We start from the raw sequence: 114346 nt of genomic DNA, 5'->3' as shown, positions 1-114346 counted from the left end.
TGCAGCCGTTAGTGCTTTGTGCTGTAGATGTACCTCCTGGGACTACTTTCCCCCAAAAAAGTTACTTCGAAAATAGCATTTCTTAATCATAGCCTATTTCTTCAGCAGTATTTAAGTTTGGAACACATTCTTCCATTTTGGGGGATTTTTTGTCTTCCTTTGTTTTGTTTTTCTCTTCTAAGGAGAACACTTCAGTTGATATTTCAATGGCTAATGGTGAAGTATTACTTTTGGAAATGGATCGTTTACTAGTGAGACAGATTTGGTTGGCTCCATGTGTTTCGACCGTTTTCCAAAGATTATTGTGTTTAATATGATGGATTTCACTGTAAATAATCAAACTGTTGATGGCTGAAAAATCTCTGAAAGTTACAGGTGTAAGGCTAGCTTAGGCAACTTCCTCTGACTTCAGTGGGAATTGCACATGTGTATATGAAACTTGTACTATAGTGTCATCCTACTGTATATTTGGTAGTACATTCATTGTATTGCTGATCTGTTCACCACTTTAAATATCACAGCAGCAGATGCTCTGTAGCACCCCCTTGTGGTTGGGTTTTCACCATTGCAGCAGCTCTGCTTCAGTTTTTCCCCTTCTCAGATCCCTGGCTGGGCTTGTTTATTGGCACAAGTGTAAATTTCCAGTTCCCCAACTGCCCATCCAGAATTATTTGGCCCTTGGGACTTTTGCCCTCTGCAGCCTCCTCTTTCTAAGACCACTTTAAGAACAGTCCCAAGCCAAACCAATAATGCACAGATCCTCTTTAAATCTGCTCTTCCTGGGCTCTTTTTCGTGAGGCAGTATTAAGTACAGTCCCCAGCAAAATTAATAAATGGCAGATCCACCCACCCCTTCCCAAATGGTGCCTCCCCAGGCTGTCCCCAGAGGCAGACTCCTTTACTGATCCCAAGATTACTTATTTTCCCCACCACGCTGGCACTTTGTTTCCTCTTTCTTTTCTAAATAACTATCTGATTTTATATGACGCATGCCCCCCATTAGGAGGTACTTAACTGACCACAGATGGACAGGGCCTGTTCCCTTTTAAGGCATCAATCACAGCCGTAACAGTTAGTTTTTGACTTCTGTGCAGTCTTTCTGGAAGTATATTCTTAGTGATAGGTCCTGTGCCTCCACTTTTTCCACAGAAAGCCCCACTACTCCAAGGCTGGTTCCTTAACTTCAGCACCTCTTTCTCACCATGCCCTTCAGCAAGTCCAAAGGCGTTTGGACACCTGTTGGAGACTTAGCCATTTGGGAGCTATGCAAACAGCAGATGTTTGCATTGACACAGGACAGCCTTTTCAAAGCAGGATATTTATTAGACAACAGGAATACATAGAATCATAGAATATCAGGGTTGGAAGGGACCTCAGGAGGTCATCTAGTACAACCTCCTGCTCAAAGCAGGACCAATCCCCAACTAAATCATCCCAGCCAGGGCTTTGTCAAGCCTGACCTTAAAAATATCTAAGGAAGGAGGTTCCACCACCTCCCTAGGTAACGCATTCCAGTGTTTCACCACCCTCCTAGTGAAAATTTTTCCTAATATCCAACCTAAACCTCCCCCACTGCAACTTGAGACCATTACTCCTTGTTCTGTCATCTGCTACCACTGAGAACAGTCTAGATCCATCCTCTTTGGAACCCCCTTTCAGGTAGTTGAAAGCAGCTATCAAATCCCCCCTCATTCTTCTCTTCTGCAGACTAAACAATCCCAGTTCCCTCAGCCTATCCTCATAAATCATGTGTTCCAGTCCCCAAATCATTTTTGTTGCCTTCTGCTGGACGTTTTCCAATTTTTCCACATCCTTCTTGTAGTGTGGGGCCCAAAACTGGACACAGTACTCCAGATGAGGCCTCACCAATGTCGAATAGAGGGGAATGATCACGTCCCTCGATCTGCTGGCAGTGCCCCTACGTATACATCCCAAAATGCCATTGCCCTTCTTGGCAACAAGGGCACACTGTTGACTCATATCCAGCTTCTCGTCCACTGTAACCCCTAGGTCCTTTTCTGCAGAACTGCTGCCGAGCCATTCCGTCCTTAGTCTGTAGCAGTGCATGGGGTTCTTCCGTCCTAAGTGCAGGACTCTGCACTTGTCCTTGCTGAACCTCATCAGATTTCTTTTGGCCCAATCCTCTAATTTGTCTAGGTCCCTCCGTATCCTGTCCCTACCTTCCAGCATATCTACCTCTCCTCCCAGTTTAGTGTCATCTGCAAACTTGCTGAGGGTGCAATCCACACCATTCTCCAGATCATTTATGAAGATATTGAACAAAACCGGCCCGAGGACCGACCCTTGGGGCACTCCACTTGATACCAGCTGCCAACTAGACATGGAGCCATTGATCACTACCCGTTGAGCCCGACAATCTAGCCAACTTCCTATCCACCTTATAGTCCATTTATCCAGCCCATATTTCATTAACTTGCTGGCAAGAATACTGTGGGATACCATGTCAAAAGCTTTGCTAAAGTCAAGGAACAACACGTCCACTGCTTTCCCCTCATCCACAGAGCCAGTTATCTCGTCATAGAAGGCAATTAGATTAGTAAGCCTTGACTTGCCCTTGGTGAATCCATGCTGACTGTTCCTGATCACTTTCCTCTCCTCTAAGTGCTCCAGAATTGATTCCTTGAGGACCTGCTCCATGATTTTTCCAGGGACTGAGGTGAGGCTGACTGGCCTGTAGTTCCCAGGATCTTCCTTCTTCCCTTTTTTAAAGATGGGCACTACATTAGCCTTTTTCCAGTCGTCCGGGACTTCCCCCGATCGCCATGAGTTTTCAAAGATAATGGCCAATGACTCTGCAATCACATCCGCCAGCTCCTTTAGCACTCTCGGATGCAGCGCATCCGGCCCCATGGACTTGTGCTCGTCCAGCTTTTCTAAATAGTCCCGAACCGCTTCTTTCTCCACAGAGGGCTGGTCACCTCCTCCCCATGCTGTGCTGCCCAGTGCAGTAGTCTGGGAGCTGACCTTGTTCGTGAAGACAGAGGCAAAAAAAGCATTGAGTACATTAGCTTTTTCCACATCCTCTGTCACTAGGTTGCCTCCCTCATTCAGTAAGGGGCCCACACTTTCCTTGACTTTCTTCTTGTTGCTAACATACCTGAAGAAACCCTTCTTGTTACTCTTAACATCTCTTGCTAGCTGCAACTCGAGGTGTGATTTGGCCTTCCTGATTTCACTCCTGCATGCCCGAGCAATATTTTTATACTCTTCCCTGGTCATTTGTCCAATCTTCCACTTCCGGTAAGCTTCTTTTTTGTGTTCAAGATCAGCAAGGATTTCACTGTTAAGCCAAGCTGGTCGCCTGCCATATTTACTATTCTTTCTACACATCGGGATGGTTTGTCCCTGTAACCTCAATAAAGATTCTTTAAAATACAGCCAGCTCTCCTGGACTCCTTTCCCCCTCATGTTATTTTCCCAGGGGATCCTGCCCATCAGTTCCCGTAGGGAGTCAAAGTCTGCTTTTCTGAAGTCCAGGGTCCGTATTGTGCTGTTCTCCTTTCTTCCCTGTGTCAGGATCTTGAACTCGACCATCTCATGGTCACTGCCTCCCAGGTTCCCATCCACTTTAGCTTTCCCTACTAATTCTTCCTGGTTTGTGAGCAGCAGGTCAAGAAGAGCTCTGCCCCTAGTTGGTTCCTCCAGCACTTACACCAGGAAATTGTGCCCTACCCTTTCCAAAGACTTCTTGGATTGTCTGTGCACCGCTGTATTGCTCTCCCAGCAGATATCAGGGTGATTGAAGTCTCCCATGAGAACCAGGGCCTGCGATCTAGTAACTTCCGTGAGTAGCCGGAAGAAAGTCTCGTCCACCTCATCCCCCTGGTCCGGTGGTCTATAGCAGGCTCCCACCACGACATCACCCTTGTTGCTCACACTTCTAAACTTAATCCAGAGACACTCAGGTTTTTCTGCAGTTTCATAATTGAGCTCTGAGCAGTCATACTGCTCCCTTACATACAGTGCAACTCCCCCACCTTTTCTGCCCTGCCTGTCCTTCCTGAACAGTTTATATCCATCCATGACAGTACTCCAGTCATGTGAGTTATCCCACCAAGTCTCTGTTATTCCAATCACATCATAATTCCTTGACTGTGCCAGGACTTCCAGTTCTTCTTGCTTGTTTCCCAGGCTTCTTGCATTTGTGTAAAGGCACTTGAGATAACTTGCTGATTGTCCCTCTTTCTCAGTATGAGGCAGGAGCCCTGCCCTCTTGCACACTCCTGCTTTCTCCTGGTATCCCACTTCCCCACTTACCTCAGGGCTTTGGTCTCCTTCTCCCGGTGAACCTAGTTTAAAGCCCTCCTCACTAGGTTAGCCAGCCTGCTTGTGAAGATGTTCTTCCATTTCTCTCCGTTAGGTGGAGCCCGTCTCTGCCTAGCACTCCTCCTTCTTGGAACACCATAGTCTTTAAGTACATTGGGTTAAAATGGTAAAGCAAAACCTCAATGTATAACTGCATCCTAACTTATCAGGTTGTCCTTGCTTAGTTAGGCAGCTCTCTTTGCTCTGGCCTAGAAGGCAAATTGCACATTTGCAGCAAACCTCTCTGACTCTGTGGGCATGTTACATAGCAAAAACAAAAAAGCAAAAAAAACCCTCAACCGCCAGTCTCAGAGCCTGGGTGAAGTGACTCTGGCTCCCAGGGCTCAGGCTGTGAGGCTAAAATTAGCCATGTAGATGTTTGGAATCGGACTGGAGCCCAGGCTCTGAGACCCTTCCCCCTCACTGGATCTCAGAACCTGGGCTCTAGCCCAAGCCCAAATGTCTGTTTCTAGCCCCATAGTGTGAGCCCAGCAAGACCAAGTCAGTTGACCTGGGCTCTGAGACTTGCTGCCATGGGGTTTGTTTGTTTAGATGTACCCTGTGTATCTCAGTCAGTCGTCGTCTATCCTCTTTTCACTGATCCCCACCTCCTGACGATGTTCCTCAGCTAATACAACCCCCTCCCTTTTCTAGGATCTTCGAAGCTTTCTAATATTTTAGTGTTCCCTTTGATCCCTCTCCTGTCAGCTTTGGCCAAACAGTTATGTCACCAAGGAGTTGCCTTTTCCCTGATATAATCCTGACTTTTGTTTTGTTTGTGTGGGATGTTCCTTTTCTTGGCTATTGTTTTACCTTTCCTACTTGGTTCCTCTAACACACCTTTTCAAGTAGCATAGCAAGTAACCCATCATGAACAAACACCCATAGCCATACACCTTATTCATAAATGACATCTTTTAGTTTGTCACAATCTGCAAAACTCTTTTGCAGTCTGATGCATTATTGCTTTGTCATCTTCCAGCTGAAATTGGATAGTTAGCATGCAGTTCTAAACTATGCATTGGAGAGGGAGAGAAGACACAACTTCAGAGAACTGGAAGAGCTCCTTTGAATGCCAGGGACTTCATACAGGGTGGCACATTAGATTTGAATGGTGAAGAAATTTCATGCTGTCTCAAAGGTGGCCAACATTTTTCTCAGGTCGTCATCTTCTCTAGCTGAGGTGTAGGAAGGTGTGGTGTTGCCTTAGCCTGACTTAACACTTTCTTACATGGATGGCCCAATGCATCTTGATGCTTGTGCTGGCTTCATTGCTTTTCTTAACATGCTGGTGTATGCAGATGTTCTGCTGCCTGCTCAGCTCAGTAAACATCAGAATGTCTAAGCGCAGTTCAGTGCACTTTTCTTGCAGTAGCACTGAAGCACTGACACCACTTTACTGTTCCTGCTTTTTATGCTGAGGATACACTTATGGGTTTTGGAACCAAAAGCTGACACTTCCCGGTGCACTGTGAACTACCTGTGCTTTCCATGGCTTGTGTGGTGCAATAATAGGTTGCAATAAGGCTTGCTTTTTTTTTTTAAACTTGGTGTTGTCACCTAGTGAGCTGTCACAACAAGTCTTCATTTTCTAGGAGCAGCATTTCCTTTGAAATAGTTACATGCAATAGGCATGTAAGACTCATATGGACATATTGGCATAACCAGATAAGAATGAGGCATATGCTAGTCACAGGAGATGTCTTTAATTTTGTGTGCCTATTTTGGACTCGGATCAGCACATAAAGCTTATGAAATGCCTTATGACCTGCTCAAAGACAATGGGAGTATTCCACTTTGAATTTTTGGATTCAACCAGGACAACTCTATCCTACAGTATAGGTGAAGGATGTCGGTGGTCACAACCATCTTACACTGTTTGGTTCCACATGATAGAATTCCCAACAGAGGCTTGATTTGGTGGGATCAAATAGATAATTTCAGTTGAGGCATATACTTTCATGTGCTGCCTGCCCAAATTAATATTCAGATGTATTCCATGAAGGTTGGAAAACCCATGTACATGGATATTCTCTTTAGGAATTTAATACTACCAGGTTCCATATTGCTGTCTCGGAAATGAGGATGTGTGGGGATATTCCTGACTTCTAGAAATCAGATGTTCAGAAGATTTGTGTAGCAGATGGGGCACTCAACCCAACCGCACCGCATGCTGGTCGTCGGGGAATTAGCTCAATTCCAGCACTCGGAGCACCTCCTGCTGACCTGTGTCTCTCCTGCCTCAGACCCCCATGTCCCTCCCGGACCCATGACCCTTACCCTGGGGTTCTGCCCCACGGCAGTCACACACTCTGGGTCTCCCCTCCCAGGAGAACCCCCAACCGTCTATACCCACCTTGCCTCAGTGGCTACTGCCAGTCTGCCCAGTCATCATCTAGCCCCCTTTCTCTGGGGCAGACTGCAGTCCCTAACAGCCACTCATCACTGGCAAGGGGGTTGGACTAGCTGCCTTTCCCTGCAGTCCCAGTACCTCCCTAAGCCTTTAACAAGTCCTCAGCCTGGGGAGTTGCCAGGCTGGATTTCCAGCTCCTTCTTGCCCTTTCCCAGCACTGCTCTGCTTCAGGTACCCTGTGCTCTAAGGCAGCTAGGTCCTTCCCACTGCAAGGCTGGAGTAAGACTGACCCAGCTCCTCCCTTAGCCCTTCTATCAGGGCCAGCTGTGGCCTGATTGGGTGTGGCCACAGCAGTGGCCGCTTCCCCAATCAGCCTACCTTTCTCCCCAGAAGCAGGGTAACTGCCCTGCTACAATTTGGAATTCAATCAGAGTTCCAGACTGTGAATTTCATATCAATAGATGGGGAGCTACAGGGTTTTTATCTGTTTTGTTAAAAAGCTATAGAGATGTAGAGGAAAAAGTCCCACAATTTATTCGCAAAATAATTTCTCAAGTTGAATCTCTGAAAACTAGTTTGCCATTTTACAACCCCAATGTTCATGTATAGCATGGTGTGTTTAGTGAACTTGATGCTGCATCAGAGGTATTTAGAGTCTGCTATCCACAGAACAGGAACACCATGGATAACAGTACTGTCTTCTTTCATAGAATCATAGAATATCAGGGTTGGAAGGGACCCCAGAAGGTCATCTAGTCCAACCCCCTGCTCGAAGCAGGACCAATTCCCAGTTAAATCATCCCAGCCAGGGCTTTGTCAAGCCTGACCTTAAAAACCTCTAAGGAAGAAGATTCTACCACCTCCCTAGGTAACGCATTCCAGTGTTTCACCACCCTCGTAGTGAAAAAGTTTTTCCTAATATCCAATCTAAACCTCCCCCACTGCAACTTGAGACCATTACTCCTCGTTCTGTCATCTGCTACCATTGAGAACAGTCTAGAACCATCCTCTTTGGAACCCCCTTTCAGGTAGTTGAAAGCAGCTATCAAATCCCCCCTCATTCTTCTCTTCTGCAGACTAAACAATCCCAGCTCCCTCAGCCTCTCCTCATAAGTCATGTGTTCTAGACCCCTAATCATTTTTGTTGCCCTTCGCTGGACTCTCTCCAATTTATCCACATCCTTCTTGTAGTGTGGGGCCCAAAACTGGACACAGTACTCCAGATGAGGCCTCACCAATGTCGAATAGAGGGGAACGATCATGTCCCTCGATCTGCTCGCTATGCCCCTACTTATACATCCCAAAATGCCATTGCCCTTCTTGGCAACAAGGGCACACTGCTGACTCATATCCAGCTTCTCATCCACTGTCACCCCTAGGTCCTTTTCCGCAGAACTGCTGCCTAGCCATTTGGCCCCTAGTCTGTAGCAGTGCATTGGATTCTTCCGTCCTAAGTGCAGGACCCTGCACTTATCCTTATTGAACCTCATCAGATTTCTTTTGGCCCAGTCCTCCAATTTGTCTAGGTCCTTCTGTATCCTATCCCTCCCCTCCAGCGTATCTACCACTCCTCCCAGTTTAGTATCATCCGCAAATTTGCTGAGAGTGCAATCTACACCATCCTCCAGATCATTTATGAAGATATTGAACAAAACCGGCCCCAGATTGAACAAAACCGGCCCCAGTCTTTGCCGCATTGTACTGCTAATGTTTCAACCCTTATTTGGAAGGAACCACCCCCTCAGAGTGTGAGAAGGTAGTTCTGCCTCTTACCATGGACTCCAGTAGGAGCTGTGGAGGCTCAGTACATCTGAGATTCAGACCACTCTGACTTAGGAGCCTTACTTTAGTCACCTGGTTTTGAAAAATTTGGGCATGTAATTTTATCCATGTCCAGAGGATCTCCAAACATATGATACTAAGGACTGCTCCACTGTTTTCCAATTTAATATCTTTCTTTTTTGTATTAAGTTTTTAAAAAATTCCAGTTGCATGAGAAAATGTCTTTTTTGGAAATGAGTGTCTTACTGCTTTTCTTTGCCAATTTCTGTTGAGAAATAGTAATGTTTTCATTTAGCATAGACATTTCAAATAGGTTACACCAGCGGTTTTCAAAGTGTGGGCCAGGACCCCAAAGGGGGTTGCGACCCCATTTTAACGGGGTCGCCAGGGCTGGTATTAGATTTGCTGGGGCCCAGGGCTAAAGCTGAAGCCTGAGGGCTTCAACCCTGGGTGGCAGGGCTCAGGCTTCAGCTGGTGGGGCTCAGGCCCCCCACCCGGGGCTGAAGTCCTTGAGCTTCGGCTTTGATCCCACCCGCACCCAAGATGGCGGAGCTTGGGCAGGCTCAGGCTTCGGTTCCCCCTTCTGGGGTCATGTACCAATTTTTGTTGTCAAAAGGGGATCGCAGTGCAATGAAGTTTGAGAACCCCTGGGTTACGCTATGCCAACTTTCTAGAGAATGATGTTTCTAGTCTCCCTCGGAAACGTTTTTCCTTACTACTTTTTTTCATTTCTAAATATTTAGTAATATAAGGAGACCTCTCAATATATGGTAGTCTGGAGGAGATTGGATTGGATTACTGTGCCTGAAATTCTTGATTTCAAAGTAATTATGCTAATCTATGGTTTCCTCTTAAAAATTAGAAATTCTGTGTGGTGAAGTAGGTTTGTGGGGGGAGGATTCCTGTCATGGGGGTTGTTGGTTGAAAGGGAATTAGCATCTGGCTCTGATTTAGCAAGACCCTTCGGTCACATGATTTTACCATGGGTTCTAATTTTGCTTGCTCTCCACTTCAGAATTTCATGTCTGAGTTTGAAAGCTAAAGAAATATGTAGTTCTACAAGTATATCGACTATCAAGAATTGCATTAGTAACACATCTTTCCACAATGCTGGAGTCTTCTTTTAACGATAAATCTGTCTTTTTCGTGTGATTGAATATGTCCATTCAATTTCAAGTGTGTGCATGCCCAGTACACTGGAGCCAGAGATTTTTACCTTAGCGGTGCCTGCATCCACTGCTGCACAACGACATCAAGGGCAGAGACACACCCAGCCCACCTTCGTTCTTTCTTACCTCCCATGATCAGTAGTCAGAGCTTGTTGGCTTGATTTGCAAGTGTTCTCCCTTTTAGGGAATTGTTCTCTTGTGTATATAGTTAGTGTACTCATCAGATAGTAGAGCTTTAGAATAAGTTTCTTTTGTTATTTTACTTGTTTCCTGTTTGTTCTGGGTACTGGCTAACAGTACTGGGAAATGTTTTGGTCTTTGAGCTTTAAGCCTTGCAATGGCTGCAAAAAGTCAATGGTGGTGAATGACCCTCATTCCAAGTTTTTGAAGTGCCTCAGTCACATATGGGACAGGTATCAGATCTGTAGAGACGTCAAGCCCCGGACTAAGAAAGATAGGTCACCTTCTCATGGAGACGGTGTTATGTCTATTATCAGAGCTTACCTGCTTGGGGCGGGCACCAAGGACTTCTGCCTTACTCAGAAGTGCCACTCTGGACATTGTGGAGATTCAGTATCAAGTAAGGGGAGCAGTATCACGTAAGAAACATAGACAACATGCTTCAAAGGAGCCACCTCCTCCAGGAGATCAAGGTCCCTGGTACAGTTTACCAGCAAACAGGCTGGAAGGCAGGATGTACTGTCCTTGAAGAGATGCTTTGTTTCACAGGAGGTCCTCTGCTGCAGCAACAGTGCCTGTGCCATTGGGGTCAACCCCTTCAGTGCAACATCAGCAATACCGGGGAACCTCTCAGCACCGACATCAGAGAATCTCCTGTGCCTCTTGGTACCAGATTCCCCAACTGTATGAGACAAGTTGTCTCATACCGATTGATCCCCAGACTTCAGGCTTACTTGTGAGTAGCATCCAGCCTTCAATACTGCAGCTGACTTCAGACTGGCCAGCACTTCTTCACCAGTGCCACCCACAGGAAAGCCCAGCATGCTGTCATCCGTATTGATGTCTCCACATGACCGGTCCTTGGCGCTGCAGGGTACCACAATTCCCTGCTCTCGCAACTTGGACTCTTGGTCAGAATTGGAAATTGGCTCTTATGCCACTTGCTCTCAATCTAAAAAGGTGCCTCTCCTGCATCAAGAGGATTCTGCCCTTCGTACCAGGCAAAGGTCCCCTCATGGTCTAGAGACCCAGATCTTTCCCCTATGCCCTGCCACTGGCAGTACTGGAACCCATGGGGATTTCCTCTCACCAGGTTCTTCCTCCCTCTAGGTCCCTGTAACATGGCAGTTACTCACTACCACGGTGCCTCCTACTGGTCAGTCCAGGTATTAGCTCAGTCCAGCCTCAGAGCGCTTCCTGCTGGCCGGTATCTCCCTACCGGTACCTGCTTCCTCGTCAATCTCCACCACTGTATTTCAGGCCCTTTGGGCCCCCTTATCTTGGGGTGCTGCCCCACAGCAGTGCCCCCACACTCTGGGTGTCCTCTCGCAGGGGAGCCCCCAATCCACCTATGCCCACCTTGCTTCAGTGGCTACTGCCAGTCATCATCTAGCCCCCTTTCTCTGGGGCACACTGCAGTCTGTAATGGCCACTCATCATCGGCAAGGGGGTTGGACCTGCTGCCTTTCTAGCCCAGCTGTCTCCCTGCAGCCCCAGTACCTCCTTAGACCTTCCTGCCAGGCCTCAAGCTCCCCAGCTCAGCCTGCCCCTTCCCTAGCGCTGCTCTGTTGAAGTTACCCTGTCTCTCCCAGGCATCTAGGTCCTTCTCACTCCAGAGTTGGAGTGAGACTCACATGGCTCCTTTCAGCTCTCTTATCAGGGCCAGCTACCCAGCCAGCCTCCCTCAGCTGCTGTCACTCCTTTTATCCCAGGAGTGGGGTAACCGCCCTGCTACAGTTCCTAAGCATATGTCACGACATTATCATGAAGAGACTTAAGATGTTAACACAGGGACTGAGATTGGTACCAATTAGAATCAACCTTGCCTATCAGAGCCTTCCGCAGATGAGGTACAAGAGGCTCCATTTCAGCCTCCTTTGCGCTCCTCCTCATCACCTGATGAGGCAATGGTGCTTGGGGTATCCTGCCCTCTTCAGGACTACCTCAGAGCCTACCAAGACCTGCTAAAGAAGGTTACTTCCTCTCTGGACATTCAGGTTGAGGTAGTGAAGAAAGCTCCCATAGACTGGGGTCTGCAGGACCTTCCTGTGTGGCTCTGCCTATAAATGAGGCCATAATGGAGCCCACAGAAATATTGTAGCAAACGCCATCATCTTTACCACAAACAGCTGAGAGGACTGACGGGATGTACCTACATTCCTTCATAGGGATATGAACAAGTCTACACCTTCCCTTCCGTGGTTCGTTGGTTGTCTCAGCAGTAAATGAAGGGGAACATTAGGCTCAGCTTTCTACCACACAGGCAAAAGATGCAAATAGACGTAGCCTTTTTGATAGAAAGGTTTATTCTTTGGCTGACCTGCAGTTTCATATCTTGAGCCAGCAAGCCTTTCTGGTAAGATAAAATGTTTCCCTCTGGGACAATGTCAAGGTTGTGGACAAATTACCAGAGGATGCGAGGCAGGAGTTTCAGGCCATCTTGGAAGAGGGCAAGTTGGTGGCTAGGATCTCTCTTCCCAGCTCCCTTGGAAGGAGTGGATGTGGCAGTCAGGCCCATGACATCCACAATAATTATGCACAGATGTTCATGGCTTCAATCATCAGGTCTTCCACAGGATGTCCAGCAGACTATACAGGATCTCCCCTTTGAGGGTCTGACCCTCTTTTCGCAGCAGACTGATAAGAAACTTCAATCTCAGACTTGAGGGTTATGTTGAAATAATTTGGGATTTATACTCCATTTCCTAAAAAGAAATAATGCTGCTCACTTGTTTCAGGGATACCTGTCTTTCACACCTAGATAATCTGACCAGACCAGAAAGAAATGGGAAAAATCATAAGAGGAGATCTCTACCTCCTCACTCTTCTTATTCAGTGAGTTCTTCTCGGCAGCCTGGCAATGCCAAACAGTCTGACTGTTTGGTTGAGGGCAGTGTACCAGTTTCTCTTACACCAGTTCCTTCTAGCCTTATTTTTTCCAACAGGTTATCCCACTTCCTATGTTCTTGGGCCCATACTAACATAGATCATTGGGTTCTAAGCAAGGGGAATTTGAGTTTGTTTCAGTCCCTCCCTCACACCCCCATCCCTCTTCAGGAACCACTTTCATGAGGCTGTCTTCCAGGCTCCTCCTCTTCTCCACCCAGGGAATGGGTTTTATTCATGCTACTTCCTGAATCCAAAGGTAAAAGGAAGTCTCAGACCCGTCCTAGGCCTGCAAGAGCTAAACAGATATATAAAGAAAATATGTTATGATCACCTAGCCTCTGCTATCTCCTCCCTGGAACTCAGCAACCGATACACTGCCCACAGCTTGAGGGATGCATATTTCCATGTGGCTATCCATCAAAGCCACAGGCAATTTCTAAGATTCCTCATCAATATACATTATTAGTTTACATTCTTCTTCGAGTGCTTGTTCACCATTCCACATTAGGTGTGCGCGTGCCGCTTGCATGAGCATCGGAAACTTTTTCCCTTAGCGGCTCCCGTTGGGCTGGCGGGCCCCCCAAGTGGCACCACTGCGTCGTGCATGTATACCCGTGCTGGCCTAACCTCCTCCAGTTCCTTCTTACCGTCCGTGGCAGCATTGGAACAATCTCTCTCTCTCTCTCTCTCTCTCTCTCTCTCTCTCTCTCGTAGAAGAGCAGTCCCTTAGCCTTTAGAGTAGCTGTTATCAGTTTGTCCACATACAGATTGTGGACACTTAAGTCATTAGGTGCTTGGAGGCCTCCAGCACCTGCCCCGGGCTGCGGGGCATGCTGCAGGCCCACAGCTTCAAGGGTTGTGCCATGTGCCGCAAACCTATGCCAGTTAGTGACCCCCACGACTCGTGTCTAGATTGCCTGGGGGACGGACATCAGACTGAAAGGTGTAGGATTTGCAAGGCGTTTAAGCCAAGGTCAAGGAAAGAGACCTTTGCCTAAAGCAACTGTTGTTCGAGGCTGCATTGCAGCCACTGGGCCCGGAGTGCTTGACACTGGCTCAGGCTTCCTCTGTGCATAGTACCCCGGAGCTGTCGAAAGAGCCGGCACCAGCTCAGCACTGTAAACTGTCAGCCCCGGAGCACCAGGCTAGGCCCTGGCACTGATCGTCCTCCCCGGTGTGGCCTCCGGCGCAGCCTAAAGGAAGGCGCGGTCATTCCCTGGACAGGAGGCTGCCGCCTCCCAATGCCCCCAAGCGCTGACAAGAGCGGGAAGGCCGCTGTACCGGCGCTGACAGTCAGTCCCAGCAGCACAAGCCCCCCCCGAGCCGAGACCCAAGCGAGCTCAGTGCGGACGATGGGCTCGAGGGCATAACGGGTCAGCCCTCTACACCTGGCACCTTTGAGGCTGCAAAGGACCTCATCGAGCTGTCGGCAGCGAGCCCCCTCCCGTATGGGGAGAACCCTCCAGCACCCATGCCTCGGGTGCCGTCGAGGGGTAAGCCGGCAATGGTGTCTCATGCGAAGACACCGTCCCAGCACCGCTACTGGAGTTGGTCTTGGTTGAGCTCCGACTCTGCAGATTCCCACTTGCCAGCGGCCCAGAAGGAGGTTGCGACACCAGCAGTGGGTCAACACAAAGAAGCACCAGAAAGGGCACACTGCTCTCCAGAACTGCCCAGAGACCAGCACCGGGAGGAGTTGAGATGGCCCTTGCCAGAGGTCTCCTGCAGACGGTCCCGCTCCAGGGAACACCAGTCCAGATCCCGGTCCCGGGGATACCGGTATTGCTCCTGGTCCCGCTCAGCTAGGAGCCTCTTGTTCGCCTGCTGGCGCAGATCATTGGCATTGCTGCAGTCTGGCTCCGGCCAACATAGCTACCCGCACTGGGGCCCGGAAAGCAGGGACCCTCAGGGGAGCTGGCAACTTCAATGGGGGCCGCCAGACCATTGGCCCTTCTGGACCCCCTGGGCCTATCAGGAGCGCCACGGGGCCCTGTCCAGGGCAAGTTACTCGGTGCAGCGGTCCCGGTCCCCACACCAACACCAGACGGTGCCGGAGGCAGCAGTATCCAAGCCTCCAGCAGCCCCCCAGCATAGACTGGAGAGTCCGGCACTGAGCCCGGTGCCATCCCATGGACTCCTGCCCCAACCTGAGCTGGAGGCCCCTACCACAGGAGATGGGGAGCAGGAGGGCCAACCAGAGGGGGTTGAGCAGCAGCTAACCTCCTCGTCTTCCCGCGATGAGGCGGTGGTGAGTACAGAGGTGTCCATCCCTCCACCGGTAGACCATAGAGCCCATCAGGAACTGCTGCACAGAGTCACCCAAAATTTGGGGTTGCAGGCCAAGGAGACAGTTGAGCAGGATGACCCCATGATGGACATTTTGAGCCCTAAAGGTCCATCCAGAATAGCGCTCCCGCTCATTAAGACCATTCAGTGTAACTATAAGACTATATGGCAGCGCTCTAACGGCTAAAGGAGTGGAGTGTAAATACTTTGCCCCATCTAAGGGCTATGAGTTCCTGTTCTGCCACCCGAGTCCATGCTCCCTAGTGGTTTCGGCGGTGAACAAAACGGAACACCATGGTCAGCAGGCCCCAGCTCCTAAGGTCAAGGAGATGAAACTCCTGGACCGTTATGTCAGAAAGGAGTACTCATCTAGGAGCCTTCAATTGAGGATTGCTAACCAGCAGGCCATTCTCAACAGGCACAATTTCAACTCTTGGGCGGCGGTGGGGAAGTTTAAGGACAACTTCCTGCAAGGTTCCCAATAGGAGTTCACGGCCTTGGTGGACAAGGGTAAGGCAGTAGCCAAGACCTCTCTCCAGGCGTCCCTGTATTCGGCAGACACGGTGGCTAGAACAGTCGCGTCAGGAGTGGTCATGAGGTGCTCGGCATGGCTCCAGAAGTCAGGCCTGCCCCCTGAGGTCCAGAATACACTCCAGGACCTCCCCTTCAAAGGGTCTGAGCTCTTCTCAGACCAGACAGACGCGAGGCTGCATAGCCTCAAGGACTTGCAAGCTACGCTCAGGTCGCTGGGTATGCACACCCTGGCGACCCAGAGGAAGCCCTTTAAGCCACAGCCTCCCCCTCAACGCCAGTACCAGCCTCGCCATAGGCATGAGCCTTACCATAGGTGAGGCAGGGATAACAGGTGATGGCGCAATAACTATTACAACAATAATACGCCGGGCCAGAACCAAGGCCAGCACAAACCCCAGCCGGGCACTAAGCCAGGCTTTTGAAGGTACGCTCGAGGACAGCATACCAGACCAGTCCCCCTTCCCCGTCCCTCTTCAGGGACCCCTCTCATGAGCATCTCCTAGAGGAGGAAGTCTGCTCGCTGGTAGAGGCGGTGCCTCACGGCCAAAGGGGAAAAGGGTTCTACTCCCGGTACTTCCTCATCCCCAAGGCCAAAGAGGGCCTTCGCCCAATCCTAGACCTGCGCGGGCTCGACAAATTCCTGGTCAAGGCCTGGTTCCTCATGGTCTCTCTGGGCACCATCATCCCTTCCCTGGATCCAGGGGACTGGTATGCCGCCTTCAACATGAAGGATTCATACTTTCATATTGCCATCTTCCCAGCACATCAATGGTTCCTATTCTTCACCGTGAGCCAAGAACATTACCAGTTTGCGGTTTCCCATTTGGTCTCGCCGTGGCCCCAAGGGTGTTCACGAAGTGCATGGCGGTGGTGGCGGGGCCATGTGGAGGAGGCCCTGAAATTGTTCCGCAAACTGGGGCTCCTGGTCAATGTCCCCAAGTCCACTCTTGTGCCCACGCAGAGAGTGGAATTCATAGGAGCGGTCCTGGACGCGGTGCAGGCCAGGGCAAGCCTTCCAATATCCTGATTCCGGGCTATCCAGCAAGCAGTGACCTCCCTGCACCAGTTTCCAACGACGACAGCCAAGTGCTGCCCGCGGCTGCTGGGCCACATGGCAGCATGCACGCACGTGGTCAGGAATGCCAGACTGAGACTCAGGACTCTGCAGGTGTGGCTCACTTGGGTGTACCGCCCAGGCAGGGACCCCCTGGATTTGGTAGCGACATCCCCAAGGGACGTGCTGGACTCCTTACTGTGGTGGCAGTCCCAGCCTGTGGTTTGCAAAGGCATCCCTTTTGCCGCCCCACTTCTGGACCTGACGCTTGTGACGGACGTGTCAGACCATGGATGGAGGGCTCACCTGGGGGACCTCATGATGCAGGGGTTGTGGTCTGAAGCAGAGCAGTTGCTCCATATCAACGTGAAGGAGCTCAGGGCAGTTCATCTCGCCTGCCAGACCTTTCACGCCACTCTGAGTGAGTGGTCACAGCATAACAGTTCTGACAGACAACACTACTGCCATGTTTTATATAAACAAGCAGGGCGGGGCTCATTCCTCGCCACTCTGTTGCAAGGCTCTCCTCCTCTGGGACCGTTGCATAGGCCTTGCAATTCACCTCGAGGTGTCCTATCTCCTGGGGGTGCGGAACAAGCTGGCGGACTCCCTCAGCAGGTCATACTGCATGCACGAGCGGATGCTCAGGGCGGACATCATGCTTTTGCTCTTCCGCAGGTGGGGGTTTCCCCAGGTAGATCTGTTTGCCACCAGGGCCAGCGCTCAGTGCCTGCGGTTCTGCTCGTTCCAGTGCCACAGCCCGGGCTCACTTGTGGATGTGTTTGTGATCCTGTGGAGAGGGGGCTTGATGTATGCCTCCCCCCTGCTCCCCTTGGTGCACAAGGTCCTGCTCAAGGTGCGCACGGACAGGGTGGCGGTGATCCTCCTCACCCCAGCCTGGGCCCACCAACGCTGGTACACATCGCTCCTAGAGCTGTTGGTGGAGGCCCCAGTAGTCCTGCCCCTACACAGGACAGCGGGCAGCTTCTCCAGCCCGACCTGCAGTCACTGCACCTGACCGCATGGAAGCTCTGTGGCTAAATGCCCTGGAGAGCCAGTGCTCTCTTCCTGTGCAGCATATTCTGCTTGGCAGTAGAAAGTCCTCTACCAGAGCGGTCTATATGTCTAAGTGGAAAAGGTTGTCTTGTTGGTGTGAACCCTGACAGGTGCAGCCGGGCCAGGCCCCAGTGCAGGCCATTCTGGAGTACCTCCTGCACCTCAAGCAGCAAGGACTAGCCCCGTTCTCACTCAGAGTGCACCTAGCAGCCATCTCTGCCTTCCATCCGGGGTTCTCAGGGGGCTTGGTGTTTTCCCACCCAATGGTGGGACGGTTCCTTAAGGGGTTGGAGAAGGTGTTCTCGTACTCCCGCCCCCCAGTCCCTCCATGGAACCTTAACCTGGTCCTTTCTAAACTCATGGGACCCCCTTTCGAGCCCCTCGCTACCTGTTCTCTCCTCCACCTTTCCTGGAAGGTGGCATTTCTGGTTGCCATTACCTCGGCCAGAAGGGTGTCCGACCTGGGGGCCCTCACCTCTGAGCCACCATACACAGTATTTCACAAGGACAAGGTGCAGCTCCAGCCACACCCCAAGTTCCTCCCTAAGGTGGTCTCCCAATTCCATCTGGGCCAGGACATTTGTCTGCCGGTGTTCTTCCCAAAACCCCATACGGACCCAAGTCACCGCAGCTTGCACACCTTGGATGTGCGTCGAGCGCTGGCGTTCTATTTAGAGCTCACCAAGCCCTTTCGCAAATCTGCGCAGCTGTTTGTGGCTGTAGCTGAGAGAATAAAAGGCCTCCCAGTGTCGGCGCAGCGAATTTCGTCTTGGATTAAAAGCTGCATCCGGGCATACTATAAGCTCGGAGGTGTTCCGGCCCCAGCGGTCACGGCCCACTCGACCAGGGCACAGGCAACTTCCATGGCGTTCCTGGCACAGGTCCCGATCCAGGAGATCTGCAGAGCAGCCACCTGGTCCTTGGTGCATACCTTCACGACCCACTATGCAGTCAACCAGCAGGCCAGAAAGGACGCAGCAGTTGGCAAAGCGGTCCTCCTAGCAGTTGTTCCGTGACTCCTATCCTCCTCCAGAGGTAAGCTAATGTGGAATGGATATGAACAAGCACTTGAAGAAAAAACGATTACTTACTTTCTCGTAACTGTTGTTCTTTGAGATGTGGTGTTCACGTCCATTCCACCACCCACGCTCCTCCCCCTCTGTCGGAGTTGCCGGCAAGAAGGAACTGGAGGGGGTCAGGCCGGCAGGGGTATATATGCACGGCACAGTGGTGCCACTCGCAGGGCCCACCGGCCTGATGGGAGCCGCTCAGGGAAAAAGTTTCCGACGCTCGTGCACGCAGCGCGCGAACACCAAATGTGGAATGGACATGAACACTACATCTCAAGAACAACAGTTACGAGAAAGTAACCATTTTATCCTGCCCTTTGGCCTTCCCAAAGCATCACAAGTATTTGTGTGGTGGTGGACAAATTCCTAAGGAACACATGTTGCAAGTATTTCTCTATCTGGAGGACTGGCTGGTGTGAGGTTGGTCCAAGAGCCAGGGTGAATTCAGTATGTCCAAAATTCTGGTCTTTCTTCAGTGTTCTGGGGTGTCAATCAATGGGGACAAGTGAGTCTTCTCACAGTTCAGAGGATAGAATTTATAGGATTCTACAGTATCCAGGGCTTTCCTTCCTCAAGCCAGAAAATGTTAACGATATCCAGAGACCTAAAAGCCTATCCAATCATCACTATAAGAAACTCAGACTTCTGAGGCAAATGGCCCCCTGCACATATGTGGTTTGGTGTGCCAGACTTCGTCTCGGGAAGTAGTAGGGCTGAGTAAGCTCAGTGTACTTCTTGGCTCGTCACCTATTAGACATGCTGATTTGAGTGCCTGTAGGAGTGTTAGCCTCCCTGAATTGGTGAACAGATCAGGCAAGTGTGTGTATGAGAGTTCCCTTCGCCCCTCCCCTACCCACATTAACTAGCTACGGACACTTCTTCTTGGGTTGCTGCTTCTCCATGGCTAACGCCTCAGGAGGAGGTCTGTTCAGAGAATGTGCAAAACATGCTCCTGAAAAGCAGAAAGCCTTCTACTAGATATATGTACTTACTCCTTATGGTCACAGCAAAAAGGTGTTTCACCCGCCTGGGCTTCCATACAGCAATGTCCTGAACTATTCTAACTGAAACAACAAGGCCTATCCATTAGTTCTATGAGGGTTCACCTGGCAGCTATCTCCATTTCCAACCTCTGGTCAGGAAATGTTCTGTTTTCTCCAATCTGATGTCAATTAGATTTTTAAAGGGTCTGGACAAGTTATATCCCCAAGAGGTGGATCTGATCCCTCCCTGAGACTTGGATCTGGTGTTGATGGGTCCACCCTTTCAGTCGATGGCTACCTACTCTTTACTTCATCTGTCCATGAAAGCGTTTTTGGTAGCTATTACCTCTGTGAGAAGAGTGAGGGAATTACAAGTGTTGGTCTTCATCCCTCCTTACAAAGTCTTTTATAAAGACAAAGTTTACTTGCATCTTCATCTGAAATTTGTGACTAAAGTAGTGCTGAAATTCTAGCTCAGTCCAGCAGCGTACTTACCAACTTTCTTTCATAAGCTTCATTCTCATAAAGGATGAAGAGAGACTCCATACCTTTCAGAAGGATGTTAGCTTTTTACTTGGGCAGATTGTTTAAATTATCATCCTAACAGTTATTAGTAATTACAGACAGGACGAAGGGTGTTCCAGTCTCAATTCAGAGATTTCCTTCTTGCATATGTATGTGCTATGACATTGCCAACGTAACGTTGCCAAGTAGAGTGGTGATAGAAGCTGAGCGTGCTAACTAAGGTGCCCTTAACAGACATTTGTAGGGCTGAAGCTTGGTCATCGGTATGCACCTTTACCATTCGTGCCATGTCTTAGTATTCCAGAACGATGCCAAGTTCAGATGAGTAGTCCTTTAGACATTATTCAAGTACACTGCAAAACCCACCTCCATACTGATCTGCTTGTGTGTCATCTGAAGTGGAACGGATATGTGCAATCATCTGAAGGAAAAACAGCTACCTGTTCTGTAACGATTGTTCAGTATGTGTTGCATGTGTATTTCACAACCCACCCTCCTTCCCCTCTCTATTGGACTCTGGCCGGTAAAAAGGAACTGAGGTCGGGGGTGGCTGTACCCTTTATACCCTCATGCAGTAGCACAAGGCAGCAGAGGGCATAAGCTGCCCCAGCAGGTTCAACTAAGGAAAAAATCTCTGGCTCTGATACACTGGGCATATTAACAAACTAAAGTGCTCTGTCTTTGGCCCTCTGCTTTCTATCACCTGTTCCAATCTCTCTATCTGGGGCTTTTACAGAGCATGTAACTGCAGCAGACTTCCAAAGCAGGCCATATGTTAATTGTTGCTGGGGTCGTGAAAGAGAGTCATCGATCCCAGTAATGGATGTCCCTAAGTGGGAGGAAACCCAATTTGGATGTCTCATTGCTAATAGCATTAGCTAGCATTAGCAGGTATGTCTAAGGCTGTTCCACTCAAATATCCCCCAGCTGATGGGTTTGTGTCTTGAGGGATCTACAACCAATTTGGGGGAAGGATATTTAAGTGCTTGCGTACTGACAATTGTCAGTATAAATACAGAATCTATACACAGAAGACTATCTTCAAATTACACTTGTTAAATTGTGCTTTCTTCCCCCCCCCCCCCCAAAAAAAAAAAAAAACCTACCACTAGCAAGGAATTTAAAGTACAGTAGCAGGTTTTGACAAGCACCAGTTGTCAGACATGTCTCTGTATTTGACTAATGGATTCTTCTTTCATTATCACTGACTTTATTTCAAGTCACTGTTATGCGCTATTTCTTAGTCTGTTGCTTTTATAATCATTCCCATGCTCTGTAACTTGTTCTCATGAGAGCTTTCTTGATACGTCTAGAAAATTACTATCTGCTAGTTTTCCAGCAAGAAGCAGAACTGTGATGTATGAAATAAACTGACCTGTTTCTACAGGCCAAAATTCTCCATTAACTTCAGATGGTATGTTGATGGGTACTGTGTATTTGGATCTACAGTAAACCAATAGAAGTGCAATTAGTCTCTGTAGTTTCTGTCTGATTTCAGTGTTGCCTACAGGCCTGATTCTGCAGCCCAGATGGCAAGCAGAATTCCCAGTGATCGCAAAGTGATTTCCTATGCTGCATCTGGGTCACATTGGGTCCTTAGTTGCTTGTTTTCCACATGTAAATTGATTGGTTATATTTGATAGGCCTTTCCAAGTAAAACCAGTGGGGCAGAATCTCAACACTGTTTTTTACTAGAAATTGCTTTTAAAAAAAAAAAACATGAAGTTTTAGACAGTCAAGACTGTCACTTTTGAATTTAGGTTCTTCAGAGCATGTATTGGCAGAACCTGTACCAAGCCAGCTCATTGCCAATGTGCCTTGATTTCACAACAAAACCCATCAAAATGTGGGACGGATGAACAGAGAGGGTTTTTTCTATTCCTCTGCAGAAAAAAGTAATTAGAATGCTGATATCCTTGACTTTTTACAAGACATTAAATATTTCAACAGTCTCCACTGTAAGTAGGGCAGTAAGGCCAGGTGTGAGCAAGTAATGACTTCATGATTATGACTATTTGAGAGTGCCAGAACTGCTGGTTTAAGCATTAGTTAGTAATTTGGAAGAAGTAAAGCTGCCAGATAAGTTATGTAGGCCCCAGAATTTGATTTACCTTAATCTAATGGGGAATTGATAACTATCAGAGGAATTTCTGCTCTACTATCCAATTTGTCAATGAGGCTTCATACGAGTAAAACCCTAATCCTTTTCTTTAAAATTATATATAATTTTTTTCTGCATACTCTTCAGTATTCCTAATGCAAGTACAGCAAACAGTGACAGGTCTCCTTGCTGATGATCTTTGCTGATCACTTTTGCTGCCTCCAGGATGTACAGAGCTCTCTTAAAAGGAAGAGGGGAGATCCAAGTGAGCTTCTCTCAGCTCCTGTTTCCCACTTGTCCCTCTCTTCAACCATATTACCATTGGTGCTGTCATCTTCTACTATCCAGTCGTAGTTGGATAGTAGACCTCCTGCCCCAGTGATATCCTTCATCCTCACCTGCAAGAAGCTTTCTGGTCCCCACAAAGTCCTGTGCAGCCAGTATAGTCACTGATCAGTGAAATGCTACAGGTTGATTGCTAGACATCAGCCACAGCAAGACAACTGCCAGCCTTGCATGAAATCAAAGTGTTGGGGATGCAGCTGAAGAAAACAGAAGAAATTTTTAAAATTTAAAACTAGAGTTGTTCCCAGGAAACCATAATAAAGTGTTTTTCCTTCTCGGCCTAGGGAAAGCAAATCGGATAAAATGACACTTAACCATTTTTAATGGGACCACAGAGAGCCTGATCTGTTGAGCTCCCTCTGCTGGCCGTGCAGCAGCATACTAACAAGCCATACTTCAAAACTATGACAGTTTTCAGAGTAACAGCTGTGTTAGTCTGTATTCGCAAAAAGAAAAGGAGTACTTGTGGCACCTTAGAGACTAACCAATTTATATGAGCAGACGCTTTCGTGAGCTACAGCTCACTTCATCGGTTGCATACTGTGGAAAGTGTAGAAGAAGCGTGTGTATAAAAAGATCTTCTACGCTTTCCGCAGTATGCATCCAATGAAGTGAGCTGTAGCTCACGAAAGCTTCTGCTCAAATAAATTGGTTAGTCTCTAAGGTGCCACAAGTACTCCTTTTCTTTTAACTATGACAGTGTTGACTTGGGGGGTTCAAACAGGACAGTAAAGAGACATTCCTTTTCAGATCCATTAAGTTTGTCAAATGAGGGTCTGAGCAGAGAAGCACAACTACTAGTAACTGTGGAGAGTTGATTTCCAGTCCCTAGAAGGGGAAAAGTTGAAAGTTCAAAGCAAAATATTTAACTGCTTAACCTGGTCTTTTTTTCCCCTTGCCATAAAAAACAGATCCTGTTTATGTATTTGTTTACATTTGTGACATGACTTGAGTATATATAAAAAGTATTCAGAGTAAAAGCCGTGTTAGTCTGTATTCGCAAAAAGAAAAGGAGTACTTGTGGCACCTTAGAGACTAACCAATTTATTTGAGCAGAAGCTTTCGTGAGCTACAGCTCATAAAAAGTATTGTATTACTTTGCACCATTATATAAAATAGTGAATTTGAAAACATTCATCTTTGTTTAAATCAATATTTCATCTTTATTATTGTGAATTAATGAGCAGCTAATTGAAACACTGATGAGTGTTTGTGCTAACAAATTGGGCTTTCATTCTCTAGACCTGCCCAGCACAATATGCATGAAGGGTGTTTACTCCATGTAAAAGTAATTATCAAAAAAAAAACCAGAAAATGTAATCTGTTCTTGAATATTTTGGGCATAATAGCAGCTGAGTCAAAGCACTGATGTAGGTTATCAGCTACTCCCAGGTCACTTAATCTCCACAAAATACCTCAAGGCTCTAGCACCATTCTACATGGTGAAACCAACAGAAAATACCAGTCACACTGATAGCGTAACCAATTATAAGAGTTAAACCAACGCTGATCTGACCACCATTTCACACTGACATGTCAATCATTCAGAACCTCAGTGAATGAGTGTTAGGTGGCTGACTACATGTGTTATTCCCCATGTAATATTCAGAATACCTTCATGATGGTTTTGTTGTTTTTATACTCACAGCTATTAAGGTGCATCTTTATACTTTATTAATGTTTGCACCTCCATTGAGGAAATTGTCAGTATTTTTACACTATTCTACCTTCCAACTGTTTTAATTGAGAAAAAAAGGTGGGTGAGGTAATTTCTTTTATGGACCAACTTCTGTTGGTGGAAGACAAGCTTTCAAGTTTTACAGAACTCTTCAGGTCACCATTGAGAAATGTCAGTCTTTTCTAATATGGACATTTTTGTGACTTTCTTATCAAACAAAGCTTCTTTAAACAATTGTCAGGACCGATATTACTTTGAAACATATTTACTGGTTGGTTGTTATATACATCGGTAAGTGTCTTTATATATTGTATAAGAGATGAGAGACAGGAGTAGAGGCTCTTGACAGAAAAACTGTTGGCAAGCTGTAAAAACGGAATTGTGTCTTGAAGTCATTTTTCACATCCTAAAGGGCTGTTTTCTCTCTAGGCTTAAGATTCTCATGTGTGAAGATATATTTACGAGGCTGGAGCTGGCTGGAAGACTGCTTCCAGCCATGTTGTGTGCAAGTTTCCAGTAACAGACACTGAAGGAAAAATGTTAGATGCCATCAATATTTTTCCTGTTCTGATTATGGCTCTTCCTATTTGTTCCAGTCAGTAGTTCAGCAAAATATACAGATAAGTAAATGGTGTTCTAGGGACACAATAAGACTTCGTTATAAAGAGCTCTGGCTCAAAAAAGGCTCTCAAGATTACGTCTGAAATGTTTGTAAGTGTGCCTTCAGAAATCTGGAACGGGGTGAATAAAAGTATACGCTATTAGGGTATATCATTTGAGTTTTTTTCCAGCTTTGTGTGCTTTTTTTCCCCCCTCCCATGGATGCTGTTGTGGGAGGCTTACCATAGACTCAGAATAACTTTAGTCACCAATATACATTAAGTACATGGTGCTCTCCATGTCAAAGTTGCTTAACAATCCAGCCAATAACCCCTAATATTCACAGTCTAAGTAGTGGCTAACTAAAAAAGTACTTCATACTGTTGAAAATGCTCTGAATATGCTGTTCTAATAATTGACTCTCAGCTATAAGCTGCACAATATGCTCCAGTAGATAGACCACTGGACTGGGAGTTAGGAGACCTCTCCACTGTCCTTGACCTGCTGTATAGCTGACCGATAAGTCATGCTGCCTCTTTGTAAAATAGTGATGGGGACTGCCTCCTTTATAAAGCACTTTTAGATATCATATAAAATGTATGTTAGGCTTAATTCCCATATCACACCCTCGCACAGAAGTACCTGCAGCGGTTTCTCATGTACTTAAAAATTAAACTTTCAAATTAAGATTATATGAGTTGTTTCACTGATCAAAAATTTAGCCCCAATATTTTAGAGCTTAATTCCATAAAATTAGCAACCTAAATCCCCATGTAGGCACTAAATGCAAGCAGTCTGAGTTTTCAAATGAGTGTTCACTGAAGTGAGTGCTCAGCACATCTGAAAAATTAGGCCACATTTACTTAGTGGTTACATATGGTTTTAGATGGCTAATTTTAGCAAGCAAATTAGAATTTTTTTCCCAGAAAATAATTCTTCAAAACAACCACACTTAGCAAACTTTCTGTTTAGCTTGTCTACAAAGTAGCTTCAATCTTGAAAAGAATAGGAGAAATAAATTATGTATTTAAAAAAATTGTTTTGATAGTTGATCCATTTAAATCAGTCGTCCGTTTAAAGCAGTGGTTCTCGGCCCGTGGGCCACATGCGCCCCAATTAGCACTCTGCTGGGCCACAGCAGGGTGCTAAAAAAAAATTCAGTTTCCTGCACCAGTCCAGCAGGGGGCAGGGCCAGCTGAGGGGGAAGTGGTGTCACGCTGGAGCCCTGCTGGAACTTTCCTGCCAACAGGGAAGGCGAAGCAGTCCCTGAGGCAGGGGAAGAGCTCAGTAGCCCAACATAAGGAGCCCTGCTGGGCAAGTGGGTCCTGAGAGAGCCAGGCTTGGGCAGGCCTCACTCCTGCTCCAGCCTGGCTGATTGTGCCTCTCCTAAGAGGCACGAGCGATCTTCAGTCAGCTCCAGCCGTGCTGCTGGCTCAGTCCAGTGGACACAATCACCTCCCAGGAGGGCCAATGAGTGCGGCTGGGGGACAGGGCACAGGAGAGTGGGTCTTGGTGGGGAGGGGGTCTGTGGCAGGGCTCTGGGCAGCGAGGGGTTTGTGGGGGGTGGTCTGTGTGTTAGGGCACTGGGCAGTTGTGATGGTGGGGCTCACAGGGGGTGGTGTGCAGGGCACTATGCAGTTGTGTGAGGTCTGTGGAGGTGTCTGGGTGGGGGGTGCTGGGCATAGGAGTCTTGGGGGGGTCTCTGGGCAGGGGAGCACTGGGAATAGGGAGTCAGGGGGGAGGAGCGGGTGGTGCTGGGTAGGGGGTCGATATGGTGTGTGGTGCAGGCCTGCCCCGCGAGGGGCATGTTGGCAGTAGAGGGCTGGGCAGGCCACTGTGTCTAGCACAGTGGTTCTCAACTTGCGGCCCACAATGGTAAATAGGTTGAGACCCACTGGTTTAAATGAAACAAAGTAACTTCCTCCCTTTTTTTTGCACAAATTTCTTAGTAGTGTTCTTCTTTAGGACTCTAAAGATAAATGGAAAAAGTAAATGAGCTTAGTCAGCTGAGATTCCTGGGAAACCTTCTGGTGATGTTTTAGTGTTTTCTATTTGAGGGGTGTCTTAAATAAACATCACATGGAGTTTATCAAAAACTAGACCATTTATTCAAAGCTGGCCTAACATATTCATCTAAATGATGGAGATCCAGACAGTAGCAGACAAATTTCTCTAATTTTTTACTCTTGCTATAGGCTGCAGGAATATTTTGAACAACACATAGTGCTATCCATAACTGCTTTAATGGATACAGTGACAAACAACTGGAAAAAAAATGACATGGTCATACATGAATGATTGATATTCCTTACCTCCTCCTTTTTTTATGTTTTTCTCAGCACTTTTCAGGTACAAAAAGTTGAATATCCCTTGTACAGCCTATCTGGGGTTAAAGCCTCAAACTTTTTCTTGTAATGGTTTTATAACCAATGTGAAACTCCAGCACATCTATCTTGAAACTTGATGTTTATAGCAGGAGAATAGAGATGAGCTAAACTGGGTCTGACAATTGACTTCAGCATTCCATCTGAGTCAGTTACCCTTTTTAAAAAAAAGATAAGGAGTAGATTATAACTTTACAGTATGTTTAGAGACCTATTCAGCCATACAAACACACATACTGAACTATGCTGTACAGCTAAACTAAAGTAGTTGGGCCCAACCCTTGAGCTGTCTAGAGCAGTTGTACCCTCCTGGTCTGGCCAGTTGACCATGTTTGATGGTACAGGTGAGTATAGCTGCAAGCATCTTTTGGGGAAAACACTATCTACATATAATTACATACATTTGCATAAAATGTTGCTTGATGGTGCTTAGGCTTTCAGCTCCTCCAGCACACAAGCCAGTAAATTAATTCTGCATCACCCACAGCCCCATATCAATTAAATCTGTACCTGCCAGCAGCTCCACAATCAGTCAGTTCTGCATGTTCCCAGTCTCACATCAATTAATGGATAGGTATCTTATACATTTTGCAAAGTTGGATTTGAGGGGTAGTAAGGAGAGTCATCAGAAATGTACGTTGGTATCACCCTTCCTGCAAGTGATGATAAAAGATCACTTATTGTGATAATTTAAGGGTGTGGGGGGTAGTTCCCTTTTATGGACACCCAGCCAGCTCGTTAGTTACAAAATGCATGTTAGTAGCTATTCTCTACTTCCTTTACCTGTAAAGGGTTAACAAGTCCACAGGTAAAAGGAAGGGAGCAGACACCTGACCAAAAGAGCCAATGGGAGGGCAAGAACTTTTTTAAATTGGGGAAAAAACTTTCCCTTCCTCTGTCTGTTCTCTGGAGAGAGGTGAGACATATCAGCAATGCTATAAGAAGCTTTAAGTCAGGTATGGAAAATCATCAGACCATACCTAGAACTACTTATCTGAAACCCCAGATATGTAAGTTGTTACCTGAAATTGGGCTAGCTAGTAAGCTTAGGGAGGACTAATGACCCACCAGAGTTTGGCAGAAAGCAGCATGTTTATTATACTGATAGCTAAGCTCAAAAGAAGGGGGAGGGGGAGTGTCACATTCACATACTCACGCTCCCAGGACAGGCAGGGCACTGGAGATGTCAGGATCCTTTAAAGTAAGTGTCCCACAGCGCAGCAACGGATGGTGCGATGAAGGTAAGTCTTCCCGAGGCATGATGAAATGTAACATGGTGAACTACTGGCCAGGCGGTCCAGGTGAAGGGCCTTCACAGGAGGTACAATCTTGTGAGTGCACTCCTGACACATGGCCCCTTCCCCTTTTAAGGACATGCTCCTTATGGCCTGCCACATGAGATGACTTGGCTGCATCTGGTTGGTCATTCTCCACCTCGGGCAGGGTCCATGTGTTGGGCATGTGATCGTTGCCTAATCAGAGTCTCAGACACCTTGTCTACCTGGGAGCTCTTCTGATCTTCCAGCTGCTCAAGCAACCCATTCATCCCACAAGCATTCTGGGAGGGGGGATGGGGCGGAGGAAAGCCACTTCACAGATATTCAAAGAGGGAAAGGAGACAAAGCGGGAGGGGGAGGTGTAACCGACCTTTTGAACATACAGGTTATATAGAGCATAGTGTGATAGGGCAAGGCGAGATGGCTATAGAAAAGTAGTGGGAGAAAGATATATTAGCTCCAGGCTAAACAAATCCCTGGTACCAGGATAAGTGAAATGGCAGCTGCTCCAGGTCAATTAAGACACTTGGGGCCAATTAAGAACTTTCCAGAAGGCAGGGAGAATGCTATGCTGATTGGGACACCTGAAGCCAATCAGGGGCTGGCTGAAACTAATTAAAAGCCTCCCAGTTAGTCAGGTGGGTGTGCATGTCAGGAGCTGTGGGAGGAAGTTGTGCTGTTGGAGAGACTGAGTAGTACACACCATATCAGGCACAAGGAAGGAGGCCCTGAGGTAAGGGTGAAGTGGAGCTTGAGGAAGTGAGGGCTGCTATGGGGGAAGTAATCCAAGGAATTGTACATGTCATGTTTCTAAAAGGTCAGCTACCACAGCTGATACTATTAGGGTCCCTGGGCTGGAGCCCAAAGTAGAGGGTGGGCCCAGGCTCCCCCCACCCTTTGCCCCCTGATTAATCACTGAGACTGGGAGACAACAGAGACTGTGCAAGGAAGGATAACTTCTCATCTCCCTCGCTGGCTTATGATGAAAATGGCTCAGTAGACTGTGACCCTTGTCCCTAGAGAGAGAAGGGTTATGTGGAGGGTCACAGTGAGCCTCTGAGGCTAGTGAAATCTGCCAGGAAACATGGGACCCACAGAGGCAAGGACAGAGCTTTATCACAATAGTTATACAGAGCATTCAGATCACTGCTGCTCTTACAACATAAGTAAATCAGGGAATGTCTAGGACAGGGATGGGCAAACTTTTTGGCCGAAGGGCCACATCTTGGTGGAGAAATTGCATGCAGGGCCATGAATGTAGGGCTGGGATGGGGGTTGGGGTGCGGGAGGGGGTGTGGAAGGTGGCTCAGGGCAGGGGGGTGGGCGCAGGAGGGGTGCGGGATGTGGCAGGTGGTTGAGGTGCAGGAGAGGTAGGGCAGGGGGTTGGGGTGCAGGAGGGGTTCAGGGTGCGGGCTCTGGCACCGCTTACCTGGAGCACTTCCAGGGTGGTAGCGGGGCTCAGGCAGGCTGTCTGCCTGCCCTGGCCCTGTGCTGCTCCTGGAAGTGGCTGGCCCCAGATCCCTGTGGGAGGGACAGAGGGCTCTGTGCGCTGCCCTCGCCTGCGGGTACCTCCCCCGAAGCTCCCATTGGCTCCCCATTCCCCGTCAATGGGAGCTGCAGTGGGCGGTGCCTGCAGGTGAGGGCAGCATGCAAAGCCCTCTGCTCCCCTCTCCCCCAGGGGCCGCAGGGATGTGGTGCTGGCCGCTTCCAGGAGCGGCACAGGGCCCGCAGCGCCACGGGAGTGGCAATCCCACAGGCCGGATCCAAAGCCTTGATGGGCCAGATCCAGCCTGCAGGCTGTAGTTTGCCCACCCCTGGTCTAGGAAGATGCAGTTAGGGTCATTTCTTATTGGCTTGTGGACTCCTCTGTGCTAACCCCCAAATGCTTTTGTTTTGTTGGTAACCATTAAGCTGGGCCTCAGGAAAACCATTCCTGATGCTTAATTATGATATTTGCTCTTTTTAAATCTGGCAATAGCCTAAATTCCAGATATATTTTCTTTCTTTCTGTTTTTAATAACATTTACCTTTTTTAAGAACAGGATTGAATTTTTGTGTCCTAAGAGGTTCGTGCATATGTTGTTTAATTAGCTGGTGGCAACAGCTGATCTCCTTTGTTTTCTTTCTCAGCTTTTCCCCGAAGGTGGGGTGAAAGGGCTTGAGGATACCCTACAGAGAGGAATTCCCAAGTGCACCTTCCTGGGTCCCAAGGGGTTTTTTTTGCACTTGGGTGGTGGCAGCATCTACCCATACAAGGTCAGAGAAAAGCTGTAACCTTGGGAGTTTAATACAAGCCTGGAGTGGCCAGTTTTAATTTTTAAAAATCCTTGCAGGCCCCCACCTTCTGCACTTGAAGTGCCAGAGTGGGGAATCGGCCTTGACACTTATAAACACAGTTTAGATATATCTTGGAGTGTGAAATTCTGTTCAGTGGTCTAACCTCATAACTTGAGAATTTCATGTGATATGTAGTTTGAAAGATACCAAATCTGAAAGAGAGACAAATAAACTACAGTATCTTGAAGCTGTTTCATATTCCTGGGGAAATTCAAAAATATTTTTCCTTTAATTCATGACCTTGTCACTATGGACCCTTTAAAAATATATCTCAGCAAGATTTAGATTTTTTTTTAAATAAAGCCTTGTGCTTTTGTTTGTTTTGAAAGCCAGTGAGAATTGGACACCTAATTCCCTTAGGTTCCTTTGGAAAAATTCTACTCTATAGGTCCCAATCCTGCAAGCTGCCCTGGATGAGCAAACTTGAATTAAAGTAAATAAGGCTCCACCTAATGGCGGAGGTCTCCCGACATGGACCAGTTTGCAAGATTTGGGCTTCATTCCTTAGATTGTACTGCCATGGAGGATTTTCATGCACAAATGGGGAAGTATTGTCAAATCTGTGTAGTGGGAACATCCTAACCATTAAACATAGGTAAGATATGCCCAAATAGGGGGAGAAACAAAAATAGGTAAAAAAGGAACTTTATAAGTTTCTAATACTGTCAGATTTCTTTCCCTTAGGTCTCCTTGTGGCAGCTAAGATAGGGGGAACACGCAGGGAACCACTTATGATGGACAACAACCTGGAATGTAAGATGAGGTTGTCACCCGGGGTGCCGAGGGCAGCCCTCACTGAAAATGCCAAGGTCAGGGCAGGCTCGAAAAAGGAGAGCAGATTCTCCCCAAAACTGGTGGTTAATACTGAAGTTAGACTCGCCAACAGGTCACAAACTATGCTCCGGATCCCCCACACTGGTTATCAAGAAGCTAAAAAAGAAATCACACATCCCCCACCCCATTGCATTTCAGTTCTCTGGCTCCCAATCCGCACCCAGGTCCAGTACAATGAGAAGATATTTAAAAACTCTGCTCACTATACAAAATGTTCTTCTGACCCCAAAGGGTCAACCACATTACCAGGTCAGTATAGGATTGGATCTTACCCAAAATACCATGCTGCCAGCCAATCGTAAATGTCTAACACTAAAGGTTTATTATAAAAGAAAAGAACAAGAAGAGAGTTGTTAAATGGTAAAGCAATCAGACACATACATAAGTAGGGTGACCAGCTGTCCTGACTGTATAGGGACAGTCCTGATATTTGAGGCTTTTTCTTATATAGAAGCCTATTACCCCTCACCCCCGTCCCGATTTTTCACACTTACTGTCTGGTCACCCTATACATAAGACTTCAGAGCCCATGTTTCAGATTCTTATTGAGTTTGCTGGCTTGAAAGTCCCTCTGGAACACATCCACGGATTGGATGAGTCATTCATTCAGTCCTTCCTTCAATGCGTCAGTTTATACAGAAGTTGCTCCAGAGGTAGGAAGCAGGATTGAAGACCAAATGGAGAAGATGTAGCTGCCTGGGTTGGTGAAATCTAATTATAGAACATGCTAATAGTTTGGGGTGTCTGCCCTGTTCTTGGCAGTCTGCCAGGAGGTAAGTACTTTCAGGAGTGAAACGCTTCAGACAGCATGACCTGGTGAATGCAAAAAATGTAAAGAGCAAATCAGAGTTGTAGGCAAGGAAACAGAGTAAATGGAAAATATTCCTCAGAGGTCGGGGGAAAACAATGTCCGTTAGCTATTTAGATAAATCTAAAGTAAAAACCAGTCGTCCTTCAAGGACTGTAATTAGTGAGTACAGCTTTGCAGGCAAAGTGCACTAAATTAAGGAATAAGTGCACAAAAACAAATAAGTTCAGAGCTGCTGCAAGAATCTGGCTGAAAAATGTCACTTTAAAAAAAATAACTAAGAAAAAAAGTGGAAAGTTAAAAGGAGCTTTTCCACATATTGACACTGCACAGCTCAATGGGAACTAAATAGTTGGGGATAGTGCAAGTAATAAAGTATTCAAACATAAAATTAATAAAGTGATTAAAAAATTAGTGTTGGAGAAAAGAATGCTTGGTGTAATAATGGAACCAACTCAACCCATTTCTGCTGATATGGCATTATCAAAAGTTCTACCAATGGAGGACTTAGAGCTAGGAGGCCACACTGCAGAGGATGACACCACTGAAATTATGATTCTGTCTATTTTTACCTTTCTACCATTAACTTGCCTATGGAATTACAAGTGCTCCCAGACTGCGTCTGCAAAGGGGCTAGTGAAGTGGAGTGGAAAAACACCCCCAGCCAGCAGAACAAAGGAGCCAGGTGTTGGTAGGGAGACAAGTAGAGAGAGACACTAAGAGAGGAGTATGAAGCTTTGGGCAGTAGTGGGGAAGAGATAGGCAGGCTTTTGTAGCAGGAAGGTCTTGTTTAATTGAGGGACTGACTGGAAAAAGCTAGATGACCTAGAAAGAGGCTCCATGTTTCTGAAGAGAAATCATGAGCTGTACTAGGGAAAATCCCTAAAAATTCTGCCCAAGCCCTAAGAACTCTTCAGACTGCTGAAGAACATATGGCAATGAAATGTACATGGTGTATTTATTTTGTTTAGATCTGCATATCGCTCATGCTGTTGAGTGAGTCTGTACATCTGTTGGCTTTCATTGTTACACACCCCTGAAGAGACTAACTGTAAAACCAAGTACCCACATGGCTAGAGTTCTGGGACACTGTGTGCAGCGGGAGAGTAAGGGGGTCAGTACTGTACCAGCGGCTGGGCAATTGGATGGCAGGGTCTCAGCTCTGAGAAAGGCGTGCTAGACAAATGATCAGCACCGGGAGAGTTCGCCTAGAGACACCAAACCAATCGGAGAGCTTGGACTCTCTTCAGTCTCCACAGGCTTAAAGCCGGTTGGATCCCTTTATGGCAGTCTGGTGCAGGTCAGCTGGATCTGTCACACAAGGCTCCAAAAGCAGCCATGATTCCTAGTACTGTCACAAGGTAGAAATGGCCCTGGCAATAGCACTACTTGCTAACTGCTCTCCATCCAGCTTTGTCAGCAGTGGGGGCTTCTTAACTGAATTAATCCTGCTTTTTACATTGGGCCTGCCGCCTGCCATTTTTTTGTGAGATTCTAGCTTGGAATCTGGCTGTAAAGATATGATTCAGTCCTGGCTGGGCCCAGGTTTTATTCTTTGCTGCTGATTTGGGCTCCAGTCCTGCAAGTCACCCCACATAGGGCAGACCCATGCATTCACACAGAGCAGGTTGCAGGATTTGGTCGTTAGGGAGGAAATTTGTGTCTAGGTAGAAGAGACCAACTAAGTGATTGAGTTAACCTGTCACTGAACCTTGGCTGAGTGATTCTTAGCCCTGGTCTACACTAGGACTTTAGGTTGAATTTAGCAGCGTTAAATCGATGTAAACCTGCACCCGTCCACACAATGAAGCCCTTTATTTCAACTTAAAGGGCTCTTAAAATCGATTTCCTTACTCCACCCCTGACAAGTGGATTAGCGCTTAAATCGGCCTTCCCGGCTCGAATTTGGGGTACTGTGGACACAATTCGACGGTATTGGCCTCCAGGAGCTATCCCAGAGTGCTCCATTGTGACCGCTCTGGACAGCACTCTCAACTCAGATGCACTGGCCAGGTAGACAGGAAAAGAACCGCGAACTTTTGAATCTCATTTCCTGTTTGGCCAGTGTGGCAAGCTGCAGGTGACCATGATGGAGTCCCAGAATCGCAAAAGAGCTCCAGCATGGACCGAACGGGAGGTACGGGATCTGATCGCTGTTTGGGGAGAGGAATCTGTGCTATCAGAACTCCATTCCAGTTTTCGAAATGCCAAAACCTTTGTCAAAATCTCCCAGGGCATGAAGGACAGAGGCCATAACAGGGACCCGAAGCAGTGCCGCGTGAAACTGAAGGAGCTGAGGCAAGCCTACCAGAAAACCAGAGAGGCGAACAGCCGCTCCGGGTCAGAGCCCCAAACATGCCGCTTCTATGATGAGCTTCATGCCATTTTAGGGGGTTCAGCCACCACTACCCCAGCCATGTTGTTTGACTCCTTCAATGGAGATGGAGGCAATACGGAAGCAGGTTTTGGGGACGAAGAAGATAGCTCACAGCAAGCAAGCAGAGAAACTGGTTTTCCCGACAGCCAGGAACTGTTTCTCACCCTGGACCTGGAGCCAGTACCCCCCGAACCCACCCAAGGCTGCCTCCTGGACCCAGCAGGCGGAGAAGGGACCTCCGGTGAGTGTACCTTTTAAAATACTATACATGGTTTAAAAGCAAGCACGTGAAAGGATTACTTTGCCCTGGCATTCGCCGTTCTCCTAGATGTACTCCTAAAGCCTTTGCAAAAGGTTTCTGGGGAGGGCAGCCTTATTGTGTCCTTCATGGTAGGACACTTTACCACTCCAGGCCAGTAACACGTACTCGGGAATCATTGTAGAACAAAGCATTGCACTGTATGTTTGCTGGCATTCAAACAACATCCGTTCTTTATCTCTCTGTGTTATCCTCAGGAGAGTGAGATATAATTCATGGTCACCTGGTTGAAATAGAGTGCTTTTCTTCAGGGGACACTCAGAGGAGCCCATTCCTGCTGGGCTGTTTGCCTGTGGCTAAACAGAAATCTTCCCCGCTGTTAGCCACAGGGAGGGGGGAAGGTTGAGGGGGTAGCCACGCGGTGGGGGGAGGCAAAATGCAACCTTGTAACGAAAGCACATGTGCTATGTATGTAATGTTAACAGCAATGTTTACCCTGAAAGAGTGTAGCCACTGTTTTATAAAATGTGTCTTTTTAAATACCGCTGTCCCTTTTTTTTTTCTCCACCAGCTGCATGTGTTTCAATGATCACAGGATCTTCTCCTTCCCGGAGGCTAGTGAAGCTTAGAAAGAAAAAAAAAAAAATGCACTCGCGATGAAATGTTCTCTGAGCTCATGCTGTCCTCCCACACTGACAGAGCACAGACTAATGCGTGGAGGCAAATAATGTCAGAGTGCAGGAAAGCACAAAATGACCGGGAGGAGAGGTGGCGGGCTGAAGAGAGTAAGTGGTGGGCTGAAGAGAGGGCTGAAGCTCAAATGCGGTGGCAGCGTGATGAGAGGAGGCAGGATTCAATGCTGAGGCTGCTGGAGGACCAAACCAGTATGCTCCAGTGTATGGTTGAGCTGCAGCAAAGGCAGCTGGAGCACAGACTGCCACTGCAGCCCCTCTGTAACCAACCGCCCTCCTCCCCAAGTTGCATAGCCTCCACACCCAGACACCCAAGAACGCAGTGCGGGGGCCTCCGGCCAACCAGCCACTCCACCACAGAGGATTGCCCAAAAAAAAGAAGGCTGTCATTCAATAAATTTTAAAGTTGTAAACTTTTAAAGTGCTGTGCTTAAAGTGCTGTGTGGCATTTTCCTTTCCTCCTCCACCACCCCTCCTGGGCTACCTTGGTAGTCATCCCCCTATTTGTGTGATGAATGAATAAAGAATGCATGAATGTAAAGCAACAATGACTTTATTGCCTCTGCAAGCGGTGATTGAAGGGAGGAGGGGCGGGTGGTTAGCTTACAGGGAAGTAGAGTGAACCAAGGGGCGGGGGGGTTTCATCAAGGAGAAACAAACAGAACTTTCACACCGTAGCCTGGCCAGTCATGAAACTGGTTTTCAAAGCTTCTCTGATGCGTACCGCGCCCTCCTGTGCTCTTCTAACCGCCCTGGTGTCTGGCTGCGCGTAACCAGCAGCCAGGCGATTTGCCTCAACCTCCCACCCGGCCATAAACGTCTCCCCCTTACTCTCACAGATATTGTGGAGCACACAGCAAGCAGTAATAACAGTGGGAATATTGGTTTCACTGAAGTCTAAGCGAGTCAGTAAACTGCGCCAGCGCACCTTTAAACATCCAAATGCACATTCTACCACCATTCTGCACTTGCTCAGCCTGTAGTTGAACAGCTCCTGACTACTGTCCAGGCTGCCTATGTACGGCTTCATGAGCCATGGCATTAAGGGGTAGGCTGGGTCCCCAAGGATACATATAGGCATTTCAACATCCCCAACAGTTATTTTCTGGTCTGGGAATAAAGTCCCTTCCTGCAGCTTTTGAAACAGACCAGAGTTCCTGAAGATGCAAGCGTCATGCACCTTTCCCGGCCATCCCACGTTGATGTTGGTGAAACGTCCCTTGTGATCCACCAGAGCTTGCAGCACTATCGAAAAGTACCCCTTGCGGTTTATGTACTCGGCGGCTTGGTGCTCCGGTGCCAAGATAGGGATATGGGTTCCGTCTATGGCCCCACCACAGTTAGGGAATCCCATTGCAGCAAAGCCATCCACTATGACCTTCACATTTCCCAGGGTCACTACCCTTGATATCAGCAGATCTTTGATTGCGTGGGCTACTTGCATCACAGCAGCCCCCACAGTAGATTTGCCCACTCCAAATTGATTCCCAACTGACCGGTAGCTGTCTGGCGTTGCAAGCTTCCACAGGACTATCGCCACTCGCTTCTCAACTGTGAGGGCTGCTCTCATCTTGGTATTCATGCGCCTCAGGGCAGGGGAAAGCAAGTCACAAAGTTCCATGAAAGTGCCCTTACACATGCGAAAGTTTCACAGCCACTGGGAATTGTCCCAGACCCGCAACACTATGCGGTCCCACCAGTCTGTGCTTGTTTCCCGAGCCCAGAATCGGCATTCCACAGCATGAACCTGCCCCATTAGCACCATGATGCATGCATTGGCAGGGCCCATTCTTTCAGAGAAATCTGTGTCCATGTCCTGATCACTCACGTGACCGCGCTGATGTCGCCTCCTCACCCGGTATCGCTTTGCCAGGTTCCGGTGCTGCATATACTGCTAGATAATGCGTGTGGTGTTTAATGTGCTCCTAATTGCCAAAGTGAGCTGAGCGGCCTCCATGCTTGCCTTGGTATGGCGTCTGCACAGAAAAAAGGCGCGGAACGATTGTCTGCCGTTGCTCTGACGGAGGGAGGGGCGACTGACGACACAGCTTACAGGGTTGGCTTCAGGGAGCTAAAATCAACAAAGGGGGTGTCTTTACATCAAGGAGTATTTCAGGCAGGACTTCACGGAGGGTTCCAAAAAGAAATGGTGCACCTAAGTTATTGTTCTTATTGGAACAAGGAGGTTAGCCTGGCCTCTGATTGATACATGGCTAGATTTACCTCGCTGCACCTTCTCTGTGAGTGACTGCAGTGTGACCTAGAGGAATGAGTCCCCTAGACAGGGGAGGGGGGGAAGCAAATGAGTACAAAACAAATCTGGTCTATTTCTTGTTTTGATCCACTCCATCTATCTTTTACATCTTTGGCTGGCAGCAGACAGTGCAGAAGGACTGCATGCCATCCACATCTCATGGCTGCTCAGCAGAAGATGGTACAGTACAACTGCTAGCCATCCTCATCTCTTGCCTGCCTGGCAGAAGATGGTACAATACGACTGCTAGCAATCCTCATCTCTTGCCTGCCTGGCAGAAGATGGTACAGTACGACTGCTAGCAATCCGTATCGCCTGCCTGCTCACCATAAGACGGTTCAATAGGACTGACTGCAGGACTAAAGAGAATGACCTGGTCAAGTCACTCCAAATTTAGTCCCTGCGCCCATGTCTGCCCAGGCGCTCACAGCCGACGTGGCCAGGAGCACCTCGGACACGACGAGGACAACTACCAGTCATACTGCACCATCTGGTGCCAGAAGGCAATGGGTTGCTGCTACTGTGTAGCAAAGCCATACCGCGTCCGCCAGCACCCAGGCGACATAGGGTGACGGTTACCTGAGCGGGCTCCATGCTTGCCGTGGTATGGCGTCTGCACAGGTAACTCAGGAAAAAAGGCGTGAAATGATTGTCTGCCCTTGCTTTCATGGAGGGAGGGAGGGAACGGGGGCCTGACGATACGTACCCAGAACCACCCGCGACAATGTTTTAGCCCCATCAGAGTGCTCCATTGTGACTGCTCTGGACAGCACTCTCAGATGCCCGATTGTCTGCCGTTGCTCTGACGCAGGGAGGGGCGACTGAGGACACGGCTTACAGGGTTGGCTTCAGGGAGCTAAAATCAACAAAAGGGGTGTCTTTACATCAAGGAGTATTTCAGGCAGGACTTCACGGAGGATTCCAATAAGAAATGGTGCACCTAAGTTATCGTTCTTATTGGAACAAGAAGGTTAGCCTGGCCTCTGACTGATACATGGCTAGATTTATTACATGGCTAGATTCATACCCAAGTTAATGGTATCTAGTTTGCATACTGTCTAAATGGGCCATCTTGATTATCACTACAACAGTTTTTTTTTCTCCTGCTGATAATAGCACATCTTAATTAATTAGCCTCTCACAGTTTGTATGGCAATTTCCACCTTCTTTGTGTATATATAATCTTCTTACTATATGTTCCATTCTATGCATCCCATGAAGTGGGCTGTAGCCCACGAAAGCTTATGCTCTAATGAATTTGTTAATCTCTAAGGTGCCACAAGTACTCCTGTTCTTTTTGAAGTGATAATCTATAATTGATGCAAAACTGGCTCACCAGCTTGTTGAAGATCAACTTCATGACTCAGAAGTTCAACGGACATTTTTAAGAACCCTAAGCTGAACAGAACAAATGTAAATTTGCATTAAGAAACTGAAAAGAGAAGCTTATTTAGATATGAATTACCAAGGAAGGTAGATGAGTCACTCTTCTTAGAAGGGCTCAAGAAGAGGTCAGACAAAATGCAGGATTTCCTCTGTGCTATGTCTCCCCAAAGCATCTTTCAAGGCACCTGGACTACATCACAGAGTGGTTCTCATCCCTATCATCTTTCTATCCCATGTTCTTCACCATCCATTCCTGATGACTCTTCAGCAGTTGCTTTGTACTGTCTTGCTTTATTTAATCTCATAAGAACATAACAAAACTGGAACTCTCTAACCATTATTATTATTTGTAGGATAGTAGTGCCTAAAGGTCTCAACTCATTGAGGTAGGCACTGCACAAACACTCTGTAAGAGACAATCACAGCCCTAAAGATCTTATAATCTAAATAGACAAGACACACAAAGGGTGGGAGAAAGGAAGGATTCTCATCCTCTTTTTTACAGAACTGAAATGTAGAGAAAAGTTCAGTCCAGGTCACACACAAATTGAACCCAGTTCTCCTGAGTTCCAGTCCAGTGTCTTAGCTATAAAACTGTCCTCCTATGCTCATCATTCTGTTTCCTATTGTTGGAACTCTGACACCATTGGCCAGGGCTATATTTCATTTGGTAACTTGCACTGGGTTTTCAGGTGTTCTTGAATTGGTCTAACTCTCTGTTTTTTAAAACAAAAAAAACAAAAAAAACCTCAGTTTCTTGTTCTGAGAAGGTATTGATACATCATAGTCCTATGTGGGGTTTTATAGTTCCAAAGGACAACATTTAAAGAGATGCTATCAAGATTATTATCATAGTTTTAAAAAAAATCTTAACTTTAAAACATATTAGTAAAAGTTTTCTTTAACCAGATAAAATGTTAGCATTCAAATACCAACAACTATTTTAAATAGAATTTTAGCAAGTTTTGCATAATTATGAATCAAATTTGAAAACTTTTAGTTAGCCTTTTCCATAACTTGATTCAAGTTCTGATGTGGGGAGTCTTAAACATGGAACCTGATCCTACTAGATGTTGTGTATGCTAAATTCTCATTGAAACCAAGGACAGTTTAGGACATTCTGTACCCTCCAGGACTGAGCCCATAGTTCTGATAGCACAGTTTATTATCCCTCCAAAAACTATGGTGCATTCTCTAAAATGGCTCCTTGAAGGGCAGTGTTACTACACTGTCAGCTTTAAAAGTTTCATCCCCAACACTGGGACATAGCTTTCAAAACTGGCTCAGCTTTCTATTAGTGAAGAGAGCAATGCTGTTTCAGTAAAATGAGAGCACCTCTGGGTTATTCTTGCCCAGTGGTCAGGATAATCTCTGTTAATTTGTCTGCTGCGCTCTTGTCATTACTTGTACATCTGTTGTGTGGTGTTTGTTTCTATGCCCTCGGACTAAGTAGATTAAAAGAGATGGGGTCCTTTTTGTAGTAAGAACAGGAGTGTTATGCCTACAAATATATTTTCCTTATAAATACATGCTGATCGTTCACCCATGAGGTACTAGATCCTATCAAATTCCTAAGCAGTTGCAACTCTTACTGAAGTCCGTATTGCGTTTGCTCGTGGTGGTGCTGCATTTGATCCTATGTTACTGTTCATTGGGAATTCAGAGCAGACAGGGGAAGCAGGCAAAACATATCATGGTACTGTCTGTGTATTTAGACACATGACTGTCATTTAATATTAATGTATGCCATGTTGTTGCAGCCACGTTGGTCCCAGGATATTAGAGAGGGGATGGGTGAGGTAATAGCTTTTACTGGTCCAGCTTCTGTTGGTGACAGAGACAAGCTTTTCAGCTCACACAGAGCTCTTCTTCACATCTGGGAAGTGTACTCAGGCCAGGTCTACACTACAGACCTATAGCGGTATAATACTTTGCTCAGAGATGTGAAAAATCCACACCCCAAGTAACGTAGTTACACTGACCTAATCCCTGTGTAGACAGCGCTATGTCAACGGGAGAGCTTCTGCCATTGATATAGCTCCTGTCTCCTCAGGAAGTGGATTAACTATGCTGACAGGCGAAGTTCTCCCACCAGTGTAGTAGCGTCTTCACTAAAGCGCTCCAGCGGCACAGCTGGAGCACTGTACGTGAAGACAAGCCGTCAGTCAGAGTGTCACAGCTAAATACAAGGTGGAGCAGATTGTTTAGCATAAGTAATTAGCACATATTTCAAGGGACCATTGAAGGTGAATGGTGAGAGCCATGTAAGTTAAGTCTATAGACAGGTAGACTTGTGTCTCAGCAAAACCTTGGGTTTTTTTCCTCTTAATCAAGCAATTCCTATTATTCACTATTATTGTTGGTGTTTATTCTGAAGAGCATTATGCCTCTACTCAATGGATGTACCTATAAACCTCACATGTGCAGTCAAAGTGGGTTTTATTAAAGTTGAAGATGCTAGAAGTACATTAAGGCTGCAAAAAGACAGATTCCTGCCCTGTGTATTTATTTTTTGATTATTGTTTTTATTTCAATTATCACTATAGTATCTGAGTTGGGAGGAACTCTGATTTTCAAAATTACCTAGGGTTTGTAAAAATTTACTATCATAGGTGCTGGAACTAGGGGTGCTAGTTATAAGGGAAATCACTTCAGGCTAGGGGATGCAGCAGCAACCCTAGTTCCAGCACTTACGATACCAAGGGTTGCGGTAGCTGGCGTACCAGGAAGTACCGCAAGGCCGCAGCTTCTCTCATATATACACGCACAACGTTTACACCTTGGTTAAGTGGCTTTCAACACCCCCATTATAAAAATTGTTCCAGCACCCTTGTTTACTGTTGGTGGGTAATCAATAATGTTAGTGAAGGTGTGTGGTTAGAATATAACCACGTGTTTGCAGTGAAAGCAAAGGGACTTTTTAACCACCTGATGCAAGATTTTCTCACTTAAACCACAAATATATAAACAATACTGCACACTCCTCTGTAAGCTTATACCATGTGTGGTCATGATAACCAGAGCATGTGCGTCTTTATTTCTGAAACCATAGAATAACTATAGTTATACTAAATAAATTGCATGTAGTTGGCACTTTTGGCCTCCTCATTAGTACTGCTTCTATTAAATTAGGTTAATTTATAGCATTCCAGATCGTTCAAAAGTGTGGTTTTCTGCCAGTTTAAAGGAAAAAATCTACCCTACCTGAGGTGGCCCTGCAATGGGATTTTGCACACCCTAAGGATGTCATCCAGAGAACTAGATCTGCCTATTGTTGGATTGGGGCCTACAAATTTATTCTTCATCCATTATATATTTTCTCATCTTACAGGATTATATGGTGTGCTATAATATAAAACAATACCTTGTAAACACTATTGTTATTGAACTTACTATTCAGACTTCTATTCTATCAGCAACTGCTTTCACATGTTCATACTATAATTCCCCATGCTTGGTTTTACTCTAAAGATGAACTTTTCTGTTAACTTTGAGCAAAATTCCCTCCCACGTTTTTATTGTTTAATAAAAGGAGAAGCACTGTAGTCTAGTGCGCTGGCTGGGAGCCTGGGCCTTAAGAGCAGGAGTTTGGCTGGGTGTCTCTGTAAACCAGGTTTTGGAGTAACAGCCGTGTTAGTCTGTATTCGCAAAAAGAAAAGGAGTACTAGCGGCACCTTAGAGACTAACCAATTTATTTGAGCATAAGCTTTCCTGAACTACAGCTCACTTCAGCGGATGCACCAGTAAACCAGGAAGAGAATTAATTTTAGGGTTACCAGCCCTGCAGGAATACTGCAACCACAATTAGCAAGCAAGTAACCGGGCAAAAAGGCACCAGGCCTCGGTGCTTTTCCTCGCGGACAGGGTCATTGTCCCAAAGGGCTCAGCCCCACGGGAGCTGGGTTTGTTCGGACCGTGACTGACGCGGGTTACTGACAATGAGTGGCCCAGCCCGGCAAGCGGGGTGTGTCCCTGCGGCTCGCTGGGTCCCAGTCTCCCCCGCCCCCGGGCTGGGCTGGGCTGGGCTGAGGGCGAGAGCTGTGGTAGCTGACGCACCAGGAAGTCCCGCAAGGCCGCGGCTTCTCTCAGCCACCACAGGCCGGGGGCGGGGCGGGGCTGTTGTGCAGCAGGAGCCCGCGCGGGCCCCGCCTGCCGGGGGTTATTAGGCGAAGGGCGGGGGCGGGCGCGCTGCAGCAGCTCCCGCGGGAACAGCCCAGCCCGGCCCGGCCCAGCCCAGCCCAGGCCAGGCTCCGCTGCCGCGTCACCGTTGGGGGCGGGAGCCCTTGAGCGCCTCGCTCCCCCTGCCGCGCCTGAGCAGCCCGCGCGGGGGTCCCCGGCTTTGCCAAGGGGGCGCTGGGCCGAGCCGCCCCGGGGCCCGGGCTCTCCTGTCCCGCCGCGGCTCCTCCCTGCCCAGGAGCCCCGCTGGCCGCCGCCCCGACCCGCACGTGGGCCGGAGGTCCGGGAAGGGGTTGGCCCCGGGCGCTGCACGCAAATCCCGGAGAAGCAGCCGGGCGGTGACCTGCCCGGGCTCGGAGCCAGCCGGACAGAGCTGGGGTGGCGGCGGGCCCGGGGCGTGTGAACGGCAGAACTCCCCCCACGGCTCCTCGGTCAACAACAGCCCCCCGGCCTCGGCCATGCCGCGCCCCGGCGCCGCGCTGCTCCTCTGCCTGCTGCTGCTGAGCCTGCCCGAGCCCCCTGCCGCAGGTAGGTGCCGTGGGGCGCCCCGGGGCTGTGCGCGGGCACTTGCAGCGAGCGGGGCCGGACAGGACAAGGGGCGGGGGGGGGCTTGTGTTGCTGCAGAGTCCCTGGTCCCCGGGAAACCAGCCCTCAGTAGCGATCTGCCTGGGGCGATTCCTTGGCTTGCGGATTGGGGGGCTGCTTAGGGGTGTGGGGTGCCCCAGCGCTGGGGTGAGAGAGCCCCTCGGGGAGGTTTCAGACAGTTGTTAGTGGGAAAGCCCCTGGGGACGCATTTCCCTGAGCGAACCCATAAATGAAGCCAGAGATGTGTTAAGGTGAGCAAAAGTCTCCCTTGATTTTCAGTTCACGCCTAGGGGAAATTCTTTGGAGGGAGGGCAGGGGGGATGTATGTTCTGGGGACATCGCTCGCCTTTATTTTTATTTTCAAACTTAATTGCTGGTTTTAAAATGCGTTACTGTATTTCGTATACACTACAGGCAATTCTCCTCCCCTATAATGTCTTGACATTTGCTAATTCATAAAAATGCTCCGTCTATATACACAGTGATACACAGTGCTTGTAGCTGGGGACTGGATTTTTGCTGCTCTAAAACTATAGTAGAGCCAGGCCTTCTGTGGTAGATAGGCCTTTTTTCCCTTTCTACGTTTTTTTTTTAAATATGTCTAAGCTATATATCTCTTTGGATTTCAACTTGTCTGTAAACATTTTTACTAATGGAAGTAGTGACAGGTTTCAGAGTAGCAGCCGTGTTAGTCTGTATTCCCAAAAAGAAAAGGAGTACTTGTGGCACCTTAGAGACTAACCAATTTGTTTGAGCATAAGCATCCGATGAAGTGAGCTGTAGCTCACGAAAGCTTATGCTCAAATAAATTGGTTAGTCTCTAAGGTGCCTTGAGTACTCCTTTACTTAACAAAAGTAAGTCATTCTTACTTATGTTACGTCACAGTGTGCCGCCTGGTTATCCCAGTATCAGGTGTGGAAACCCCTGTTGCAACTCTTGCCTTGCTGCTAGCTGTTCCAGTATCCTCATGGGTAGGAGCTAGAAAGTGAGAGGAGTGTATTAGTAGTTTGCCTGCCAGCTATCCCATGCTTCCCAGATGTAATTTTGCTTTATAAAAAATGCTATCAGGCTAAGTGTTGGATACATTTTGAGACACAAACCTGTGTTCTGATATTCAAATTGATAGAAGAAATCAGTGAAATTTAAATGCTGGAAAGGAACTCATTGATCTGACATTTCGTGCTTTAATACAGTGTAGCAATACTTGAATAACATGTAACATATGGTGACTCAGATGAATGCAAAACAGATGCACAAAAGGGCCATTTAAAATGGTGTTTGTCTCGCCTATGAAATTCATTGTTCTGTTTTATACTTGTAGCTGTGTTTGTCTGTGCTGTGGGTGTATTTTTCTGTATGTTTTTAACTGTATCTCATTCCGTGGGGAGGGGGCTCTCATCTGTTTCAATAATGGCTGGCAGACTTATTTTGCATTTATTAATTTGGGATGTTTTTAATCCAGTTGATTTGCAGTTGCATTCTTCACAATCTCAGACTGTAGTAAACAAAACCAGAAAATACTCTTTGAAATTAGAGGCAGTTTTGTATAGGTGATTGTTTATTTGTTCTTTGGATTTTTGGTTATTTTTTGTTTTGTGTGTGAGTTATCAGATACTAAAATTTGAATAATGATCATTAAGGGCCACAGAAATTGAGACCTGGGATAATATAGTGAGGCCGCTTTTAAAATATAAACCAAAGTAGGCAAGGTACTGGACTTCACTGTGTAATATGGCCCTATTATGGTGTCTTTTCCTGTATCTCCAGTAAATATGGGTAATGTAAAACAGATTCACCTTTTATTCCGAAACACGTATTATGCTAGTCCAAATAAAATGAGAAGGAAGAGTCCTTACAAAATTGATTGTACAGTTTGAGAAATCACTTTGTTTTTTCAGTTAGGTGATTAAATTCAGTCATCTGAGCTGGGTATTTTCCTTTACAGTGTTCCATGGAACCAGTTCCATTTAGCAATAATTTGCTGTTCGGCATGTGCCCCCTTAGCTTGCTATGCAATTGCAAAATTGTAGTTTTAAAACCGTTTTTTTGTGTGAGCAGTTAGATACATGAAGATTTGCTATTGAAACTTTGTTACAGTGTTTAAATGTGGATAAATTCTAGTTCTGAGAGAACATAAAAGTAAAAAATGGAATTTGACGATTATGTTTAGGGTTGGAAGAATTAGATTTTTATCAGTAAATGTCAAACATTGATTTCAGCATATAAACACAAACCAACAAAAAATATTTCCCTCAATCATTGAAATTTACAGATAGGCAAAGTAGGGAAAACGCTGTTTGAGAAATTATTAGTTTGATTTGAGGATATTTACTTTGTATATTTTTGGTGTGATGTTGACAGCTTGCGTTTTTACAGTTTTAAAGTTTAACAGCTTTAACTTTTTGAATCAATGTCTGTCATTAAATAACTGTTTTCTGACCCTCATCTCATAATTTTCTGCAATTATGAACATTTAAATTGAAAATTCAAAAAAAGCTTTAAATCTATATTACTGAAATTTTCAAAAAATAGAAATTGAACTCTGCCTAATTATGTTGCATAGATTTCTGACTCCTGAATTTCCATTTTGTGCCACTGCCTAAATCTAACTGCACTTTGAGTTATTGCTTTTCAAAGGCGATTATTTTGCTTCATGATCAAGTTCATGATCTGTCTGAAATAAAGAACTAGAATTAGACTGTCCTATTTTGATGGATGTACTGCCAGGTGATATAATGTTGGAGTACTTACTTCAAACCTAAACTCCAACCTTAACTATTACCCAAAACCCTCTCTTTTTTACTCTTACATTCACTTATTCTTATATATCTTATAGTATCTTTAGTGTTCTCAGTGGGAATTACTTTGAGGAAAACAATAAATCTTTAATTGTATCTGGACTATATCAGAAGTTTCTGAAGTCCAGAAACAAATAACTTGTTCCTTCCTTGGTAAATGCTCCTTTTTCTGAGAGAAAAGTTATTTTAAAATGTCACCAAATGTGGGTCTGACACATTACAAACATATAGCAAATCAAGGTTTCTTGTCTGCAGCATCTTGCAATCTAAATTAAATTGAACTCTCTTCAGACATTCCTTTTTCAAGAAGACTTAACTACTGGATGCTTGGAATGATATTTTAATAACCTTGTATTTTTTAAAAAAAAAAAAAAAAGAAAATGCTAAACATAAAATGATCAATTCCATGGAAATGAAAAGGTTGTTATAATAAAGGACTGCAGATTTAAATGAAAATTAAAGCAATTTAAATCAGTGCACCTCAAACTCCTCATCTCCGGCCCCACCCCAGAGCTTGCACCCAGAGCCTTCCCCCAGTCCTGAGCCCCTCCCCCAGTCCTGAGTCCCTCCCAAACCCCTCATCCCCAGCTCCTTTGGGTCACGGGCATCAACAATTTTCTTCAACTGGGTTGCCAGAAAAATGTTTGAAAACCCCTGAGTTGGAGTATACCCTCCTATATAAGTTTATTTAAGCAATTTATATAACTTAATATTTTCAGATTCTTATTAATTGTACATTTTTAGTAGTTAGAAAATGGTAAATGATATATTGCTTATTTACTAGATAATTAACTTTTTGCTCATGATTTGTGTCAAGCTGCATTAGGATGATGATTTGAATTTAATTAAACACATAAAACAACATATACAATTTAGGGGTGTTTTAATAAATATTTTGCATACATAAACTTCAGTGTTTTTCCATGAACGGGAGAGTACGTTTTCATGGTGGGTGGAGTCATAAATAATAATAATTTGATAACTGAGCCAATCGGAGCTGAGGTAGGGAGAAGCTATAAAACAGGAGTATGAGACCACCCAGGTGGGGGTCAGTGGATGGTCCTGATGAGATATATGATGGTGTCTCCTGGAGTCAGAGGCCGGCTCTCTATGATAACTTTGCCAGTCTGTTGCACCCAGTAGCACAGCCCCTGGGTCCCCCACAGGATCGAGCCCTTAGTACAGTACATACGTATTGTGCCATATTTATGAAGTTTGACCTCAAAAGTTAGATGTTTTCCCTCTGATTCTTTATATAGAAGAGCATCCCCTGTAACTCTAATTCAGAGGGTTTTTTTAATAGAGACTCATGGATTCAGCATATTTAGTTTTTATTTAAATGTTAAGAGATTTGGGCCTTAAATTGTTGTACATTAAATTCAAATTTCATTTTAAATAGGTTTATTTTTAAGCAGAAATAATTTAAATATCAAAATCAAAAAAATCCAATTTAAATAAAAAATATTTTTCTCCCCCCACTCCCCAATCCGTTTTTATCCACTCTGAAAATTACATCCACCTTATTTGGCACAAAGCTCAGAAGACTCATGTATAGAAATGACCTCTTACTGTGTATCAACTGTCAAGTTAAAAGTTTTGATTAAAATAGTCATTTCTGAGCCTACTGTCTGGGACAGTGTTGCTTCATACCAGCAGTATGTGAACCCAGTGTCGGGGAAAAATGAACTAATTTCCTTCTTCTTTTGTTATTTCAGTAACAGTCCAGAAAAAAATTAGAATGTGTGCATTTCACACCATTAGCATTTTTGAATTGTCACCTATCTTGTAGAACTAGTTACCTCATATGGTTGGCTAAGTGACTTAGCTGATTATACAAGATACTCTGCCATGTGCCTCAGACCAGTAGCGAGCTCTAGCTGTTCAAGTATTCAGGAATTTGCATGATACCATGATTCAAGAAAAGTTTGTTCTTTATATTTAAGCAAAGAATTCTCAGCAACCTTAGAAATATATACTAAATAGCAAATGTAACTATGCCGTGAACACCATTTAAAACTCACTTTTCATTGATTTTATGACAGCCAGCCCTGCCACGGATGGTGAGTTCATATTGTGCATGATTCCCCAGAGTCACAGTTGCCAACTTTCACGTGGTAAATAAGCACCCCGACTTTCACAGTAAGCCAGAAATCTAGTTAATTCTATTTCAGAACAAGGCCAAAACAAGCCAATCCCTAAAAACCCCAACACACTGTGACTAGATCCCCTCGGGGCATGCAGTCTGGGTCTGTGGTGGGCCCACTCTGCACCTGTGACTCTCTTCCCCACCCCCCCTTGCCCCTGCTTGCCGGGAGCCGATCAAAAAAAGAAGCTACAAGCCCAACAAGCTACAAGCCAAAAACTAGCCAACAAGCAATTCACAAGCCAATTAAGCCAAAAACAAGCCCAACTTCTGCATTTTTTCCCGCAGGTTTGGCATGTCTGCTCAGGGTGTGCTATACTGATGACATAAGTGAACTGCGGTTATGTCAAAGACGTTTTTCTCCTCTATTGGTCATTTTTGCAAGTTTAAAAAGACAACACTGCAAAACCAGGCAATGTTGTAAAATTCTATATATACCAGAGGCCATATAGGCAAGTTTTGTGGTTAATGTCACCAGGAAAAATGTACTCTGGGGTATTGCTGTGAGACTGGGCACTAAGGAGTCATTATTATTTATTTTAAAGAAGGGCTTCTTACACTAATATGCTAAAAGTTCCTGACTAACGAGACCATTTGGCGTGTTACACAAAGTTATTAGAACTTCATTAAAACTGGATGGGAATTGTTTTACAACACACTTTGTACAGGTTGTATTGTACTTCGCAATTTCTTCGAAGTGCTGTGGAAAAATGCTAATTGTTAGCAAGCCTAAAAGGTTTTTATAACTATTTTTTCTCTGAAGACTGTCTGTGCTGAGCTTCTCCTGGCATAGGTACTCCACCTCCCCGAGAGGCGGCAGCGATGTAGATGAGAGAATTCTCCTATCAATCTAGTGTGTCTACACTAGGAGTTCAATTGGCTTAACTGCATTGCTCAGGGATGTGGATATTTCACACCTCTGAGCAACGTAGTTATGCCAACTTAATTTCCTGGTGTAGACCTGGCCTAGGTCAATGGAAGAATTCTCCCATCGACATAGCTACTGCCTCTCGGGGAGGTGCATTGACTACAGCAGGGGTCGGCAACCTTTCAGAAGTGGTGTGCCAAGTCTTCATTTATTCACTTTAATTTAAAGTTTTGTACGCCAATAATACATTTTAATGTTTTTTAGAAGGTCTCCCTCTATAAGTCTATATATTATATAACTAAACTATTGTTGTATGTAAAGTAAACGAGGTTTTCAAAATGTTTAAGAAGCTTCATTTAAAATTAAATTAAAATGCTGATCTTAAGCCGCTGGCCTGCTCAGCCCACTGCCAGCCTGGGGTTCCATTCACCTAGGCTGGCAGCAGGCTGAACGGGGCCTGCAGCCGGGACCCCAGCTGGCAAGGAGCTGGCAGCCAGAACCTCAGACTGGCAGCAGCTGTTGGACCCGCTCAGCCCACTGCTGGTCTGGGATCCTGGCCCTGCCCACATAGAGTGGGTACCTACCGTCTCCCTGGTTCTAGCCCATTCTCTTCCTCTCTCTCTGCACTGAGCTGAGGGTGGGAGTGCACTGAGCACAGGGCTGGGTGTGAAGGAGCAGGCTGGGAGTTGGGGTGTAGGGTCTGCCCAGGAGCTAGAATGAGGGAGGGGGCTCAGGGTTGGGGCAGGAGGTTTGGGTGTGGAGTGCTTACCTGGGCAGCTCCCATTTGGTGCAAGGGGTGCAAGTGGGAATGTGTGGGGGATGCAGGAGCTCCCATTTGGTGCGAGGGGTGGGGGTGGGAATGTGGGGGGTGCAAGAGTCAGGGCATGGGGTGTGGAGGGGCTGGGTATGTGTGGGGGGTGCAGGAGTTAGGGCAGAGGGCTGGGGGCATGTGAGGAGGGTGCAGGAGTCAGGGCATGGGCTAGACCACACCCCAAGCCCCCTGCCCAGAGCGGCTCATGGCAGGGGCTGGAGGGGATATGCCCTGATTCCACCCACACCCCCCACCTGTCCTCAAGGCCCCACCCCCGTCTCCGCCTCCTTCCCAGAGCAGCAAGCGTGCTGCAGCTCTGCTTCTCCCCCTCCCTCACCATCAGCTGATGGGCAGCAGGGAGGGGCAGGAACCCAGCGTAGCAGGGGAAGAGGCGTGGGAGGGGGGACCTTGCCTGCCCTGCAGCAGCAGCCGATAGGATCAAGCTTCTTCACCCTGCCTCCACGGGGAGAGGGGGGAGGATATTTAATGGCATGCTGCTGCCTGCTGGGGTCCCAGCCTGGGTTCGGCAGCGGGCTGAGCGGGGCCAGCGGCTGGGACCCAGCAGGCAGCAGCGTGCCATTAAAAATCGGCTCGCATGCCGTCTTTGGCACGTGTGCCATATGTTGCCGACCCCTGGACTACAGCAACCGGAGAACCCCTCCTGTAGCTGTAGTGAGTGTCTAGACTCTACACTGAAGTGCTATGCTGCCTCAGCTGCAGCGCTGCAAATGTGCTGCTATAATGTTTTAAATGTAGACAAAGCCTAAGTGACTATATGAATGTGAGATTAATAATTTGCATAGCATTTCTTTATCTCAAAAGACCCCAAACTGATTTTCAAATTTTGATGAGCTACCTCTGGAGCCATTTCTGTAGTGGTACCCAGCTTGAATCGTGTTGCCCACATGTAATAAAATACAAATTGAAAACAGGAAGTGAATAATAAAACCTCTAACTGGAATTTTAGAAGAAGTATAAATAGGCACAACGTAACTTACCTTATGGGAACTGGCCTACTATATGGGGTGTTATGCAATCATATGGGATTTTCAATAGTTTTATTGTTATTTTGGTTTCAAACATACATCCTCACAAAAATTATGCTCTTTAGTACATTGTCATTAGAAAGGTTATGGCAAGATATAACCAAAATAAAACACATGATCTCCCCTGGATCAATATAAAATATTTATTGAAAACAGTTTTTGAAATAAAATAGAAATTAATACAGCTCTGAAATTGTCAAATACATATTAGGTATATTAGTCACAAGCATGATTAAAGAATTAGAAAACATGATTTATATACTGACAGACTTAAGGAGCTCAATCTATTTAGCAATGAAGATAAGGTGAAGGGAAACAAATATTTAATAATGGGTTCTTCAATCCAGCAGAGAAAGGTGTAACAGAGTGCAATGTCTGGAAGTTGAAGCTAGACAAATTCAGACTGGAAATAAGGCATACATTTTTGACAGTGAGGGTAATTAACCATTGAATAATTTACCAAGGGTTGTGGTGGATTCTCCATCACTGACTATTTTTCAGTCAAAATTGGATGTTTTTCTAAAAGATACTTTCTAGGAATTATTTTTGGGAAGTTCTGTGGCCTTAATACAGGAGGTCAAACTAGATGATCACAATGGTCCTTGGAATCTATGAATAAGTCTATGGATGTTTGATATTTTGACATTCAAATGAGAAGACAACCTTTGAAAAGCATAAACGTCATTGCATATGCTGTGAGCAAGTCAACTGCAAGATTGCATTGAGAGGGAAAAGATGAAAAGCTAATTGAGCCCAGGTATGACAGTTTTTTATCCCATCTGTCGTATACAGAACAAAACTCAATGCTTGGGAACCACTATAACTTCCAATACTTTAATCCATCTTCATTGATTCAAATTAGAAAGCTAGATGCTTATATGGGATCGAAATATTAGGAAAATAAGAACATAAGGATGGCCATACTGGGTCAGACCAATGGTCTATCCAGCCCAACACCCCATCTCCTGACAGCAACCAAGCGACACATACCTCAAAGGGAATGAACAAAACAAGGCAATCATCAAGTGATCCATCTCCTGACGTCCAGTCCCAGCATCTCGCAGTCAGAGGTTTAGGGACATCCAGAGCATGGTGTTGTATCCATGACCGTCTTGGCTAGTAGCCGTTGATGGACCTATCCTCCATAAATAACATCTACCTGATCCACAGCTGAAAAGTGCTATATAGGAGCCAGATATTTTATTTTATTATATGATGCTTTTCATCAGAAGATGTAAACGTGCTTAAATAGTGTAAAAAACAAAGTCAAGTGCACAGAAGTTAGGAAATGCCAGAATTAAGGTTGCCTGTGCAACATTAATTTGGCCCTTTTGTGCATATGCATTATGATACAGTCTTTAATTACATGGTCACACTTTTTTCCCACAGGACCCTGCCTCATTCAGTGCACTGGATAGACGGTGCCCACTCAAGGAGCCAGCTATTCAATATGTTCTCTCCTTATTATTCCAGTGTGGCCCCATGCCATATGTCAGAGGTGGGCAAACTACAGCCTGTGGACCACATGCGGTCCACAGGACCGTCCTGCCTGGCTCTTGAGCTCCCAGGCGGGGAGGCTTGCCCCCAGCCCCTCCCCTGCTGTCCCCCCCTTCCCCGCAGCCTCAGCTCACTGCGCCACTGGCCCAATGCTCTAGGCGGCGCGATTGGCTTCAGCCAGTGAGGGGGTGGGGAGCGGGGGGGTTGGATAAGGGGCAGGGAGATCTGGGGGGCAGTCGGGGGCAGTAGAATGGGACGGAGGTTCTGGGAGTGGCAGTCAGGGGACGGGGAACGGGGGGGTTGGATAGGTGTGGGAGTCCCGGGGGGCCTGTCAGGGAGCGAGGGTGTGGATAGGGGTCGGGGCAGACAGGGAGCAGGGGGATTGGATAGGGGGGGTCCTGCGAGGGGGTGGAGGGGACAAGGAGCGGGGGGGGGGTTGGATGGGTCGGGAGTTCTGAGGGGGGCAGTCAGGGGTGAGAGGTGGCAGGGGCCAGCTGTTTGGAGAGGCACAGCCTTCCCTGCCTGACCCTCCATATACTTTGGCAACCCCGATGTGGCCCTCGGGCCAAAAAGTTTGCCGACCCCTGCCATGTGTACTACATATTATTCAACCCCTACTCTGAAGACAGAATTATTGATTTCATTGTGGTTTTTCTGTGGCATGCATTGTGTGCTTTACAAAGATAAATTAAGTTATTTGCACAATACTGCTGAGAGGTGAGAGGGGGTATTATCTCCAGTTTACAGATGGGAACTGAGAAAGAGGTTAAAATGAAAAGTATGCATTAATTTTGAGTGCCCAATTTGAGATGTTTAGGACCTGATTTTTTCAGAGTACTTAATGTCCAGAGCACTTCACCCATTGACTTCAGTTTGCAGCTGTGAGTACTCAGCACTTTTGCAGATCAGACCCTAGTCTCAAGTTGGGCACCCAGAAAATGAGGAACACACAACTAGTGATCACCTGTGAAAAGTTTAGATGAAGTGACTTGCCCAGCATCACTCAGGAACTTGGTGGCAGAGGCAGGGACAGAATCCAGTTCTCCAGAGCACTGTTCAACTGCCTTAACCATGAAACCGCCCTTTCTCTTCCTGCCAGTCCCCTGCCTCATTTATCACACTTGCAACTTCTGCAGCAAATGAGGCAGGGGTCCTACAGATAATAGCCACCTTCACTGCACAACCCTGATTCATCCATAGAGCATGTCTATCTTGTGCACTGAATGAGGGTGACCTGCCTGGTGCACGGGCACTGACTGAGGCAGAGTCCTTTGGAAAAAATAGAATGTGATTATATAATTAAATACTGTATTATAAATGCACAAGGGGTTGACTAAAGGTTGCACAAACAACCTTATGTCTGCCATTTCCTAACTTTTGAATGCTTAAGTTTGCAACCTTCATGTTCTTTTAACGTTAGGGTGGTCGTGGTTTTTCTTTTGTGTAACATCCTAGGTTTTTTTTTTTTTTTTAAAAGCAAACTAAAAAAAAAACAAATTTCATCATTGGTCATCAGTAAGGCTGTGATTCAGACATGGATTCTGTGACTTCCAAAGACCTCCGTGACTTCAGGGCTGGTTGGGAGCTGCAAGGTCCCCTGCTGCCAGCAGTGGCAGGGGCGACCACCAATGCTCCCCACCCGCATGGGCAGCACAGAGAGCCCCACAACTCTCCACCTCCATAGGGGGCAGGAGGAATCCCTAGAGCTCCCGAGTTCGGATCCCCAGCTGAGGGGGGACCCTGCAGCTCCCAGCCCACCCACATCTGCCCAGCCTTCATAAATGATCTGGAGGATGGTGTGGATTGCACCCTCAGCAAGTTTGCAGATGACACTAAACTAGGAGGAGAGGTAGATATGCTGGAGAGTAGGGATAGGATACAGAGGGACCTAGACAAATTGGAGGATTGGGCCAAAAGAAGTCTGATGAGGTTCAACAAGGACAAGTGCAGAGTCCTGCACTTAGGACGGAAGAATCCCATGCACCGCTACAAACTAGGGACCGAATGGCTCGGCAGAAGTTCTGCAGAAAAGGACCTAGGGGTTACAGTGGACGAGAAGCTGGATATGAGTCAACAGTGTGCCCTTGTTGCCAAGAAGGCCACTGGCATTTTGGGCTGTATAAGTAGGGGCATTGCCAGCAGATCGAGGGATGTGATCGTTCCCCTCTATTCAACACTGGTGAGGCCTCATCTGGAGTACTGTGTCCAGTTTTATTTGGAAAGCGTCCAGCAGAGGGCAACAAAAATGATTAGGGGACTGGAACACATGAGTTATGAGGAGAGGCTGAGGGAACTGGGGATGTTTAGTCTATGGAAGAGAAGAACGAGGGGGGATTTGATAGCTGCTTTCAACTACCTGAAAGGGGGTTCCAAAGAGGATGGATCTAGACTGTTCTCAGTGGTAGCAGATGACAGAACAAGGAGTAAAGGTCTCAAGTTGCAGTGGGGGAGATTTCGGTTGGTTAGTAGGAAAAACTTTTTCACTAGGAGGGTGGTGAAACACAGGAATGCGTTACCTAGGGAGGTGGTGGAATCTCCTTCCTTAGAAGTTTTTAAGGTCAGGCTTGACAAAGCCCTAGCTGGGATGATTTAATTGGGGATCGGTCCTGCTTTGAACAGAGGGTTGGACTAGATTACCTCCTGAGGTCCCTTCCAACCCTGATATTCTATGATTCTCATTTTGTCATGGATAATTTTAGTAAAAGTCAGGGACAGGTCACAGCTTCCGTGAATTTTTTCATTATTGCCCGTGACCTGTCCCTGACTTTTACTAAAAATATCCATGACAAAATCTTAGCCTTAGTCATCAGCAGTGCTAATACCTTGAAGATCCATCACACATGTCTCTGTCACTTGAGCTAAGAGAGTAATTGATTGTTGTCACCTTCTATGTGGACTAGCACTAGAGCGGAATGAGTCACACACTTTGCCGGGGTTTCAGAGCTATTTCTTCACAGATGGGGACTGGTGAGACTCAGGAATCTTGGATTCCATTCAAGGCTGTGGAGAGGAGTATTCTCTAATGGTCACAGACCCGTGTGCCTGTTCCCCACAAGCTTGACCCCTGCCACTCTCTAGTCTTATCTTTTCTTCACCCCAGTTCCATTCTCTAAGCCTAGCCAGTCCCAGTCTCGTTGATCAGCCAGTCCTGGTTTCCTGCTCTGGGCTCCCCTGAGTTAATCTCTTTGTTTGAGTTAATCTCTGTCCCTCACCAATCTTCTTGCCCAGCCAGTCTCAGTGGCCCCTTAGCTCCCAATCCCAGTTTCTCTCTTCTTCCCCCCCTCTGTCCCCCAGGCTCAAATGCCAGTCTCTCCCTGGCCCGCAGTCTCAAGTCTCTCCCTCACCAGACTACTTGTTCTAATCTCCTCTCCCCCACCTTCAGTCTGGCTGTTATCCCCTGTGCATTTGAATCCGGCACCTTCCTCTTCTGTGTAGCCTAGGCACCAGCAGGAGGGCCACTGAGCACAATCTCCCTGCTCTCAGTTCTGGTGCCTGGCCTGACCACAGTAGCTGGGGAGTGCAGCATGCTCAGTGTGGACAGTATCTATGGATATTTTGGGTTTGTTTAGTCTGGAAAAGAGAAGACTGAGAGGAGACATAACACTTTTCAAGCACATAAAAGGTTGTTGCAAGGAGGAGGGTGAATAATTGTTCTTCTTAACATCTGAGGATAGGACAAGAAGCAATGGGCTTAATTTGCAGCAAGGGAGGTTTAGGTTGGACGCTAGGAAAAACTTCCTAACTGTCAGGGTGGTTAAGCACTGGAATAAATTGCCTACAGAGGTTGTGGAATCTCCATCATTGGAGATTTTTAAAAGCAGGTTAGACAAACGCTTGTCAGGAATGGTCTAGATAATATTTAGTTCTGCCATGAGTGCAGGGGACTGGACTAGATGACCTCTCGAGGTCCCTTCCAATCCTATGATTCTGTGATTTTTAGCTCCAGAACTCTGATAAGTCTCTGCTGAGCATGTGAACACTGAGATGGTTCAAAGGGTTGTAATTTGGCTAAATTTGGGCATTTTTTCATGAGAATAGCAAAAGGACATCCCCTGTCAAATTTAAAGTTCACCTGCTCCAAAGCATGGAGGTACTCGAGCTTTCAGTAAAATGGCTGCATGATTTTTTCCTAATCTTGTCTTTGAAAGTGGCTGAACCATTTTGCCTGAAACTTTCCAACAAATTCAGCCTGAGCCAGACACCGAGCATGGAAAATTTCAGCCCAAACAATTAAAGTTTGGCAAAGTTACAAACAACTGGTTCAGGGTTCTGTAACTGGAAGTGTTGGGTAACCTGTATATCGGAGTGGTGCTATCAGTTTCACCTATAATAAAAATAGTGATTTTAATTTTTCCCCTATAGTTTCCTCTCCCAAAGCCTTCCTTCAGGATATTGGATTTAACTGCAAACTGTAGCTTGTATCTAGTATTAGGCAATAGTGCAGAAAACATTAATAATAATGGGTAATAGAGATGTACGGGCATTGGTGCATAGTACACTTGGAAACAGATGGTGTGGAGGTCTCTTGTTCTTTAGCAGTTGAGGAAAAGGTGCAAGTTTGTGGCAAAGCTGTATAAATATGTGGCCATGAATTTTGGAGGTGAGGAAAGGTGATTTCAAATCTGTAGTTACTGTGTGTTGAAAGTTTTATTTACTGTTTTGATGTTTTTCTCTATTTTAGAATCGTCATTCCAGTTACCAGCACCACAGAATATGACAATTTACTCATATAATTATCAGAATTTATTGAGATGGGCTCCTGTTAAAGTGGATAATGGCTCAGTGTTGTATACGGTCCAGTATAGTACGTAAGTAAACAGTTGCATTCTACTAAATTGGTTTCATTCTAATAGAAAAGTATAAGCTTGTATGTAGAAAATGAGGTTTTTATTAAAAAGGTTTTCAGGTACATTTGAAAACAAATTTCTTGGACTGAATTATTTCCACTAAACAAGGAAAAGAATGAGATCCTTCCTTTTTCCCAATTTTTTTTCACTCTTGTTCCAAACCAGCTTTGTTAATATTTTTCCTGAAGCCCATGGTTATTTATACTCAGGATGTTCTTATTTTAAATATCAATATAGATAATAAGACAGAAAATATCATATTTCCTCTATATAAATCCATGGTACGCCCACATCTTGAATACTGCAGGCAGATGTGGTCGCCCCATCTCAAAAAAGGTATATTGGAATTGGAAAAGGTACAGAAAGGGGCAACAAAAATGACTGGGGTATGGAACAGCTTCCATATGAGGAGGGGTTGATAAGATGACTTTTCAGCTTGGAAAAGAGACGACTAAGGGGGGATATGATAGAGATCTATAAAATCATGACTGGTGTGGAGAAAGTAAATAAGGAAATGTTACTTACCTTTGCTTACCCAAGAAGTAGGGGTCACCAAGTGACCTTAATAGGCAGCAGGTTTAAAACAAACAAAAGGAAGTATTTCTTCATACAACGTAGTCAACCTGTGGAACTTTGTCAGAGGGTGTTGTGAAGGCCAAGACTACAATAGGGTTCAAAAAAGAACTGAGAGAGAGGTTAAAATGAAAAGTATGCATTAATTTTGAGTGCCCAATTTGAGATAGACAAGTCCATCAATGTCTATTAGCCAGGATGGGCTGGGAATGTGTGACGGGATGGATCGCTCAGTGATTACCTCTTCTGTTCATTCCCATCTAGCCCAGTATCCTGTCTTCCGACAGTGGCCAATGCCAGGTGCCCCAGAGGGAATGAACAGAACAGTAACCATCAAGTGATCCATCCTCTCTCGCCCATTCACAGTTTCTGGCAAACAGGCAAGGGACACCATTCCTGTTCATCCTAGCTAATAGCCATTGATGGAGCTATCCTCCTTGAACTTATCTAGTTCTTTTTTAAACCCTGTTATAGTCTTGGCCTTCACAACATCCTCTGGCAAGGAGTTCCAGAGGTTGACTGCATTTTATAAAAAAAAAAACCCCAGACTTCCTTTTCTTTGTTTTAAATCTTCTGCCTATTAATTTCATTTGGTAACCCCTAGTTCTTGTGTTATGAGAAGGAGAAAATAACACTTCCTTATTTCCTTTCTCCATATCAGTCATGATTTTATAGACCTCTATCATATCCCCCCTTAGTCGTCTCTTTTCCAAGTTGAAAAGTCAGTCTTATTAATCCCTCCTCATACGGAAGCCGTTCCGTACCCCTAATAATTTTTGTTGCCCTTTTCCAATTCCAATATATTTTTTTTGAGATGGGGCAACCCCATCTGCACAGAGTATTCAAGATGTGGGCGTACCATGGATTTATATAGAGGCAATATGATATTTTATAGATTCATAGATACCAAGGTCAGAAGGGACCATTATGATCACCTAGTCTGACCTCCTGCACAACGCAGGCCACAGAATCTCACCCACCCACACCTGCGAGAAACCTCACCTATGTCTGAGCTACTGAAGTCCTCAAATCATGGTTTAAAGATTTCAAAGAGCAGAGAATCCTCCAGCAAGTGACCCGTGCCCCATGCTACAGAGGAAGGCGAAAAACCTCCAGGGCCTCTTCCAATCTGCCCTGGAGGAAAATTCCTTCCCGACCCCAAATATGGCGATCAGCTAAACCCTGAGCATATGGGCAAGATTCACCAGCCAGATACTACAGAAAATTCTTTCCTGGGTAACTCAGATCCCACCCCATCTAACATCCCATCACAGGCCATTAGGCCTATTTACCATGAATATTTAAAGATCAATTAATTTTCTGTCATCTTATCTATTCTTTTCTTAATGTTTCCCAACATTGTGTTCACTTTTTTTTGACTGCTGCCGCACATTGAGTGGATGTTTTCAGAGAACTATCCAGAATGACACCAAGGTCTCTTTCTTGAGTGGTAACAGCTACTTTAGACTCCATTTTATATGTATATTTTGGCAAACGTAATCCCATGTGCATTACTTTGCATTTATCAACATTGAATTTCTTCTGCCATTTTGTTGGCTAGTCACCCAGTTTTGAGAGATCCTTTTGTAGCTCTTTGCAGTCTGCTTGGGACTTAACTACCTTGAGTAGTTCAGTTTTGTATCGTCTGCAAATTTTGCCACCTCGCTGTTTACCCCTTTTTTCAGATCATGTATGAATATGTTGAATAGAACTGGGCCGACTATAGATCCCTGGGGGACACAACTATTTACCTCTCTCCATTCTGAAAACTGACCATTTATCCCTATTTCCTATCTTTTAACCAGTTAGTGATCCCATGACAGCTTACTTTGCTTAAGAGCCTTTGGTGAGGGAACTTGTCAAAGGCTTTCTGAAAATCTGAGTACACTATATCCACTGGATCCCCCTTGTCCACATGCTTGTTGACCACCTCAGAGAATTCTAGTAGATTGGTGAGGCATAATTTCCCTTTACAAAAACCATGTTGATTCTTCCCCAGCAAATTATGTTCATCTATGTGTCTGACAATTTTGTTCTTTACTATAGTTTCAACCAGTTTGCCCGGTACTGAAGTCAGGCTTACTGCCCTGTAATAGTTGAAGGCATTCAGCCTCTGGGATTACAGAATGTCCCCTGCCTACCTCCTAAAAGTTTTTAATTGGCTACATTTTGAAAAGAGTTTCAGGTGCTTTGAGAGAAGGCGTTGCATGGTTATAGAGTAAAACTGCTTGAAAGTTGTACTTTTATATTAAATGTCGATTCTTTAGAAACCGGCTGGGTGTAAAGAATATTTGAGAGAGCGTTTTCTATCAGTTGTACTAGATGCAGCAGCGAGGCGATTCCACTGACTTATTCTTTCTTCATTTTGTATCGCAGAATGGCCTGTGATTGTTGGGAAGAAATTAACTGCACAAATATTACAAAGACTGAATGCAATTTCACACATCCAAATATCAAAAGCTTTTGGACAATTACTTTACGTGTTAGGGCTGAGCTCGGACAAGTGAAATCTGTCTGGGTGGAAACAAATACATTTGTAGCAGACCAAAACAGTAAGTCTCTTATGATCTCAGCCTCTTACCTCCTTATAGAAAATATTTCTGATAATTGTTATTATTATTGTGTCTTAGTTTTCTTCACTTTGTATAGTATGTGAGAGAATTCAAAAGAGAGGTGATAGGACCTGCTGTGTTAGGAATCTGTTTTTAAAATCTGTTTCAGTTTATATTTGCTATGCCAGTGGTACGGATACAGAGACCTAGGAGAAACTGGTATCTGTCAACTTTTCTGTAATATTAAAACAAGTTTCTCATCTACACTGAACTCTTGTCAGCACCAGTTGATGGGGGAATCTGTTGATGACAACTAATTTTTCTAGATTGAACAGAGCCCAGGAGAGCAATAAGTTAACTTTTTTTATTTTCCTGTAGATTTTGGGCTTTTCTGCACACCTAATTTTGTGATAACTCCTAAACACATTTTGGCACCAAACGCATATAATTTCAAAAGTACCTACATTATTCCCTACTTGTATAGTATAAAGGGGTATAGTATACTATTGTATAGTATATCCCTGATATACAGTACACTCCCGTTTATCCAAAACCCTATAATCTGAACTTCCACGTTATCTGAATCCCTTCCTTGTCCCCCAGTGTGAGATACCTGACCTCTGCAGCCTCTTTGTGCTGGGGGACAAGGCAGGGTTTCAGATAATAGAGCAGAGATCCCCAGCCAGGGCTGTGAGGAGGAGGACAAGCCCCTGGCCATGGCTCCTGCCCTTTTAATTATCCAAACTCAAGATTATCCAAATAAAATCAGTGTCCCCTGTGCTATTCAGATAACGGGGAGTATACCATACTGACAAAATCAAGGTTAATTTGGTGGCTGCGTGAACACATTTAACTTTACCATTTAGAAGTATCCACGAGTTCCTTTTTTATGGTTGGTTTCTGAGGTAGGAGGAGATTCAGTGGTGGGTTTCCTTTATTCAAAAGTTAAGTCTGAAATAATGTTTAGCGCAGAAGAGAGTCCTTCATTATTCCCTCTTATTTCCCAACCTGGGGAATGGATCCTGTGGGTGGGGGCATACGACTAGCTCAAAGGAAGTGCAAAGCGAAGGAGAGGCTCGGGGGCTGGGGAGGAACTGCATGATTCCACACCTACCCCTTCCCCGCTTGTGTATCCAGTACTCTGGGTACTTTCAAGTGGCCCCTTGAAAGCCAGCAGCCTTCTCTGCCTTCTCATGTGGCACCTCATGTAGCCAATCCTAAAATCAATTCCTGTAAACTCAGCTGTTAGCCTTCTAGCTTGTGTGTATTTTTTCCTATGGCATTCAAATCAGCCATGTAGATCACACCCCAGATCATGTTGCTCACTCTGAGCGGTGAGAAAGAGAATATACTGGGGAGAGTTACTTGCCAAGTGAAATGTTCAGAAGAGAGGACACGTTAAAGGAGAGATAGCAGTTGCAACTGTAGTAGGGCATGATGCAAGAAGAAACTAAAAAGTTCATGATCCAATGTATTAACAAGAGGGCCAACTTTCCACAAAATAATTTTGAGCAGAGCAGAACCATTTGAATGAAGCAGGGTGAAGTTTTATTATTTTTGTTTTTCTGTTACCATAGCATGGATGACATTGCAACAAAATGAATCTAAACGTGTCCTGCCATTATAAAAATAATAAGCAGAGGTTACAGGAAAGGATCAGTTTTCTCTTGTGTTATGCTAGGCTGTCTGACTTTTTTTCTGGTCTTTTAACATTTGTTTTTTATATATTTGTAAAATAGCTGTGTATAGAGCTCAGAACTCCATTGTATTAGGCACTGTGATACAAATTAGTTAAGCGTCCAGGGCAACTCACCGTTTTTTCTTTATGCCATGCTATAACAATAATTAGGGATAAACTAATTGCTTGGTAGTCTTGTATTTATACAGGAAGGTACGTTTTAGCAGTTCACTTCCAAACTTTGGTGACCAACAAAATGTTCAAAAACCAGTCGGAGAACACTTCAGTCTCTCTGGTCACTCGATTTCTGATCTCAAAGTGACTATCCTTCAACAAAAAAACTTCGAAAACAGACTCCGAAAGACTGCTGAATTGGAATTAATTTGTAAATTGGATACAATTAACTTAGGTTACTTTTTATAATGACTCAACCATTCCCAGTCTCTATTCAAGCCTATTTCCCCTTGTTTATTCCGTCCCCCCCCTCCCCCCCCCACTGTTCCTCAGACGTTCTTGTTAGACCCTGGATTTGTGCTGGAAATGGCCCACCTTGATTATCATACACATTGTAAGGAGAGTGATCACTTTAGATAAGCTATTACCAGCAGGAGAGTGGGGGGGGGAGAGAAAACCTTTTGTAGTGATAAACACCCATTTTTTCATGGTTTGTGTGTATAAAAACATCTTATGTATTTTCCACAGTATGCATCCGATGAAGTGAGCTGTAGCTCACGAAAGCTTATGCTCAAATAAATTGGTTAGTCTCTAAGGTGCCACAAGTACTCCGTTTTTTTGCGAATACAGACTAACACGGCTGTTACTCTGAAAATGTTCAATGGGAAAATTAAAATATAACATACGAACGTAAGTGTGACGGGTTCGGTCACAGGGACCCCGTTGGGACTGTCACCTGATGTGCTGAGACTACCTCTGAGCCAGTTTTCCCTGGCAGCTTGGGACTTCAGTACCCTGCCTGGTTGAGCCAGACATGCTAGCTTGCTGCAAACACAGACTCGGGTCTGAGCCATGTCCCCCACAAGCTGCAGACTTAACTGAAAACAGCTTAAGAAGTGCTACTGTCTCTAGCACCCAGACATCCAGTTCCCAATGGATCCAAACCCCAAATAAATCCATTTTACTCTGTATGAAGCCTATACAGGGTAAACTTATAAATTGTTCACCCTCTATAATGCTGATAGAGAGATATGCACTGCTGTTTGCTCCCCCAGGTATTAATTACTTACTCTGGGTTAATAAGTAAAAAGTGATTTTATTAAATACAAAAAGCAGGATTTAAGTGGTTCCAAGTAATAACAGAACAAAGTAAGTTACCAAGCAAAATAAAACAAAAACATGCAAGTCTAAGCCTAATACTGTAAGAAACTGATTTACAGATGAAACCTCACCCTCAGAGATGTTCCAATCAGCTTATTTCACAGACTAGACTCCTTTCTAGTTTGGGCCCAATCCTTTCCCCTGGTACAGTCCTTGTTCTAGCTCAGGTGGTAGCTAGCAGATTTCTTATGACTGCAGTCCCTTGTTCCATTTCACCCCCTTATATATGTTTAGCACAATGTGGGAATCTTTTGTCTCTTTGGGTCCCCACCCCTCCTTCTAAATGAAAAAACACCAGGTTTAAGATGGATTCCAGTACCAGGTGACATGGTCACATCTCCTGAGACCCCAAGCCTTCATTCTTCTGGGCCTCACTCACAGGAAGGCTTGCAAGTAAACAGAGCCATCTACAGTCAGTTGTTCTAGTTGATGGGAGCCATCAAGATTATGAACCACCATTAATGGCCCACACTTTGCATAATTACGATAGGACCTCAGAGTTATATTTTATATTTCTAGTTTCACATACAGGAGTGATACATTTATACAAATAGGATGACCACACTCAGTAGATTATAAACTTTGTAATGATACCTTACAAGAGATCTTTTTCATGAAGCATATTCCAGTTACATTATATTCACACTCATTGTGACGTTGCACTCCATATGATTTTATGAAAATATCCTGATAAGATCCACTTCTTTTCCTCTTCTTTAAGCCTTGGCTGCACTGGGAGTTTGCCCCAATCCCAGCCATTGAAGACTATTCACAGACGTAGCTGGAGCAGTGCAAACTCCTAATGTAGGCAGGCATAGCTGCTATTCACACTGCTGGGGCCTAGCCTTGCTTGAAATAAAGGTAACCTGATGTAGTGCAAATAGCAGCTTTGCCTGCCTATACCAGAGGTGGTACCAATGCATCCACACCTGTGGCTAGAACCAGGATAAATTCCTAGCTGTAGAAAAGGCCTTGGTTCTCCTTTTACCATGTTGCATGCATCTAGCCTCTCCTCCTTGCTTGCATCTGTCTTTTCATCCTTCTTCCTTTAGAATCTTTTTGCTTTCTTTTTCTCTTCTTAGCAACTGCAGCATATAACAGTAGCGCCATGTTGAAATACAGGAGCACTTCACAGATGCAGCTGGCTGTGAAGTGAAACTGAGTGGGGTTATAACATCCTCGTCAGTTTCCTTTTGCGGCCTTCTCCACCTGGAGGTAGACTTTGCGCATGAGACTCTACTCTGGAGTTGATTGCCTGGTCAAGGGGTGTGTATGAGAGAGACTACCGATCAGAAATAATAATAACAATTAATAAGCACATATATGGTGTGTTTTTATCTGTAGTTGTTAGTGCTTTGCAAATGCTGGTAAACTTCCTCAGTTTTGTCCCCAGTGGATAGAGTGAAATGATTTTCCCAAAATCACACAATGAGTCAGTAGTATAGCCAGTAATAGAACCCACATCCTCTGACTCTAAGTCCAGTGTCCTATCTGCTGGAACAGATGAGGCTCCTTTGCTGGGAGGCGATATGGGAAGCCCAGAATGCATAGCTGATCTGGCATTTTGAAGGAAAAATTTAAATCAGATTAATGTCAACAAGGCTATGCAAAAGTCGGAGTGAACTGCAGATAGATCCTACTAAAGCTTGATAATTTTTCAAGATAAAGTAGACAAAATGATTCTTCGTATCATTTAAATTCACATGAAAAGCCAATATTTAGTGCTGTGAAGCTATTTGAAATAATTAAGGAGTAAATGTATTTGAACGATTTATATCTCTTCCAAATAACAGGCTGTTGTATTCAGTAATTTCTTATTATGCATCAGATCAAAACTAGTAGGAAATTTGCTCATTTTTAAAAATTCCAAATGTTCATCTATTTTTTTTTTTTGTTCATTTTCAGCTACTATAGGGCCTCCTGTTATAGTAAATGTGGATTCAACACCTGATTCGCTTTTCCTTAGCTTTGTGCCCCCTGTAAAAGAAGATACTTTACAATATCTTGTGCGCTATTGGGAGAAATCAACAAATAAACAACATGTAAGAATTCTTTTTATCTCTCTCCTTTCTTTGGCAAAATGGTAGAAAGAAATGGAGGGCAAAGTTGTAATATTGACCTTTTTTCCAGCAGAAAAGAAGCTTGTTAGTTAACTGAAGGGAAGTTAATCTGGGCTCAGATTTATTAACTGTTATTAATTGAATGGATGTAAAGTTTTCCAAAGCCCTTAAGTGACTTAGGAGTTCCATTTTCAAAAGTGATTTGGGCTCCTAAACACCTTCATTCTGAAAATCAGACTCCTAAGTCACTTAGGCACTTTTGAAAATTTTACCTAGGACCTCCGAGATTTTTCTCTCTCAGGCCTTGTTTGGACTGGGAATTTCAGCCACTTGTGTCCAGTTACTGGAGTAGCTGTGCTGGTTCAAATCAAAGCCTTAATGTAGACAGGTGCAAAACTGCTACAAGACCTGATTTGTGCAGTATCAAGAAAGGTGAGCTGTGCCAGTTCAAATCTTGGCCTATGGATAGGGCCCTACCAAATTCACAGTCCATTTTCGTCAATTCCATGGTCATAGGATTTTAAAAATTGTAAATTTCATGATTTCAGTTATTTAAATCTGAAATTTCCTGGTGTTGTAATTATAAGGGTCCTGACCCAAAAAGGAGTTTGGGGGGTGAGGGGGATCGCACGGTTATTGGGGAGGGGGGAGGGGCGTGGTGCGGGTTGTGGTACTGCTACACTTACTTCTGCGCTACTGTTGGCAGCGGTGTTGTCTTCAGAGCTGGGCAGCTGGAGAGCAGCGGCTGCTGGCCTTGAGCCTAGGTCTGAGGCAGCGCTGCCACCAGCAGCAGCGCAGAAGTTAGGATGGCATGGTATGGTATTGCCACCTTTATTTCTGTCATGCTGCCTGCAGAGCAGGGCCCTCAAATCAGCAGCTGCTGCCCTCCAGCCACCCAGCTCTGAAGGCATCAGTGCAGAAGTAAGGGTGGCAATACTGCGACCCCCCCGAAGATAACCTTGTGGACCCCCTGCAACTCCTTTTTTGGTTAGGACCACCAATTTGAGAAACACTGGTCTCTTCTGTTAAATCTGTATAGTATAAGGTAAAAGCACACAAAAGACCAGATTTCACGGGGAGAGGCCAGATTTCATTGTCCGTGATGTGTTTTTCATGGCCGTGAATTTGGTAGGGCTCTACCTATAGAGGTTTTGCAAACATATGGTGTACACCAAGTCACTAGTGTAGTTTTACTTTTGTCAGGGCCACCAATGGCTATAAGCAGGGCAAATTCCCAGTCTGGACATGCTGGCTTTGGTTGAATAAACTGCCCACAAATGAGGAATTTTTGTTTTAAAGACATAGACTGACTGACTTTTTTTTCATAAATGAAAAAATCCGCCCCGGCCAGAGCTGTCCCATCTGTAGGGCAGACCAGGGCAACCACACTGGTGCAGCTCACCTTTCTTGATACTGCACAGGTCAGGTCTTGTAGCAGATTTGCACCTGTCTACATTAAGGCTTTGATTTGAACCAGCACAGCTACTCCAGTAACTGCACTGGGAATTTCAGCCACTTGTGTCCAAACAAGACCTGAGGTGCTTTGGGGGGCGCTCAGGGCGGCCCGGGGGGCCTGGTGCCGGCAGCAGAGGTCGGGCCCATGCCCCACACTCACTGGCCAAGGTGTTTTGTTTCTTTCTGTTTCCTGCAGCCCCCTGGGCTCTGTCTCTGGGGCCGGGTCACTCGGTGCTGCCGCAGCCTGTTCCATGGGCTCTCGGTGTCACCCAGCCACTAATGCCTGGGCAGGCTGCCCCTGCCCCTGCCCTTCCGCCTCAGACGGACCCTTCCCTTTTCTGGTGGGACCCTTCACTAACACAGGGGGTCATCTAGCACAGGTGAATGCCAGCCAGTAGTCTCCATCGCCTAGCATTGGTGTCCCCCCAGTGCCCCACACGTCCCCCTTCCACTGCCCTTTCTCCCCTCTCCCAGCACTGTGTGGGGTCCTCCAGTGCCACCTCTTATCACCCTCCCCGCCACCTCAAGGTCCTCCTTGCCTTTCAGCTCTCCAGCCTTGGGGTTCCCCTCCCTGCAGTACCAGGACCTGGGGTCCCACAACTCTGCTCTCTCCACCACCCACCAGGACTGGGGTCCTCCATCCATCTGCTTTTCTGCCTCCTCCCCAGCCCCCAGAGAAAACAAATCTTAGAGCTCCTCCTGAGTACTGGAGGGTCCTGGGGGTCCCCCAGCACCAGGGCACATATAGGCCTGCCAAGAGCCACCCAGTTCCCGAGACATGGGCTCTCAGTGTTGCGAATGTGTAATTACATTTAAAAAAAAATCTACTGAGGGTAGCGAGACCATATGCACCTGGGAAGTGAGTTTGCTGTAAGAAAGTCCAGGAAGATGGATTTCAGAATCTAAGCAGTGTAACGCTGATCGTGATCGGTGAGATTTTTTTTTAAAATTATATGAACTTCATTATAATTATATTGTAGTTCTTTTCTATAACAACATTATAATTATACAGCTGGGCGCTATCAATATTTAACCTGCGGCCAGCAGCTGCCCTTGAAGTTCACTGTAACCAGATTACATCTGTATAAAAAATGTTAAGGTGGGCCCCATACAGGCTGATTTGCCCCAGTCCCTGCACCCCCCTAGGGACGGCCCTGCCTCTGGCTTTCCAACTACTTACCCTTTTCATTTCAGTTAATGAGCTGAGCTTTTTTTTAAAAAAGACAGACCATGTCAAGGTTAATGCACCTCCCTCCTTTCCCAGAAAAACTGAGTTTTCTGACACACTTTTAACATACTCCCCTTCCTCTAGCTGACACACAGATGAGATAGAACTCAGACCTCATGTCATAACTTTTAGCTTTGACATTAAGAATTAATCAAGTTCTTAACTGAGCTACCCGGCATTGAAAAAGGCAAACTGCTAGCTTTGTTAGACTGTGGACATAAGAATGCATTTAGTGTTGCCCTACAGTTCTCCCTGCTAGCTCCGTTCTTGTGAGTAGGCAAAGAAATAAATTGGTGAACAGCATGATCTTCACTGGACAGAACTTTGTCTAATTCAGTTCTTGCTGTCTGGGGCCAGTGGCTCTAGTGTCAAGAGTGGAGTGTTGATGCAAAAAGAACACCATATTTGCATCTGTCTTTAATCCCTAGATAATGGTTCTGGGCATCCTAGCCCAGAACCTGGTATTTTAAAGCAGCAGATTTGTTTTTGCCGATATTTTTGTTTTGTTGTTTTTCCAACTCCTACTCCTTCCAAATCACCATTTACTGCAGGTATTGGCACAAAAATACTGCAGACTTTCAGAGGTTCGAAGGGTGTTTTGTGTACAGTGAAATTTTACATTAACCTACTTGCATTCACAAAATAAATAATCATGGCCGTGGTAGATGGGGAGCGTAAATAGCCAGATTTTGTTTCATTGAAGCAGAATGCCTCTATTTAGTAACATTTGCATTTAAAATGCACTGCAATAAGAAGCTCATACAGTTACACTACTTCTCTTGCATACTGTATAAATGTTAGTTATGAAAAATAATATTGTGAAGCTTTTGAATGGAAACTTGTGATTTCAAGTTGATTGTATTGAAGAAAACTCTTAATAGAAATATGGTTTTTGTAATAATATTATTTGCAATAACATATAAATTCACTTTTTTTTTTAAACAGGAAACAGAATGGACCAAGAATACCCGAATCGGACTTCTGAATCTAAAGCAACTGACAGAGTATTGTTTTCAAATACGAGCAAAAGTCCATATATTACATGACAACATTGGACCATTAAGCAAAACTGATTGTCACAGAACTGCAGCTAATGGTATAAATCTTACTTCATGAACACCTGTTTTATCTCTTGTGTAATGAAACTGGTATAAAACTTGAGTCTTAAATAGCTAGCTGTTTTAATTTACTTTATCACACAACCAGTACCTGTCTTCAGTTTTAAAAGGGCACTGTTTTTTAGTAGTTCAAGAACATATTCTCATTCATTTTCACATAATGAGTTTTTCAGCAGCTCAATAAATAAGAGAGAGTAAACCAGAGCATCTGCCTCCCTTTCCCCACCCCTCCTAGATAGGATTTTTTGTTTTTGTTGTTTTTTTTTTTGATGGGGCTGTTAAGGTACAAATACAAATATATATTGGTATTCTAAGGGGAAATTACTTACTGGTAATTCCTTTTCTCACCTTGGGTCAAATTTGTTTGAAGGAAAACTCACCATGTCCCTCTCTGCCCTATCCCGTTCACCTGATCCCGGGCTCTGCCATTGTATGGAGAACGGGCAGGAGAGAGAGAGGAGGGGTGAGACAAGGTTGGGGAGGGCAAGGACAATTCAGAAACCAGTAAAGTTTGGTCTCATCTATATGTTGGCCACAGTGTTAGAATCTGGTTTGTCTGTATCTGAGCTTAAGCCTGGTTTTAAACTCTGTTGTAAAGCCTGTGTAGATTTAGGCCTTCATGTTATGTCTCATACTCTAACCTGGAGGAATCACCTCTAGGCATGAGAAGACAGAATAGGCTCCATGCTCACATACTCCTTTTTCAGTCCTCTCCCTACACAAATGTGTCAAACAAGGTGCTGCTTTAGGGCATGATCCTGCAAGATGCTGAGCACTCTGGCTCTAACCTAGTAAAGCTCTTAAAATACAGTAACTCCTCACTTAACATCGTCCCTGTTTCTCGTTACATTGCTGACCAATTAGAGAACGTGCTCGTTTAAAGCTGCCCAATGCTCCCTTATAATGTTGTTTGGCAGCTGCCTGCTTTGTCCACTGCTTGCAGAAAGAGCAGCCCGTTGGAGCTAACTGGTGGGGGCTTGGAACCAGGGTGGACCGGCAGCCCCCCAGCAGCTCCCCTAAGTTCCCTGTGCGGCAGCTGTCCAGCAGGCTATCAACTGCCTGGTAGTTCAGCTGTCCCTCCCCCCACTGCCATGTGCTGCTCCTGCCCTCTGCCTTGGAGCGGCTCCTGGGAGCCTCCTGCTTACTGTGCAGAGGTTGGGGGCGGGAGGGGGTGCTAATGTCAGGGTGTCCCCCTCCCCCCTGCTCCTGTGCCCCATCTCCATAGAGCAGGGGGCCACACGACAGGGCTCAGGACAGAGGGAGCGTGCTGGCGGAAGTTGCTGTCTCAACTTGCTGATCTACTTAAAAAGGCAGTTTACTTGGAGTGGGGTCAGCATACTTAAAGGGGCAATGTACGTGTCTGTCTCTCTCACACACACACACACAGGTGCCTCTCTCACGCATGCACGCACGGTGTGTGTCTCTGTCTCTCTCTCTGCCATGCTGTCTCCCCTCCCTCCATTTGTGCTTGCTTGTAGAGTGTGAGGTTACATTAACAACAGGGCTGAGCTGAGTGCTAGTTCATCACTTAGCAGTAAGGCATTCCCTGGGAAATATCCCACCCTCTGACTCCTCCACCTCAACCAAGCTTCACAATCATCATTGCTGTGTACAGTATTAAATTGTTTAAAACTTATACTCTGTGTATGTATGTGTGTATATATATATAGTCTTTTGCCTGGTGAAAAAAATTTCTCTGGAACCTAACCCCCGCATTTACATTAATTCTTATGGGGAAATTGGATTCGGTTAACTTTGTTTTGCTTAAAGTACATTTTTCAGGAACATAAACTACAACGTTAAGCGAAGAGTTACAGTATGTTCTTAACTTTAAGCATGTGCGCACACCACTGGGACTACTCCTATGTTAGTTAAGTACATGTTTCAGTGCGTTAGCAGGGCAGAGTGGATGAATTTAAATAAGAGTTAAGCCTCTGGGTCTGCCATTCTAGTACCTCACACTGAATCATTGTTTAATAGAGCAATGCAAATTATCCAGGGCAAATACACTAATATTAATATTTCTTCTGCTTAGTGGGATTTGGATCTCAGCCTGTGAATTTCTACATTGTTTGGCTTAAGATAGTAGTGTTCGTTTTAAACAAAATTTTGAGAAGAATGAGACGTAGCATGATGTACTTGCTATTGAAGTTTCTCCTCCTCTTCCCAGCAATTTTTGATAAAAGTTCGTGTTCCCCATAGCTCTTTTACTCCCATGTTAAAGCTGGAGAGTATCATTTTATTTTGTTTTTTGATAGTGTCTGTCACTGTCATGTCTAAGGTTTGATTCTAGAAAAACAGTTCCATGTGCCTGAAATACACGTTTAGCACCTCTGGCGGAAGCTACTCGTGACCTGTAAGTTATGCAGTGATACTGCCGTGCACAAGAGGTGAAGCTTCTGTGTTGTTGTGTTAAACAAGGGAAGTCTATAAAAGCCTCCTCCTTATTATGATGCAATTTAAATTAGTATCCAAAACAATTGATTAGTTTTCACATTTAAAAGTTATCAAGACTTGTTGGTAAACTTGACACCCGTGGAGTAAAAAGAAAAAGCTTTTGATATATACATTTTTACTTCTCTCTTTTCAGATGCAACCAGAGCTGGATTTGTTGTAATAATATTTGTTGCAGCCACAGTTACTGTGGTGTTTTCAGCAATTGTCTGTTTCCTTTTTATTCAGAAATTTCATCAAGTCATTAAATATTGGTTTCAACCTCCTTTTAAAATGCCTCCACATATTGAAGAGGTAGGTGTTTTTTGTCTTTTTGTTTCGCAGAAGAGGTAGTGGTGTGACTGGAATGAACTGGTTAGGTTAGTTGAGCTCACATAGAAGCTACAAAATATTAAACTCTTGCCTGTCTGAGTTTACATTCAAACTCCATAAATGCAGTATAGCTTGTTGTTTTTCATATTTAGTGTGGCTGTAATATAACTCCAGTTTATGCCATTTTACTTAGCTGGAATCCTTTGCTCACTCTGTACTTAAGTACAGATATTGTGGTGTTCCTTTTTGTGAAACTGTCATAATATGAAAAAAGGAGATTCAATTGTTTGTTTTAAAATAAAAATATTGATTAATCAGCAGACCAATTCTTCACTAGAGAACTGAGACCAAATTGCAGGTGATACAGTATTAGTAGTTTGTGGGTTAAGTAGACTTTATCGCTCAGGTACTGAATTACAGGGGAGCATGTGCCATTTTAAGAGTGGACACCAAATATCAGAATCTCTGAAGGCCTTGGGAGATGAAAGGTATATGTGGGGGTGGGGGGATTGTTTTGGGTGGGGGTTTGTTTTGTATGGTTTATTACAGTTCACAGATGAATGACGAAAGATGCATGTGACTTTTTTTTCTGGCAGCTCATGCATCTCTGTACTGAAGAACATTTCAGCTCTGTTCAACTTCCTCTTTTTACGTTTTAAACAGGAAATGTTTTTCCATTGATCATGAATTAAAATTTATGGCTTGAGACAACTTCCACATCATGTGTTAAACATTTCTACTATCAAAAACAATCCTTTGAGCTAGGGTGCTTTTGTGATTAAGGAACTGGATCAGGACTTCAGGATCTGGGTTCAGTTTCCAAGTCTGCTATAGATTTCCTGCATGACCTACGGCAAGACACTTAATCTGTCTCTGCCTCAGTTCCTATCTGTAAAATGAAGATGATGATGATTTCCCACCTCAAAAGGGTTTTGTGAGGAGAAGTTTAATAACATTATGCAATTAGATATTATTATTATGATGGGGGGGCACATAAGTACCTAAATATGTTCACTTTTTAAAAATACACATTATATTATGGAAAGGATGGTAAGAGTTATTCTGTTTTCTAATGCTTACTCTCCATCAGAATTTATAACCCTCAGTGCAGAGGTCGTTAGGATTCCAACTGGATAGTAAGCAGCAGAAATCAGGTGAATGCTTCAGCAACAGTGAACCTGTTTTCAGGCAAATAACACTGATAATGATACATACATATTACAAGCAGAATTGTTTCTAAATGTTTTCCAAGAGGGGTTATCTGGCCTAGTGCTTTTCTTCCTCTTACATCTATGGATATGTGAAAAGATTGTCATTAGAACAAGTTACCATAGTTAATATATGATAGTGGCTTCTGTTTCATATGTATTTTTTTTTTTAGCTTTTCAGAAAGTCACACAGTTCCTCCTTTTGACCAAATTCAAGGCTTTCATTTGAGTTACAGGAAGCAGATTTGATATTTTCCCACTCCTTTGGTGTAGCAAAAAAAATCACAAACTGATTATTTCTTGAATTCATTAAAATGTACTTATTTGCTCTTCTTGTCAAAATTATTTGAATCAGATTAATGCCAGAGGTAAGAAAGTCATGATAAAATAACTTTAAATTGTTCCTTGTCCCTACCCTGTCACCTGTATCTATAATTAAAACTATATTAATACAGAAGCCAACAAAAATGTTATGCCATGTTGTAGTTTGTAACATTAGGAAAGTTTTTGGCTTCTAGGCTTTCTAACTAGCCCTGGAATAACTCCTCAACAATAAAAATTTTGTGCTCAGCTGTCTGAGGTGCTCTCACGTCCTCTGTTCCCACTGAAATGTATTCAAAGACACAAGATCAGATTTCTAAGATCTCAGAATCTTCCTCAGATCTAAGAATTTTTCCTTGTTTCCCTGGATTAAAAATCCACACTTTTTAGTACAAGGCTGTTTATAATTTGAAATGCAAAATATAAATTATAGGAATAGTGTTTTGTTAGGGTTTGCAGATAACAATATGGGAAGGTGGAGATCTAATCCAACTTGCACTGTACTGAAAACTTTGTAAAAAGAAAAGGAGTACTTGTGGCACCTTATAGACTAACCAATTTATTTGAGCATGAGACCTCTTTCTCAAGAGCCTCTCAGTTGTTTAGGCCCATCTGTGTTGTGCTGTTGTGCTTGTTTTAGGCCTTTTGTTTGGTGGGGTGATAGTGAGATTTGTTTGTTTTGTCCTGGGGCAATCTACTTAAAGCTGACATTCATCATTAAGTTGGGTATGCTATTATTCTAGTTGCATACATGCATTCATAGTGTCTGGTTGCATTTTTATAAATCCAAAACTCCACGAGTTGTCCGTATAAAGTGATACCGAATAGGTGTCAAAAGGTGTGTAAGAACAAAAAAATCATATCAGCCTGGTCCTTGTCCAGTATTAATCAATGTAAAGCAGAGGTGTAGCCATGAGTGGGCCTGAGTGGACCGCGGCGAGCCCACTTAGCATCCAGGCCCATCCAAATCGGGGCCGGATCCCTCCAAATCCACAGGCTGGGACTCCTGACCCCAGCTCGGTGTCCGACCACGTCCCTCTCCTGCTGGCTTTTAAAACACTGCTGCCCTGGTCTGCGGCCCCAGTGCTAGTCCCTCGGGGGTGGGGAGGGGAGGGCAAAGGGAGGTTGCCTCTTGGGGGCAGGTCGGGCAGGGCTAGTGCTGGGACTGGAGACTGGGGCAGCAACGCGCATTGCCAGCAGGTAGGGGATGCAGTCTGACAGACACTGACCCAGGGTTGGGAGGGATGGATGGAGCTCGAGCCCTGGTGGGGCCCTCCCTCCTGCCCATGGGCGTGCCCCGCAGCCTGTGTGCCCCGAGTGGTAAGGGGTGATGGGGGGAGGTGGGCCCCCCATCCCTCCTGCTCCCCTTCTGCAGGGCCCCCATCCCTCCTGTCGTCCCCCCGTGCCCTGCCCAGTCATTGCCTGCCCACCTGCCTGAAAGCCAGGACCCACCCAGGTTTCCTGTCTTAACAGCACTGCTGTAAAGTGCATGAAACTTTTGTTTGTTCCACATGGGCTATCGAGAGGTGAACTTCTGGTGGCAGGCACGCAGCCTGATGGCAATTTTATACACAGTGCTTTATACTGTGTATAAAATATATTAGCTATATTACAGTCCAGTTCCTGTACTTGACCACCCAGTCTTAACATTTGAGATGTCAGCCAATTTGAACACCCACCTGTGAAATTAAATAACTCTAGCTAGTAGAATACTGTGATTAATCAACATATAATGTACTCTATTGGCTTGCATTATATTGATGAATATTGATGAAGAATGTATCATTTGATATTTTGACTAATTCAGCAACTAAAAGTTTCCAACTTAGAGCTCTAACACTTAAATTTTGTTACATTCAAGTGTGTTGGTGATGTCAAAGCTCTGTTTGTAGATGACAGGCTGTCAAATGGTTAATTTTTGGTGTGTTTTGCTTTTAAAAGATAGTTGGAGTAGGTCATGTTTGAAAGTTGTGTTTCATGACAAGTGTCTCTAAGATGGGAAATGAAACAGGCTTTTAAAACATTTAATGGTGTGTATTGATTAAACTGGTTGTCATAATGGAAACCTTTAAAACAATTAGAACACTGTTTTTTGCTGAAAATAACAGTCAAGTCTGAGCTAATCAAGTTAGGGAAAAAACATGTTAGTTTGTTATACTGTTGGTTTAAATACTTTGACCTTTGATTTAGTTTTTTTTTTTTTTTAAAAAAAAAGCTCTTTGCATTTATCAGCATTGCACTAGTACTGTGTTTCTATAAAATGAGTCACAGGTGCGCATCTATGCTCACAAGTACAGAGTCTGATTACTGCATACATGTGATTATTACGGAGTCCTTGTGGCACCTGAGAGACGAACCAATTTATTTGAGCATGAGCTTTCGTGAGCTACAGCTCACTTCATCGGATGCATACCGTGGAAACTGCAGCAGACTTGATATACACACAGAGATCATGAAACAATACCTCCTCCCACCCCACTGTCCTGCTGGTAATAGCTATTACCAGCAGGACAGTGGGGTGGGAGGAGGTATTGTTTCATGATCTCTGTGTGTATGTTTCATGATCTCTGTGTGTATATCAAGTCTGCTGCAGTTTCCACGGTATGCATCCAGTGAAGTGAGCTGTAGCTCACGAAAGCTCATGCTCAAATAAATTGGTTAGTCTCTAAGGTGCCACAAGTCCTCCTTTTCTTTTTGCGAATACAGACTAACACGGCTGTTACTCTGAAACATGTGATTATTATGTTTCCTAGCAGCCTCAAGTTCTGTGTGACGACACATTTTTGAAAGGACTATTTATAATAGCTTTGGTTTTTGTAATGTGACTTCTAAGTAGAGCCAGCTTTTAAGATCACCCTCTCCAAATTATGACACTAAAAATTGCTCCATATATATACTGTAAACACAGTACAGTTGTGAAATGTGTGTTAACTACGTAGGTAGAGTGAAAGTAAGTTAGGATGCTTCTATATTAAAGTGATATTTTAACATTGAGAAATTCCTATTCTGGGTAGATGAAGTAGTAAGAAACTACAGAATGCTCCTGATGCATACATGGCAAAAGTTACGAAGTAGTTGGAGGCTGGAAAATCCCTATAGAATTTACTTTCATTTTGCCTTGCCAAGTTTTCTCAGCTGATATCAACAGATTATAAGAAATAGAATGGAAGTTCCCCAGTTCAGTATGAAATGAAAGATGCTGCAGGTTTTTTCTGCTGTCTTCCAGTAAGTAACAGAATCCCAGTAAATTTAACAGAAAAGTACATTGGGACATTTGTGGTCATTTAAAAATGATTAATCATATATCTGATTAACTTCTCAGAGTTATTCCTGTCATCAAAAGTAGGAATGATTCTAATATGAAAATACTGTAAGGCCAAATCCTGCAGTCCCAATTCAGGCACCATTCTTAGTGACTTCAGTGACTGAGGACTGCAGGATTTGCTCTTTAGTTTGTGTGGATTTGTTTGCATAAAAAAAAATCTACATTACAAGAAACATTTATTAATATTTCAAAGTCAAGCACTCAGAATTTGGGAACTACCCAAAATAAGGTTGCTGGTGCAACTTTAATTCAACTCCCATGTACATATGCATTTTGATGATAGTCTTTAATTACATGATCAAACATGACTTTTTCCACAGAATCTGTCTCATTCAGTGAGTGGATTATTAAATATTTCTTTTTATCCCCCCTCGTTCTGTGTGTGGCCCCAGGCTTCATTTACTGCACACCCTCAAACTCTGCTTTCCCCATAACATCTTTAGTGCTTCACTTCAATGAATTTGTCTTCACCACACTCCTGAGATGAGTGGGTATTATCCCCATTTTACGGGTGGAGAGCTGAGGCACAGAGAGAGTAAGGCCAAAATTACCAAGTGTCCACTAATTTTGAATGCCTAACTGAAGACTTATGAGGGCCTGATTTTTCAGAGAACTTGGCATTTTTATAGCATGTTGTGTTGAGAACACAGCTCCTATTGAATTCAATTGCTGGTATGAATGCTTTGCACTTCGGCATATCTGGTGCCAAGTGGCTCTTTCAGGCATCCAGAAATGGAACACAGAGGCTTGGTGTCAATTACCAACTTGTGCTGGTATAACTGTTACACCTGGGGGAGTTCTGTGCCACTGCGCATGCATAGAATTCATGTCCCCCACAGATTTCTTTGCTTCCCTGCAGAAGAATGACTTTCTGACAGGGAAGCAAAGGATCACTCTTGTGGCTTTCAAGTGACCCTCCCCAGTAGTATGTTTTGGGTGCCCAGGGCAGCCGACAGAGAGGTAAAACACTGTGGGGCAGAGGACGGGACTGGGGAAATCCTGGCTTGTGGCTCCTACCCTGCTCTGGGTTCAGCTGCTAGTCCTGGCAGAGTTGGGGAGGACGGGACTTCCTCTTCCCCTGCACAGCCGGTATCCAGAGTCAGGTCACACCCACCTCCAGATTGTTTGTTTGTTTGTTTCCCAAGGCTCCAGGAAGCTCTGCAAACTTTCCCCGCACTTCCTGTGCCCAATGTTCCTCAGCTGCAGGGGGAGGGATCACTGTATGGGGAGCTGCTCCCCCATCTGCCCAACCCCCCGTGCATCCAGACCCTCCCACTGAGCCTCACCACCACCCCCCCGCACCTGGACCACCCTGACGAGCCACCTGGATCCCCACCCCACTGCACCTGGATCTCCACCCCACTGAGCCCCACTCCCCCAGCATCGGGACCCTACCACTGAGGGCCCCCCGACCTCCCATGCTGAGCTACAACCATCTTCACCTGGACCCCCCTGCAGAGTCCCATTACCGTTGCACCTAGAACCTCCCAACAAACCCCTGTGCATCCAGATCCCCACACAGAACCCTCTCAACCCACAAGTGGATTTCCCACCCCACCCCCGCACTAATCCCCTCCACACTTGGAGCCTGCCTGCCTGCCCGCACCTGGCACGAAGGGGAAGGGCCCTGGGGTGTTGCGCTGTGTCAGGGTTGGGTGCAGCCTCACACCACTGAGTCCGTGTCCCCGGGGGGGCGGGAAGCTGAACAGTGATCTCCCACCTCTGTGCAGCCAGTGGTCTGTGCTTCCTAATGCCATGCTCGAGCTTCCATATTTATTTGACAATAACATTTCGAAGAATTTAAAAATATCGTGAGCAGAATTTTTAATTTTTTTGGCACAGAATCCTCTCCGGAGTTAACTGCATCATACAAGGGTATGGAAAATCCTCGCCCCCAAGCAACAGAGGCAATATTTTGAACCCACTCCTGTAAAAAAAAAAAAGAAATCCTGGGAGAAATCAGGAGGGGGCATGCGACCCCACGTGTCCATCCACCCCACACGCATCACCTCTGTCAAGCGACATAGTTATGCCGACCTGACCCTAGAATAGACAGTACTATGAACACAGGAGGGCTTCTCCTGTCAACATAGCTATCACTTCTTGGGGAGGTGGAGTACCTACGCTGATGGGAGAAGCTCTCCTGTCGGTGTAGGTAGCATTTTCACTAAGCACTACAGTGGCACACTAAGTGTAGACAAGACGCAGTTAATGGCCACCTGTGAAATGTCTGGATTACATGACTACTCCAGTTCCACATAGGAACTCTGTGGCAGAGGCAGGAAAAGAATCCAGTTCTCCAGAATGCTGTTCAGCTTCCCTAAGCGGGACAGGAGATCATCCTTTCTCTTCATGAAATTCCCTGCTTCATTCACCACACACCCTCTAACTTCTGCTACAAACAAGGCCCGAGTCCTGTAGACAACAGTCTCATGCACTATACAACCCTGATTCATTCCGAGAGCAGAGCCATCCTGTGCACTGAATGGGGAAGGGACAGGGGTGGAAAACATAGCATGTGATCATGTAATTAAATATTGTATCATAACACATATGTACAGAAGGGCTGAATTAAGGTTACAGTCAACCTTCATCCTGGGATTTCCAAATTTCAGAGTGCTTGACTTCAAAGGCACCCTAATGTGCTTTTAATGTAGTAGTTTTAATGTAATTTTCCTAATCTTTAAAAAATGAGGAAAAATAATTCCATGATGAGGAAGCAATTTACCCCCACCTGGGTCATCAGCAAGCTTTAGACCTTTAGATCTGCAGCACAGAACTTTATCACTTGAGCTGTTATCCTCCCTGTGGGACAGTCATTAGAGGGGGATGAGCCACACATTTTGCCAATGGGTTTCGCAGCGATCTTCTGACAGCAGGGGAATGTAGACATTTGGGAATCCTGGTTCGATTCCAGATTCTGTAGACTAGTGATTAGGTCCTTCTTCCCTGTAGCTTTAGCCCAGCTGCCATTGCCTGTCTCTAGCTCCCATTCTCCCTTCTCCCCTTCCTCTTGATTCCTCATCCATCTGCATTCCAGTGTTTGCTTTGTCCTTCTCCATGCTGCCTGGGTGCCAGCAGGAGGATCACAGAGACGCAACATCCCTGCCATTCTGGTGTTCAGTGCCACAGCAACAGCTAGAAGCGGTTGCTCAGAAAGTCCTGCTGAGCCCCTGCAGCCCTTGGGATGGAACATGCTCTGAGCAGATGGAATCGTCAGAGAATTTAGCTGCCAAACTCTAACAAGCCTCTACTGAGCTTCCACAAACAGCTTTTCAGGGGCTTATATTTTGGCCAAATTTGGGTGAATTTTCATGGGGATTGCAAAAGGCGCACCCCTGGCACCGAGGTAACCCCTCCCTCCAGGCCAAATTTCAGGTCCCTGCTCCAAAGCACAAAAGGGCTAGAGCATCTCAACAGAACAGTTGCAAGAACATTTTTAACATGTGCAAAACACATTTTTCTGTAATCTCCTGCTTGGAAATGACTGAATTTTTTTTTTAAACTCCTTCTCCCGCACCATAATCAGCCTGAAGCTGACCCAATTAAAGTATGGCAAAATTATAAACAGCAGAAAATAGGGTTTTATAATGAGGTAGTGTTGGGTAACCTTAATTTATGGGTGGCACTATCAGCGCCGCATATAAGTACACATTTCTAAACCATATAGCATGAGATTGGTCTGTTACAGCATTTGTTCTGCAGAGTGCATTATAACTAATTATTGTTTTTTGCCTTTTTTAGTATTTAAAGGATCCTGGAATGCCTGTTTTAGAAGAATTGCAGAATAATTGTGCTGAGGAAGATCCCTGGGACTCCTTGTCAGTTGTTTCCAATGCAGAAGGAAGTCAAGCACTAGTAAAGGACACTCTGAACACACATGTTCATTCAGACAGCAGATCTACTGAAAGTGGAAAGAACTTCATTACATTGCGGTAGAAGGACCTGTACCAGTGCCTTGATGCTATAGAAAGATGATAGTGTCACTGTCGACAAACCAAGTTGTGGGAGTCTTGACTTCCTGAGAACATTGTGTAACCTTGAGTAGGGTTTTAATGGTTTCTACTGCAATTCACCATATGAAGTCCCTTCTCCCCGAGAGACTTTTTAAAAATGGATTTGAATGTGAACTGGAAATGAACACTAAAAGAGCAGGGAAAGGACAACAACATGGTTGGAGTAAAATGGCTGCATCTGAACATCTTTGCAGAAAAGACTGCACTATTACTATGAACGGTGTTGATTATTAAGTTGATCTAGGTTCTAACAAATTTTAGTGGACCGTAGCACTTTATGGTAGGATATAGTACTAGAAAGAATTTTTCAGTGAGTTAGTAGATTACTGCACCATGAATGATTATTGATCTTTGCTCATCAGTACTTCTATATAAAGTCTGTCCCTTAGCACACAGTAAGTTAGCACTCAGAAAATGACTCAGACCAATTTTTCACATATATAAAATTTTAAGAGTGTGGTGCTCTATATCTGAAGGAAATAGCATGTTTTCAGGAATCTATTTTGTCCCCCCTCCCCCCTTTTTTGTGTGTTTTTTTTTAAAAAAAAATTTGTTCCAGTAAAAGATGAAAAATTTATATGAGCTGAGGAGAAACCAGCACATAATTCACTCCCAATTAAGGAACCATCATGGAAGGAGTGCTTACAGGGACAGACAGGTTGGATCACTTCTCCTCTGAGCCTTCTGATGCTTGCACAACAATGGCATTAATTTCTTCTACAACTGCAGTGTGGAGATGCTCTCTCTGTAGGGGGCGTCACATCCTTTACAGTGAAATGAACTCCTAAAGCTTGTATCAGACACTAAAATATAACAAGTTTGGCTACCTGGAGAGCCCTTCCAAAAGTCATTCAACAGAACTTGTCGGGTTTTGATGCACATGAACCAAAGCTTTCTGTGTAGTCAGAATACACGTGGGCAAGATGTGTCAAACATAGGGTTTACCCACAGCTAGTGGACACGAAGAACAAAGCCATGGTTCTCTCACCTGCTCAGGCAAGTTCTGACTGCTAGTGAAGACAAGACCCAGGATATGGAGTGTGGCTGTTTGGAGAATGAAGCATCCGAAAATTCTTTACACCACTTCATCGCATACGTGAAAATCTTGCTGTTAAAAATCCTACGTGTATTGGAATATTATTTGTATGGACATTTAATACAAATAATTTAAATATGGAAAAAGTGTTTTAGGGTGTTTTTTGTTTCCCAATGGTTTTTTTCCTTCAAATTCCATGTGGTCATTTGCTGTTCCTTTAGGATCTAATCAGTGCCTAAATGAGGAAGAAAGGACTTCTTTCATATGACCGTTATGAAGAGCAGAGGTTTATGTGCAGGGATATGGTAAGTTAGCATTATAGAATGCCTTTTTAGTGCCTCTCGTCTTCATTTTCCAGGTTGACCCTTTATTCATATGAAAATAAGCTTCAGTTATGGTTCTTGACAGAATTTAAAAATAAGCACAGTGACATTCTGCTCCTGTCTGGGATGGGGAGAAGTGCTTGTGTGGCTCTAAACTTAAAATTCTGCTCACATTAAACAATATATATGATCAAATGTGACTCATCACTTTCAAATTCAATAACTTCATAAATCATTTTCCATACATCCACCTCACATGTTTAACTTACTGCTTTAAACAAGATAATGTTTTTTTTCCAGTTCTGGTAATGTGGTCTACGTTAAAGTTGTTATCCTTCTGATTAAGGCTAAGATTTAGTCACAGGTATTTTTGGTAAAAGTTATGGTCAGGTCACAGGCAATAAATAAAAATTCACAGCCTGTGACCTGTCCATGACTTTTATCAAAAATACCCCTGACTAAATCTCTACTTCTAGGGCCCCGATTCTTGGGGGGGGGCATTCTACTGGGGGGGGAGGGGCTGCTCCAGTGCTGGGGGTTGACTGCCCCCCAGCTGCCACTCTCCAAACACCCTCCAGGTGCCCCTGGGGCTGCTGCTCCAGCCACCCCAGGACTGCTGGCTTGGGCAGTCTCCAGGACCAGCTGCTGCTCACATGGTCCCTGTAGCCAGCTGACCCTGAGGTCAGCTGCTCAGGTGGCCTTGAAGTCAGCTGTACCAGCAGTCACGGAAAGTTATGGAATCCGTGACTTCTGCGGCCTTGTGAAAGAATCGCAGCCTTAGTCATGATCCTTATTAATAGTTGATCATGTTAAGTTTCTTAATGAATTGGGTGGAGAGGAGCTCAGCTATTTTATTATTTATAAAACCATCCAGCTGTGGTGGTGCTGGTAATTCAGTAGTTCATTACATTACTAAAAGGGAAATGTAAACAACCCTACACAATCCAAACATTTCACCTTAATACATTCAATTCTATGTAGGTTTTTAACCACACTCACCACTGTATTCTCTCAGCACCTACCAATGGTGCATTAAGCAATGTGACTACACATCCATCACAGGCTGGTTGGTCTCTTATCCTCACCCCAGTTTCTTTGGGGGTGGGTCTCAGCAACCCACTGCTGTTAGTAACGGGGATCTTCCTGCCAGGGTCCCCCACCCTATCTTCAGTTGAGGGGATGGGGCCTTTTCACCCCTATTGTGACTTGGAACCAGGTGTCCATCCACCCCCCTAGTTACATAAAGGGAGCCAGGATTCAGAGAGTGCTGAATAAGGTAAATGTAGCAAAGAGAGGTAGGAAGTAGGGCTGGTTCAATAAGAGTGGGCAGCTGAGAATGAAGGGAATCGGAAAGGGACATTAATGGAAGTAGAAGTGGAGGGGAAACTGGAAAAAGGATAATGTAGTGCCCATCTTTTAAAAAGGGAAGGAGGAGGATCCGGGGAACTACAAGCCAGTCAGCGTCATCTCAGTCCCTGGAAAAATCATGGAGCAGGTCCTCAAGGAATCAATTTTGAAGCACTTTGGGGAGAGGAAAGTGATCAGGAACAGCATGGATTCATGCCTGACTAACCTAATTGCTTTCTATGATGAGATAACTGGCTCTGTGGATGAGGGGAAAGCAGTGGACGTGTTATTTCTTGACTTTAGCAAAGCTTTTGACACGGTCTCCCACAGTATTCTTGCCAGCAAGTGAAAGAAGTATGGGCTGGATAAATGGATTATAAGGTGGATAGAAAGCTGGCTAGATCATCAGGCTCAAAAGGTAGCGATCAATGGCGCCATGTCTAGTTGGCACCCGGTATCAAGCGGAGTGCGCCAAGGGTCGGTCCTCGGACCGTTTTTGTTCAGTATCCATTAATGATCTGGAGGATGGCATGGATGCATCCTCAGCAAGTTTGCAGATGACACTAAACTGGGAGGAGTGGTAGATACGCTGGAGGGTAGGGATAGGATACAGAGGGACCTAGACAAATTAGAGGTTTGGGCCAAAAGAAATCTGATGAGGTTCAACAAGGACAAGTGCAGAGTCCTGCACTTAGGATGGAAGAATCCCATGCACCGCTACAGACTAGGGACCGAGCGGCTAGGCAGCAGTTCTGCAGAAAAGGACCTAGGGGTTACAGTGGATAAGAAGCTGGATATGAGTCAACAGTGCGCCCTTGTTGCCAAGAAGGCTAACAGCATTTTGGGCTGTATAAGTAGGGGTGTTGCCAGCAGATCGAGGGATGTGATCGTTCCCCTTTATTTGACATTGGTGAGGCCTCATCTGGAGTACTGTGTCCAGTTTTGGGCCCCACACTACAAGAAGGATGTGGAAAAATTGGAAAGAGTCCAGCGGAGGGCAACAAAAATGATTAGGGGTCTGGAACACATGACTTATGAGGAGCGGCTGAGGGAACTGGGATTGTTTAGTCTGCGGAAGAGAAGAATGAGGGGGGATTTGATAGCTGCTTTCAGCTACCTGAAAAAGGGTTCCAAAGAGGATGGATCTAGACTGTTCTCAGTGGTAGCAGATGACAGAACAAGGAGTAATGGTCTCAAGTTGCAGTGGGGGAGGTTTAGGTTGGATATTAGGAAACACTATTTCACTAGTGATGAAGCACTGGAATGGGTTACCTAGGGAGGTGGTGGAATCTCCATCCTTAGAGGTTTTTAAGGCCCAGCTTGACAAAGCCTTGGCTGGGATGATTTAGCTGGGGATTGGTCCTGCTTTGAGCAGAGGGTTGGACTCCTGAGGTCCCGTTCAACCCTGATATTCTATGATTCTATGTGCAGTAGTGTCTTGTTTTGATAGGATGTTTTTGTTTTTAGAATATCTGTTATGTGCTTAAGAGAAGATTAACGCAAAGAAATGCACTTTGCATGTGAGCAGAAAGGTTTGTGATGATCCTTTGCAGGGAATTTATTCCAGGGTGTTGGACCAGCCTCTGAGAAAGTTCTGTCCCTCACACAGACAAGGTTTATTCTTTCTGTAGAGAGTTCTGTTGTGCTACAGGAGCAGAGTTGTCCAAGAACTTTGTCCCGGAGCTTTCAGTGGTCTTGTATATTGTGGGCGCAGACTATGAAGCACTTTGAGGATAAGGACTGAGATCTTGAACTTGCTTTGAAATTCTGTGGGAAGCCAGTGCAGAGGACAGGTGTAATGGAAGGAAAACATGATAATGTGAAGATGAAACTGACTGACCAGCATAATGTAAGTTACATGCTTTTGTTAATGTTGTTTTAGTGATATGCGCAGAGTCTTTTGCAAACTCTTTGGTTCATTGCTATGATTTCCTCATCTTTTCATCTCTAGCAGCAGTCTTGCTGAACCACTATTTGTATTACCAGAGTGCCCCGGAAGCACGAGTCATGGACCAGGACCCCATGGGGGTAGGGGCGGTAGAAACACAGATGATTCCATCCCCAAAGAGCTTACAGTCTAAGTATTAAGACAAGAAATGGATACAGACAGCTGTCCAGTACCATCCCCATGCTACAGTGAACTTGGAGTATTAAGGAACAGCCAAGCTGTACACAAGTTTCCCTCTGATATTAATGAAGTACAGCCACCTGAGAGAGAGAGATGCTAAAATGATGTTAAATGTTAAACTAATGTCCAGTTTCTTGGGGGATTATGCCTGACAACTAGCTATTTAAAAGCATGGGGGCTGCTCAGCCAGGTTTTGGGTGGTAGAAGGGGTTGTCCAAGTGAAACCTGTTTTGCACCACCTCCTTACTGCCAAATGTTTCTGTAATTCTCAGCATTTACTTGTCAACCTGCCTAGCTTCCACTGCAACCAGGAGAGAGGGAAAGGAGAAGAGCAGCTTAGATTGGTAAGCTATAGAAAAGGCACATCAAAGTGTGACAGGTTAAATGAGGAAATGTACTGAAGCTAGACAACACTGCATTTCCACAGTGCCATACTTCATCCGAGAGCCTTGACACGTTTCACCCACAGGAACCTCCCGTCACCTCTGAAATAAGTTACTTCTCCAGTTGTTTTCTGAAGCTGCAGTAGAGCCGCACTCTGGAGTCTGTCTGATCAGTGGGCATGTACATGGGAGTAGATGGTATTAAGCTGCTGGTCTTCTCTCAAGTGAAGGGTAGATGGGTATCTATTCCCATTCTAGGGCCTTGGCTACACCATTTTTATAATATGGTTGAACTGTTTTGACTATAGATTCTATCAAGCTGTGGACTACCTACTTTAGGTCAGCCCTGGGGGTGGGCACATGCAGTTTTTTGTAGTACTTTGTATATGTTTAGAAGCTGGCAGTTAAAGCAGTACTGTCCCCTCCTCTGGGCACAATTTTATCAATATGTTTTTATAGCAGTATAGCTTATTTCTGTTACTGGTATAAAGGCATCTTATAGTGATAGAATTGTGTCCACAGGAGGGGGTTGTACTACCTTAACTGTCAGTTTCTAAGCATATACCAAGTGTTACAGAAACGGGGGATAGGTCAGCCCTGGAGGCAAGGTAATGCTACCAGTTTTGACTGGTGTATCCTGCACTGTCTTTAGAAACAATTTTCCAAGGGGAACAGTGAGAGCAAAAACATTATATGGCTTCAAGACTGAACTTGGTAAGTTTATGGAGGGGACGGTATGAGGAGACTGCCTACAATGGCATGTAGCTGATCTCCAACAGCCAGTGATGGGACACTAGATGGGAAGGGCTCTGAGTTACTATAGTGAATTCTTTCCCAGGTGTCTGGCTGGTGGGTCTTGCCCACATGCTCAGGGTTTAACTGATCACCATATTGGGGGTCAGGAAGGAATTTTCCCTTGGCTCAGAGAGACTCGGGGTGTTTTCACCTTCTGCAGCATGGGGCAGGGTGCAGGTTTAAACTAGTACAAACGCTTGCAGGTCTAAACTAGTGTAACTCCAAGATCTTTCTTGAGTGGTAACAGCTAATTTAGACCCCAACATTTTTGTGTGTCCTGTAGTTAAGATTATGACTTCCAATGTAGATTACTTTGCATTTATCAATATTGAATTTCATCTGCCCTTTTGTTGCCCAGTCACCTAGTTTAGTGAGATCCCTTTCTAACTCTTCCCAGTATACTTTGCACTAACTATCTTTGAGTAATTTGGATCACCTGCAAATTTTGCCACTTCAGTATCTACCCTTTTCCAGATCCTTCATGAATATGTTGTTCAACATTCATCCCAGCCAGTGCAGACTCCTGGGGCATACCACTATTTACCTTTCTTCATCAATCTTAAAAAAACCCAACAAACGAATCCAGTGACATTTTAAATAAATAAACCAGTCTTATAATGCTTAGAATTCTGAGGCTAAAAGCCCTCGTGAGGATGGTATGTAAAGGAGGGATGTATTCATCTTGATACTACCACAGCAGTGCTGCTCCTGGCTATTGTTTGGGGCCTCTCTATTGCTGGTGCTCTTTCTTCTAAGCTCCATTTGCTGTAACAGCAGCCGCAGGGCAACATTCGCTTCTGTGCCCCCAAGCTAGGATGCACATAGAATGCAACTTTGAACACACAAGTGGAGCTAACTACACTGTCCTGGCAGATGAAATATAATTGAGAACTTAAAAGGATACCCTACAAAAGCATTAATAGGCTAGATGTTTTCACTTTGCAAGAAAATCACCATCTATAGCCACAGGTTCATGGAAAGCTTCAGTTCTGGCATGCTACCAGCACTTGGTCTGATAAGCTTGAAGCCAAGAGGTCTGGAAAATAACTTGTTTTAATATTGGCTGACTTCTACAAAGTCACTCTGCCGTACTTACTTCTCAGTCATGAAACAGGATACTGAAATTTTTAAATAATGTATAGTGGTGTTTGGCAATTTTTATGTAAGATCTGTACGAACAAGAGATTAGTCTCAGGAAGCCTTTATTGTATTTCAGTGAAGTTATAATTGAGCAAATATAAGCTATGTACAATTCACACAGTTTAACATCATCAAATGTAACTGATTCAGAATGAACTTGCACAGTTTGGTGGACAAATCAGGTCGGAAGTAACAGTCAAGGCAATGGGACAACTCTCAGCTATGGCGTTTGCTTCATATTATGCCCACTGGAAAGATCCCCAGAAAGGAGTGGAATGAGAAGAAATCAAATTAACAGGAAAATTAGTTGCCATACATGTGGAATACTTTTTACACTGTCAAAGTTATGTTAATGCTTTTTGTGGAGCAAGCTTATGGTATATAAAGCTGAGTGTGAGGCAAGGTAATCTCACTTCACTTTATGCTAAATGCTTTAGATACAGGTAGAACTGATAAGAGAAGGATGTAAAATGTGTAACCAAAACTCAAACATGTACAAGATCATCCAATATAAACATCAAAATCTTCCTTTTTGTCTTCTCCAGTTAGAACACACTGGACTCCAATAATAATGGAACCAGTTCAACTCACTTCTTTCCTAAGTCTGTACTCATTAGATTGAAGAAATATACATGAAAAAAAAATTAATAAAAATGAGGAAAAGTCATCCTTCCATGTATATTTCATCAGCAAAATTATCCCTGAAGAAAAGCTGCATTAATATAACTTTAAAATGTTTTAATGCCTTTCATATTTGAGTATGACAAACACATATCAGTTTCAAATGAATTTAGGTTTTTCTTGAATGCAATGGTAAATGTAGCTAATGGTAATAAGTTACTGAACACTAGACATGTGTTGAATTTTACAAGAATCATCTCAGTAAATTGTATTTGTGCTATAATAATGACAGGACTGAAAATAAAACTGGTCAAATTGTCCCTTTATTATAGGACTTTGTTAAAAAGTCTTCACCTTTTAAAAATAGTTCAAAAGCTATTCTGAATTTGATTTTTTTCAAACCTTTATATAAAATTCTTCTTAAAATCTCCCTCTTAGCCCAGGATCTAATCAAGATTTTTTCCTCTTAGCTATCCAGAAGTTTAGCTGAGACACTTTGAAGGGCTCACTTCTACTTTGAGGTATCCAACTTGGCATTGCTGCACAGCTTGTAAAATCAGCTACAGCCCATCAGTGCATAAAAGTAATAGTTGATTTGATACAGTGTGGGCTTGATCCTGCAAACTCTTACTTGCTTGAGTAGTTCAGCTGAAGTTTGTCTCTCATGTGTGAGGGGTTGAAGGATCAGATCCTACATAGTGTTGCAAGTTCATGTATGAGAGAAGAAATAAAAACTTCAGAAATAAAAAAATTTAACATTTGCTTTAAGATATATACATACACAGCTATATAATGTACATATTCACAAATCTCTTTATGAAAAAAGGGAACTAATTACAGAAAACTGTCAAACCATTTTTGAAAATCTCATCATTCAATTTAGAGAAAGCAAAAGAACATTAACAAAAATACTGAATGCAATAGCTAAGTATTTGGCAAAATGTAAAAACAAACAAAACAAAGATGTCTAGATACTGAATACAATATAAAGGGTACTGAATTAATGCTAACTTTGATTATATTATCCCCATAACTCTTCTGTTCTTCCAAATTTGTAGATCAGAGTACTGTAAGAAAAGAGAAGTTTACATGTAATGTGGAAAAAGGTCACTTGACATAGGAACACAGGATACTTTAAACTCAAGTTTTGCACTTATAACTTGGGATGAAAGAAACTAAGTGTAAAAATTAATTCTTTAGCTACAGTACAGTTAGGCTCCCTCTTCTAATCTTAGCTACAGTACAGTTTAACATCTTTAATTTGAAAATCTACTTTTACATATATTTAATCCCCTATGCATACTTGAAAAAATGAAATCTGGCTTAAGCAATAACTCACCAGACTCAGAGGCTATACATTCAAGAGTTCTGGTGGAGTTTAAGTATGAAGTGGCTGAGTAACTCTATACAATCTCTCTTTAAAAACAGCCACAGTTCTGATGATTGGAGAGTAGTAAATGTACCAATTTTTTGAAAAAGTTCTAGGGGTGATCCACAGAACTCTAGAGCAGTAGATCTCACATGTGTAGCTGGCAAACTGCTTGAAAATTAAAAATAGAACAAGATATGTGAAAGATCATGATATGATAGGGTCTACCCAGCAGTTTCCGCAAAGGAAAATAGTGCTTCTCCAATCTCTTAGCATTCTCTGAACACATCAACAGATAAACCATAAAGGAGAAATGGCTGACAATTTATTTAGGTGTCCAAATATGCTTTTACAAGGTCTCTACACAAGAGGCTACTAAAAAAAAAAGCTACATGTTCATGGAGCAAGAGGCCAACAAGCATTGTCATGGCTCAAGCCCAGCTAGGACAGAGAAAACAGAGCAGGAATAAATGATGAGTTTTCCACATGACAAAAAGTAGCTAGCAGATGCCTGAAAGTTCTGTACTAGGTCCCATGTTATTCAACATTTAACAATGACCTGGAAAGAGGGGTGAGCAGTGAGGAAGATGACACAAAGTTATTTAGGTTAGTCAGGACCAGAGAAGACTGTGAGGAACTTCAGAAAGACCTAAACAAGCCAGATGAATGGGCAATATGATGATGAATGAAATTCAGTGTTGACAAATGCAAAGCAGTACACACTGAATGGAAAAAATTAAACTACTCATATTTTTGATAGGGCTGTAAATTAACTATTAACTCAGGAAAGGGACCTGAGTGTCACTGTAGACAGCTCAATGAGCCGCTGCAGTCAAAAAAACAAACATGATATTAGGCTGTATAAGTAAATGGATGGAGAATAATACAGCAATCACTATTATATATTTACATAATGTCAATGGTGTGGCACTGGTCATCCTATCTCAAAAAGGTTACTGCAGAATTAGAGAGGTTCAGAAAGAGGCAATGAAAATGATCAAGGACCTGGAAAAAACCTCTTATGATGAGAGAATGAAAAGACTAGGACTGTTGACCCTAGAAAAAAGATGACTATGGTCAAGAGAGGATAGATCAGGAACATCTGTTTTCACTGTGGCATAACACAAGTACAAGGGGGCCTTTACTGAAATTAAAAAGGTGAGAAATTCAAAACTGATAAAATACTTTTTCACAGAGTATATAATTAGACTATGGAACTCATTGAGGCCAAGAAATTAGCAAGATTCAAAAAGGAACTAGGACATACTGATAAGACTATTCAGAGTTATCATAATTAATGATGCACTTTTGGAAGAGATATTAAAACCCATGCTTCAGGGCTTAAGACCAACTATCTATTTGAGACCAGGATGAGACCTAATAGGGAGGAGGGGGTCAGATTATCCCCACATCTGCCTATTGTGGGGTTCTCACACCTTCATCTGAAGCTTCTGGTATTGACCATGGTTGGAAAGAGGATTCAGGACTTGAATGGCCCAGATTCAGTAATCAGTTACAGCTGGGCCAACCCTAGGTTTGCAAGACCCTGTTGAAGAGAGAAATGAGACCTCATACTGACTTTCATAACCTGCATATTTGAGAATAGGAGGATTTGGCATGTAAATCCCATTTTAGAGATGTTTTCATTAACAAAGGTGGTTCAGAAGGGTTTCACCAGCTAGAATGTGAAGAGACCAGGTTTATAAAAAACTAGGAAAGACCTCCACATTTCATTTTTCAAGTATGGAAGGGGTGAGGATGGGCCAGGGTAAACATTGGTTGTGGATGCTGACAGAGCAGTAGCCTACACTAAGGTCAACAGCAGTGGCTGGGTGCTCAACCTTCTTGAAACTCAGGCCACTTATTGTACTGCTTAAATATGGATGTGGGAGCCCAACTTTAGGCTTTTTTAAAAACTTTAGCTTCTGCCTTTAACATTTGTTTACTAACAGCATTTAATTGTATGAAAACAAACACGCTTTGTACTCCTATGTGTAGAGAGAAACGTGTTTAATGAGTAAAACAGAAATGGACTTCAGTTTGGCAGTTTACCTGCTTCATAACATGACTGTGGGTAGAATAAGACAGATGCCAGCAATGGTTTGAAATACTTAGGCGTAAGAGAAAAATAACTTACCTAAAAAATATCAATGCGTTTTGAAAAAACACAGCTAATCCTGGGTACACATTCGTGTCTACAAAATAAAAGTGCAAGATATATTAAGTTTAGTAGCTTCATATTGGAAAAGTGTATTTGAGACTTTATTCACAGAGTCACCATCTTGACACAAACCAAGCATACATTGCTGTGAAGGGGAATGGATAGTGAAAGACAGCACTTGCCCTATCTCACAGGGGTGTTGTGAGGATAAATACATTAACAACAGTGAAGCACTCAGATGCTATGGTAATGAAGCCACATAAGTACCAAAGGTAGACAGCAACTGTCACTGTTCACTTCTAGTACTTACACAAGTGATTGTAAATTAGAACATAGCCATTGCAATGCAATATGTTACATGGATGACTATGTCAGAAAAGAACAAAATAAGGTCCCCACAAATAAATGGAAATGTTCAAATTCTTATAAAAGTCTGCAGTTAGAACCACAAAGGATTCCACGATTTGTTCTGTTCTGGATTTCCCTCCTAGCTGATAGAGAAAGTTTTATTCAGATGCAAAACATAAGTGTTAGTCAGTGCACCTGAGTAATGACCATAAGTGTATTAGTTAAAAAGGAACTGGTTAATAGAGTTTCATAAAACCCTTAGAAATGGAGGCTTCACTAGAATACTTGAAAAGTAAATACTGGTTTTGTATGCTTAAAGGACATTTGAAGTTCCACAGTGACAGGGAGTTTTATGTTAGTAGACAGAGACTCAAGCATTAAGACTATAGACTGCCCAGCAGTACATGTATATATAGCTTCTTCTTCAAAATAAGTCACTAAAATCAGTACAGTAAAGAGTTGAGAATTTCATTTACAGTTTCTTTTAATCTGAGCAGCACTATGGCTCCTTACTTTACTCACCAGATCTCTATTCTCTGAACTTGCAAAACTCTCAATAACAACATCAACACAAGAGGTACATGTGTAATGGAGGTAGAATTTGCCATTGAGGTCAACAGTACAAACTGGAGCAGGTCACTTTCCACTGTATGTGTAGACTTTCTTTTGCTGCCACTTTGTGAATGTCCCCTCCCCACCGTTAAAAAGTAATAAGGAAGGAGCCTTACTTTGTGTAACATATGCTCCAAAAAGGATCCACATTGAAGCAATAAGTGAACCGAACATCAACATGAAACCAATAAAGAGCCAGATGCGAGCACCTGCAAGAAATATATTAAAAGCATTAAAAATAATCTTCGGATCAGTAGGAGATAATGTATCGTAAAACAGAGTGGCTCAAATCATCCCATCCTGCCCATGGGAGGAGGCTCTGGGGGGAAAAATCTCCACCAGGATACCCTTGCAGAGTTTCTACCACAGCATCCCACCAGGGAGAAGTAAGGCAGGATTTGCCTCTCCTGATGTAATAGGCCTCATGGTCTGTCACCAAATCTGGGGGATCCCCCCAGGTATTCACAGGAGTCCAGGGCCATCTGTGGACAGGCCCCATGCCTTCACAATGGCTCTGGCTCCAACAGCATTCCTCATTTCCTAGTGGTGCATCTCCAAGTGGAGCTATGTTGCCAGAGACTCCACTCGGCCACTGCAGACCATGGAACTCCTGGGATGGGAGAGGAATTCCAACAGAAAAGATAGCAGAACGCCTAAGGTATGCTACCTTTTCCAGGGAGATCATGTGAAGCCCTCGGGCCACAGTCCCGTGCCCGCTCAATCTCCACCTCATGGGAACTCCAGACACAGAACAGCCTCTGGAAGTTCTGAAGGGGGGAGAACAGTACCTTGTGGAAGTGGGAGAAGGAATAGCTATATGCAAAGGATCTCCTCCATGCACAGATATATGGGTCATTCCAAGCCAATATTAATAGTCAGTGGGTACATGGGCAGGTGATAGAAGGTTTGGGGGGGCTGGATTTATTTTAAAAAATCTTGCCCTGTGTAAATAAAAAAATGAATAGATGTGTACAAAGTGAAATTAAAACCTGTACACAGGAGTCCCATAGCAGCCCTACCTCCATGTAGAAGCCCTGAGCAAACAGACGATACACAATGACCAGGCGAGGGAGTTTCTACACTCTCCAAGGCCAATTAGATGGACTTTCTGCTGGCCTGAAGTAGCCTTAGCACTAATGGAAGTGTTTGGGGTGGAACAGGAGAGAGGGCCATTGGATCCACCGAAACTCCCCCTGTAGACAGCATGGAGGGGCAGCAGCCACTTTTCCAGCCCACAGGCTGGCATAAGATGCAGAGTGGCTGTACTGCAGCCTCAGCAACCCATCTCAGGTTGTGAATGGGGATTTCACTCCCTCTGTGCTCATGCAGGATGCACAGATAAATGCTAGTTACTCAAGCTATATATACTTCTTGAATTCCATCTTTAGTAGGAAATCCAGAATTCATGTTCTAAGACTCAAAAATGGCCAAACAAATATTTTTCAGAGGTTAATGAGCAAGGAACATTTTTGTAAATTCTATGAGATTATAATGAAATTCATTACAAACTGTAGTTGTTTTCATTTAGCTCTTTTAATGCTGATTAAATAAACTATTTACCTGTTCTTCCTAGACATCCATCACTGTAGCTATCTCCTCTCACCTGTGCATTTGATACAGCATTTATCCTGGGACAAAAAACAAACTCAAATACATAAGTTCATAAGTCTAAAGCTTTACTACAAAAGCCATTTCAAAATGATGATGGTTAAAAAAAAAATTAACGTTTTTAAGAGATGTGAAAAATATTCAGAGAAAGTTACTAGGCAGGTCGTTCCCATCCAGTCACACAGTTCGTAAACTCTTTGTTTAGATCAGATCTTGCAACTGAATCCACAAGGGCAGATTTCTACACCCACACAGAGCTTCAGTGAAGTCCATGGTATCCTCTCAGGTGCAAGGTCTGTTCCAAGGCAACAAGCATCTGAGCCTTGTTTAAGTGTCCTTTTTTTAAAAATGATTGAAATATCTGTAATATATTCCTGGCTTAAGTTAAATGCATTTTTTTTAAAGTTAAAGACACCCCAAATAGGTTTGTGGGATGACTGTAATGAAGACAATAGCATGAAGCACTCAACTACCCACTACTACTAATGGTCTAAATTCATCTCTGATGCAACCTTGAAAAAAAGAAGTGGTCATCAAAATAAGTTTTAGACCCAGAGAAAGAGCTGTAGGAGTAGTTAGTTACACCATGGATGAATCTGGCCTAACTTCATGTTAGTATTATTGCATAATATAGCAGAGGTTTTTCTCCAGGAATATGGGTACTTGTTATAAAAGGAAAAGATGATGCCTTATAGTAAGCCAAGATATATATAATTTTTAAAGATAAAACTTAAAGGAAGCAGAGAGAAGAAACAAATAACCACATAAGTACCCAAGAGAAAAGGAAGCAGAGACCAAGAACGTTGCCTTCTTTTGTGTGATATGCGAAGGAGGTACCGGTGGATTAGCTAAAAGTAATGATGCTGATGGTTCAAATTTGGAAAATATAGAATGCTGGTTAAATTTTCCACTCTGTAAAATTATACATCTATCCATTTACAGGAAGTAAGGACCTTTTTAAATACAGAATTATTATTAGCATACTTACATGAAAAAAGCTAATGTGGAAAACACTCCACAGGTGTGGAATGCATGGTTCATTTGTTCTGGTTTAGGATAAACTACTGCAGCATCTATCATTATCCACCAGCCTGTGAAAAACTAGAGAAACAATAAGACCATCACACAGTATTTGAAGCGGGAGGGGTGTGAAGATAAACTCTCAGCATGTATTCTTTGTCTAACACTTTGTGCATATTGCTAACTTAATTTCTTCTTTTTACAAATACACTCTTAAAAAAGTTTGCTGACATGTATGTTCTGTAATCCAGTGAAGCTGAAAAAAAGCTTACTGCTGACATTTTCAAAGCAGTGTTTGGGATTTAGCCATAAATCTTCTATTAAAATTAAAAAAAAAAAAGGTATGGCTACATTACCCACATTGCCTTAAAAACCTGAACATATGTTCCCAATATATGCATGATTTAGCCAGGTAAAATGTAAGTGCTATAACATACATTGTTATGCCAGACACACACATATATCATGTAGGAGTCCTCGTCATGGACCAGGACCCTCTTATACTAGATGATGTACTAACTCAGAACAAAAAACAAGGCCTTGCTCCAACAAGCTTATGATGCTAAGTATAAGACAAGAGACAACCGAGGGAGACAGACAGACTGATCACAGGGGGAGTACGAGGAAACAATACTGGTCTGACAGACCAACCACAGGGGGAGTACGAGGAAACAATACTCGTTAGCATAATAGGCTGTGGTCTCAGCACACAAACTGTCTAGCTGTTGTCAAGTATTTTGTAGGCCTCACAGCAAAGGAGAGTTTTATGGACAGATTTGGGGGAGGATAATGAGTTACTTTTGCGGGTGTTTATCGGGAGCTTCTCCCAAGTGTAAGGGGCAACATGGGAGAAAGCATGAAGGTTCTTGTTTGAAAAGTCAACAAGTAGGTGATGGCAGCTGGCATCACAGGCTGATCAGAGGCAGGAGTCTACCTTTCAATACTACATGAGAGTTGATAGGTAGGATGGGGATAGGGCCATGAAGGTCTTTGAAAGTGAATACATACCTTCCAACAATTTAACACTTTTTAAAAGAAAAACAATACCGGAAAAAGTAGTAGTAGTATTGGAACATCAAATTCAAACATAGTATATACATCCAGGTGAACTGCAAAGGTTTTCCTAAACACATTTGCAAAATGTGAAGAAATATATTGGTTTAAGAATGCAGTTAGCACTGGGTTTCAGAGTGGTAGCTGTGTTAGTCTGTATCAGCAAAAACAATTGGCCAAACCAGACAGTCTATGCAAAAGAATAAATGGACACAAATCTGACATCAGGAGTTATAACATTCAAAAACCAGTAGGAGAACACTTCAGTCTCCCTGGTCACTCAATAACAGACCTAAAAGTTGCAATTCTTCAACCAAAAAACTTCAAAACCAGACTCCAACCTGAAACTGCAGAACTGGAATTAATTTGCAAACTGGACACCATCAAATTAGGCCTGAATAAAGACTGGGAATGGTTGGGTCATTACAAAACCTAAACCTAATTTCCCCCATACTAATTTCCCCCTACTGTTCCTCACACCTTCTTGTCAACTGTTTGAAATGGGCCACTCTAATTGCCACTGCAAAAGTTATTTTTCCTTCCTTAGTATCTTGCTGTTAATTGAATTGTCTCGTTAGACTGACCTCACACTTGGTAAGGCAACTGCCATCTTTTCATGTATTCATACCTACTCCTGTATTTTCCCCTCCATACATCTGATGAAGTGGGTTCTAGCCCAGGAAAGCTTATGCCCAAATAAATTTGTTAGTTTCTAAGGTGCCACAAGGACTCCTCGTTGTTTTTGCAGTTAGCACTGCAATTTAACAAAATTTGATTTAGGAACATTTTATTTTCAAAGATTAATGAAGTATTAATGCCACATTAAACAAGATGACAAATCTGGATTCATTTGTGTAGTTTGAATACTTACCAGTACACCTGCAACCACTGAAGCAACTGCATTTCTTCTTTCACTCCAGTCAATACACTCACACTCTGGCCATCGGAAATTGTCTAGGAATCCTGCCATTTCTCTAATGGTTAGATTTTTCTTCTTTATCTGTACTCTTGCATGAATTTTTCATTAACTGTTGAATCCTAAATAATTTAACAAAACAGCCAGACAATTTAGAAATTTCATGATTTTTTTTCTTAAAAAAAAATAAATATTTACACTTTTGTTAAAGACAACATCCATTTAAAAAAGCATTTTTTCTCAAATCAAATTTAGGCTAACGTTTTTGTTTTGTAAGAACAAGCTTTTACAAACTAAGTCTAACAGCAATATATCCACAATTTAAAAAAAAATCTAAAACCTACAACCCAAACAATGAAGGGTTGTGCTAGCACATGAGAACTTAAAAGTGATTAAAAATGGAATACTCTACTTTCATCATCCAAGCTGACAGAAATGCAAAAATAAAAAAGCAAGCAAAACAACATAAGTGGTAAAAACTAAATAGGATTTTTAACCTGAGAGTTTAACTTCAAAGGCACAACCATCTTTCAGCCACTACAAATACTCTTCTAGATAAAAAGAGAAATATCACAGATGCAAGGGGACTTAAGAAGTTCTGCATAAATGCATAATGAATGCATAATAACTGGTCTTTACATCAGATCATCTATTAAGTTAGATTCCTGATACCAGTTGTATTCAGGAACTAAGGATGTTTGGGGAGTAGTGTACTCACACCACAGAGAGAAGGGAATAAACTTGTTGATTCAGCTAAGGAACAGTGTTAATAAAATGTGAAGGGTGTCTTATCTAGTCCTTCTAGACCAAGGAGGTAGGTGCATCACTGCAGAATCTTAAAAGTCTGAAGGCTAAAGCAGGGGTAATTAAAGAGAAAGCTATAAATAACTGTAAATAGAAGTGAAATAATTGGGCCTCAAATGTTTTATTGGCTGACCAGTAACTATAAAAGTTTCTGAACTACTATATTATTGTTCATAGTCTATTACATTTTAATCTTTATAACATATACTCCATTTGCACATTCCTTATATTTGATATTATACAGGCTTGTATACCTGGTTTTAGTTTTTGGGGGGGTTTTTTGGTGTTAAGGGTTCAAATATTTACAAGATTTACAAAGCATATTAGCAATTCACAGCAAGCATTCCTGATGTCTAATTCTGTTTTAATATTGTAGTTAATCATTTCCCTAATCTATACAGAACAATCTACAAATATTGTTTAACTATTATGATTAACAATTAACTATCTTAATCAAAGTACAGGAAAGACTGCTGTGGAGGTTTTTAAATTCCATTGTTATCAAGAAAAATGCCCCACTGAAGGTCAAAGAAAAATGAAATCAAATACTCAGTATCAGCCTACACATGAATAAAGGGCACTTCTTGTAGTTTAGATATTTATAGAAGAAACAAGCAATTCTGAATCTAGCACTATGATTTAATCAATGGTTATGGTGACATCTTAAACCACTAAAGCAGTCCTTGAACAGTTGGGTAGTCAACCATAACTTCCAAATGAATGTACTGCACAATTAAAAAAAAAATTTTTTTTAAACAGCAGTAATGGATACGAGTCCAAGATCCAGCTCTTACCTAGAGGATTCCAAAAGGCTCACATTCCTTCCAACTCTTCCACTTGCTCCCTCTGTGCTTCCCTCCCTCTATCACAACTCTATGCTGGCTTCTACTGTGTGTGCTTCCTTCTCCACCCCACCTTTAAGTTGCTGTTTGTTCCTCCTGTAATTTCTTCATTTCCTTTCAACTCCCTGTGGCTCCTGTTTCCTTCTCCCTCCTCCACTGACCTCCTTCTCAGAAGGTCTGGTCCACCTCTGATCATCTCATTACCACTTTCTCCATGAACTACAGCAGGGGTCGGCAACCTTTCAGAAGTGGTGTGCCGAGTCTTCATTTATTCACTCTAATTTAAGGTTTTGCATGCCAGTAATACATTTTAATGTTTTTAGAAGGTCTCTTTCTATAAGTCTATAATATATAACTGAACTATTGTTGTATGTAAAGTACATAAGGTTTTAAAAATGTTTAAGAAGCTTCATTTAAAATTAAATGAATATGCAGAGCTCCCTGGACCGGTGGCCAGGACCTGGGCAGTGTGAGTGCCACTGAAAATCAGCTTGCGTGCTGCCTTTGGCACACATGCCATAGGTTGCCTACCCCTGAACTACAGGTTCCTTTGTGTATGGTACTGCAGCCATTAATTACAACACAATGGCACATGCAGAAACATGCAACATTTTAAAAAACATTTTATTAAGGCAAAGTTACAATAAACCAGTAACAAACTATACCATATGTTACTTATTCAGGCTCCAGTTAATATTCAAAGATCCTGGCTAAAGATTCTGGCCTGCTGACGGGAAGCCTCCCTCCTGAGTACACTAGAAAGGGTGACAAAATTTCTAGAAACCTATCCCATTTTTGGCACTTTTCTTGTGTACATACTTGGTGTGAAAGCTTTACCATCACAAGGACTGTCCATATTTTTCTATACTACAGTTCCCCAAGAGAATGGGTCACAATGATGACTGGATGACATTAGTAAAACGGCAGGGTTTGAATACGTACATATCTGAATTCTCTCTCAGTTACTCTGATTACTGAGACACTAGCCACTCTTCTTGAGGTGAGAGTGGTGTGTAAGGTACCCTTGCCTAACTATTACTGGATCTTTGTGGTGAAGCTCATTAATCTCTGAAATACTGGGAAACAGTACGATTTCTGTATAAATACTTTGCAAAACCTGCAGTGTAAATTCATACAATTTGCAACACATTCCAACTAGCAGCATGGTATGTGCTAAAATTAAGAATATATTGTGCTACTGCACAAATACAGAAAGGAAGAAAGAACTTTAGGTTGATCCATCAGGCATGCAGGAAAAGGACTGCAACATTAGTAACACACATACATTCACTTTTCAACCAGATCATCTTTAGGGGAGGACTAAGAATTGTGGCATGAATGGGTAGGACAAAGCCCCAGACAACTAAAAGCATCACTGAGTGGTTGTGCTTGAGAAACAAACAATAGCATAGTGAGGCAATACATAGAGACTGCAATATATTTAGTGATATAAACCTTTGTACTATATTTGCCCAGAAATCGCACGCAAGAGCTTAACAGAATAAGTATCATTCAACAAAAAAGAAAGAGCATGAAAATATACCAATTGTAGGATCCACACAACCGTTTGCAACACCGTACATAAAGATTAAAGGCAGAGTTATGTGGCTGTCAATAATTCCCCAGAGAGTTTTGCCCATACTCCAATAGATAAAGTGAAACCTATACTCTTCTCTCCCTGCCAGATTTGCTTAATTTTCTTTGAGGTTTGTATGGTTTCCATTTGTATGTTAATATATTTATAGATTTTAGGTGGGTGATATGAATTATTCATATTTATGATGCAAGAATGTCTTTGCCAGTGGCATTTTGCACATATACTGCTGATCTTCCTGCTATAATCTCTCACCTGCTTAAATCTGAAAGCTAGGAAATAATACAATTGTTACTTAAATTAAACTTCAGCAAAGGTTTGTAGTGCATGATCCAACATCTCTCCAGTAATGTTAATGCCTTATAAAAATGTCAGGTTTTCCCAAATGGAAGACTTTTAAATTCATTTTGATACTGAGATTACCTTAAATGGGTTTCATGGAATTGGTTTGCATATGAATATTTTTCTTTTTTCCAGAGCAGTAACAGCAGTTATTATTAGTCAGGGCATGAAAATTTACCAGACACCTGCTTGTCAGAGGAGTAAGTCTACCTGCCATAGGTTGGTACTAAAGATGAACCCACTAGAAAGCTCCATGATTACTGTTCTGGTAAGAAGCACAGGAATTACCCCCAAGCCACTGAAAAGTAGAGTACTGAGATTCTTACCAAGATTTTCATACCAGAACCTGCTCCCCCTCTTGTTAATGGGTTTAGTGCCTGATAAATGTGAAGCCCCTCCTATACCCATCTGATGCCTGGAAGGGAGAAGGAGATTCATCTTCATCCGGACCCCTAGGCCAGAGCCTCTTGGCTGTACAGGTGTCTGCTCCTTTAGTCTTTTCCCAATCAACTGGTTACTACAAGAGCTGGGTCATCACAAGTCTCTTCCTCACCCAGTTTTCTTAACCCCTCCTCATAAATATTCCAGTGCCTGCTTCCACTGCACCTCACATCCTGCCCAAACAGCAGGAGAGAAATTGACATGATTGTCAGTTTCACAGTGCCCAGCACTGTAAATATCATCCATGAAACTGACTAGACTTATTAGTTTCATATTTACTTTCACAGAGAAAAGATATTGGGGAATATTTAGGAAATAAACTCAAATACTCTATGGGATTTCACAATTATGTATAGATAAAGTAATCGTTCTGATCATATTTACACTTTCAATAATTGTCAAACAGAAAATAAGTACTCAAGTTCTAAACAGGTCACATTTTCTTTAGAATACTAGAAGTTCATGAAAATTAAGCAATCTTTTCACCAAGAAGGCTAGAAGCAAAGCATTTAGCTATTGGCCACAGCCAGTCATTTTCTTCACAGAAAACTACCTTCTCAAAGGTTATTTATTAATTTTTAAAGAGAGTTCTAAAAACAAGAGAAAATAAGAATGCTACCTGATATTTTCTCCCTGATCCGAATATTACTCAAAAATTTCAGCGAGAAGTAATATTATTGATATCGTGCTATAGCGGACATGTTAAGGGAAACAGCAAACAACTCAGTATCCAAACAAAATTATTCCTTTAGAGACAAACGTGTCAGAGTTACAGACACAGTATGACTTAAAATAACAATAACTTTACCCAATTTATTAATTTGATCTGCCTGCCACTAAGAAGGATCAATGTTTCCTCTCTGTTCTGGATTGCTAAGAGGTCACCCTCTCATTGAAAGAATGCCTGCTAGATTTTCAGATGACTACAACATTCAATTCTTAAGAAGATACATATGGTTAAATCATTTTTTCCTTTAAAAAATATTCTTTAGTCAAAAGGACAACATGAAATACAAAAATTCTCTCTTTCCTAGGACTTAGGTGGGAGATGTAGTCTGTACCTTTCCCATCCTGAGATATTAGAAAATTGTGTAACTATGCAGATTTGCAATTTCAAAACAAAGTGTGTCAGTAACCCTAGTAAAACTTAAGTAATTTGGTGGTGATGGAAATATGTATATACAGTGTACACTTACAAAAAACGGTATTTAAATTTTTCAACATTCAAAAAGTTGAGCACCAAATTGGGGATGTTTGGCTCACTTGGGAAATCTGAAAGCTCACACAGGAAATCTGAAAGCTCACACAAAACTTCTCTCAGCATTTCAATAACTATCCACACAAATCAGATTCTATTTTTAATACTAACATTATGGGCAAAATAGTGAAATCAGAGAACCTGTTGCCTCCTTGCCCTTGCAAATCTAATAGATTTTTTTAGAAGACCTGCTGGCTGAAATGCAAAGCAATCTGCTGCCAATGCATATTATCTTCTTTATTACAGAGTGCATTCCTGATACCCAGAACTGGCTCTGAAACATGAGTTTTGTTTGAACTTGACCTTCCAGGCCAGAGGGATAATGCAACAATTAACATGAATAGACCTGATAAAAATGCCAGCAGGTAGCATTTTTCTACAATAAGAACCTCATAATGGACAACACAATTTTTCTGCTTCTCCAGAACATGAGTATAAATACGAAGAATAAATAAGTGATGAAGAATAATTTGCAAATGAACACAGCATAAGTAAAGCAAGATAAAGGGTCTACTTTGGAACCTTCTCTGACTTCAGTCTGAATTTAACTGTGGGTGCCCTGCTCCAGAGTTCAGACCTTCAATGATGCAGGAGTTCATCTGCTGTAATCTGCAGCCCATTTTTCTAACATAATTTGAGCATGGAAGGTACGTAGAACGCTGCAAACAGCAAGTCTCAAACTTTCCTATGACAATGATATTTATGGGACTTCAACTATGGAGCTTCACTTAAAGTTAAAATTAATTTTTAAACAACATTTCCTTAGTTGCTTATGTATCACCATAGATGTATAGAATACTATACACCTGTGTGCCTAATAACATCCTACATTATTAATAATTAGCTTTTATATAGTACTTTGTTTTCAAAACTTTTAACCCATCCTCAACATCTCAAGGAGGGAAGCAAGCATTACTCCTGGGAGAATTCTGCACCACTGCGCAATGCAGAATTTTGCAGAAATCAACATTGTGCACGCAAAATTTCCTTCCCCCCACAGAAATGGGCTGCAGCACTGCTAGCCACCACGAAGGGCTCATGGGCCAGGCAGAGCCCATCTTGCACATAGAAGACACTGCCAGGGGAGAAGGAGGGAGCTACAGGGTTCCTGGCAGCTGCAGTTCCCAGCACGCGCTGAGGGAAGGAGAGGGCAGCGCAGGAAACTCCATGCAAGCCTGGGACTGAGCGAGCATTAGGCTGTTTCCTCCTCTGGTTCCCTGGGGTCTGGAGCGAGAAGGGTGTCTGGGCAAGGGGGGGGGGCAACGGCTGGGCTCTGGTGGGGGAAAGGGGTTCGGGTATATCGGCTGGGGGGGGCTGCGGCTGGGCTCTGGGATGGGAGGAGTTATAGGTGTCTGGCCTCCCAACTGGGCTCTGAGGGGAAGGGGTAGGAGAAACAGGAACTGGGTTGTCATAGGGGTTTCTACTCTACTCTCTCTACTCCTGGGGGGAATTTTTGTGTGCATCTTTACTGTTACAGATATACTTGCTGACAGGTATTTTGAAATAAATTACCAAAATAATTGAAACTGGCATGATTATGTAGTTTCAGAGTAACAGCCGTGTTAGTCTGTATTCGCAAAAAGAAAATGAGTACTTGTGGCACCTTAAGACTAACCAATTTATTTGAGCATAAGCTTTAATGAGCTTCAGCATCCGATGAAGTGAGCTGTAGCTCACGAAAGCTTATGCTCAAATAAATTGGTTAGTCTCTAAGGTGCCGCAAGTACTCCTTTTCTTTTTACGATTATGTAGTGTTATTCTGACAAAATCTGCAAAATTTTGAATTTTAAAATATTGTGCACAGAGTTTTTAATTTTTTGGCGCAGAATGCCCCAGGAGTAAAGTATTATTACAGCCATTTGTCAGATGAAGAAACTAAGACCCTGTCTACACTGGCAAGTTTCTGCACAGTAAAGCAGCTTTTTGCACTGTAACTCCCAAGGTGTAAACAATGCCAAGCCACTAAGTGCACAGAAACTGCGCAGTTGTAGCGCTTTAAAAAAAGCACCCCAACAAGAGGCATAGAGCTTTCTGAGACGGGGATATTGCACTGCGGTGCTAGTATAGACACCGTGGCGATTACAGCACTGCGATTGGTCTCCGGGAGGTGTCCCACGATGCCTGTTCTCACCTCTCTGATCACAGGTTTGAACTCTACTATCCTGTTCTCAGGTGACCAACCGTCATCCCCACCCCATATATTCCTTTGGAAATTTGGAAGTCCCCTTCCTGTTTGCTCGGTAATGCGTGCAGTGGTCTCAGTGCATCTTTCCAGGTGGCCATGCCTGCTCCATGCACCAGGCGATCCCCCGCTTGGAGCAATGATGAGCTGCTGAACCTCATCAGCATTTGCGAGGGGGAGAGGGAGGCTGTCCAGTCCCAGCTGCGCACCATCCATAGGAATTATACCACCTATGGACAGATTTCATGATGCATGACAGAAAGGGAACAAAGTGAAGAAGCTGTGGAACACCTACCACAAGGCGCAGAAGGCAAACCACCGTTCCGGTGCTGTGCCCATGAGCTGCCAGTTCTATAAAGACCTGGACACGATACTCAATGGCGACCCCACCTCCACTTTGAAGACCACTGTGGATACTTCAGTGGCTCATGTGCCAGTCGAGAGTGGACCAAGCCAGGAGGAGGAAATCTGGGACAAGGATGTGGAGGGGGACCCAGAGGCAGAGGATGACTCGGAGACCAGAGATGCATGCAACCAGGAGCTCTTTTCTACCCTGGGGGAGGCTAGCCAGTCACAAGCTGTCAGAGCTTGGCAAAGAGCAAACAGGAGAGGAGGCACCTGGTAAGTGGATCTGATTTTGCGAATCGCTGAAGTGAGTTGTTGGGGGCAGGAGGGTTGCAGAAAGCAGGCTTGTCTCCCACCGCATGCCTAGTATAAGCGGCGGAACAGGCTGTTGATTGACTCCCTCATTTCCCAAGAATCTCCCTCAGATATCTCCAGGAAACTCTCATGGAGATACTGGGCAATCTGTTGCCGCAGGCATTTCGGCAGAACGGCTTTGTTTCTTGCCCCATTAACAGTAACTTTCCTGCGCCACTGTGCCACCACGGGGGGCTGGGGGAGACCATTGCTGCACACAGGCAAGCTGCATAGGGGCCTGGGTGGAAGCTGCAGGCTTGGAGAAGATCCTCCCTTGATTCCTGCTCACCTTCAGCAGTGAGATATCTTCCATAATAATCACATTCTGTAGAAAGTGTGGGGACAGGAGTGATTATCAGGCTCCCCCTACAGTGCTGGCTCTCCCCAAGAGCCATGTGCCAAGTGTACAGTAAGGTCCAGGAAGAGTAATTTACCCTGCCCCTGTGGCTACTCACCCTTTTGGGGGTCTTGTGGCTCATGTGTCCTTGCCTGGGGTCAACCAGTTAGTGACAGGTGTGAGAGTACTGGCTGTGCTTTAAATCACTGAATCAGTGTTCTCTGTGTTGCAAACAATACTGCTTCTGTACAATGTTGCATTAAACTTCACAGAGATGACCTTGGGAGCCCAGCCTCCCTCTTTGTTATCAGCACCTGAATGGCTATGCAGAATTAGAAAGCAGCCAAGAAGAATTAAGGAAGACTTTCTGCATGATGTTATGATGCACTCCGCTGCCGAGAAACAGGAATTGAAGGAGTGGTGGGACAGCGAGAAGAGGGACCGAAAGGAGAACGCAACACGCCAGAATGAAGCCACGGAGCGGCTCTTAAAGGTTATGGAGTGCCAAGCAGACATGCTCCAGGAGATACTAGCTCTTCAAACCAAGCAGCTCCGTGCCCGCCCTCCCCTGCAGCCGCTGTGGCAAAACTCTTTCCCATGCGCCCCCCAGACAGTGCCAACACACTCTTATCAACCTCCTGGTTCCAGTCTATACCCGCGGCATTCCACTCCTCCCTCCTCACAGTCCAGCACTGTGGACTCCCACTACCCACTGCACTCAACACCCATCCCTCTCCAGTTTGGCCCTGCTGAAGTACAGTACCTGCTGCACTGTATTCCAAAGGAGAACGATAGATATGATCCCTGGACATATACAAATCTTTAGCCATCCTGGGGCCCCTCCTCCTCCTGGGACCTTCCCTTATCCCTCTCACTGCTGATGGGTCTTTTTGTTTTATTAAAAAACAACAACTGGAGGAGAGAGTCAAAGAATTGTGTTGGTTTGAAAGTAATCTTTATTCTATTAATTGAAAGCAAAAAGAGCACTGCAAAGCAACATACAATTATGTTAAACCCACTTATTGCATCATGTGCACCAACCACCTCCTAGCATTACAAGCACTGCACTCCCAAGCATAGCAACAAATATTAGTGGCTTTCAGCTTCAGATTGTTGCCTCAAGGCATCCCTGATCCTTATGGCCCCACGCTGTGCCCCTCTAATAGTCCTGTCTCTGGCTGTTCAAACTCAGCCTCCAGGCACTGAAGTGAAGCTTTCACCCTTTCCTTCACAAATATTATGGAGCATACACCATGCAGCTATAAGCATAGGAATATTGTCATCGGCCAGGTCCAGCTTCCCATAGAGGCAGCGCCAGCGGGCTTTTAAACAGCCAAAAGCACACTCCACAGTCATTCTGCACTTGCTCAGCCTGTTGTTGAACCTTGCTGCTGTCAAGTTGCCCCCTGTATGGCTTCATAAGCCACGGCATTAAGGGTAGGCGGGGTCTCCCAGGATCACCATGGGCATTTCAACTTCCCCAACAGTGATCTTCTGGTCTAGGAAGAAAGTCCCTGCTTGCAGCTTCCTGAACAGGCCAGTGCTCCAAAAGATACATGCGTCGTGCACCTTTCCGAACCAGCCTGCGTTAATGTCTGTGAAATGCCCATGGTGATCCACAAGCACCTGGAGAACCAGTGAGAAATACCCCTTGTACTTAATGTACTCAGTGGGTAGGTGGTCTGGTGCCAGAATTGGAATATGCGTGCCATCTATCACCCCTCAGCAGTTAGGGAAGCCATATATGCAAAGCCATCCACAATGTCACACACGTTGCCCAGACTCAGAGTCTTTCGAAGCAGGATGCAATTAATGGCCCTGCACACTTCTGTCAACACGAGTCTGACGGTAGACCTTCCTACTCCAAACTGATTAGCGACCGATCAGTAGCAGTCTGGAGTAGCCAGCTTCCACAGTGCAATCGCCATGCACCTCTCCAATGGCAGGGGAGCTCTCATTCTCGTGTCCTTGAACACAGGGCTAGGGCAAGCTCATCACACAGTCCCATGAATGTGGCTTTCCTCATCCGAAAGTTCTGCAGCCACTGTTCATCATCCCAGATGTGCATGACGATGTGATCCCACCACTCTGCTTGTTTCCAGAGCCCAAAAGTAGCATTCCACTGCAGTCAGCACTTCCACGAATGCCACAAGCAATCTTGTGTTGTAGCTACTACGCGTGGTGAGATCAATGTCACGCTCGTCTTGCCTTTGTAGTTTAAAGAATAACTCCACTGCCACTCGTGATGGGTTGGTCAGAGCAAGCAGCATAATGGTCAACAGTTCGGAATCCATTCCTGCAGTCAGAAGAGGGAGGGCGCGCAATACACAAATCGTTGAAAGATAGCGACAAATGCGGACGGAAGCACAGGAATTGCTGGGATGCAAAGCAATGCATCACAGGTCATTGGGACAGGACTCAGGATGCCCCATAACCCCCTCTGCCTTCCCACAAATGTAAGCAGCAGAAAAGAATGAGGTGCTCTGTGGGATAGCTGCCCAGAGTGCACTGCTCCAAATACCGCTGCAAGTGCCGCAAGTGCGAACATGCTATTGCACAGGCAGCTGACAGTGTGAACACACAACAGTTTCCCGCCAGCGCTGTAACTTTGCCAGTGTAGATGTACCCTTATTCCAGAACAAGAGTGTCACTGGAGGTAATGCTAAACAGGAACAAGGCATGCTTGTTCCGGAATAAGAGTGTACACACATGGAGTTGGTTGGGAACAGCTTACTGCACTTTTAATTAACACCCTACCTTAATTGCCCTTAACTTTGAAGTATAGACAAACCCTAAAATGGAACTAGAACTCAGGAGTTCCATCTGAAATCCAGTCCAAACAGCTACACGGTCTCCCATGAAAACAAAGAATGGGAAAAAGTTTACTTTTTAAGCTTTTCATTTCTTTTTGCATTTCCTGAAGTTTGTACAATGAAAATCCAGTATAGTGGTCTCTACACCATGAAGCACTTTCTGGGGTGTCTGCAGAGTGCTAGCTCTTCTCATTTTCAGATGAGAAAGAATGGATGGGGGAGGGGAAGAAATTAAAACCAAATCGTCTTTCAAAAGGATAAAACATCACTCTAAAGACAGTTAAACACACATACTTCTTTTATAAAAAAAGAGTTTGAGAATCCTTGAACTAGCCCATTAGAATCGCTCATTTTACACGCAGTTTCACTTTCAGGTTCTCACCCGCGGGGACACACAGCTACAAGATAGGGGGCTGCGTGACAGAAAGAGGGGGGCAAAGAAGGGGGGCGGGTGGTCTGTGGGGGGGGAGGGGCGATGCAGAGTCGCGTTTTGGGTGCCGGTGCCCCCCCCCCCACTTTTTAAGGAGCATCCATTCCCCAGCACTGGGAGCAGGGGGGAGGAGGTGACGGGGCAACCTCCCCTTCCCCCCCCACGTGCAGAGAGCGACGAGAAGATTTGCACCCTGACCCGCCGCGCGCGAAGGGCCGTTGGCTTGCGGCCGTTGGGGGGGACTCCCGTGGAGCGCGTGCAGCAGGCGGGGGGCGGTCAGAACGGGCGGCGGGGGGGGGGGGGGGACAGGGAGCACTCGCTCAGGAACAGCCCCTACCCCAGCGGGGAGACGGCAGCCGCCAAGCTGCTCTCAGCCTCCCTTCGCGAGGGCCTCGCTTCGCCCGCCTTTTCCGCGAGCTCGCCCCCCTCCCCGCGCGCTGGGCCGGTCCGAGGGGGACGCAGGAACCGCACCTACCCTGTCCTGCGAGAGACACTTCCTGCGGCCACCGCCCGGCCGGCCCGGGGGTGGGGGGGGAGGGGTAGGCGAGGAGACTGACAGGTGCCTCTGCCCAATCAGCAGCCGCGGCGAGGCGTCACAATGGGCTCGGCAGGGAGGGAGGCTGCGCTGCGCTGTGGTTAGCCCGGGCCCGGGCGTGAGGCTCCAGCCGAGGCCAGGCCCTTCCCCGCCTGGGAGCCCCCAAAGCAGCCCTTGCCCCTCCCCGCGGGGCTGCAGCAGCTTCACCGGGACCCTGAGTCACTCTGTCCCCATCCCCCATCCTCTGCTGCAGCAGTGCCATGGCCCGTGCCCCTCTGGCACCAGCTGCCCACCCCCCCCCCCCCCGGTCGGCAGCGGGGGCCTCTCTGACAGCGCCGAACGGGCACGGCCGGGCTCCCCCCGCCTGCGTCACAATGGGTCAGCGATGTGGTTAGAAGGCGCTGCAACCCAAGCCTTGGGAATAAAGGGCAGCGGCCGCACAGATGCGATGGGCGCTCGGTCCCCGGGGGCAGTGACACAGAAACAGACCGTGGGGTTGGTGGCGGGTAATCAGCTGGACATGAACTCCCCCTGTGATGCTGTGGCCACAGGGGCTAATGCGATCCTGGAAGGCACAAATCGGGGGAAGCGCAAAGAGGTTATTTTATCATTTGGCACCGGTGCGACCAGTGCTGGAATCTGACCTGTGGCCAGTTATGGTGCCCACAGTTCAAGAAGGATGTTGCTAAATTGAGGAGGGTTCAGAGAAGAGCCACGAAAACGATTAAAGGATTCGAAAACATGCTTTATATTGACAGACGCAAGGAGCACAATCTATTTAGTTTAACAAAGAGAGGGTTAAGGAGTGACTTCATTACAGTCTGTAAATACCTACTTGGGGAACAAATATTTAATAACAGGCTCTTCAGTCTGGAAGAGAAAGGTATAACACTGGTGTGGGGAACCTTTTCTATCAGGGGCCATTGAGCCACAGAAAAAATCAGTTGTGGGCGACACATAGCCCCGCCAGGGAGGGGTGGGTGCAGAAGCTCAGGGCTTCCCCTAGGCTCTGGGGTGTGGCCAGAAATGTGGGGTTCAGAGTGCAGGAGGGGTCTCTGGGCTGGGGCAGGGGGTTGGGGTGTGGGCTCTGGGGTGGGGCTGGGGATGAGGGGTTTGGGATTCAGGGTGGGGCTCTAGGCTGTGATCAAGGGGTTTGGGTGCAGGAGTGGGCTCAGGGTTGGGACATAGGGTTGAGGTGCGGGAGGAGGTTCATGGTGCAGACTCCGGAAGGGAGTTTGGGTGTGGGAGGGCGCTCAGAGCTGGGGCAGGGGGTTGGGGTGTAGGATCTGGGAGGGAGTTAAGCTGCAGCAGGGGGTTTCGACCTGGGGCAGGGGTTCGGGGTGCAGGCTCTGACCAGGCAAGGCTTACCTCAGGTGACTCCCGGTCGGCAGCTCAGCGGGGCTAAGGAAGGCTCCCTGCCTGCCCTGGCTCCACACAGCTCCTGGAAGCTGCCGCCATGTCTGGCCCCTAGGCAGAGGAGCCAAGCGGCTGTGCACTCTGTTCCCGGACAATGGGAGCTGCACAGCCAGTGCTGAGGGCAGGGGCAGCAAGCAGAGCCTCCCTGTTCGCCCTGTTCATAGGGGCTACAGGGACATGCCGTTCGCTTTCAAGAACTGGAGCCGAACCTAGCTTCCCCCTGCAGTGGAGCAAGATGGCGCTCACAGCTCCAGCCCCACAGGGTCGGGAGGCACTGAGGCTCAGGGCTTCCAGCCTGCAGCGCAGAGACTTGCCAAGGACCATATGAAATTAAGCAGTGGGCCAGATCTGACCTGCGGGCCATAAGTTCCCCACCTCTGGTATAACATGATCCAATGGCTGGAAGTTGAAGGTAGGCAAATTCAGACTGAAAATAAGGTGTAAATTTTTAACAGCGTAAACCATTGGAACAATTTACCAAGGGTCACAGTGGATTTGCCATTGCTGACAATTTTAAAATCAAGCTTGGATGTTTTTCTAAAAGATGTGCACTATGAATTATTCTGGGGAAGTTCTATGGTATGTATTATACAGGAGGTCAAACTAGATGATCACAATGATCCCTTCTGGCCTTGGAATTTATGAATCTATGAACCCACTCCAGTTCCCAAAGTTAATGCTGATTAAGGTAGGTTGTGAATTTAAAGTGCAGTAAGCTGTTCCTTGTGGCCCAAACCAACCTAGCTCCAACTCACTGACTTAAGTGCAGTTACTCCTGGTTTACATCCCAGCCAGGGAGAACAGGACCAGGGCTCCTTTTCCACAGTGTCTAAGAGAAGAAGCTAGCATTGCCAACCCCAAGTATCCAAAAATTATGGGTCAGTGCCAGTATTCCCTCTAATTTTTCCCATCCATGTGCGGAATGAATTTGTTATGCGTGACACATCACCTCCATATTGGTGCACATAACAAAATTCATTGGCGGGCGTGGGGCTGAGGGGTTTGGAGTGTGGGAGGGAGTTCAGGGCTGGGGCAGAGGGTTGGGGTGTGTGGGGAGGTGAGGGCTCCGCGTGGGGATGCGGTCTCGGGGGTGGGACTGGGGATGAGGGGCTAAGGGCTGGGGCAGAGGGTTGGCGGGGGTGAGGGCTCCAGCTTGGGGTGTGTGCTTGGGGATGGGGCCAGGAATGAGGGGTGTGGGGTGCAGGCTGCCCCAGGGCTACAACAGGAATAGAGGACTCCCCCGCAGCTCTCTCTCCCCACACCAGTACCTGGGTTTGGGGGGGAGGGGCGCCTCAACCTGCTGTGGCAGGGCTGGGACTGGGTTGGGGCCGCAGGACAGATGCCTCTCCTGTGGCAGGTCTGGGGCTGAGTTGGGGCTGCAAAGAGGCACCTCTCCCATGGCCTCAGCAGGTCCAGACTAGGGCTGGGTTGGGGCCACGGGATAGGCGCCTCTCCCAGAGCCGCGGCAAGTCCATGCCAGGGCTGGGTTGAGGCCACGGGAGAGGTGCCTCTCCCACGGCTGCAGAAGGACCAGGCTGGGGCTGGGTTGGGGTCATGGGATAGGCACCTCTCTCACGGTCACAGCAGGTCTGTGCCAGGGCTGGGTTGGGGCCATGGGAGAGGTGCCTCTCCCACGGCCTCAGCAGGTTCTTACTGGGGCTGAAGGAGAGGAATCTCTCCCCACTGCAGCCCTGAGCACCTGCCCAGCGCTTAATAGGTTGCTGCACAGCCATGCAGCTTAAAGAGAACTTAGATCAGTGCCCTTCCACCTGCAAAAAAAAAAAAAAAGATTAAATTTTATATATATACATACACACACCTGGTGGATTTTTTATTTGCCTTCTGGG

General features: G+C 44.8%; 2 protein-coding genes across 2 annotated transcripts; one reads left to right on the top strand and one right to left on the bottom strand.

Moving 5' to 3' along the window:
- The first annotated feature begins 43768 nt into the window (after positions 1 to 43768).
- On the top strand, positions 43769 to 83421 carry IFNGR2 (interferon gamma receptor 2). The gene is made up of 7 exons (XM_077819163.1): positions 43769 to 44243; positions 58146 to 58272; positions 61261 to 61436; positions 66355 to 66491; positions 70138 to 70288; positions 72901 to 73058; positions 81675 to 83421. The coding sequence occupies exons 1-7, from the start codon at positions 44174 to 44176 to the stop codon at positions 81867 to 81869; spliced, it is 1014 nt and encodes a 337-aa protein (XP_077675289.1). The 5' UTR covers positions 43769 to 44173; the 3' UTR covers positions 81870 to 83421.
- Positions 83422 to 89143: 5722 nt separating this feature from the next.
- Positions 89144 to 111079, bottom strand: TMEM50B (transmembrane protein 50B). Its single transcript, XM_077819153.1, has 7 exons — positions 111024 to 111079; positions 98762 to 98928; positions 96806 to 96918; positions 95770 to 95837; positions 94326 to 94418; positions 93226 to 93283; positions 89144 to 90786 (listed from the first exon to the last, which is right to left on the bottom strand). The coding sequence occupies exons 2-7, from the start codon at positions 98858 to 98860 to the stop codon at positions 90741 to 90743; spliced, it is 477 nt and encodes a 158-aa protein (XP_077675279.1). The 5' UTR covers positions 98861 to 98928; positions 111024 to 111079; the 3' UTR covers positions 89144 to 90740.
- Positions 111080 to 114346: the final 3267 nt, after the last annotated feature.

This window comes from Eretmochelys imbricata, chromosome 1 (genome assembly GCF_965152235.1).
Source record: "Eretmochelys imbricata isolate rEreImb1 chromosome 1, rEreImb1.hap1, whole genome shotgun sequence".
Taxonomy (NCBI): Eukaryota; Metazoa; Chordata; order Testudines; family Cheloniidae; genus Eretmochelys; species Eretmochelys imbricata.
The sequence above is the reverse complement of the archived record's forward strand: the minus strand, read 5'-3'. Positions and strand labels throughout refer to the sequence as shown.

Excerpts from the sequence above, each read along its gene's own strand:
- IFNGR2 (XM_077819163.1), top strand. The coding sequence starts at position 44,174 with ATGCCGCGCCCCGGCGCCGCGCTGCTCCTCTGCCTGCTGCTGCTGAGC. Across the intron at positions 44,244-58,145 it reads GCCCGAGCCCCCTGCCGCAG|AATCGTCATTCCAGTTACCA; the intron begins GTAGGTGCCGTG and ends TCTCTATTTTAG. Across the intron at positions 73,059-81,674 it reads TGCCTCCACATATTGAAGAG|TATTTAAAGGATCCTGGAAT; the intron begins GTAGGTGTTTTT and ends TGCCTTTTTTAG.
- TMEM50B (XM_077819153.1), bottom strand. The coding sequence starts at position 98,860 with ATGGCAGGATTCCTAGACAATTTCCGATGGCCAGAGTGTGAGTGTATT. Across the intron at positions 96,919-98,761 it reads CAGTGGTTGCAGGTGTACTG|TTTTTCACAGGCTGGTGGAT; the intron begins GTAAGTATTCAA and ends TTGTTTCTCTAG. Across the intron at positions 95,838-96,805 it reads TCCACATTAGCTTTTTTCAT|GATAAATGCTGTATCAAATG; the intron begins GTAAGTATGCTA and ends TTTTTGTCCCAG.